The 126,095-nt window shown below is 37.2% G+C and overlaps 3 protein-coding genes across 4 annotated transcripts; 1 reads left to right on the top strand and 2 right to left on the bottom strand.

Moving 5' to 3' along the window:
- The first annotated feature begins 15,004 nt into the window (after positions 1-15,004).
- On the top strand, positions 15,005-18,065 carry LOC131434411 (6-phosphogluconolactonase). The gene is made up of 3 exons (XM_058601088.1): positions 15,005-15,316; positions 15,414-15,910; positions 17,819-18,065. The coding sequence occupies exons 1-3, from the start codon at positions 15,193-15,195 to the stop codon at positions 17,951-17,953; spliced, it is 756 nt and encodes a 251-aa protein (XP_058457071.1). The 5' UTR covers positions 15,005-15,192; the 3' UTR covers positions 17,954-18,065.
- A 50-nt stretch (positions 18,066-18,115) lies between these two features.
- LOC131434410 (sodium-dependent nutrient amino acid transporter 1-like) lies at positions 18,116-82,307 on the bottom strand. 2 transcript variants are annotated; one of them, XM_058601086.1, is made up of 9 exons: positions 81,972-82,307; positions 42,319-42,497; positions 41,958-42,255; positions 41,607-41,859; positions 19,768-19,883; positions 19,060-19,685; positions 18,715-18,991; positions 18,453-18,547; positions 18,116-18,396 (listed from the first exon to the last, which is right to left on the bottom strand). In XM_058601086.1, exons 2-9 carry the CDS (start codon positions 42,451-42,453, stop codon positions 18,304-18,306), a joined length of 1,893 nt encoding a protein of 630 aa, XP_058457069.1. In that variant the 5' UTR covers positions 42,454-42,497; positions 81,972-82,307; the 3' UTR covers positions 18,116-18,303. The 2 variants fall into 2 exon arrangements, with proteins under 2 accessions (XP_058457069.1, XP_058457070.1); XM_058601087.1 differs by lacking the exon at positions 41,607-41,859 and adding an exon at positions 41,203-41,437.
- A 14,520-nt stretch (positions 82,308-96,827) lies between these two features.
- On the bottom strand, positions 96,828-110,415 carry LOC131437048 (sodium-dependent nutrient amino acid transporter 1-like). The gene is made up of 4 exons (XM_058606094.1): positions 109,556-110,415; positions 98,058-99,031; positions 97,724-97,988; positions 96,828-97,666 (listed from the first exon to the last, which is right to left on the bottom strand). The coding sequence occupies exons 1-4, from the start codon at positions 109,935-109,937 to the stop codon at positions 97,407-97,409; spliced, it is 1,881 nt and encodes a 626-aa protein (XP_058462077.1). The 5' UTR covers positions 109,938-110,415; the 3' UTR covers positions 96,828-97,406.
- Positions 110,416-126,095: the final 15,680 nt, after the last annotated feature.

The following is a 126,095-nucleotide window of genomic DNA, read 5'->3' as shown; positions in this document are numbered from 1 at the left end:
TTTTTTATTCAATAATATAATATAATATTAAGGCACACTGCTTAAGCTCTAAGATGCCAAGGGTATTTACTAATCTTAATTATCGTCTAACTTAAAACTAGAATAGTATCATTATGTAATGTAGTATCGGGGTCGCGAATTCTCGATAATCCAACTTTCAGCTGGCGATCGGTAGTGGCCGGTGAATTAAATTTAGGATGAGATGATTCCAGATGGCGATGGTAATTTTCTATGTTGGCCGCATTCTTCGGTCCGTGAGGGTCCGCGGGAAACACCCCCAGGCTACGAAGGCCCGGCGGGTGGTCCGCATGCTGGTCATCGACTGGAGCTGTCTTCCGGTGATGGTGATGTTACGGAAGAGAATGAAAAAAAAAGTAAATATTGTGGGTAACTGGTAAAAAGGGGGTGTGGGAACAAAATATTTGAAAATGACAGAGATCTAATTAGTTGCCACCGAGATGGTGAACAGACAGGGAAAGGGGAACGGAAAGTTAGTGACAAAAAAAGATCTTGTTATTTCCAATGAAGATGTTGGACAGGGACGGGGATCGAGAGAATCGGGCGGATGTTAGTGTCGAACCTGTAGGTGGAGATTATATTTTCTGAGCGAGGAATAACACATTACACTTGTATATCAATGTGTTTAAGGTACTGGTATATGAGAAGCATATCTGAACTATCCCGACTCGCCAACACATCTCGAACCGGAACCTCAGGCGGTCTACATCGGGCCCTGAGGGATTCCAGTAGCTTCGATCTGGCGTCGCGATACACTACGCACTACCACACGACATGCTCGATGTCCTGATAACCGTCGTCACAGGTGCAGAGCCCGTTCTCCACGATCCTGATACGCCGGAGATGTGCGTTGAATGTATAGTAATTTGACATGAGCCGTGACATAACGCGAATGAAATCACGACTCACGTTCATCCCCTTGAACCATGGTTTCGTCGATACCTTAGGAATAATGGAGTGTAGCCATCGTCCCAGTGCGTCATTCGTCCATGAAGTTTGCCAACTTTCGAGAGTTTTCTGACGAGAAGTACTGAAAAATTCATTGAAGCAGATTGGTATTTCATAAATATCACCTTCTAATGCGCCCACTTTAGCCAGTGAGTCAACCTTTTCATTTCCCGGAATGGAACAATGCGAAGGGACCCAAACTAACGATATTGAATAAGACCGTTCAGATAAAGTTCGCAAGTGTTCCCGTATTTTCCCCAGGAAATATGGGGGATACTTTCCTGGCTTCATTGCCCGGAGAGCTTCTATTGAGCTTAGAATGTCCGTGACAATGAAGTAATGGTCTTTGGGCAAGGTTTCAATGATCTCGAGGGTGTACTGATTAGCAGCTAATTCTGCGACGTAAACTGAAGCCGGATCACTGAGTTTGTACGAAGCGGTGATGTTCTGATTGAAGATGCCGAGGCCTGTGGACTTGTTGATATTTGATCCGTCAGTATAAAACATATTTTCACAGTTGACTGTTCTAAATTTGTTAGTAAAGAAATTAGCGGCCACTCGAGGGCGTACTTGGTCCAGAATTCCACAAATCTCTTCCTTCATGGATGTGTCGAAAAACACAGCAGAATCAAAAGTATCCATGAAATGAGCACGGTTGGAAACAAACGAAGAAGGATTAATATTCTGAGCCATGTAATCGAAATACAAGGACATAAAACGGGTTTGAGAGTTAAGCTCAACTAACCTTTTTTGTTTCAGATACCTAATGTGACATCCCCAGGTGCCTTTGGAGTCGAACCAGACCCCGAGATATTTGAATGTGAAGACCTGAGCTATGGTTTCACCCCTTAGTTGAAGCTGTAATTGTGCTGGTTCTCGCTTCCTCGAAAATACAACCAACTCAGTTTTCTCCGTAGAGAACTCGTAGGATATTAATAGAAACTGAGTCAAAAGCCCCCTTAATGTCTAGGAAAACTGACGCCATTTTTTCTTTACGAGCAAATGCCATTTGAATTTCTGTTGAGAGCAACGCAAGACAATCGTTCGTTCCTTTGCCCCTGTGGAAACCAAATTGTGTAAGCCTGAAAGTAAGCCATTAGTTTCGACCCAATTGTCTAGACGGAAAAGAATAATTTTTTCGAACAATTTCCGGATACAGGAAAGCATAGCAATCGGCCGATACGAATTGTGATCGGAGGCTGGTTTCCCTGGCGATAACTCTTACTTGTCTCCAGTCGTGTGGGACAATATTACCCATGAGGAACTTGTTGAATAAATTCAGCAAGCGCCTTTTGGCGGGGTCAGGCAGATTTTTCAACAAGTTGAATTTTATTCTGTCTAATCCCGGGGCTTTATTGTTACATGACAAAAGTGCAAGTGAGAGCTCTACCATCGAAAACGGTGTTTCGTTTGTATTTGGTGTGCATACTTTTTTAGCGAAATCGAATATCCAGCGGTTGGAATATTGCTCGCTTTCATTCGTGGTGTTATGATTGCGCATTCGTCGCGCTGTGTTCCAAAGAATGTTCATAGATGTTTCTTTCGTTAAGCCGTCTATAAACCGACGCCAGTAACCGCGTTTCTTGGCTCTAATCAAGTTCTCAGTTTTAACGTCTAACGCCGCGTAATTCCGGTAATTATCAGGTGTTCCATTTTTTCTGAATATTTTATACGCGGAGGCTCTTTCCGCGCTTAAATTTGTGCACTCTTTGTCCCACCACGGGTTGGGAGGACGGATGTTAGTTTTTGCACCGGGTACACGTTTCGTCTGAGCTTGAATCGCGGAGTCGAGAATCAAGCCAGCCAAAATCGTGTACTCTTCCTCCGGAGGAAGTTGTTGAGTTCTTTCAAGTTCCTCAGATATCGAGGTCGCATAGCTATTCCAATCAATATTTCTTGTGAGGTTATACGAAACATTGATTGTCTTTGATGGTTTTGAGCCGCTGGTGATTGATATTACGATCGGTAAATGATCACTACCGTGGGGATCAGGAATTACCTCCCACGTGCAATCCAACCGGAGCGATGTCGAGCAAAGGGATAAATCCAGCGCACTTGGTCTTGCTGGTGGTGCAGGAATTCGTGTCATTTCTCCCGTATTCAAGATTGTCATATTGAAGTTGTCGCAAATATCATGGATCATAGCTGATCTGTTATCGTCGTGAAGACAGCCCCATCCCGTACCGTGTGAGTTAAAGTCTCCTAAAATCAACGTCGGTGCGGGAAGGAGCTCTATGATATCACTGAGCCGCCGATGCCCAACCAAGTCTCTAGGAGGAATGTAGATGGAAGCAATACAAAGGTCCTTACCTTTGATTGTAACATGACATGCGACAGCTTTAATACCTGGTATCGAGGGGAGGTTAATTCGATAAAAAGAATAGCACTTTTGTCGTGAATACGACTTACTTTACTATGGGGCGCCTTTTCAAAATTAGCCATATGGAAGAATGGGCAGAACTTAATCGCGAATATCTCGAGTTGTATTAATGGTAGCAACATAATTCTTTCACCATTTCATCAAAAATATGATCAGGAATTCAGGATAATATTTTGAACAGTGTGCGATAACCACAAACAACTCAAAAATTAAGTTTTCTTAAAATTTGAAAACAACGCGGAAAACTTTTTACTTTCGCTTGGGTTTTTCGCGCAAGGACGACGATTTTGAGATAGTCAGGCACATATCTTCAACTGAATGCGTATAAAAGGGGAACCGTGGTCGAAAATCGATCATTTCTTCTTGTGCGTTCGATGGAAGCAGACGTCGTGGGAGTGGAATCATCAACCAGCAGCGAGAGAGAATGCACCTTCTGCGTGGTTAATAAAAACCTCAAACGCTCAGGTCGCATCTCTCATTTGCTTGCTGGCCATCGAGGCGCGAGGACCAGCCAGCAGCAGCAGCGGGAGTTAAACTTTCCACCAGCAGCGAGAGAGAATGCACCTTCTGCGTGGTTAATAAAAACCTCAAACGCTCAGGTCGCATCTCTCATTCGCTTGCTGGCCATCGAGGCGCGAGGACCAGCCAGCAGCAGCAGCGGGAGTTAAACTTTCCACCAGCAGCGAGAGAGAATGCACCTTCTGCGTGGTTAATAAAAACCTCAAACGCTCAGGTCGCATCTCTCATTCGCTTGCTGGCCATCGAGGCGCGAGGACCAGCCAGCAGCAGCAGCGGGAGTTAAACTTTCCACCAGCAGCGAGAGAATATGCACCTTCTGCGTGGTTACAACCTCAAACGCTCAGGTCGCATCTCTCATTCCTTTGCTGGCCACCAAGGCGAGAACCAGCAGCGACTGAAACTGGATTCTGAGTGTTATTGGATCTAAATTTAGGTCTTGAACTCAGGGTCCAGTTCTCTATTCCAGACTTCTATTCGGTTGTTCTTAAAACCATAATAATACTCCTAAAGAATTATGCGGAATTTACTTTACTGTACCTCTATACAACCCATTTTTTGTCGTGAATACGACTTACTTTACTATGGGGTGCCTTTTCAAAATTTACCCTCTGAGAGAGTGATAAGAATCAGAACGCGTTCTAAGGAAGAGAACAAAATATCTGCTGCTGTACAACAAATCGTCCGGGAAAAATGTTCCGAAAAGTGATGAATATCGCAGTGAGTTCCTCAATTTGGTCCTTGTGAATGCTAGAAACGAGTCCCTTCAGCATATTGATAGTTTCTTTCAATAAAATATGCAAATCCGAAATGAAATAATCGACATTAAAATTCTGTATGCGGCTATTTTTATAGCCGTTAGGACCGCCCATTAGTGAAAAAGCTACAAACGAAATCAGGTAGAAACAAGCCTCTCAACAAAACTTGAATCAGTTTGGATTGTATCGCCACTGCGAGCAGATGTGTTTTGTGTCGTCTGCACGCTTTCGACAAGAGCGATTACGTCACAGCTGCCAGTCATTAGCATTGGGAAAAAAACAACGATGGAGAGCATTGCACAATATCAGCCGTTCTAATGGCTCTAAAAGTTTTCTAAAGAACTATTAGGATTTGTTGTTCGCAAATCGTAGGGAAATATCCTCAGTTTACGGCAAATCAAGAACAGTTTGCTTAGATTTGTGCACTTTACGCTGTGTGAAACTCACAGTAATCGAGATCAAGTGAAGCTTTCTTTGTTTTTGCGAAAAATGTTCCAGAGTTTAATGTCGTAGAGAATTACGCAATTTGACTTTTCTGAATGCTAGAAACGAGTCCCTTCAGCATATTGATAGTTTCTGTCAATAAATTATGCAAATCCGAAATGAAATAATCAACATTAAAATTCTGAATGCGGCTATTTTTATAGCCGTTAGGACCGCCCATTAGTGAAAAAGCTACAAACGAAATCACATAAAAGGAAATCTCTTAACAAAAATTGAATCAGTTTGGATTCTATCGCCCCTATGAGCAGATGTGTTTTGTGTCGTCTGCACAGCTAGTTTCGCTTTCGACAAGAGCGAATTCGTCACAGCTGCCAGTCATTAGCATTGGGAAAAAACAACGGTGGAGAGCATTGCACAATATCAGCCGTTCTAATGGCTCTAAAAGTTTTCTAAAGAACTATTAGGATTTGTTGTTTGCAAATCGTAGGGAAATATCCTCAGTTTACTACAAATCAAGAACAGTTTGCTTAGATTTGTGCACTTTTCGCTGTGTGAAATTCACAGTAATCGAGATCAAGTGGTGCTTTCTTTGTTTTTGCGAAAAATGTGAAAAAGGGGAATGCGTGCATAATTCATACAATTGATATTCGGAAGTGTTAAGGAACATGTCAGTTGTTTTCGTATTCACGACATCCAGTTATGTCTCTGACATTACCCACCCGCCTTTTTGATCCCCAAAAGTACTCCTCCGTAGGGATCATCTCGATCCAGACGAATAATGTTAAAATCGTGGAAGTTTAAGGGTATTTCAGAAGTTAGCCAAGTTTCGCACAATGCAAATGCGTCACATTTCAGATTATTTACTAGAAATTTAAATGAATCTATTTTTGGGATGATACTTCTGCAATTCCACTGTAAAACAGTGATTAGATCCGTGACCTCGGTGGATGATTTAGCCATCGAAGGATACAATCGCTGAGAGAAGGGGCCAATTTGCAGTCAACTGCTTCAAATATGTTTTTACTGTTGGCATGAAAGCAATTAAAATGCTTCTAAGAGGGTCTGAAATATTGAAAGTTGTAAAAATCCAGTCCACAACATCAGAGAACTTGATAAGTCCAGCACCTAGTTGGTTCTCTGGTAGATTTTCTGTGACGCTTGTGGATTTTGTAATCCCGGGAAGTCGTGGGAATTCCATCTCGGAATTGAGTTTTCCGAGACCAGGAGCTTTTTGCTTCGGTGTTGTGTCCCGATTCCCGTTAGCTGTAACTTTTCGAAGCCCTTCAGAAGACACCTTCGAACCCTTACTAGGTAGCTTATGAGAGGATTTATTGATTCTTTTCCTACAGCTATGAGGGACCGCCGAAGATGGCCCTTCCAAAGGGTCGTCAGAATCGCTCTCGTCAGTTGACAAGCAGGCACGCTTCATTCGATCACCTCGCAGTTTGTAAGCGGGACAATCAGAGAGGTCATGCGGAACCCTCTTTACAGTAGAGACATTTTTCAGCATCCTTACCGCAAGAGCCGTCCGCATGAGCTTCCCCACAGTTAGCACAACGTGGCTTATTGCTGCAATGGGTAGCTGTATGCCCCAGTTGTTTGCAATTAGTACAATTCATTACTCGGGGTACGAATAGGCGAACAGGCAAACGAACCCGGTCCAAGAGGATGTAGTTGGGCAAAGCAGAGCCGGCGAAGGTCACACGATAAGAGTCTGATTGGGGATAGGACTTTGTTCCATCCCCGGCGATCGATACTGAATGCAATCGCTTGCAATCCAGTATCTTGACATTCTTAAGTGAGGGATCCTTAAAACAGCCCACCCAGTACTTAAGAACGTCCTCGCAAGTCAAACTTGAATCGGTGACCACACCGTCGATTTCTACTTCGCGAGCGGGCACGTAGACGCGGTTCTCCTGCGTAAAAGGATTCTTTTGAACAAGCTCTTTAGCCTGTTTTGAGCTGGTGAACAGGACCCTGAGCTTGTCTGGACGTATTCTATCAATACTTTTGATGGTATTATATCGCGATGTCAGGTCCCGCGATATTTTTAAAATATTTAATTTTTTTTTTCTTTCGGTTTGGTCCGGAAATAGACCGCATAAGGCCCGGCCGGTAGTGCGAGCCCATCCGGATAGCTCTTTATGCGAGACTTTTTACAGTCAAGGGAAGTCTCCATTTGATCATCGGGAAGAGGGGGGTCAGGATTTAAATTAGACATAGCGGAACTACTTCCCCGCAGAAATAAATGAATCGGAGAGAAATAGAACGGTCGAATGCAGGAAGAAAAAAAAACTAAATAATAATACTTAACTTAAATCAAAGACATCATATTAACAAGATATCCAGCTCTCACATTTCCCGAACAAATCATTGGCAACATCCTTTTTTGCGAGCATGTCGCCCCCAGACGAGCCCACATCGAATCTTATACATAGAAGTAGTGGAGAAAAATGTCAAATTCGTGCGCGCTAAAATAGCAGGGTTGCGCACCCATACAATTGACATGATATGTTGAATGTGATGCCGTGCGATGGCGTTGCTGAACTGAAGATTGACTTCGCTCCAAGCTGACAGGGTCTGCTTAAATCCAACGGGGGCCACCAAGGCCCAGCCCTCGTCGATCGGCGTATCGCCGCTGCGATGGTGTGCAAAAAACCTCCGAGAGGAAAAAACACACTCTTTTGTAATCCGCACAGTGATATCACATACACCGCTGGACCTGTTTTGATCGATCAAACAATCACCGGCTAACGGTACTGTTTCGATGGTCCGCTCACAACAATGCACTGCTTCAGTATATAATGTGCATAAAACCTCTCACAGGAAAAAGCACTATTGTCTATTACACAATAGCGATCTAGTTTTGATCGTCCGGTCACTTTATCACACACGGCACTGGTTTTCAACGCTTTCGCAGTACACACAAAGCACGTCCGTTCGCTCGGAAGGTTGAAACGGCAATGTTATTCGATTCTGCATTTTTCAGAAGAAAAATCTGTACATCTGTATCAGGAGATCAAAAACCTGTATTGAAAATCTGTATGTGGATATGTATAAGAAATCGAAACAGAACGGAATGAAAAAGTCTATCTTAGTTTGAAAATTTTATGATGTTGTAGTTGGAAAATGGCTGGAAGTTATTTTTGAGTTTGAGCCTTTCGAAATGATGAAGTGAGCACAGAAAAATCCTTATTAGCAGATAGGACATCTGTGTTACTGTTCTTGGTGTTCGTATTTATGTAAGTGTTACCCTCTTTTAAGAATTAACACAAAATAAGGATAATGGTTTTACTTCGAGAAACAACAGTACCATGATTCAGTATGTATTAACTCGATCATTATTCAATTTTCTATCCACACTCTTGAAAATCTGTAGAAATCTGTATTTCTTGCCAAAAATCTGTAATCTGTATATACAGAATCTTGGTCACAAATTTATCTGAAAAATCTGTAAAATACAGATTAATCTGTATATGTGGTAACCCTGCAGCCCGCTTAGAATTGTAAAGCTTAATGAAATTCAAAGTGTGATGAATATCAAACCTTCGAATATGCTGCACCAGTGTATTACTCGTTGGCTAGCTCTGGAGCAAGTCGTCAAGCGTGCGTTGGATAATCTAATCTATCCAACGCACGCTTGACGCTCTAAGGGTTTACTTTAGCTTTGGAGATTTTGGTTTAGATGCGCAACAATCTTAGAAAATTAATCAGATTTATATGATTTTGGCGAGTCCATCAACACATATCTACTTGGAATTTATGGCATTCATTTTGCGGAAAATCAATAATTTGAACAAATTGTTCCAATCGGAAACTCCTCAAATCTACAAACTGCATGAAGAATCAAACCTGATTTTATTGATATACAAATAAATATACAAGTATATACAAATCGATTCACACACTTGTGTCGCTTTGGACGAAATTTATTTGGGAACGAAAGTTCAATTACTGATTGATGAATACTCATATATATATATATATATATATATATATATATATATATATATATATATATATATATATATATATATATATATATATATATATATATATATATATATATATATATATATATATATATATATATATATATATATATATATATATATATATGAAGGGATTCCAAAAAAATGTTTTTTTTATATATTCATAAATTAAAAAAACCTAGATTCCCCAGTGTAATAATAATGTTGTTGAGCAACCCGTGACACCAAAAGCGCCGTCTGGTGTAAAATGGGTGTGTAAATGCTCCTAAAATGCATGTACAAATTTGCCTGCGCATTTATGGTTATAACAGACATGTGATATCGGTATCACTGTACACCATGAAATAACATGTCATTCATCGTTGTACTGCGCAAAATCACATCACTGTTTACTGCTACCAGCGCCATTGGCGAGCGATGGTGAACTCATGAAACAATATTTCCTTCTTCTGAGCATTAAATAATAAACAACCATCGTCATATTTTGAAAAAAAAAATCTCGGTGAAATGCTAACAAGCAGCATAAAATTTATATACTTTGTAGCATATTTTCAAAAAGCAGTCAAACCAAGAAATATTCATTAATTTGGTGAAGTTTTGAAATAAAAATAAGGAAAACAATTCATTCATATTTGTACAAAAAATTAGCACTATTGAGTAATTATTTTCTATTCAATAACAAGTAAGATTATTGTTGGAATGGATTTAAAAACATAATGATTCATGTGGTAATAATAAACGATAAATATCCAATACATGAATAAACCAATTGTGTAATCATCCTGTTTATTGATGACCTATCGAAATTCCATTTATAACATTGGTCCCCTATATTCACTGCTGGAAACTCTAAATCTTCTTATTACTTCGTCTGGTGTCATCGGGTTGAATGCCGTTCGATGGAAAGAAAACTTGTTTTTAAATTGTTTAGAGAGAGTCTTATTTTGGGTATGAATAGAGAGAACAGCGAATCATGTCTTTCAGTGTGAGTAAATTGAAGCAGAACACGTACCAAGTTACATATTCAATTTTAGAAATACTTGTAATAGTTTTCAGTGTTACTTCATGAATATAGCATAACAACTTTAAACTTCTCAAAATCCTTATAAAACCATTATCAGATTATATTCCAGTGTAGTAGACCGTTTTTCATAAGATTTCTGAAGCACTTTGCTATTATATAATAGCATCAAACCTATGTCAAATCTACTTCGGAATGATTTAATATTCAAGAAGGCTTTAAATTCAGTTTTATGATGAACATAATCCTTTTTATGAAAATTTCGTAATGAATAAACTGTTACGTTGACAGAATTTTTCTGAAATATGTGTGTGCCATGCAGTTTCTGATGGTTACATACTAATAATATCTTAGATTTATTTACTATTTTGAGACTCAATCTTAATAGTTTATGCGCTCCTATTTTTATCGTGAATATGCGGGTGAAAAAGGAATTATGACTGAACACCTTCAAATTTATGAGGATTTGGCAAAAGTCGGTAAGATTTACAAACAAAATTTAGTGATTCATCACCATTTTGGTAGAAATCAGCGTCGTTGCAAAAATAGTCCGAAAATTAGTTCTAAAAGCCTTTCATATTTCCTCCATTCTATATTTATATTTGCTTTTATTTTTATCAGTGAATGTTACGGTAGAACATCAAAATTATGAACATCTAATTTTCACTAATGCTAATTACATTTAAACAATGATATGAGTGATACTGTCATCCAATGAACACTCACACACAAATAGTTTAATAGCTAAGACAGAGAGACAAGATTATATCTGTCATAAATTAGTTGCAAGTAATAATCTTCAAACCACAAAAATTTTTGGTTTCTATATAATCGATCATCGGAGCTGGGAAATTAAGCTAAATTTTGAGTTTTTTCGTTTCACAGTACATTCGTTCTGTGCGCTAAACATGCCCACATTATCATATCCGAATGGATTCCGAATCAATTCCGAATCGGCGAGAAATTTTCATTCGGAATTTCATGTGGAAATCATAATGGATTCCGAATCAATTCCAACTCCAGTGCAACAACCGATTCCGAATGAACCGGTTCGCCTACAACCCACATTATCATATCCGAATGGATTCCGAATCAATTCCGAATCGGCGAGAAATTTTCATTCGGAATTTCATGTGGAAATCATAATGGATTCCGAATCAATTCCAACTCCAGTGCAACAACCGATTCCGAATGAACCGGTTCGCCTACAACCGGTTGATTCGGAAATCATTCGGAATTGAGTGAGAAGATGCGGACTGAATTGTCAATTCGTCTTCTTCTTCTTCTTTCCTGATTTTGCATGTTTTCGTGCTGATTTTCAGTTTATTTTTAAACGAAAACATTATATAACTGAATATACAAATTTAAATCTTCATGTTTTTCGGATATACAGAACTAGTAAATAACCAGTTCTTCTTAGAATCCCAACATAAACTATTGAAATTCGCTGGAAATTAACAAAACGGCCTACCTTAGTCAGCATCATCCATTCCTCTAGCTGGAGTGTAGTGAAATGGCTTAAGTCGCTTAAATTTCACATTAACACATTCATATAATGAGCGAATATTCAATGACATTCATAATGTCACTGTCAATCAGGTTGATCGAGCAGCCAACTCAGGCAAAAATTCTAGCACTGAACCGATCGAGCACTAAAAAATCATGCAGTCGAGTAAGAATTCATTGCTCATTCCGTCATTTCGATAATGTGGGAACCGGTTGATTCGGAAATCATTCGGAATTGAGTGAGAAGATGCGGACTGAATTGTCAATTCGTCTTCTTCTTCTTCTTTCCTGATTTTGCATGTTTTCGTGCTGATTTTCAGTTTATTTTTAAACGAAAACATTATATAACTGAATATACAAATTTAAATCTTCATGTTTTTCGGATATACAGAACTAGTAAATAACCAGTTCTTCTTAGAATCCCAACATAAACTATTGAAATTCGCTGGAAATTAACAAAACGGCCTACCTTAGTCAGCATCATCCATTCCTCTAGCTGGAGTGTAGTGAAATGGCTTAAGTCGCTTAAATTTCACATTAACACATTCATATAATGAGCGAATATTCAATGACATTCATAATGTCACTGTCAATCAGGTTGATCGAGCAGCCAACTCAGGCAAAAATTCTAGCACTGAACCGATCGAGCACTAAAAAATCATGCAGTCGAGTAAGAATTCATTGCTCATTCCGTCATTTCGATAATGTGGGTGTCTGTCACCTCATCGTTGTACGCGTACAACGTTGTACAGAAATCATTGTACGGAAATCACATGTCTGTCAGTGGTATTAACACAACCACAGTAGCTAATGGAAAAAAGTACAAGTTTCTCACTAGAAGCGCTGTTAGTGTCTCCGTACAATGGGAAATCTTTGTTTATTTTATTTTTGATATATTCCCGAACTTCCGTGATTATCTATCTATGTTTAACAAACTGTCAAGCAAAGTGATTTTTTTTATTATTGTATTCTTTTTCGAAGGTTGTTTAAAAGCAGTTATTATCTACCTCTACACACTACTCCTTGGATGGGTTTTTTGTTTAATCTTACACAGTTTTGTGTTTATAGTGGTTTTCAGCTTGACATAGAATGCGACGGAATCGTCGCAGGATTGCGAAATAATGAGCGTCAGAACCACTGATGCCAGGTTTGCGGATTGATATGTAAATTTGAAATTTCGTTTGTTAGCAGACTTTGCAATTAAGCCGACTTTTTCGCAGATTTTCGAAATTTTTATAAACAATCATCCATTTTAATGACTTTTGCTATTACTGTAGGGTTTTCGTTTGGTTTTTTCGTCATACTTCTAAACATTGAGGTCGCATAGGACCATTTCTAATACGCAAACGCCTAAAATTTCACCTGGCATCGCTGCCAGAAAATTGGACAGTTTTTTCGACGACACGACCAGGCACTCAGAAGAAAAATCAGCATTAAAACTGTTCGCTAACGATTCACCGCCAGTTATGCCCCGTTTACACTTCTGCTGGCTGCCAGCATGCTGGTGTCAGTGTACTGCCCTCTTAGGAAAAAACGTTCAACTGTGGTCCAATGATCCAAAGTATTAGACCAACGAAGGACCACCGTTGAACGTTTTTTTCCTCAGAGGGCAGTACACTGACACCAGCATGCTGGCAGTCAGCAGAAGTGTAAACGGGGCATTACCACAAATCTAGCGACCCCTTGTAAATGATAAAAATAATCTTCTCGAGCAACACTGTTTAAGTTGCTATGTACTGGTTACCAAGGAACCCCAAAACAAATAAACATGTTTTGAAAGCGGTGGAATATTAGTGTTAAACGTTGTCCAAATTTAGCAGAAATGCATTTTTTGAATTTAATCGAAACTATGGATAAAACCAACGAACGAGGACAATGATCTACTTCCAGCGATTCATCCGTACACTTCCACTGCTAGCTTTTCTGGACAGTAGGATTCGGTGTAATATGCCGGTGTCAAAATTGTTTTGTGTCGGTTGATTGCGCAGCAGTGGAAACAGTATTTTTCCTTGTTGGCCACTATTCGAGGATTACTAGTGGAATTCCACAAAGAAATCATTTTACCGTACGTTATGCAGGTACCGCAGAGCACAAGCCTCGCTCAGCTCGTTGTCGGTCATTTCCATGTCTTCTTTCTCACACAACGGTTTCAAGTCAAGACCTGAATTTTGAACTTGGCTTTATAAAAGACATAACTCATACTCCTAAATTTTTACATTCCGCTCGAGTCAGGTAAATCCATTAAAATGTTCCGTAATATAATAACCGATCTGAAATTTATTTTGTTTACATTCATCTTGCCTTCGATATGCAGTAACCAAGGTTATGGTGACTGTTATTCAAAATCAATAAATAAATCAACTTGTGCTGCCAGTTTAAAAAAATTCACTAACGTTTCCGATTTGACATTTCCAGTTACTGAGGGGTGGTTAAATTTACGATACAGTTTTGATAGACGAGTGGCAGGTCGTGTCGTCGGTTTTTTTAACCCCTTCGCTGTCTGTTGTATTGAAATTAACTAGCATTAGAGCCAAAAGAAAAATTAATCGGCTGTTGGATTGAGGCCAATTGCATTTTCAACTGGTAAAATTCCTTAGCGACAATTGTTATTTCATCGAAAGCATCAACAAATGTATATCTGTCAAAGACGACCAACCTTTTAGAGTAGACAAATAGCACAATCGATTAAAGCACGAGGTTTTGAAAACCAAGGCGTCGATTAATACAAAATATAAATAAAAAGGGTACATACTAAGCACAAAATAATAATTACGTACGATTCAGACGATCCGTCTTCTTTTGTCACAGTCAATCTCCGTCACTGGCACCGTCAACATTAATTACATGCATTCTTATGGAGCCATTCACACGTAACGTCACCGTCACGGAACGTCTTGACGGACGGAGCGTGTGAACGTTCCGTTAAAGAAAGTATTAAACTAATTTTGACGGAAGCTGACGTTTCGGTGACGGTGACGGAAGGAGGCGGATCGTCTGAATCGTACATTATGTCAAATAAATAGCACACGCTTAAAAAATCCGTGCAAGTTAAAGCCATAATCATACGCATTATCAATATGAATTAATTATGACTGCAGTTTTCTTAATAATTAGTTGTTGTAACGGTCAATTTAAAAAATATTTTTTTCTGGCTTGTGGTCTCGAAGGGGTTGAATCGATGCGAATGACAGTTTCGCTATCTTTGCGGCATTTTGTCGCTATCTTATCGCATCGCAATCTTTTCTAGCCGACAGTGAAAATCACTATATTTGAATACAGATAAATACTGATTTTATTAGTGGAACGATACAGATTTTTAAAAAAATTATTTGGCATCTCTGCTGGTATTTCTGAATTTTACCACCTTCACTTCTACAGCTGCTGTGCCCAGCTTGACAGTTCGTTTTATTATGAAAACAAATTTATCTTAACGCAACGCATCATTGCCACTGACACCACTCTATCAAAACTCTATCTTCACTGTATGTTGTGAACATTCCGGTTTGTTCGTAATTTGCGTCATTTGTGCCATAACGATAGCTGCTGGATTTATAAGGTTGAGTTTTGTGCTAACATCTTGCAGCAAAAATTCATTCGGTGATTACAAGCATGACATCCACTTTGAACTTCTACGTGGTTGGAGAGGTCATCTGCGATGAAATCTTGGGACTATTAGAAAAATACGCCAACGAATCATTAGCAAAGCAAAACGTCTTTCGAGTTGGTGTTTCAGGTGAGATCTCATTATGCGATCGCGAAGTATGACGTATTAAATCAATGACATACTGATAGTCCGCTTGCCCTTGAATTGCAATTTGCTCTGTTTTCAGGCGGTTCGCTTGCTGATGTTTTAACGGAAGGCATGTACGATCTTAGAACCGATTTCACAAAATGGCAAATATTTTTCTGCGATGAGCGTATCGTACCATATGATAGTAACGATTCGACCTACGGGGTTTTTAAGCGGGATCTGCTAGACCGGAGAGCTCAGGTTCCGAAGACAGCCTTTTTTCCGGTCAACACAACGCTCAGTCCATCAGAAGCGGCAGCCGATTATGAGAAAACGATACGGAAAGCGTTTAAAATGGAAAACAGCAGCGAAGTACCATCATTTGATCTACTGATTCTTGGTATCGGTCCCGACGGACATACGGCTTCATTGTTCCCGGAACACCCGGTACTAGAAGAAAAGATGAAATTGATTGCTCCGATTGAAAATTCACCGAAGCCTCCGCCGAACCGAATCACAATGACCTATCCGTTGATCAATAGTGCAAAAGTGTGTATGTTCGGCGCACAGGGTAAATCAAAAGCGGAGATTTTAAGGGTAAGAATTAATTGTTTTGTTTGCTTGAATCTAGCACAAATTTATGTTCATTAAAAAAAAAATAATGCTACACAACTTGAATGCATATGCGTCTGACGACAATGAAGCGGCGGCCCTCGCACTTAAACCTGTAATCCATTCGTTTGCCAGGTCTACCCAAAGGTAGGGGCTATTCCTTGGTCCCGCATAAGAAGGCTGCAAGGCGGCGGAACCGCATTTCTTATTTATTTCCTACTTTTTCTATCACGCGAGGAAAACGATGTCCACTAGCAGAAAAACCTGTAATCCACGTGTTTGCCTTCTCTTTTTAAAATGAAAGCTCTTGTAGCTTTCGGCCTTTTGTGCTTTGGCTTCTTGTGGTATTATTATAATTTCTGGGAGTTTGATCTTTGTGTCAACGTACCTTTGTTCAAATGACTATGTTTTCATCAGAAACTTAAAACTAGAATTCCTGCAACATCTTCAATTTTCAATTGACACTAGTCAAATTAAAATGAAATGTGGATTTAAATTTAATTTGTTTTTTGGCACATTTTTCAATTCTTGAAAACGCATTCGAATTTTTTTAGAGTGCTAAAAAAATCATTCACCCGTTTTCAAAAGCTAGTCTTGAGTCGGATTGGTCTCCCCATTCGTGAAAAATAAATAGCTGAGCATATTGAAGACATGTACACTGTGTCGTTTGAATCGGAGTATGGGAAGCAGTGCGGTAAAATTTCATTTTCAATCGAATAATATAAGATGAAAATGAAATTTATGGCCGCTGACCGTCAGCATATCCCTACTAATTCATTTGACTTTTGCTGCCATTTTCAAGTGAAGCTCCCGGAATTCATCGTCAGTTGAATAATCGTTGATAGTCATTTGAAGTTTTGCTTGCTCAGTTTCAAGTGCCAAGTAGTGTAGCTCCTTCATTGCCTTCGCTCTTGGTAGTAAGCAAATTCGAACGAATAGAATTATAAATGGAAACTGAAGGAGGAAACAATTAATTTATGTGTATTCTGTGATTGATATTCCAGCTATCTGGTTTGTCTTTCATCTATTATCTTGAACCAATTCGAATGTTTACATGAACCTCATTTGAAGGCCGCTCTCACACTATTGAAAGAGATATTTTGTTACTTCAAGAGATCAAGTGACGGTGGTTAAACTGAGCCTCGATTGAAGAGAAACTATTGATTACTGAATGCTGCCCGTTCGGGCCGTCAGCAAACATTGTGTGTGTCAGAGAGTGAAGTTTACTGCATTAGAGAGATCGTCAATGTGTTCCACATTCAGTTTCAATTGAATTGAATGAAGTTTTACAGCACTGATGGGAAGTCTAATGACCTACTACACATGGCTGGAACTACTCTGTAGTAAGCATTGACTTAATGCTTTTTTCGAAGTTCTTCAGGTGGACTAGTTTTCATCTTGTTGCACACCAAATAAGTCTTACCAGGCTCGTTCAAGGGGGAGGGGGTGGGTGTTCAAGAGAGGGTTCAATGGATGGTTCAAAATGTGGGAGGGGGGTTCAATGGGGGGCGGGTTCAAGGGAAGAAGGATGGGGATTCAAGGGAGGGAGAGGGTTTCAAACGGAGGGGAAGGCGCAAAAATTTGAAAGAAATGTCAAGTTTTTGCACTTTTATTTAATAAGTAATCTATTGTTCATGGAACATAATATTGAAAAATCTTCCATGGGGGGTAAAAAATCCCTGAACCACCCCTCCCCCCACCTGAGCACGGACCTGAGTCTAACATAACTACAAGACTGTATGATTCGAGTAGAAGTAGTTTACAGAGACGAGATATTCGTTCACAACCCCAATAAGTTGAAATCTGAAATTTGGGAACATGTGTTTTACCTCCAGTAATATAGCTAAAAGCAGTCCAAAAAATTGATAATTGTATAATGCTTCTAATTCGCAGAAAATCTTAGTGGATAAGGAACAAAATCTTCCGGCGACTCGTGTAGATCCTGCAAATGGTCACCTAATCTTCGTTGCCTGCGATGAAGCTGCTGCACTCGTCGACATTAATCCAAACCGCGAGAAGGATGACTAAAAGATGGTGCGTGTCTGACAATCTCTGTTCCGTAAAACAAAATCACCAAGTGCATTTTACTTGATCCATTAACGGTACCTAAGCGAAGTAAAAAGTTGAATTCGCGCAAACACCTATTGCTGTGAAGGGAGTTTCTTTTTAATTATTGAATGTAAATTTGAATAAATGTAACTGTTTTCGATTGTTCTATCACTAAATGGTAATAAGTTAAAACTGGTTCGTTAAATAGTAATCACATCATCACTGAACATAATACTTCTAGCACATTGGGCATAAATTGTAGCATCGTTGAGGACTTATTTGTAGCAAACGCTTATTATTCCTTGTACTTTGCGATTATGAAAAAAAACTCAGTCTTCGTTGACGAATTTTTTGTATTCTTGGTTCAGCTGTGGTTCCATTGGTCCCCATTTTGGTAGTGGTCGGAATGCGTTTGATATTTTCTGAAAGAAACTCAAATTTGTTTCATTCGAGTCTTGTTACCAACCCATGGACTTACCTCAGATAACGTTTTTCCTTCCTGTTTGAAGATTGCATAGCATCCCCAAATTGGTAACTGTAAGAGTCCAAATGCCGTTATGCACCAGCCTAACGCTATAATTGGAAAATATAATAAAGTTTGGTGTTAGTTTTATAGTTCTGAAGTAATTTAAGAAACTGTACTCGCATGAGATTTAGTTTCAATGGAATTCGATAAAAAGGTATTATAATTATGTTTGTCAAAAGAATGCCGAATTATATTTTGTGAGTAATGAACGTACCGTAAACGGCCGACGGATAAATGTAGCCCTGATAAGTTAGTGGTTCCAAAGTCACTAGATTGTAGACCAGGATGGCAAACATCAGTATTGGAGTGATCCATCGCCAGCAAAGCCGCCAATATAAACTTGGCCGTCTACCTAGCATAAACTCTACATCCTTGCAGAAACGCTCAGTACCGTAGATCCAACCGATTGCAATCAATTCGGCAATAGCTAGTACCAATGCGATGAAAGAAGCCCCAAAATGGTCCACCAAAGTAAGAATATATTGGCCTCCCTGAAGAAAAAATGTTAATCCAACAGTCAGAATTTCATCAAGAATCATTCATGTTTCTAGTCACTTACCGGTGTCACATAGACACTTCCCAGTCCTACGCCACAAACTGCAATCGTACCAGCTGCTTGCCAATTCTTTACCTTCGGAAACTGATCCCGAATGACGGTCATCACACAGGAAGTCATGGCCACATTACTGCCGATTCCGAGCACGAACAGCATCAGAAAGAACATGACCGAGAAAACTTGCGGCACTACCTCGAACTTGGCAATCGCCTCCGGATAGGAAATGAAAGCTAGTCCGGCCCCTGGCTTAACAACGTTGCCGACATCATCGCTACCGACTACGTGTGCCAGGTGACCGAGAATGCCGAAGATTGTACAACCTGCCAGCAGAGAAGTGAAAGTGTCGATCGTAGTCACGATCGTCGCATCGCGATGAACATTGTGACGGAATTTGTTGTACGACGAATACATAATAATATTGCCAAAACAAATTGAAAGTGAGAAGAAACACTGGGTCACGGCAGCGTACCATACTTTCGGATCCAGGATCTTGTCCCACTGAGGCTTAAGGAAGTAGATAATTCCATTCACGGAACCAGGAAGGGTGCAGGCTCGCACCAAGAGAATGATCATTACCAAGTAAGGAAAGAGTGCTAAGAAGTACGATGCTTTCCCCGCACTTTTTACGCCTGTTGGATTTAAGATAATACTTATTATTTGCTGAAACTGTCATATAGATATTGAATAGCTACGAATAGATAAGACAGGTACCTTTGATAAGAGTGAGTAAAACGACCGACCAGGATAAACACAGAAACAAGGTGAGCTGCCAGTCTGGTAGACCAATTCCGTCGTCAATGCTGCTGATTTCTTTGAGAACCACACGTCTGTTGATGTTCAAGATTATTAGTGGTTATGAGAGTACTTCTGACAAATCTAACGACACAACTGATAATTGATGATGATGCCATTGATAGAAAGAAGAAGCGTCGTAAGAAGCGTAACGATAAAAAAATCTGAAAACGAAATGCTACTCGCTGTGACCTACTTACGGTTAATTTAAAAGTAAAATGTTAATAATTAAACCCCTTTAGTGTATTCACTATATATAGTATATAAAGAGTAATATTTTGTTGAAGATGATAATAGTCTTGCGAGAAGATGAAATCCTTCATGGTTTGAATTCTTAACGTCTTTCCACATTATTAAAAACATTAAGAATATGCAAAAAACGTTTTCCAAATTTATAAATTTCGGCGCCCATTCGATCTTGGCGTCCTACGCGACCGCCTACTTTGCCTATGCCTTCATCCGGATCTGTAATTCAATATAGTTCCCATTTAGGTTGATAACTTGTTCCAGTGATTTTCAACATTTTCATCCTGTAAAAAAAATCCAGAAGAATTTTTAAATTCTCCGCGGCGTCGATGACCCAAATAATTAAAAGATCTACAGTGTTTGAACAAATCCACTTTCTTGCTGCCTAAAAGTACACGTGGAACTTTTGACAACATTACGTTCCTAGAACAAGTTCCTAATGTACTTTCACGCTTGAACGATGAATAGTGTATTCCAGACGTTACTTAGAAGTTAGTTCAATTGCATCATGTGAACCTTCAAGCACAGAAAATAGATATCAGGAATCAGAACACTTTGGCTCGAATGGCACGTTCCGGCGTGTGGCACGTAATGGCATAAAATTTTGAATAAGAACATGGCAAATATTTGCAGATGTCCGGAGCCGGTTAAACATGTTAAGTCCAGATGGGTGTGTGTGTGTGTGTATGTGTTTTCACAAACTTAGATTCAAATTAAAGATCTTGTGCAAAATTCCTGCATATTATTTGCAACAGATTTCTTGTTCCGGAATTATGGGGTAAAATGTGAAAAAAAATTTCACAAACTTAGATTCAAATGAAAGCTCTTTAGGGAACCCTTACCCTGTTTTGGGTTTATTTCGATTGAATTCAAATTGATTGAATTCAATTCATTGAATTCTCAATGTGTGTGATTCAAACGACATAGAAATAAATGAAACAACCAGAAACCGGTGCATCCAAAACAATGGAAATAAAGTATAGTTCCAGAATACTCTAACGGTTTTTTCGGTTCCGATTTTTTATTCAACCATTAAAGAATAGCCCGAGATAATAAAATCGGACAAATGAGGAGTATAAGAAAAATTAACGTTAAGATAAAAATTTGTCATTTGGTGTGAACGAGCTGTAATTTTGTAAAATTTCACCAATATCAAGGGGAACGTGCCATTTGAACCAATTTGTTCTGATTCCTGATCTGAAACATAATAGTGACAGACAGGTACCAGTACTATAGTTTTTATTTTAAGGGACTTTAATTTGTTTTTTAAACGGTATAATTTCTGACCATTAAAAAGCTATGAGAAATGTCCAAAAGTGTGGGAAAGGGGTGCCACAAGAATAGAATGAAAGCAAAATTGTAAACCGGAAAAATCTTTTGTTTCAAAAACACGAAAAAAAATCAGCTTTGCATCGAATTGTAACTGGCGAAGAAAAATGGATTTGTTTTGAGAATCCTAAACGGAAAAAATCATGGGTTAATCCGAGACAATCATAACTATCGATTTGGCAAGAATACTGTGCTTGTCCCGGGTTAGCGGTTCAATGCATAGGACGCTGGTCTTACAAACCAGTTGTCGTATGACCGAGCCCCGACCTGGAAGGATTCTTAGTGTCAGTAGGATTTATAGTACTAGCCATGCAATGATTCTGTACACTAAGAATCGGCTGCGAAGTCTGTTGAAACAGAAAGGCCAAATTCCACAAAAGGAATGTAATGCCCACACGCAGAAAAATTTATTTTAAATTTTATTATATTAAACTTTGAATTCAAAGGTATTTTATTCTGAATCAGCGCTTATTTTCATTTTGCTTTGATTCAAATACATTTGATATTTACATCAAAGCAAATTATTATTAGAAATAAATAAAATAAACATTAAATTCAAATATATTGTTCTTTGAATTCAAATATATTTCATTTCCACCTGAATTTCATTTCACTTAGATTCAAATACAATTCTTATTTGATTCAAAGCAAATTAGTTTTGTTTCTAAAATCAGGCTTTCATGCAACTGTGTGTAGATTCAATGATGGATTTTTTTTAAATTCAATAAATTGTTATTTAAAAAAAATTTTAGCTAATTATTGTAAATAAAATTTTTATTTATTATTGAATGAATTTTGTGTGCTCAGCTAAGTACGGTTGTGGTATTGACTCCTCTACTTCCTTTCTTTCAAAATTTTCCAACAGCTCCACTGTGAAACCGTTCTCTGGAATGAATACAAATGTAAGTTCCATGTACATAAATAATTCATAACCTACCTATCTTATGAAAGCATATGGTATCGCACAATTATAACGATTTCAATAGTGCAGATAGTTTCAATTCGTCAACTGCATCGAAAATTATTACTTTCACGAACGAGGTTTTCCGTTTGAGTGATGTAACAAAATGAAATCTTAGAAAAAAATGTGTTAAATATCACAAAATCAACTAGTCCCAATGTTTGATTCAATGAAAATGATTTAGAATCAATAATCACTGGCATTTGATTCAAGGACAAAAATTTTTAATCGACTCCCATGAATTTAAAGCTAAGACTCTGTATATTTGATTCAGTTCAATTCCAAAGTCAACAATTTTTTTTTATCTATCCAACAACATATTTGATTCAAATACATTTAATGTACTGTAACAAGCATTTGAATCAAACAAATTTTTGATCTGTTTCAATAAATTTTTGAAATTTGAACCCATATCTCAATATATTTGAATCTAATATCCATTACCACACAAAATTTGATTCAAAAAGAGTTTTATTTGATTCAAATTTTAATTCAAACATAATTCTATTTGATTCAAACAATTGTTTGAAGTTGATTTAAAGACTTAATATTTTAGAATCTAATGTGTTCTATTTCTCTGCGTGCAGGACTTTGCTTTGCTTCACTGTGCTTGGTCAGATCAGAAAGATGTGGTGTAAAGGTTCTAAACCCTGGTGAGACTGTTAACACTTATCACACACTACAGATAACAAATGATTAAATTGAACCATTAATTGATCGAATAACGACCAGAATGGACCAACCGAAAATTGGGTGTCTGATTAATTGCTTCAAAAGACGAAATTATTTCTTCAACCTAAAAAGTTACACTTTTTTGTGTCTTTACAGTAAGTTTTGGAACATCAGGAATCAGAACAAATTGGCTCAAATGGCACGTTCCCCTTGATATTTGGAGATTTGTGCCTTGCCATCAATTTGTTTTTAGCATCATTTTCCCGATATATAAGAGGGAAGTATTGAAAGGAAATGGTAAGGGTTGGACTAGGAGGATGGGAAAAATTGACGACACAAAAACACACAAAAGCAGTAGTAAATTCTGCACCCCTAAGGGATGCCGAACAATCTGCTGAGGATCACATTTAGTGGAAGCAGAAGTAAATTCTGAACCTCTACGAGGTCCCGAACAGTCCGCTGTTAATAAAACCTCCAACCCCCGAGAGGATTTGAAGATCTTACAAAAACGACACCATTCTGCACTCCCGGAAGAATGCAGAACGATTCGCAGTATGTACGAGCAGAAGTAAATTCGGCACCCCCTAAAAGATGCCAAACAATCTGCTAAACCCTATTTAAGGTAAATACAGAAGGGATTCATTCACTCCAGGAAGAACGATGAACCCTTCTGACTATAGCTCCTTACCACATTGGATAAGAAACGAGAGAATATCCTTCAATTTTAGCTCCGCATACACAGACTCAACCATGTATGGAGAACCAAAAACCCGGATAGGTAGCTACGTCAATGCGGGACAGTTACATATCAGATGATATGAAGTACCATAATCGCATTCACACAAATCACACGAATAATACTCAGCACGTTGAATAGTAGCCATGTGATAATTGAGTTTGCAATGTCCAGTCAGAGCTCTGACCAGAATACTGCAATGATGCTTGGAGAAATGCAGTAGACACTTTGACATTTTCAGATTTAAATCTGGTAGAAATGCTTTTGTCTGAGCGCAAGTTTGCAAGCTGCGCCAGTAGCTGGCATGTTTGGATACAGCCCAAGAACGAATCTTGTGCTTTATCCAACTAGTTGAAAGCGGTAAAGCTGGTTCAGGACCAACGAAATCATTCGTTGCACCAGCTCTAGCCAACTCATCAGCCCATTCATTTCCAGTAATACCAGAATGGCCGGGTACCCATAAGAAGTAAACAGCATTTGAAATGCTGAGGTCTTCAATTTGAGTTCGACATGCGATCACTAGATTCGACCGTGAGTCATTCGAACTGAGTGCTTTTAAGGCTGCCTGACTGTCGGAACAAAAATAAATTCGCTTACCACAGATCCTCTGCTGAAGTGCCGATTGTACTCCACACAGAATCGCGTAGATTTCTGCTTGAAACACAGTACAGTATCTACCAAGTGAATGAGACTGCTCCAGCCTCATTTCACGACAGTAGACACCAGCACCAGCACGACCATTCAACAGAGAACCGTCCGTATAACAAACTATGTGTTCATCAAGTTGTCGTTCCAGACAACCAGACAACCATTCCTCACGAAAAGGATAGCTCACATTGAATGTTTTGAAAGGAAAACTGCATGTGAGAGTTAGGTCACTAGGAGCGAGTAAATACTCATCCCACGTAACCATTTGAGACCACAAGCGAGTGTGGCTGGTAGCATAATCTAATGGGTTACTGTTCCAAAGCCCTGTAACCTTAAGACGATATGCACAAGATAATGCTTCTTGTTTTAGGAACACATGTAGTGGTTTAATGCACAGTAGCGCCTCTAGAGCAGCAGTAGGAGTTGTCGTGAATGCTCCTGTCATCGCCATTAGGACCATCCTTTGGATATGATTTAGCTTTGACTGAACTGTCGCGACTTCTCCTTTCTGCCACCATACAAGACATCCATATGCTAAAATTGGTCTAACAATAGTTGTGTAGATCCAATGAATATATCTGGGTTTGAGTCCCCATGATTTTCCAAAAGCTCGTCTACATTGGCCGAAAGCCATGCAAGCTCTTTTAATTCTGAAATCAATGTGAGCAGACCAATTCAGTTTTGAGTCAAGAATAACCCCGACGTATTTAACTTGTTCGACCACAGTGACATCTGAACCAAAGAACTGCAACGGACGAGCTCCTGTGATTATCCTACGATGAGTGAAAAGCACCATTGATGTTTTGCCCGGATTTACAGATAATCCAACCTGACAACACCATTGTTCAACAGATCGCAGGGCTTGCTGCATTAAATCAAAGAGAGTGTTAATGCTTATACCGGTCATCAATATATGATAATCGTCGGCAAAACCATAAGTCGGAAATCCAAGGTTATTAAGTTTCCTTAACAAACCATCAGCGACAAGGTTCCATAAAAGTGGGGATAGTACACCACCTTGAGGACACCCACAGACACTTAGCTTTCTAATCTCTGCTTGCCGAAGCGATGAACAAAGAAGTCGATTGCTAAGCATTGCGTGTATCCAATTTGTGATACTTGAAGGTATGCCATGACCACGGGCTGCTTCCAGAATTGAATTGAAAGACACGTTATCAAAGGCACCTTCAATATCTAGGAAAACTCCCAAGCAAGATTGCTTTTGTGAGAAAGCTTTTTCAATGTTGTACACAACATCATGTAACAGGGTTGTAGTGGACTTTCCACGCTGGTAAGCATGTTGCATTCCATGTAGCGGATGCAGGCCCAAACTAACATTTCTGATATAGTGATCGACTATGCGTTCCACTGTTTTAAGAAGAAATGAGCTTAGACTGATAGGCCTGAAACTCTTCGCTTCCTCATAAGTGTCGCGACCGCCTTTGGGAATAAATTTGACAATTATTTCCTGCCAGGCTCTTGGAATATATCCTGTCGCAAGACTAAAAGTAAGTATTTTCTTCAAAACATGTTTGAAATGTTCATACCCTTTCTGCAGTAACACTGGGAAAACTCCATCCTTTCCAGGAGACTTGTACGGAGCAAAACTCTCAACTGCCCATTTGACCGATTCAATCGTCACAACGCTTCGAGCAAGGGCCCAAGAATCGTAACTACCTGAAAAAGTCTCGGGAAGAGCTGTCGGTGATGGATCTATACATCCTGGAAAGTGAGTGTTAAAAAGATAGTGAAGTACATCACCTTCATCAGACAAGTGTTCACCATCTGAAGTTCTTAAGAAACTGACATTAAAGTCCTTAGACTTCGAAAGTAACTTATTTAATCTGCTAGCCTCGTTGAGACTAGAGACATTTGTGCAGAGGCTTTTCCAACCACTTCGCTCAGACGATCGAAGAGCATTTTTGTAAGCCCTTCGAGCCAACACGAATACCTCCGACCCATTTCTGCGACGGTGGTTCCAAGCTCTTCTGCATAGTTTCCTTAGTCTAGCAAGTTCAGCATTCCACCAAGGAGTTCCTCTAGTAGCTCGCACAATCCGAAGTGGACAAGCCTCTTCATATGCTGCAACTATGAGTGAGTTTGTCTCGTCGACAACATTTTCCAAATCAATTGGGGTTTCAATTGTTGGTTGGTACCCGTAAAATCTAGTCGCCAAGCCCTCTTCATAGAGGTCCCAGTTTGTAGATTTGGGATTACGATATGTGATAATATCAAATTTAACGTTTGAATGATCAAAGAATATGTACTTATGATCAGACAACGAAGGTTCGAGCTCATCGGAGACGAGCCAATTCACCAACTCATGCGCAATTCTATCAGAGCAGAGAGTTACGTCCAAAACCTCCTCTCTGCCAGATCTCGCAAAAGTTGGACGGTTTCCTGCATTGACTATGTGCAGGTTTGTACTGCTCACAAATTCCATCATATCAGAGCCTCTCGAATTTATATCTGTGCTGCCCCAAATGATATGGTGAGCATTTATGTCACTGCCGATTACAAGCGGTAAATCACTTTTGCAGCAGTATGATACAACCTTTTTGAAGTCATCGCTTGGCGAAGGTTGGTTATGCGGCAAATATGCCGAACAATAGACATATTTCCTGTCTATGCCATCAGTAGTCATACCAACTGTGACAGCACAAATATCCCGAGTTGTGAGCTCCGATATGAGAGAGACATCGAGAGCACTATTTGCAAGTATGCATTATTATGTATGCATTCATTAACTAACAATGTATCTTTTTCTTTGAGTGTATGTTAAGCTGTCAGTTTTTAAGATAATCGGATTAAAGAGAACACGCGTTGCGTTTCATTGTAGAACTAAACTTATTAGTATTTTGTCTCAAACTTTTGTCGTCGATAAGACGTGTTATCTCCGAAATGTTGACACTACCGTAAAGCCACACGGGAACAGAATAGTGGTGTCAGAAGTGGGATTGTTAAGAAATCTCTTACGGTGTGAAATTGAGGTTAGAATCGTTAAACACGCATTTTCCATAAATTGAAAATGGCTCAAGTTACTCCAGAACTCATGGAGGCATTATCCGGAATGATCGCTCAGGCTCTGAAAGCATCAATTGGAAATGTCGTCCAACAAGCATCCGTTTCAAATCCGCTAGGAGACACCGCAGCTCCTTCGCCGAAAGTAGCACCTTTTTCCATATCAGAATATCGATCTACGGAAGAATCATCTGTGTCTGACTATTTTAATCGATTTGAATGGGCTTTAGAGCTAAGTCGCATTCCAGAAAACCAATACGCTAATTATGCAAGAGTGCATATGGGGCCCGAACTAAATAATGCATTGAAGTTTTTAAGTAGCCCAAACGATCCTGCAGAAATTAACTACGAAGAATTACGTGCCGTATTAACAGACTATTTCGATCGCACCAAAAACAAGTTTGTCGAGAGTATTAAGTTTCGAAACATAGTACAACAAAAGGATGAATCTATTGCTCAGTTCGCTCTACGATTGAAACAGGGGGCCGCACATTGCGAATACGAAGGTTTCCTAGACAGGATGCTCATCGAACAGTTCCTTCACGGACTTGAAGTACGAGATATATGTGACGAGATCATCGCAAAAAACCCACCGACGTTTAAAGTTGCATTCGACATTGCTCGTACTTTGGAAGCAACCCGGAACACGGCACGGGAAGTCAATGCAGGAACACCGATGAATCTTGAAGGCACTAACAAACTCGGATACGAAACTCTTAAAACAAAGCATTCTACACGACGTGTTTTACCACACCAGAAATCACATTTCCACCAGCAGGAATCATTGGATGATACTCATCGAACCGATAACTACCGCGACAGAGCATCAAACTCATGCAACGGCTGCGGTGGTCAACATATGCGAAGCCAATGCCGCTTCCGCGATTCCAGATGTAACAATTGCAACAAAAAGGGTCATATAGCGAGGGTCTGCCGATCGTCGAAAACAGTACCTCAAAATTACTCCACGGATCAAATTCAGTCACCAGAAATTCCACGAGCAGAAATCGACGTGGTACAAACCTTGGGCCAGATATGCGACGTTACAGCTACCGAAAAGAAAATGATCAACGTGATACTCGACGGCCAACACCTGCAAATGGAACTTGACACTGGAGCACCATGTGGAATAATTTCTGAATCGAAGTTAAAGAGTATGAAGTCAAAATTTTCTTTATTACCATCCGATAGACAATTTTCGAGCTATTCTGGGCATCGCATCACCTGCCTGGGTCGAATTCCGGTAAACGTATCGATCGGATCAACTACGCGCAGGCTAAACATATACGTCGTGTCAGGAGAATCGGATGCGCTCTTCGGGCGTGAATGGATCGCTCAGTTTGCTGACCAGATTGATATGAACAAAATGTTTGCTACACACACAAATGTCAACACACTTTCATCCTCCGACCTCTCTGTTAACCAAGAAGCGGAACTGTCAGAACTACTGGACAAATACAATGAAATCTTCAGTGACGTTCCTGGTAAACTTGTTGGACCACCAGCAAAAGTACACTTGAAACCCGGTGCAACTCCTATTTTTGCCAAGGCGCGGGATGTTCCATTTGCTCTACGTGCTCGCTATGCGGCTGAAATTGAAAAGAAACTTACAGCGGGATTCTACGAAAAAGTGGAATATTCAGAATGGGCATCACCGACCCATATCGTAGTGAAGAATAACGGAAGCATTCGCATTACTGGCAATTATAAACCTACCGTCAATCCGAGAATGATAATCGACGAGCATCCGATACCGAAAGTCGAAGCAGTATTCAACAAATTGAAGGGATCCTCCTTGTTTTGCCACCTAGATGTTACGGACGCCTACACACATCTTCCTATCGATAGCGAATTTAGTCATGTGCTCACAATCAACACCACGACACATGGACTCATACGACCTACGAGAGCCGTATACGGCGCAGCAAATATTCCTGCCATTTGGCAACGCCGAATGGAAGCTCTACTCCAAGGACTGAATAACGTTGTCAGCTTTTACGACGATATCATTATTGCCGCAGATAATTTCGATGATCTTCTATTAAACCTCACCGCAACCTTAGACAAGATCAAACAAAATGGATTACGGCTGAATCGATCAAAGTGTATTTTCGCAGTTTCATCCTTAGAGTGTTTGGGTCATAAAATCGACCGACATGGCCTTCACAAATCCGACAAGCACATCGAAGCTATCCGTGATGCATCTCAACCAAATACGCCTGAGGAATTACAGCTTTTTTTAGGTAAGGCAACCTACTACAGTGCATTCATTCCGAATCTGTCATCTAGAGCACAACTCTTGCGTGGTATGTTAACCACCGATAAATTCGAATGGACGCCTGAGGCACGCAAGGCGTACGAAGATCTGAAGCAAGCACTAATTTCACCGCAAGTCTTGATGCAGTATGATCCAACATTGCCCCTGATTTTGGCAACAGATGCGAGTAAGACAGGACTCGGAGCCGTACTTTCGCATCGACTGAATAATGCAACTGAACGACCAATAGCGTACGCCAGCTGTACGATGTCTAAAACAGAGCAGAAGTACCCACAAATTGATAAAGAAGCTCTTGCAATTGTGTGGGCAGTAAAAAAGTTTTTCCACTACTTATATGCCCGTAGTTTTACGTTGATAACGGACCACAAACCTCTTACCCAGATACTACACCCTGAAAAATCTCTCCCGACGCTCTGCATTAGTCGAATGGCAAACTACGCTGACTACCTGGCTCATTTTAATTTCAACGTCATTTACAAGCCTACTAAGTTAAACACCAACGCCGATTATTGCTCCCGAGTTCCTGCCAAGACAGTGGAATCGCTAGGTAGTTTGACCAGCAAACGAGAATACGTAGATGATTTCGAACAATTCGCTCTCTCACATATACAACAACTTCCAGTCCGAGCTGATCTAATAGCACGTGAAACAAGCTCTTTTAATTCTGAAATCAATGTGAGCAGACCAATTCAGTTTTGAGTCAAGAATAACCCCGACGTATTTAACTTGTTCGACCACAGTGACATCTGAACCAAAGAACTGCAACGGACGAGCTCCTGTGATTATCCTACGATGAGTGAAAAGCACCATTGATGTTTTGCCCGGATTTACAGATAATCCAACCTGACAACACCATTGTTCAACAGATCGCAGGGCTTGCTGCATTAAATCAAAGAGAGTGTTAATGCTTATACCGGTCATCAATATATGATAATCGTCGGCAAAACCATAAGTCGGAAATCCAAGGTTATTAAGTTTCCTTAACAAACCATCAGCGACAAGGTTCCATAAAAGTGGGGATAGTACACCACCTTGAGGACACCCACAGACACTTAGCTTTCTAATCTCTGCTTGCCGAAGCGATGAACAAAGAAGTCGATTGCTAAGCATTGCGTGTATCCAATTTGTGATACTTGAAGGTATGCCATGACCACGGGCTGCTTCCAGAATTGAATTGAAAGACACGTTATCAAAGGCACCTTCAATATCTAGGAAAACTCCCAAGCAAGATTGCTTTTGTGAGAAAGCTTTTTCAATGTTGTACACAACATCATGTAACAGGGTTGTAGTGGACTTTCCACGCTGGTAAGCATGTTGCATTCCATGTAGCGGATGCAGGCCCAAACTAACATTTCTGATATAGTGATCGACTATGCGTTCCACTGTTTTAAGAAGAAATGAGCTTAGACTGATAGGCCTGAAACTCTTCGCTTCCTCATAAGTGTCGCGACCGCCTTTGGGAATAAATTTGACAATTATTTCCTGCCAGGCTCTTGGAATATATCCTGTCGCAAGACTAAAAGTAAGTATTTTCTTCAAAACATGTTTGAAATGTTCATACCCTTTCTGCAGTAACACTGGGAAAACTCCATCCTTTCCAGGAGACTTGTACGGAGCAAAACTCTCAACTGCCCATTTGACCGATTCAATCGTCACAACGCTTCGAGCAAGGGCCCAAGAATCGTAACTACCTGAAAAAGTCTCGGGAAGAGCTGTCGGTGATGGATCTATACATCCTGGAAAGTGAGTGTTAAAAAGATAGTGAAGTACATCACCTTCATCAGACAAGTGTTCACCATCTGAAGTTCTTAAGAAACTGACATTAAAGTCCTTAGACTTCGAAAGTAACTTATTTAATCTGCTAGCCTCGTTGAGACTAGAGACATTTGTGCAGAGGCTTTTCCAACCACTTCGCTCAGACGATCGAAGAGCATTTTTGTAAGCCCTTCGAGCCAACACGAATACCTCCGACCCATTTCTGCGACGGTGGTTCCAAGCTCTTCTGCATAGTTTCCTTAGTCTAGCAAGTTCAGCATTCCACCAAGGAGTTCCTCTAGTAGCTCGCACAATCCGAAGTGGACAAGCCTCTTCATATGCTGCAACTATGAGTGAGTTTGTCTCGTCGACAACATTTTCCAAATCAATTGGGGTTTCAATTGTTGGTTGGTACCCGTAAAATCTAGTCGCCAAGCCCTCTTCATAGAGGTCCCAGTTTGTAGATTTGGGATTACGATATGTGATAATATCAAATTTAACGTTTGAATGATCAAAGAATATGTACTTATGATCAGACAACGAAGGTTCGAGCTCATCGGAGACGAGCCAATTCACCAACTCATGCGCAATTCTATCAGAGCAGAGAGTTACGTCCAAAACCTCCTCTCTGCCAGATCTCGCAAAAGTTGGACGGTTTCCTGCATTGACTATGTGCAGGTTTGTACTGCTCACAAATTCCATCATATCAGAGCCTCTCGAATTTATATCTGTGCTGCCCCAAATGATATGGTGAGCATTTATGTCACTGCCGATTACAAGCGGTAAATCACTTTTGCAGCAGTATGATACAACCTTTTTGAAGTCATCGCTTGGCGAAGGTTGGTTATGCGGCAAATATGCCGAACAATAGACATATTTCCTGTCTATGCCATCAGTAGTCATACCAACTGTGACAGCACAAATATCCCGAGTTGTGAGCTCCGATATGAGAGAGACATCGAGAGCACTATTTGCAAGTATGCATTATTATGTATGCATTCATTAACTAACAATGTATCTTTTTCTTTGAGTGTATGTTAAGCTGTCAGTTTTTAAGATAATCGGATTAAAGAGAACACGCGTTGCGTTTCATTGTAGAACTAAACTTATTAGTATTTTGTCTCAAACTTTTGTCGTCGATAAGACGTGTTATCTCCGAAATGTTGACACTACCGTAAAGCCACACGGGAACAGAATAGTGGTGTCAGAAGTGGGATTGTTAAGAAATCTCTTACGGTGTGAAATTGAGGTTAGAATCGTTAAACACGCATTTTCCATAAATTGAAAATGGCTCAAGTTACTCCAGAACTCATGGAGGCATTATCCGGAATGATCGCTCAGGCTCTGAAAGCATCAATTGGAAATGTCGTCCAACAAGCATCCGTTTCAAATCCGCTAGGAGACACCGCAGCTCCTTCGCCGAAAGTAGCACCTTTTTCCATATCAGAATATCGATCTACGGAAGAATCATCTGTGTCTGACTATTTTAATCGATTTGAATGGGCTTTAGAGCTAAGTCGCATTCCAGAAAACCAATACGCTAATTATGCAAGAGTGCATATGGGGCCCGAACTAAATAATGCATTGAAGTTTTTAAGTAGCCCAAACGATCCTGCAGAAATTAACTACGAAGAATTACGTGCCGTATTAACAGACTATTTCGATCGCACCAAAAACAAGTTTGTCGAGAGTATTAAGTTTCGAAACATAGTACAACAAAAGGATGAATCTATTGCTCAGTTCGCTCTACGATTGAAACAGGGGGCCGCACATTGCGAATACGAAGGTTTCCTAGACAGGATGCTCATCGAACAGTTCCTTCACGGACTTGAAGTACGAGATATATGTGACGAGATCATCGCAAAAAACCCACCGACGTTTAAAGTTGCATTCGACATTGCTCGTACTTTGGAAGCAACCCGGAACACGGCACGGGAAGTCAATGCAGGAACACCGATGAATCTTGAAGGCACTAACAAACTCGGATACGAAACTCTTAAAACAAAGCATTCTACACGACGTGTTTTACCACACCAGAAATCACATTTCCACCAGCAGGAATCATTGGATGATACTCATCGAACCGATAACTACCGCGACAGAGCATCAAACTCATGCAACGGCTGCGGTGGTCAACATATGCGAAGCCAATGCCGCTTCCGCGATTCCAGATGTAACAATTGCAACAAAAAGGGTCATATAGCGAGGGTCTGCCGATCGTCGAAAACAGTACCTCAAAATTACTCCACGGATCAAATTCAGTCACCAGAAATTCCACGAGCAGAAATCGACGTGGTACAAACCTTGGGCCAGATATGCGACGTTACAGCTACCGAAAAGAAAATGATCAACGTGATACTCGACGGCCAACACCTGCAAATGGAACTTGACACTGGAGCACCATGTGGAATAATTTCTGAATCGAAGTTAAAGAGTATGAAGTCAAAATTTTCTTTATTACCATCCGATAGACAATTTTCGAGCTATTCTGGGCATCGCATCACCTGCCTGGGTCGAATTCCGGTAAACGTATCGATCGGATCAACTACGCGCAGGCTAAACATATACGTCGTGTCAGGAGAATCGGATGCGCTCTTCGGGCGTGAATGGATCGCTCAGTTTGCTGACCAGATTGATATGAACAAAATGTTTGCTACACACACAAATGTCAACACACTTTCATCCTCCGACCTCTCTGTTAACCAAGAAGCGGAACTGTCAGAACTACTGGACAAATACAATGAAATCTTCAGTGACGTTCCTGGTAAACTTGTTGGACCACCAGCAAAAGTACACTTGAAACCCGGTGCAACTCCTATTTTTGCCAAGGCGCGGGATGTTCCATTTGCTCTACGTGCTCGCTATGCGGCTGAAATTGAAAAGAAACTTACAGCGGGATTCTACGAAAAAGTGGAATATTCAGAATGGGCATCACCGACCCATATCGTAGTGAAGAATAACGGAAGCATTCGCATTACTGGCAATTATAAACCTACCGTCAATCCGAGAATGATAATCGACGAGCATCCGATACCGAAAGTCGAAGCAGTATTCAACAAATTGAAGGGATCCTCCTTGTTTTGCCACCTAGATGTTACGGACGCCTACACACATCTTCCTATCGATAGCGAATTTAGTCATGTGCTCACAATCAACACCACGACACATGGACTCATACGACCTACGAGAGCCGTATACGGCGCAGCAAATATTCCTGCCATTTGGCAACGCCGAATGGAAGCTCTACTCCAAGGACTGAATAACGTTGTCAGCTTTTACGACGATATCATTATTGCCGCAGATAATTTCGATGATCTTCTATTAAACCTCACCGCAACCTTAGACAAGATCAAACAAAATGGATTACGGCTGAATCGATCAAAGTGTATTTTCGCAGTTTCATCCTTAGAGTGTTTGGGTCATAAAATCGACCGACATGGCCTTCACAAATCCGACAAGCACATCGAAGCTATCCGTGATGCATCTCAACCAAATACGCCTGAGGAATTACAGCTTTTTTTAGGTAAGGCAACCTACTACAGTGCATTCATTCCGAATCTGTCATCTAGAGCACAACTCTTGCGTGGTATGTTAACCACCGATAAATTCGAATGGACGCCTGAGGCACGCAAGGCGTACGAAGATCTGAAGCAAGCACTAATTTCACCGCAAGTCTTGATGCAGTATGATCCAACATTGCCCCTGATTTTGGCAACAGATGCGAGTAAGACAGGACTCGGAGCCGTACTTTCGCATCGACTGAATAATGCAACTGAACGACCAATAGCGTACGCCAGCTGTACGATGTCTAAAACAGAGCAGAAGTACCCACAAATTGATAAAGAAGCTCTTGCAATTGTGTGGGCAGTAAAAAAGTTTTTCCACTACTTATATGCCCGTAGTTTTACGTTGATAACGGACCACAAACCTCTTACCCAGATACTACACCCTGAAAAATCTCTCCCGACGCTCTGCATTAGTCGAATGGCAAACTACGCTGACTACCTGGCTCATTTTAATTTCAACGTCATTTACAAGCCTACTAAGTTAAACACCAACGCCGATTATTGCTCCCGAGTTCCTGCCAAGACAGTGGAATCGCTAGGTAGTTTGACCAGCAAACGAGAATACGTAGATGATTTCGAACAATTCGCTCTCTCACATATACAACAACTTCCAGTCCGAGCTGATCTAATAGCACGTGAAACAAGAAGAGATACGCAGCTTGGCAAAATTGTTCGAGAATTGGAGCTAGGTCATAATCTTGCTCAATCAGGATACAAGTCACCGGAATCCAAGTATACAATAGCAGCCAATTGTTTGCTATTCGAACATCGAGTGGTAATACCAGATATCCTTCGACAACCTATTCTAAAAGATTTACACTCAGCTCACTTTGGTGTAGTTAAAATGAAAGGACTTGCACGGTCCTATGTTTATTGGCCCGGAATTGACTCGGACATAGAACGAATGGCAAAATCATGTGCAGAGTGTGCTCGTTTTTCACCGGCACCACCAAAGTTTAACACTCATCATTGGGAATACCCAAATGGGCCTTGGGAACGCATCCACATAGATTATGCGGGCCCAGTGGCCGGTGTAATGCTGTTAATAATAGTCGATGCATTCAGTAAGTGGTTCGAAGTTAAAATCACTACATCTACAACAACAGCTGCAACTATCAAGATCCTCGATGGGCTATTCTCTGCATATGGTGCACCCATAACACTTGTGTCGGATAACGGTCCTCAGTTCACGGCCGCGGAATTCAGAACTTTTTTACAGATGAGCGGGGTGAAGTATCACAAACTCTCAGCACCATATCATCCGGCAACGAACGGCCAGGCCGAGCGCTATGTACAAACAATTAAAAACGCCTTAAAGGCAATGGGAACGACGTCTGAAAGTTTGCAATCTAATCTAAATGTGTTTCTGCAGCAGTATCGGAAGGCGCCTCACACTGAAACCGGAGAATCACCTGCCAAATTATTCCTTGGTCGAAACATCCGAACTCGATTGGATCTTGTGCGTCCCAAGAATGTCAACACAGATATCACTGAAAAACAACAAGCAAAATTCGATCCGTCATTCCGTACATTCGTTCCTGGACAGCAAGTTTATTTCATTTCGGGAAATTCACGGATGGACAAATGGATTCCTGGAGTTATCATTTCACGTTTGGGAGATTTGCACTACGAAATTTCTTACAAAGAAAAACGTCTGAAACGTCACGTCGATCAAATCAAATGCTACGAAGGCGACGAGTTGACGCACACATCAAACGGAACAGAGTTTTCCACTTTAGCATCAGGTGAGGATACCCGGCGCGTTCGTTATTACGGCAGCAGTATGACGTCACAAGAGCAGACAGCCGGTAATAGATCCAGTCTTTCGGATCCAGATAATTCGCCTGAGGAACAATTCGTGACACCAAGTAACAGTCCGAATCGGTCCAATGAAACTCATCTCCCCGCGTTGCGTCGTACAGGAAGACTGCGCCGTGCCCCTCTTCGGTATTCTCCGTAATATAAAATTGTTTTCTTAGAGGAGGGAGGAAATATTATGTATGCATTCATTAACTAACAATGTATCTTTTTCTTTGAGTGTATGTTAAGCTGTCAGTTTTTAAGATAATCGGATTAAAGAGAACACGCGTTGCGTTTCATTGTAGAACTAAACTTATTAGTATTTTGTCTCAAACTTTTGTCGTCGATAAGACGTGTTATCTCCGAAATGTTGACACTACCGTAAAGCCACACGGGAACAGAATATGCATACTCGAGGCATTTCACGTGGATTAGTCATTTCGGTCTTGTTAAAGGCAACAAAGACTGGGTTTAACAATTTTCCAACGTAGAAGTTTCCCTTTTGGAAATATGGTTCTTGAACCAAAGCTAAAGAAGCTTTACCTTCTTGCAGAAGTCTGGATAGATTCATAGTTGCTGTACGTTTATGCTGGAGATTGATTTGTGCTACTCTAACCATTATCAATTAAAGTAACGAACACTCCACCTCCAGCACTTACCGTACAACAACTACAAGAAACCAAATATATTGGCTTATAATCGCCTATAGCGAACCATGTAAGGATTTTTTTAAATGTTTTAATCATTTAAATCCCACGAGTTGCGAAGAAAGAAGTCGTCCACTGTGCCAGAGCTTCGCTTAACACAGTAAGGGAAAATCCCAAGATATTCCGTTCACGACTGCATTGTTTAACCTCCTGCAGCCATTCAGCCATCGGCACGGAAATACACCTTGACTTAGGAGTTCCTATTTTTGTGGCCTTTTACGACATGGAACAGGAAACCAGTGGATCAATTCTTGGTAAAAAATAATTCCGCCGGATGCCACACGGCTTACCTGTTTGGTGGACTTATACCACCGGTACAGGTGGACCGTAGCGTTATTCTTAGCCAGTTGGGAAACCGCTACCGACACTACACGGCTATCTAGGCTGCTCAGAGAGGGAAATTGACATTGATGGTCAACTTCCATGGATGGCCGAGCAGCCGACCAAGTTACAGTTACAGTAAGTTTTGGAACATGGTTTGTAAATTAAAATGAATCTTCATACTATGGTGAGTAACTATCGTGAAGACATCAAACAACTCAGATAAACCATTATAGCATAATAAAAGAAAGTCAAGTCATATTACGACCTCTAGCAGTAGTGGTTCTAGATAAATTAAGGAATGGGTCTTTGTTCGGACCTTGTCTTCGCTTTCCTTTATTTTTCTACAAATGTCAGATTGTTTTACAGTCTTCGGAGGGTCTCTTCTTCGTTAAATATCCTTCGGTACTACTTACTGATTTTTAGAGCATTTAGGTTGATCTTCACACGGAACCACCCGCGATCCCATTTCAACCAGAATATTAGTTGATTTTATGAATTCGATTGGTTAAAATTTGGTACAACTAATCGATTGTTGTTTCAACTAAACTGTCATTTTTGTTTTTCGATTAGCAGAAACGATGGTTGAAACAACTAATTTAACTGTTTAAAAAAAAATGCTGTCAATTAGTGAGGACACATACCTTTCAATTTCAACAAATATTTTAGTTGAAATAACTGGTGAAACAAAATTCTGATAGTTGAAAAATAAATCGGTTTTATTTGTTTTAGACATTGCAAATTGTTGAATCAACTAAAACAATGTTATTGATTTGTGAAAATAATCAAAATATACTTACTGATATACGTCATGATCTATTTGAAATAAGTTCGGTATGTTGAGATTCATGAAATAGATATCGTTGTTAAAATATAAACAGTATTTTATATTGACATGTAATATCATTAGGGCTGGGAAAACCACCGATCACTGCTGATTTCAAGTGATCTTAACCAAGGAATAAATTATCATTACGAAATCAGAACTGATCTGATCCCTAAGTGATTTTGATTTTTGTATGATCATGGTCATGTCAAGTCGAGATCAGTAAAGATCTAAATTCTAAAAAAAATACTTCTGATTCGATCGGAAATGATTGATGTAGAAAAACATTTTTAATCAGCAAAAGTGCCCGGAGGGGCGAGTGAATTAACGAAATTATTAAATTTATCTAAAATGAGTATTGAAAGATGATGCCTTCAAACGGTTGAACCAAAGTTATGCACTGATAATTTTAGTCAATTTATATGAGCTTGTGTGTATCAACCGCTGGGAATTGAAAATTTGCGACGGCAATTCAAACGCGCCATTCAATCGCAGTGCGTTCTGTGTGTTTGAAACCCTTCGCTCCTGTTACTTTTATAAATTAAATTCATGTCAAAAAGCGTTTTATTGCTAATGCATGAACATCATCATCGGTATCAAACAGTTGGAAGTAAAACAGTCTGCTGGAAGTAAATCAATGATCGAATTTTTGCGCATACCTGAAAGATTACGAGATGATCATTCATTAACATTTTCTAATTTATCACCAAATCTTTTTCATCTTAAACAAGGTTAACTTTATCACAACACCGCTGTTACATAAACACTTGTTATCATAAATTTCTCAAATCGAATGAACACAATTTCACCAAACGCTTTAACCATCGATGTTGTTTTCATTGACATTTTGAAGCGACGCAAACAGATTTCTACTAAAAAAGTTTTTGATTTTGCATTGCTTTCAACTGTCTCCGGCATTTGACAGCATTCAAAACAACATATTTTTCAACTACTTGAATATATGCAAATCAAAACCCCTATTGTTTGAATGAAAAAGAAATTAGTTAAATCAACTATCGCAAAAATAAAAAACTGCGATATCGCAATTTTATGATCGAAGGGTTCTCCGTGAAACCCTTTTTTTTTTTTGTAAAACGTCAATTTCTCCATACTAAGTCCCATAAAAACTTTAAATCTCGGGCGCGAAAATTTATTTTCACCAATCGAGCTAAAATTTTGCAAAAGGTACTGTCCTTATCTCTCAAGTGGCGTATTAGCCACGTACAATGAGGATGGTGCTATTCTACTTTATTACAGCCATATGCGAGTTTTCTTCTATTGGTATCGGTAAGAATCTGCTAACTGTTAGTTGTGTAATCTCAATTACATCTCAAGATGCATTCATGTTGTACATATTTTGAATATTTGAAAATAAATCAAATTCTGATTCAGTTACTAAAGATACCTATAGGTAGTTGAGGAAATACGTATCCATTCGGAATACAAAGGAAACCTAGCCTAGTATTAAAATAAAAGATTTTTCGGACATTTACTTAACGCACTCTACTAAAAACTACAAGGATCAGTCCAATGGGGTTGTTCGAGCCATTGATGTGGAGCAAGGCAACCAAAATTTCTAATGATCGACATTTTCAATTAATCGTCACACTTTTGAATCCGCAAATGCACGAGAGTCTGCTTAGATTGATCTTTATTAGGAACCAACACGGAACTCGCGAACCCAGAATATAGACTCTATTTGTCGTAATTTGTATTGTCGCTGCAGTTGAGGTCTGGAAAACGCAACCAGCGATAATCGTATTTATCACGTTTATTGCCCAATCCATAACGTCGCTACTAGTGCGCATACTAGTGCATCACTGCACGAATAAAGCGCGGTACCTGCGACATCCTATACGAGAATATTTGTTTTGTAGCCGACGAAATTACATCAGTTGCCTAAATGTATTCAATTTTTTTGCATCTATTTATAGATTCGCGTGCTTCCAACAGTTTCGCTTTTGCATCGATTGACCAATCAGAACGATACTTTCCCTATGATATATCGCTTACTTCTTAAAAACCGTCGACTATGGCAGAGGAATACAGTATGCCGGAGATTGTCTGCAGACAAAATATGACACTGCTAGCTATTAATCAAAATTTCAGTCATTTATAATTGAAAATACGTGGCTTGATACATTCAAATTGAATCTTAGAAATATTTCCAATCAAATAATGAAATAATATTAATAATTGATACAAAATTGACGGAGCTGTTATTGTTTAAAAACTGATCACATTTCTACGTGTATTTTTCCTTGAGTTTCTAATTTGCACCCCTATATAGAAAATAAAGATGTGTTCCACATTAAAACCGCTCAACCAAAGAAGCTTGACATGATAAGGTTAAAGTAAAAAAAAGTATGATCAAAACTAGTTATAAGTATGATTGCACATTGACGCAGTTCATTTTTCAATGTCTGTTGGTTTTTATGAGATGAAATCACCAATGATTCGAAATTACCAGAACCGTGCAGTTACTTACTTAAAGTAAAACTCCGAACTACTAGCTCTTATACTTATATTAGTCATGGTCCCGTTGGCATCGGTCGTTGTACTGCCGGTAGCATCTATGCAGCTGGGACCCCACTCCGGTCGACAATTAGCCCACGGGAGTGGATTTCTGAACGAATCGAACATGTAGCTCAGAATTAGTGACATCAATGAGGAATAGTAGGTGATTAGTGCAATCACCGAGAAGAGCTGCCCGTAACCGACACCTGCATCAAGGAGTAATATTACTACCAACTACAGAAGTGTTATAACTACAGGTGAGTAGATGCTAGTAATCTAAGCTGTAAAATCATTAGAACATGTCGTCATTCAAAATATCGAATCAATGATTATGATCAAACAAATCAGAACCAAAATTTCTACTACTGAACTTACTTATAGTACAATTCTGCTGAAGAGCTTATCGGAACTACACTGGAGTTCGAAGCGATCATCAACGTGACGTTGCCGTGGTTTCGGCCTGTCACATCTCCCGAGGAGATACAGAAACCGGACCAGCTTTCATCACAAACGGACCACGGAAGAATGCTTTGAAAGGATTCGAAAAGATACTTCAACGTGGTAGCCATCAGAGATGCATAGTACGTGGCAACGATCGCTATCGAGATGATCTGTCCATAGCCGATGCCTTGGATTCAATAAGAGGGCATAATTTGGAAGGAGTATGTGGGAAATTTACAATATTTACACGGTCGTGTATTAGGAACCTGGGAAAATGAAAGTTACCTCTCATAATTGGTGCACAATCATAGATTTTGACACTCCCTCGACTGGAAAACTGACCAATGATCATCTCCATGTAATAGACTGGCCTGCCGACTAACAGAAGCACTATAATGTATGGTATTACAAAGGCACCGCCTCCATTTTCCAAAGCGATAAACGGGAAACGCCAAACGTTACCCAACCCGACCGACATGGCTATGCAGGACATTAGAAATTCAATTCCTTTACCCCACTGGTCTCTTCCGGGAGTATTCTCTAGTGAAGAAGTAGAACTATTGGTGATCGTTTGGGTAACTACCTGTAAAGTCATTTCACGGAAATAAAATTTGACTTCGGATTACAAATCAATGATTTTACGTACCGAATCTCCACTCTTCGATTTCCGTCTATGTTTTGTGTCCTCTATTCCTTCGCTTCCGATCACAGTACTCCACCGGAACTGACCCGGTATTGAGGGGCTGTCATTTTCAAAACCGTTATTCTCGTGTCCTTGCATTCTGCCCTATACCAGAACCGATCGTTGGTTGTTTTATCCTAGATCTGTAAAGAAAATGAAGTTCTTACTGCAATGGTAGAGCGTACCTACAGATAGTTCTCATGGTCTTAAACCGGTCTCCTACAAATATGGCATGCCGGTACTTATCATAATCCGTTCGGCACCTACTACACAAAAGTCAGTGCCCAGATATGTGTGTTAGTGTATTGGTGCGCCACTCGCAAAAGCTACCGCATTCATTACAACTTCCAGTTTTAGATGCATTTATTTAGATTTATACGCTCACTAGGCAGTCTGATCGATTCGGTATCGATAAATGACGTAGTCAGTGTCAAGTTTCTCGGTTACGATGACGTCGTTGTCACAACGGCACAAAAAACTGCAAATACAACTTTTGGCCAGTGAAGCTACCGATAGGTAACCGGAACGCGTGGAGGCACAAACAACCTGCCGGCTTAAGTAAGTCTCGTTTTCAAAATGTATTTGCCCTGGATCTACGTCGTGGTTGAACGAGTCATAGCATTTCTGCTTTGCAGCGAACTGTTTTCAATGTCAATGATGATCAATGATCTGCTATGCGGCTGTGGGTATTTAGGGTAGCGAAGAAAAAAATTGAATAAATCACGATTATTTTTTTCAAATAGAAGCGGAATGCAGTTGTTTAATAAGATAATGTAATTCATAGAAAATATTCATTGTCCCGATATGCATACAAATGTTAATTTGCCAGAATATGGGAAAACTGTTCGAAACATCTGCTTTGAACTCAATAAGCAGTTTAAGTGTTAATCTCTATTAAAACGATTTTGTGACAAAATTTTGTTTCTAGTTTGAGGTTTTTCTAAAATATCTGACAGTACTGGCATGGTAGAACTTATTTCTCTGATCATAGAGAACGAACCGGGAAAATATGCAATCACGGACAGTTTGATAATGTTTATTTTGAAGTAATAAAAAATGCATATCAGCTTCTCGATTGACATGTTTTGCATTAGGTATCAATGATACAAAAACAAGCCAATCGAAAATCTGGTATGCAATTTTTTGTTTAACTCCATCCTTAACAGAGTCTGAACACCACTACGAAACGTTTGATTGTTCATGGGTGATGAAAAAAAAGGAAAGGGGAATTTATTATCCTGAGATGAACGATAAAAAAATGATCGGATAGAATTCGTCAGCATTGAATTCGTGAATCAACGACGCATGTTCTAATGTCACGTCCGTCGTGTTGAGTGTTTTCGAAATGGGATTTTTCTGCATGAGCCCATCCCATGGAGACACATTTTATTCCGGTTACTTTTGCATAACCATTATGCTTGATTTGACATATGCAATTTTTTTAATTCGATTATGTAAATAGTTGGAAAACCAAAATTAGCTGCGCGTTAAATTTAACACTTTAATCGAAATTACTGATTTATCCGCTATGCTTGCATAAATTGACGTATTCCGTTTAGCTTTTTACTGAAATTTGGCTGTCTAAAATACGTATACCGAAAACTTGGTAATTTTGTACTGAATAGTTTTCACTTTGAATTAATTCGGTAGATTCGAAAGAAATAGTGCTGAACGATCAGTATCACACTAAAAAAAATTGAATTTTACAGGTGACTTAATCCCTCATACGATGTAATTCATAAAGACCTAATTTTTCAAATGACAGAAAATCTCATTTGTAATGATTTGATGTTAAATGAGCTTGAATTTTACTGGTTTCGACTGTAACTTGCGTTCTGCTAGCAGGTGCGACTGTATGAATATAAATGCACCTTTTACCAGCCAAGCAGATGGATGCTTCTGGGGCTCGTTCGATTAACAGACGTACTTGCGATACAATGATTCTCGGTTCAAGTCGCGACGGTTGCTCTCAGTATTCCTTTTTTTTTATTTCAATGAATTTCATGTATGGAGTTTTAGACACAATATTAAATGTTCTTCGACGTAAATTTGCGTGAGCAGCGACGCTCCATTTATGTGCATCTAATAAGATGTAAAATCACAGGATTTTTTAAGTGTGTAGTTTATCAGTTCTTAACGGATCGTTCGGTATATATTAACGAATCCAATTGTCAACACGCCATATTGATTTTTAGTTGAATTTGATTAAATTGAGTAAAAGAGAATCAATTTTAAATAAAACTCAGGTCGTCAAATGGTGAGATAACTAAGTCCTCACAAGTCCCTATCTCATGCCTCCCCGAGCGTCTATGATGACATTTGGTCAATAGAACGGCGTCGACTGGGTGCTATCGCCTTCTGCGTTAGTAGCAGAATGAGAGGGTGCGAAATGGCTTGTAGGTTGAAGCCCATCCTAAAGTGCAATGTTTATCATAGTACATTGCAACATATAATTCTGTTGTTTATTACATCATGTATTATTATTATTATTATTATTATTATTATCATTGTTATTATTATTATTATTATTTTTATTAGAAGAGCGTAACTTACACTGCGACATTAACTGTTATATTATATCAAATTATATTATATTGTATTGTATTCTATTATGTTATATTATATTATATTATATTATATTATATTATATTATATTATATTATATTATATTATATTATATTATATTATATTATATTATATTATAGGGTTTATTATGAGTAGTACTACGTACCTCTGCGCAAAATATAAATTTGTTTTCCTTATAAGTTATCATGTTTAAAGTAATCTTTTAACTAACTATCAAGGTCGTCACAAGGAGGTCACTGGTTCCTGTTTCATGCCTACACGTGTGTCTGTGGTGACAGTTGGTCGAGGAAATGCGTTGATGGCAGAATGAGAGGATGAGAAATGACATATAAATTCAAGTAATATAATATCATAGCATATCGCAACATATCATTTTATTCATTATATTATTTATTATATATTTCATTGTACTATATTAGATTTGTTTATTATAACATATATTATTTTCATAGATGTGGATATTATTATTGATATTAGAAGAGAAATATTCTACTTCCTGCAGTATTGCGAAGATAGAAGAGCATAACTGACACTCTACATTAACTGTTATTTTATATATTGTTTTATAACATGTTATATTATATTGTATGACATTGTATTATATTATATTAAATTAAATTTTATTATATTATATTATGTTATGTTATATTATTTTGTAATCTATTATATCATTTTATGTTATATTAATTTCATTACACTATGTTTCATTGTATTTATCAATATAAAACATTTTGCACGGGGTCGTAAAGGGTAGGGAGCATCAGGGCATTGGACGGATTGATGACTAGACGAGGGATTGTGGATAGCCAGCCCAAGTCACTTGAAGGAAACTTGTTTCCTTCTGAAGGTTTGAAATGAGTCTGACGCGCCCTTCTCAAACAAACCATCAGGCGGGTTCAATCATGTATAGCGATATGCTTCATCCATGCACTGGATATTATGGATGGAAGAGCATCTTTTATTCCCGCCGAATACGAGTAAGTGACTCTACTTACATATCCGCCCAACCCTTTTTGTTCGCTTTTCGGTAACAGCTATAGTAAGAAGGTGAATGGATGAGTCATATCGGGGCTACTGTAAGTCTACCCGCATCCACTGGCAAGTCCTTGAACTGATGGTGGCTTCACTTCACATCACATCACATCACATCACATCAATTTTAAATAAAATTCAATATCTAGATGCTTCGTTATTTGTGTTATGCGATTATCTCCGAGTTAATTAAAGATGTAAGTATAAGTATAAGCACAATGACGATTAAAGTGATTATAATTATGGCGCTTTTCCGCTGGAGCCCTTCTTCGTTCTATAAAAATATGGTAACTCAGGCTCCAGTTTCTAAATATCCGGCTCTTGCTTCAGCGACAGGCGGTGCTCCTGAAGCACTTTGGTTCCATGCAAATGCAAGAAGAATCTACGCGGCTACACTCAAATAAAAATTAACGTTCGATTCATTTGAAAAATCACGTAAAATTGTTTCAAATGTCAAATTGAATATTTTACGTGACGAAAATAATTGTTATACGAACATCCCCTAAAATGATTAGAGTTATCACATAAGGTTTACGTGAATCGACCAAACGTCAAACAATCTACGTGAACTTCCACTCGATTTTGAAAATGACGAACCGTTGCCCCTCAAAGTGTAAGAAGTGTAAATATTTGCGAGAAATGTTATTTAATTAGAATTTTTCACTACATCGTCCGGACTATTCCAGTATTAAAGGTTTCCATGTATTCAACTGGACCGAGTGCCTGCGTAAGTCCGAAAGTTTGCCCGCTTCTGCCGAATGCTTCAAATGCCGTTGGTCCACGGAAAACGAGTTCAAAATCGGCATGAAGATAGAGACACTGGAACCATGTAATGCGACATCAAACTGCATCGGTAGTGTTGGGGGAGTTCTCGGATCTCAACTTCGGCTTCGGTTGGATGGCAGTGACAACAAAAGCGATTTCTGGAGGCTTGTCGATTTGAGATACCACGAAGTTATTAGTTGCTTTTTAAGCTATTGAAATTATATGCTAATTTTCTGAAATAAATGTTTTATTTTTCATGGTTTTTTTCATTTCATAGATTTATATAAAAATCTGAAATCTCCCTTTTGACTTCTTATGGTTCATACGCCGTCTCTACGTTCCGTCTTCCAGCTAAACTCCGCCACCTTTCTTTCGAAAATACTAATGGCGCGTTGCTTCTCTGCCAACATAGTCCAGGTCTTGTAGCCAAAGAAAACAACCGGTCTAATGAGTATTTATGTTTTTATTTCAATATGGTACGTGGAATTTTCGGGATATAATTTTTTGAAATTTCGCGTTTACGAAAAAAAAACCTTTTTTCAACAGCCTATACTGTAAAATCTAATAAAGATACAAAATGTGCGTCTTTTCCTTAGCTTTCAAATAAGTGTTTCCATAAAACAACCTTTAAAGTGAATTTAATGGAAAAAGTTAAAAATTAATAAACAAATAAAAAAACAAAATTTGGTCCTAATTTTTCTCTTTTTTTAGTTGAAAAAAGAAGCCTAAGTGGCTTAACTCAATCTTGGCAAAGTTTCAGAGTGGAAAGATCAATACCTTCAGAGCAGTGTATTTTTCAATCACGATGCCGCAGCGCAACTCGCTCGGATACGGGCTTAACTTGTCGACACATGTCGTGCCGCAGATCGAATCCTAATTTTTTCATATTCTTGTTAGCAACGGCGTAAAAATGAATTAAAAATTCAAAGATCGTTGCAGCAATCCATTTAACTTTGAGACTCATGTTAGTAAACATCAAAAACCTTCGTTGCGTCGGCTTTCTTCTTCCCTTCTTGAAAAATTTGATTTTTGCAAGCAAATTATGTTTTGTGTGCACCGTGTAGGCAGCAAGCGAGTAAAATTGGGGCAAAGAATTTTCGAGAGTATTAAAATAGTGATACAGTTTTGAAAAAGTTGCGAGAAGATGCAATTTTCACTATTTAGCTGTGAGGGAAAATTTTGCTGATGCAATAATGATCACAGATTCTGAATTCTCTAAGATTGATGACAATGATGACAATGTGTCTATATTCAGCGACTATACAGAAGTAGTTCTTACGTTTATTTACATTGTAACATTGCATTTCTCAATTTTAAAATATCGATTGCCATTTTAGAATGAACCATATTTGCCTTCCGGTTATCTTGCCGAATTGAAACAAAAACATGAGACTGATGATTTTAGGTAATAAACGGAAAACATATCAGTTTGTTTCCTGTAACGTTACTTTTCCCGTTGTTTTCAGGCAGTCAACTGGTTAAATTATGATTAGTAACGAGTATAGTATTTGCCATTACGAAGATATTTTGCTACATTTTTTATGTGAAAACCCTAGTGAAAAATGCTTTTTTGGGTAATGTAAAAACTGTCCAACTAATGATCAGATGTCAGAAAAAATTTAGGCAGTTTTCAAAAAGAATGAAGTACAATAGCATCTTCTCTACCTAATATTTCAATCATATACAAATGGAAAATTATGTAAAAGCAGAGAAATTTCTTAAAAATCGTTTCAACACGACAAGTTAAGCCCGCATCCGAGCGAGTTGCGCTGCGGTACGCTCCGTGCGTGCGGGTCGTGATTGAAAAATTCACTGCTTCTAAAGTATTGATCTTTCCATTCTGAAACTTTGCCAAGATTAAGTTAAGCCCCTAAGCCTTTAAGACTTCAACTAAAAAACCTATTTTAATCCACCTAGTGGTGTAATGATGCCTTTCTCATATTACTCATTACATCATAAATATAATCGTGAAATTCGCAAAAACAATTGTTTATTGAATAGAAATAGGATAAATTAAGGAATTCCGTATTAAATTGTAAGACCTTTCTTTTGAACCTATAAGTTTGTGAAAATCGATTTGGCCATCTCCAAGAAAAGTGAGTGAGATCCTTGTTTTTGCAGTTTTTAATCACCAATTCTTCCGAAACCGGATTCAGATAAACGGAATAGCCGAAGTTGGTTCGTTTACTACCAACAAATATGACCTGCAAATTGGAACAGTTTTGAACGTAGTTAAACTCATACTTACTATCTCATGCTCTATTTCTATTAAACCAATTAAACGAAATCTATCAAACGAAATGAACCTGCGTTCCTGTTACTTCTGCATATGTAAGTCAAGCTAAACAGCATCAATCAGCAGCATAAAACATGAAGTAGGATTATTATTATTATTATTATAATTATAATTATTATTATTATTATTATTATTATTATTATTATTATTATTATTATTATTATTATTATTATTATTATTATTATTATTATTATTATTATTATTATTATTATTATTATTATTATTATTATTATTATTATTATTATTATTATTATTATTATTATTATTATTATTATTATTATTATTATTATTATTGACATCACTATACAACGTGTACGAAATAGAACAAAGCACGCCTTGTTCGTTTTGTGTTTTCTTCTTCTTTCGGTGTTGTACATATTGTCACTCTATATGGCGATTTGAAAACTTTGACACTCATCGCCCTGTAACTACGGAACCGGAAGTCGGATCCGGATGAAATTTCACAGTAGCTTTAAAGACAGTATGAACTTTAATTCAAATCAAGATTTATGAAAATCGGTTAAAGCATCGCAGAGAAATCGAAGTGAATTTAGTTTTAGGAGTTTTTCTTTTCCACTTTCGGTGCTCTCGGAACAGGAAAAGAGGGGAACAGTAGTGCCGAATTAAGTTTTCATGCCCACAAACTAACAAGCTCTGCAAACTAGAAGAATTTATCAGACAGTTTTAGAGGATTTGTACCTGTTTTGAACCATCGTTCGTGGAAAAATACTAATAAAATTGGTAATTTTCCACTTAACACGCTATAGTTCCGGAACCGGAAGTCGGATCCAGATAAAAAGTTCCACGAATTTTTAGGATATTATGAGACCTTTCATTTGAATCTTAGTTTGAGAAAATCGGTTTAGCTGTTCCAGAGATAATTGAGTGTAAACTTTTTCTCAAATTTTCGCATATTACCATATAACTCCGGAACCGGAAGTCACATTAAAATGAAATTGAATTGCAAGCTATGGGACCATAATACCTTTCATTTGAAATTTAGCTTGTGAAAATCGTTTCAGCCATCTCTGAAAAAAGTGAGTGCATATTTTTTTCACTTTTTTGGTACATATCATCCTATATCTCCAGAACCGGAAGTCGGATCGGAATGAAATTTAATAGCAGGCTATGGGACTGTAAGACCTTTCATTTGAATCTTTGTTTGTTAAAATCGGTTTAGCCATCTCTGAGAAAAATGAGTGCATATTTTTGATACATACACACATACGCACACACACACAAACACACACACACACACACAGACATTTGCTCAGTTCGTCGAGCTGAGTCGAATGGTATATGACATTCGGCCCTCCGGGCCTCGGTTGAAAAGTCGATTTTCACAGTGATTGCATAGCCTTTCTATATGAGAAAGGCAAAAAGAGAAAAAATTAGGCCCAAGTTTGTTTTTTTTATTTGTTAATTAATTTTTACCTTTTTTCATGAAATTAACTTTAAAGGTTGTTTTATGGAATCACTTATTTGAAAACTAAGGAAAAGACGCACATTTCATGTCTTGAACGAATTTTTGTATCTTTATTAGATTTTACAGTATAGGCTGTTGGAAAAAGTTCTTTTTTGAAAACGCGAAATTTCAAAAAATTGTATCTCGAAAATTCCAGGTACCATATTGAAATAAAAACCTGTTTTAATGCACCTAATGGTATAATTATGCCTTTCTCATATCAATCATAATATCATATAAAATACTGTGGTATTCTTCAGAATAATTTTCTTCGATTCTTAATAGAACAACTGAAATCGGTTTGTTTGACCGTCTACTGATGAAAACTATCAATTGGAGAAGATTTGAGGTCGATTTAGAAAACTTTTTACGGGTTTTCGCCCTTTTTAGCGACATTATAAAATTTTTAACCTACTTTACCCTATATTTCCGGATCCGGAAATAGGATCCGGATGAAATTCAGGAACTACGTATGGGACCACAGGACCTTTCATTTGAACCTAAGTTTGTGAAATTCAGTCGCGCCACCTATTAGAAAAGTTAGAACACATATTTTAATTTTTTGCACATTTTACCCCCTAACTCCAGAACCGGAAGTTAGATCTAAATAAAATTAAGAAATTTTGTATGGGACCACAAGACCTTTCATTTGAATCTAAGTTTGTGAAAATCGGTTCTGCCATTTCCGAGGAAAGTTAGTGCAAAAAAAAAACGTTATACACACACACACACACACACACAGACATTTTGCGTACTCGACGAACTGAGTCGAATGGTATATGACACTCGGCCCTCCGGGCCTCGGTTCAAAAGTCGGTTTTCACAGTGATTACATAACCTTTGTCTATGAGAAAGGTAAAAAATACGTGTCGACAATTTTCGAGTTCTTTACCGAAAAAAATAGTTGGATGAAAAAAAAATTGGGTGGCTGATTTTGGGTGGAATGCCCCATATGGTCAATTTCATGCAGTGGCGTACATTACTCGATCGAAGGGTTTTCTGATTCAAAGGACGCACGATTTTTAGCCAAAATACACCAAATCTGAATTTCGACTATACTATTCTACAAAGTGAATAAAACCTGCGCCGATGGCATGATACAGGCTAAATTCTCAATGTGACTTACATTTAGGTAAATTTTCCTGTTGCACAAAGTTTAATCTATCGAATTTCATGGAAACTCCTCAAACGTACAATAGGGGCACTGGAATTCATCGGTTCTGTACGTGGAATCGTACAATTTAAACACTAAGCGATCGCGTGTTAGCTATTTTTACAAATACTTTATTTGACAATAACGTGACATTGGCGTCATTTGACATATGGCAGTCGACCTTTACGAAAAATTACACGTGTCACGTTCATTCAAACCTCTCACACTCAGGGAAGCATATATTACAGTCTCGCGTAGCGGTTGCATGTAACATTTTAACTTAAATAGTCACTAGAAAATGCATAAACCGAAGCTAAATCATTTGCTGTTCAACCTCAACCTATTCTCGTTCGTTCAGTAACACAATCAGCTTAACTTATTATGAACAAACATGAAAGAAGTGGCTGGTTGTCGGCACTTCTTTGTTTATTGTAATTGTGACAACCAATGGGGCGACGGAAGATTCGCCGCTAATTGCAGAACGCGTTTTCTGTTTGCGGATTTCGTCAAGTTTTGATTGATAAAGGTTGATAATTGCTCTGGTTGTAATTGCAATAGGTATAAGTGACAATCTTGTTGAAGGTTTGTTTATCGGGCTGCATTTGCACGGAGCTGTATAATTACAACAATAGACCGGCACGTGTAGGACAGAATAATCCAAGAGTTAGTATGAAGGCGGCTTCAGATTCAAAGGAAATCGATGCACGTAACCATGAACTAGACTAGGATAAACAGTTCGATGTGGCCAAGCTCTATTTGAGATCATTAGCAAAACTGCAATGCGTCTCTAGGCACTTCTATTCACATAAGAAGTCTGCCTGAAGGGAGTGCTGATAGCAGTTTTACAACTTATTCCAGTGAAGTGTCTCATATAAACATTTTATTACGCTTTGCTGGCGGTATTTTGTTGGTCTAATTTATCTGCTTCAGTCACGCTTTGGCTGGTCTAGACCGTCCCGTCGCAGAGTATCTGTTGGTAACCGATGTGGCTTTTCGACTGCATACAAAGCAACAAGGGCTCAGTCACTTGGTCTTGGCATTGGATTATTGAAAATCAAGGTTGAGCGGTTGCGCTTGGCGTATCAGATTTTTGTGTGAGAATAATCATTGATTAATGCGATTTAATTTATGTTCTACTACCGAGTAAACTGAATGGTCTATTGTTGGTATCGATAAGACACAGAAAAAGTTCGAGTGATCAGTAAAATAGTCTACATCCAGAATCTTGTTAGTATTGAATATTTCCTCTAAATAGAAAAATAAAAAGAAAGTAAATGTAAATATTCTTAACGTGGACCTCAGTACCATTCCCAAAGTAAAAATTACACAAAAAATACGATTTTGAAATGTTAAGTTTACCAAATTATATACACGCAGAGAAATGGAGCATGTTTAAAATAACAAAACTGTTAGTAGTTTTTTAAAATAATTGATAATGGTTTCTAGCTACAATATGATTGTTTTGAACTAATTTTTGCTTAAACATCAAAAATTTTCTCTGTTAGATTTGAACCAAAGTTCTGGTCTAGTCAAATGAACAAATGATTTGTTCCGGCTGATTTTATTGATGAAATGAACTAACTATTTATTACATTTCAACCAAAGTTGAGTTGATGTTATCGGCAATGTCTATGTTGATTAAATCCTACTATACCTTTATATCAAGAAATATCAATTTATCTATGACCTGCTTCCCTTTCTAAGCAGCCTGGATAGTGTCGGTAGCGGTCGGTAACACTACGGTCCACCTGTCCGGGTGGTATAAGGCTACCAAACAGATAAGCAGTGTGGTATCCGGCGGAATTATTTCAACCAAGAAGTGATCCACTGGTTTCTCGTTCTATGTCGTAAACGGCAACTAAAACAAGCGCTCGCAAGTCAAGGTGTATTTTTGTGCCGATGACAGGAGCCTTAAAATGTAGTCGTAAACGGAACATTTGTGAATTTTTCCCTTGCGGAGCCCAAAACTCCGTGTCACAGTTAGACTTATTGGAGGCATAGACCGAAAGTAGGTCTATTTTTCGGAATATTTGCCATATAACCGGTCTTCGCCGAGTGATAACTTCATATTCATATTCTTCGTATTATATGAGTTTCAGTGTAGCTAAAGCCATTAATTGTAAGTTCAGTTCTATTTATTTGCTCTCATATAATATAATCCTGATATCGCATTTTTCAAAGCAACATTCCAGTATTCTGGTCAGAGCTCTGACTGGAAATTGCAAACTCAACTATCACATGGCTACTATTCAGCGTCCTGAGTATTATTTGTGTGATTTGTGTGAATGCGATTACGATACTTCATATCATCTGATATGTAACTGTCCCGCATTACCGCAACTACGTATCCGGGTATTTGGTTCTCCCTACATGGCTAAATATGTGCATCGGAAGCTAAAATTGAAGGATATTGTATCGTTTCTCACCCAAAGTTGGCAAGGAGCTATAGTTAGAGGGGTTCAATCATTCCTCCTGGAGTGAATGAATCTTTTCTGTTTCTACCTTGAAAGGTTTTAGCAGATTGTTTGGCATCCCTTATGAGGTGCCAAATTCACTTCTGCTCATACATATTGCGAATCGTTGTGCATTCTTCCGCGAGTGCAGAATGGTGTCGCTTTTGTAAAATCTCTAAATCCTGCATTATTAAATTCGGTATCCTTCCGGGGATGCAGAACGATTTGTACAAATCTCCAAATAACTAGGCAGCTTATTGTACACACGTTTAGCAATTAAAACTTGTTAAAATTTGCATGTTTCAGAATTGCTACAGAACAGTTATTCATGTCGGATATGTTTGACAAATGATTTTACATGTTTTTGTAACAAATATGAAAATTATTCATATAACTACTTGTCAAACCAAATCAAAAATCTAAAAGGATTAAATTCCACATCGGTTTATATAACTGATTCTACAATAAGTTCATTTGAGCAGTTTCATTTTCGGTTTCTACTTAACAAATATTACTGCTATGAAATATATCAAACAAGAAACTTGTTGCACATCATACAAGCAAACTGCGCTTTTTCAACCACACAATCGTTGCGAGAAGAGTGAAGAAATACAATGCTAGAGGCATGTTTGCTACTTGGGAATACACTTTTGGACCCACCAGATGCACAACATGACCTTCGAACCAGCCTTTGGTGTTGATGCTGAGGTTGATGGCATTAATTGATCGGAAAAAGTGAAGTATTTTTTTTTGAGGTTATCACAGAAAATTTATTTTTCATCCCCGGTAACAATTAGATGTAAAAAACCGTTGTTTTGTTGCCTTTGAATCAGCTGCTCGCATGTGAAAAATCGCCTTTCAATGTCTCTCGGTTTCAGTTCATAAGGCATCCAACGGCCCTGGATCATTCCCATGGATTTTAATCGTACAGAAACTGCTTATTGAGTCACTTACATAGATTTTGCAAGCTCTGTTTTGGATCTGTCTTCAACGTTGAAGATCTGTCTTCATCGTTTAAATCATCATTCTTCAAACGACGAAACCGTTCTCTACAAGAATTATCAATTGAAGCTTTATCATTATAAACATCCACAAATATTTGATGCGCTTTTCATCTAATTGAAACAGAAAAATAAAACTTCTAGCAAATGTTGCTTAGTTAACACAAAATTGCTCATAATTAACACAGTGAAAAAGAAGGTTTTTTTTAAACTACTCGATTCATAATGAATTGAATATTAATGACAGATGTCTAACCACTTGAAACTATCAACATCAGCTCAGTTCAATATTCATAATAGCCAGAGCCATCTTTTGAAAACGGACAGAACTAATTTGTACTCCCAATATTGTAAAAATAATAAATATTCATTTTGCTTGTATTGTTTCAAAAATAGTTTGTGTTTAGTATAAACTGAAGCATTTATATGAAGATTAGTGAACATTGTACGTAGTATTGTCAATGGGGTGCGTTTGATTTGTATCACGCGGCCAATAAGCCATCCAACAACATTCATTTTGAAGAGTAATTTCGAATGACTCGACACACGCTGAGAGTAAGTCATAATAGTAAACGGCAGAGAAAAGTTTTCTCTTTCGTCTGGTGTTAAATTTAATACTCTATGTTCCATAGCTCGCTTGCAATTTCTTTCGAAAGTGGAAGTTGACAGGTGGCTTATTGTCCGTTCTAAAAAATAAACGCACGATATATCTATCAGCATTTGAGTCGTCATAACACTTGTCATTGTTCGACGATTTGGTACATTTTGGTTCTTGTTTTTGTGCAAAACAAAAACAGAACTCGATGATAACGTCAATAAAAAATAAAACTGTATCGCCAGCGATGAGTACTGGTTGAACCGCATTAGGCCGATCCAACCGATCCGATAATGGCTGTTTTTCAGCTTCGGCGATTGCTGATCTGCTTATACAGTTGTGTTCATAGGCTGTTCAGCCCTGGCCGAAGCAGAAAAAAGTTGCGTCCGGATCGACCTGATGTGGGTCAACCTTAATTCGTTGTGCAAACGAACGGTTCATTAAAGATGTGTCAATATAAATAAAGGCGCTCTTGAAAAATGATTAAAATACTCACACCACGCGATACATATTTCTCTACACTTCTGTCTGTTTTTTTTTGGGACGGGGTATGGACTATGTTTGTTCTGTTGTACCCGAAATATTCACTATATTCAAATTAAAATACGGCGGGCAAAACAATGCTTACTTTTAAAGTTGTGCTGGTGTCGTGTTATTATCGCATAGTTTCAGGTTTTATTTTTCTAGAGCGCCAATATCGTAGTAAGAGTTAAATTGTACCAGATGATCAATTTGAGCCAACGAGCATTGAAAAAGTTATATCAAATAGACAACGTATGGTAAGAAAAGCAATTATTTCTTCAGCTTCCGCTTCTCACGCTGTTGGTAGTAGCATACTTCGAAATTTGCAAAAGCCGATGGTACCTCTCAACAGCATGATTGTAATTACAAAACATAAACTGGCAGCATTCGAGATTTTTTTTGCCGTACCACGTACATGATTCGTCCCACGATCGTCGAATAATTGTCCTAGATCGAGATGCTGATGCTTTTTCTTATGCTAAAACCCGTACAGCACCACACCAAGATGATAAATCAATGCAATGCAATGGGGTCTTTCAGAGCGTCCGCATGCAAACGACGTGAGTCGAATTGATCACGATTTTTCATTAGCACTTACATGAATATTTGTAAACGTTTGCTTCAACAAATGTGCTTCGTTTTATCGTGGTTGGTTGCGATTGCCAAAGGGTCGCCACTGGATTATTTTCAAATGAACATCGGGCTAACTATTTGTGATTAGTTTTTCATCCTAAAAGAACTTTACTGGGTTACCCAATTTAATGAAGCTTAGATTTAGCTCTATTAATAGGGTGATCGAGTCCAAGTTCATCTTAGTACCTGAACTTTGTTCGTAGGCCACAGTCAGATTGCCTCTCGGATAGATGGGTTGACTAGGATAGTATGATGGAACCTTGCGCGGGATTTGATTTTGTAATCCATCTGGGATGAGTATTGCACCAACTTCAGTACGAGTTTGAAGTATATTCTTACATTTAGTAGTTGGTTTACTTGTTCAAGAAGAAAGGCTTTAGTTATGTAAATTAGAAGTAGAAACCAGTTTTAATCCACCTAGTGGTGTAATGGTGCCTTTTTTCAATCACTCATGTTCTGATATACTGTGGTACTCATTAGAATACTTCCCTTTGACTTTTGAAAAAAAATTTACTAGTCGGTTTTCCCAAGTGAACCGTAACCTACAAATTGAAACAGTTCTCAGATCGAACCGGGATTCGGGAACCGGTGTAGTCAAATTCGGTTCGTATGTCCATCAACTAACATGACCTACTAATTGATTTTTTGTTATTTAAAGAAAATTTTTATCCCGGCTCATTTGCGTGAGCTTTCGTGGTCGATTGCTTTTTTTAATGTATCTCGTTACTACTCTTTCACTTAGGGAATTGTCACTCTTGTTACTAATCAACGAATCAAAGGGCGGTAATGGTCCACTATTCACATCCTCATCCATTATTTCGGTGTCACTGTTGTTGGTGGAATCAGCGTTTTCTGTCTTATTGCTGTTAATTTTTCAGATATTGGGTTTGGTTATAGCGGAAGCGGACGTAAAGCTTGTTGTGGGTTGGTTGAAGATGGATGATGTTTTCGTTGATGATAGTGTTTATTATTGTTGTACATAACGTTTTTCGCAGTTTTTCGTAAGGCTAAGACTGTCCCAGAAAGTATGGACGCACTTTGATTTCGCTGTAAATAATTCACAAGTGTTAGATATTCAAATTTTATTCGATATACTGATAACATTAGACAACAACAACAGAATATTATTCTCAACATTTGCTACTTAGCCATTGTAGACTAACTGACGCACCTTCCTGCGAACGTTCCTCATTAAATTCCGTACAGACTTCTTGGCGACAAGTTTTGACACTTTTTTCCAATTTTTTTCGAACTGTTGGCTGCCGAGACATGTTTTTTAAGATGTGCCTTCGTTAATACCCAAAATTCCTCAATTGGTCGAAGTTGTGGGCAATTTGGTGGATTCATGTCTTTTGGGACGAAAGTGACATTTTTGATAGTATACCATTCTACCGTTGATTTCGAGTAGTGGCAAGAAGCAAGATCTGGCCAGAAGACAACAGGATCCTTGTGGCTTCGAATCATGGGTAGAAGTCGTTTTTGTAAACATTCCTTAATGTATATTTCGCTGTTCATTGATGCAGTGGTGATGAAGGGTTTAGAAATCTTACCGCAGCTACAAATTGCTTGCCAGACCATAGCTTGCTTACCAAATTTTTCGACTTCAATCGATGTCTCGGACGGGTTTAACACTTGCCCTTCTCGCACCGTATAATATCGGGCAAGGATTTGTAATCGAGTTTCACGTAGGTTTCGTCGTCCATGATTATGCAGCTCAAGTTTTCAGCATGAATCGTATTGTACAGCTTTCGAACCCTCGGCCTGATCGATGCTTCTTGTTTCGGACTACGTTTTGGTTGTTTCTGCTTTTTATAGGTTTGTAGATTCAAACGTTTTTAGCCCGAAGAACATTTGACTTTGAAGTGCCCAATTGTTTGGCCACATCCCGAACTGAAACCTCCTTCTTTTGTTCGAACGCCTTCAGTATACGTTTATCCAACTGAGGGTTAGCAGGACCTTTTTTTCGACCCGTTTTTTTGTGCACCATTTGTACACAATTTTTCGAAGTTGTTCTGCTGAAGATCCTCGCATTTCGAAATAAACTAATGAAAACGAATAAACAACTGCACAAGTGGTTAGAGAAGAGTGTAAACAACAGGACGCAACCATAAAAATTGACAGATTCTGAATCATTGCGAAATGGCAGCGGTTTTTGGTTGCGTCCATACTTTCTGGGACAGTCTTTATCTTAGTGAGCCGCTTTCTGATAATATTGACATATAGCCAGTTGATGATTATATGTTACAAATTATTTACATGGAATTCTTTTATCCTCACCGAAATGATATTAAATTAGTTTTGATTCGAATTTACAAGATTTTTAATTAATTTATATCGTCGCTCCACGACCGTTTATAATTTAAACACTCATCATTGCGTAATTCCGGAAACGGAAGTCGGATCCGAACAATGATCAGCTCCAAGATATAAAAATGAGTTCCATATTGGTGACTTTAACCGCACAATTTTCGGTACTTCTGAAGCCGGAATCCGGGGACTGTGTTATTTCATCCAGATCCGACTTCCGGTTTCGGAATTGTAGTGTGTGTTGAAAAATTTGTACCGTCACTAAAGGGGGAGGTAGGGTCCAAACGATGAAAAAAAATCATCATTTTTTCGATTTTTTCCAGAATTATCGTTCAACAAAATAAATTTCAATGTTTTGCATGATAAAAAGCATCATTCGAACAACATTTTGAGAAATAAGTCGGTGAAGAGGTAGTTTTGAGGACGAATCATAAAAATCATGATTTGCGGTGTTGACTATAACTCAGCGCAGACTAATCAGAAGTGAACAAATGAACGCAGCATAGTTGGAATAAAATGTTTTCTAGACCCCAAAGTTCCTGTTTGATTTTTGTTTTAATATTTTTAATTTTTGGTGGTCGTTCAACGTGCAAACTACGATTTTTCAACGAAAATTTTCGCAATTTTGTAGCTGTAAAACCTCTCCAAAGCAACAAACAAGGAAAAGGAAAACGTTGGGGTCTGGTTTTTTATATGTAGAAAGAGTGTGCAAAATTTGAAACAAATTGGGTCAGTAGTTTTTGAATGACGATGAACACGGACTTTCAAAACCTGCTTTAGAGAAAAACGCGTTCAAAGTTTTTTGTCTATAAAATCAATGGAAACAATTTATTATTCTAGGCAGCCCTTAGGGTCTAATATTCTCAATAGATCATATTTTTTCTTTTATAATCTGTTTCAGTGAAACATTTCAAGAATGTTTTTTCAAGTTTTTAATTCAAATCTCGGGCCTGTGTGCCGAGCTCTTACTTCTTCGCAGTATGAAATAAGCAGAGATAAAGGTTAATAACTTGCTGAGTTTCGTTCCGATGGGCTTGAAATTTTCACAGAATATTCTTGAAATGTGTTACTATAAGAAAATACAAATAAAATAATAAATGATTTTTCAAATGTGTTAAACCCTACCCGCCCCTTAAAGCGGCGAAACAATATACGTAAAAATTTTCTAAGTTGGCCTCAAACCTACTCCAATCGGTAGCCATTAGTAGGCAGCCAATCGAACCGATTTCGGCTATCCTGGTTACCGGTTTCCGATTCCGGAACTACCGGAAATAGTGGTCATATATTCCAAAAAGAATTTCATTCACTTTTCTTAGCGATGGTTTGACCGATTTGACAAACTAAGATTCAAATCAAAGGTCTCGTGGAATTCCTGAATTTTATGCGGACTCGACTTCTGGTTACGGTCCTACCAAAAATACTGCACATTTTCTGATTCATCAAAAATTTATACTGTAGTTTAGAGTACGATGGAAAAACCGTATATAATTGGTTGAGTTTGAATAAAAACTTGTAAAGTTCGTACGTCATTTAGTAGATGGGCATACGAACCGACTTCGAGTATACCGGTTCTCAGGTCCCGGAAGTACCTGCAATAGTGGAACTCACTTCGATTTTTTATGGATGGCCTAACCGATCAGAGAACTGCTACTGTATGTTATTAGCTAAGGCACAAACAATCTCTGGTTTCTTTCAAGAATCGAAGAAAAATATTTTGAATTATATTATATATTAGAATATGATTGATATGCGAATGGCATCATTAAACCACTAGGTAGATTAAAACAGGATTTTGTGTGGCCGCTGTTAGCATCGGTTTCGAAGGTCGGATTGAGATAACATAGAGCAATTTTATATGACGCCATTAGAACCTCCTATTGGAACCTAAGTTTGGGGAAATTGGTTTAACCATTCGAGGAAGAGAGGTTGAATTCCATTTTGGAACATGTGACCACTATTTCCGTTACCTCCGGAACAGGAATTAGAAGATCGGTACAACCGGAGTCAGTTCTAATGACCCGCAACTAACCTGAGTCGTGAATTGGCCCGAAATTTAAATTGTTGATCGTTTTTTGCATTGTTGTTTGATAATATTTTTTGCAAGAAAGTTAAAAGTTTTAATTTTTCGTGTAAGGTTTTTGAAATCAGTTCAATTTAATTTTAATTTTAAATTTATAAAATTTTTCACACTTCCTTTCGTAAGAAAAAGGGTTTGTTTGAAACCGTTTCAATTATCAGAATTATGAAAAAAAGTTGAATATTCCGCATACAACTTCCTAAATCTAGATCCGATATCATGTTTCAGGTGCGACTTATAAGTGTCCGGTTCTCTGTACTGAGGCCTATGTGTGCTGTAAGTATTTTTCTCAAACAACTATTTTAATGACTGGTTGCACATATAAATAATTCCACTTGCCTCCTCAATTACTTTGCGAACGGCATACCTAATTACACTAGAACAATACAGGACAAAATCCGAGTCGCTCAAGGAAAACTAGTGCACAAACAGAGCCGAGTAGAAAGAATTCATACGAGAGCTTCTTAGGTAGAGTTCTAAGCGGAATATAACTAGCGATCTTGCCGTATCTGGAGCGGTATAAAAGACTACTTATTCTGAAGCTAAATATATTGACTCTCTTTGTTGCTCCTGATAGAAGTTGAGAGCACATCGGTTGCTCCGATGCTTCCTAGTAAGCGTTTGTTTTTGCTGATGGAGACTTGATCAACGGGTTGTTGGGTGTTCTGCTTCTATAAACGAGAAGCGAAAGGCGAGTGATCATCGATTGAGACCGTGAAATGAGCTCTGGTCCTGTTTATCGTTAAGCATTCTTGTCCGCAGCTTTTTTTTCTATTACCGGTATTCAATCCAGGACACGTTTTTCGCCCGTAACTTGCTGCACTTTACCCTGCCTCACTAGAACGGGTCAGATAAATCCAAAAAATATTGGTAATATCCAAGCACCTAACAAGAGCGCAACTAAAAGTTTATCCATCAAATCGTCGATACTGATCTGGTTTGTTCATGGTAGTTTTTTTTTGTCTTTTTGGAGCTTAAATGGAAATGTCCACACGTCAAAGTACAAGCAGTTTCAAGTGTCCATATCTATAAGCCATTCAAAAGGCAAGTGTTCATCCACTTGAATGTTTTAAGCCACGCGTCTTCCTCTAACCACATCCATAGTATATTTTGTTTTGTTTATGCAACACACGATCGCATTGCTAATCAACATTAACCGCTAGAAATGCATTGCGCATATGAAAATTTACCTAACAGTAACTTTTTGCTGAATCATCGAGCATTCACTTGCGAAAAAAGTAATGTTTTGAACAGGGAAAAAGTGCAACTAAAATTAAACAAATATATTACTTGAATTCGATTAATTTCTAGAAGTATCTCACATGCTTGTTTGTGCTAAACTTGATACGCCCCAAGTGGTGAGCTTAGGTATCGAGATACTATTGTCAGCCTACATTCATTGAAGTGTGCTTGAAAGTGGGGTTTATTTATCGCCGAGATATCGATTTAATGATTCTGATTGTTTTTACAACAGAATTTATACTTGTCAATGCTTAATAACAGTGAAGAGGTTTCCATAATCAAAGAGGACTAGTAAGAAAGTCCCGACAAAGCGATTGATCTTTCGGATCATTTTGTATCTGCTTCATCAATGCATAGGTGGAAGAGCTAGCCGTTCCTGCGTAATCCAACCGTTTGCCTGATATGAAAGAAACGTCCAGCGGTAGTCAATCAATACGTTGGACTATTGGTACAATATACCGTTCAACAAGAGCTCAATTTGATTTGCTGGGACGTCGACGAAATCTGTACTGAGTATCACGTCTCCACGTCACGCATCCAATCCTATTTGTTAGTATACTAGATACAGCTTTTGATTCTCTTTGACTTACTTATTACCGTTCCCCATTCGCTTTTTAACGACCGAGTATTGAGCGTAGGATTTCTTCCTCATATACACTGAGTACTCAAATATCTGCTTCTTTCAACGACCATGGCCAAAATATTGGGGGGCATGGCCCTCCCAATAAATCTTTTGGGGGGGCAAAAGGTGCTTTGCCCCCCCCCCCCCCCCCCATAGTTGCCGCGCCTGTAAGCACTTTCGTTTACCGTCACGCACTGGGGTCGATATCCTTTGAAGTATGACTGATCTTACAGATATAGTCCTGGGATATCCTTTGCTGTATCAAGCATACGTCATCATTTTGAATGTCCCATGCTTCCAGTTCAGATATTGTTGGGACGTTGTATCAGAAAATCAATGAATTTTACAGAGGGTGGTTACCCAAAAACAGGAGCATACTACGTCCTTGAAAAAGTTTCGTCTGTCCACACGTTTCAATGCATGTATTCACACTTATCCGACTCAGTACCGACACAAAACAATACACAATAGTGGTATAAATCTACGGAATCATATTGAAGGGCTCCATAATTGACTAGAGAGTCCTAAATAAATGAGTAAGATAAGTATTTGAATGAATAATCCAATCATTCTACCTTACAATCTATAAAGAAAATTATCATCCGGACATACTACTAGGTGTGTGGTCCTCGTGAATTTCAAAGACACACACATTTCAATTCACAATTCATCTCGGGTTAGAAAGTGATATCTATGTTTGTATTAGATAAGAATTATGATTCATTGGATTCCTGATAATTATGAAAATTCTTTTTTCTACCAAAATTGATTAGTTCATGACGAATGTGAAAGCTTGAGATTCGTATCAAACAAATCCAAATGATACGAATTGATAACTAATTTCTCGCAAATGGCTACTGGATTGCAATCAGCTAAAGTGTATAATCTGATTCAAGCTTTTTCAGTCAAATCCAATTCAATAACAGTTCGGAATCACGACTTCCGTCTAAACAACGCGTCAAAGGCAGTCCTATTCGGTAGCTGTATCCTAGTCGAACTTCAATCTGGAACCATAAAAACCACAAACAATCGATCTAATGGTAGTCTGATTGGATTCAAATTAAGCATATGGTCAATTGACTCTCTCCTTCTCCGGAAACTTTGGCGTACGAAGCCTTTAACCAAATATATTATATATCAATATGGATCACTTTAACGAATCCAATACAAATCGAAAAAGACATCACAGTAACACCATCTCGTGACGAAAAAGGCTATTAGTTTAGTCATGTTTAGCAGTTTGCGTTTAGCGTGCATCCAGAAATGAAATGTTCAAAATAATTGTGCATGATACCCACATAGAGGTGTGAACTTTTTTATATTTAAGTGTGTTTTTTCTGACGAAAGTAAATATTGCCTATAAATAATGTACAATTACGCTTTTTTAGACTTATCGTCTTCACTTTCAAGAGTTATGAGTAGTATTTAACTTTGCTCATGAATGTTATGCATAGTGCTGAAAAGACGAAACCTATAGACTGTGAGGGCGATCTTTGGGATCACTTCTGATATATAGAATATATCCACAAAATTAAAATGAAATTAACGGTGTATTACAAGTTACTTTGATTGCGATATTTTTTTCATTGCGTTCATGACATTGAATTTAAATTAACTGCACATTATCTGTTCTCTCAGGGAAAGTTAGAATGTAAAAGAAAATTGTAATTTTTATAAATTGTCTCTAAATTAAAGTGCATATACTAAGCGATCTGCCCCTTGCTGTGAGTTGTTTTGCGAATAGTTTGAACTTTTAGCCAAAATTTTAAATCTCCATATTTTCTTTCTAAAACGTAGTTTAATTTCACTAAACAGACGAACTAGTCCAAAATTCGAAAAATAGAAAGTTTGTTTAGCACTGAAAAAATATTAATAAATAGTATGATATATGCAATACTTTTACTTCAATTCATAGCTCTCGTTGAGGCGAATTACAAGTTAAGTTTTTATTATACTAAATTATTATGTTTTGAAGCATTTATTTATTTATTAAGCAACCTGGTATTGTGTATTGCTATCATTGGAACCGTAATCATTATCACAGTAAACATGAATACAAATGGAATAATTTTTCAAATCAAGTAATTGTAATACTTAATTCGGAAATGTTGATAAAATTCTAATATAAGAATTAAGATTAGTTTGTTTGGTTCTAGTTAGTATCATATTGCAATTCTAAACCGTATTTGCAGCTTATTTTTTCGTGCAGTGTATGTCGAGAAATATTCCATATGTTTGGAGTTGTTTGGTTCAGTGTACTGATTAAGAAAGCTGTCATATGTGCATTAAAAAACTTGTATTATATAAGTAACCGTTTTTTGCCAACTCACTTTACAATGATGTCCCTCGTGAATCGCAAGAGTGATCCATATTGATATATAGTATATTTGCTTTTACAGTAGTTCAAATAATAAAAATGTAGTTAACATTTATACCAACCCATGTAGCAATCCGCAACTAGTTCTGATACAACTGTAACTATTCTGATACAACTGTAACAAGAACACGAACATGTTTTTTTTTTCATATTATACTGTTTAAACCAAATTGACATCAATATTTCTTCATAAAATCAACATTGAACTAATTATTATTTGCAAGTTATCGTTACGCAGTTCAAACCAGGGTTGGAAATAAGCAAATTTTTTGATTCACAGTAAATAGAAAAAAGTCAGCAGTATCTTTTCATATCACATATTTACTGTAGATATTATAATGAATTTTGAAACGAATGATTTTTGATAAGATAAATTTTGGTTTTATTTAGAATTGTAAAGGTCTTCAATTCCATTTCCTACAATTTAAAACATAATCGTAATTTTAGTTTTGTTACCCAATTTTTTAATTCACGGTGTTCGGTTTTTTGATTCACAATCGGAAATCTTGATTCACATTTTCATGCGCAAAATGGGCTTATTTCCACCTCTGGTTCAAACATATCTTTAATCGCAGCTATGCTTCTAGCTACTAGTTGAAAACAAGTTTATTTGCTGTTGCGAAACCATTATATTCAGCTATCTAGATACCATTTGGTAGAAAAAGAAAATGAAAATTATAGAATGGTAATATTCAAGGGAGAGCAAGGATGTAAAGATATAGAACGGAAAGGTGAGACGTGACAGAGGGTCATTTTAACCAAGCAGAAATCATTTAGTAACTTAACTTTTACCTTTTACCAGAGGAGTCGGGTTTAAGCATCTGATCAATGCGGATAGTCTGTTCACCAGGGCTTGTATTGTGAATCCTCAAACGAACGAAGCAACATAAAACATCTGCTGTGAACACTTTGCTTGACATAGCTGAATGAGAGACCTATAGTAGAGAGAAACTGGATGCGTGAGAGTATATGCTACTGAGCAGACCAATTCCCCTTGCCAAGTAAATTGTTTGTGCTCTCAGTCTCAGTTAGCACATGAACTAAGCAATCCATGACAATGTAATGAAATGAAGGGTTCGCTCTCGTTAGTATTGTACGAGAAAGAAGACTTTGCTTCACGGCGTGCTACAAGACGCGAAGCAAAGTCATATAGGCAATGATAAAGGTTTATTTTTAAAGTGTAGGTTTACAGAAATCATTTTTAACATAGTGTTCGCATTCCAAGACCAAATTTGATCGCATTTCAAACATACTTTAAACATTTTATAGCGGAAATTTTGCATTTGAGCCCATTTTCAAAACGAATTTTTTCTTGGCAGTTTACACTGTGTATATATCCTAGAAACACTCAAAGCAATGTTCTTTAAATTAATATTCATCGGAACTAAAAGTTATGAATCTAGTTTCCTCATAGGCATCTACAATATGAGAATCCTTCCTTCAATGCTAACCTAATGAAGCATAGGTCTCAGCAAGCGGGCATATTCATGAACTAATGAACGAACGAAGCAGCTCTCCTTGCTTGGGTTGCGCTGTGAATTCTACCTGAAATACGAATGTGTGTGAATAGCACAGATGGTGAAACCCTTTTGTTCATATTCGTTGCTTCAATTTGCAAGCCCTGCTGTTCACTATCCGAACCATCAAAAAGCAAAGTTACCAGAAGTTGTCACTTTCTACTTGCGACGGCATTCTCGAACACAATGAGTTCCGTCGCAAGTAGAAAGTGACAACTTCTGGTAACTTTTCATTGTACATAGATAACATGTTGTAACTAAGTCATTATTTCTTGGTGTCAGGTCCAGTTATGTCAACCAGTAAGACTGTTTGAAAAAAAAAACTGGTGGCTGGGTCATGTTAGAGTCATAACTGGATAACGTGAATGCGAATCAAACAGATACGCTTCTTTCACGTTTTCGGTGGAGCTAACTAGAGCAAAATAACAATCTTTTTTGTATCGTTGATTTTACTCCGTTTTTAACTTTTCTTTTCATTCACCGGGAATATTACAATCAAACAGTATTTTTCCATGGATTATTTTGTTTTAGATTCGTTTATTGCAGTAAGAGAATTTTGTTGTTGCTGCGAATCAATTAGCTGGTCCTTAAAAAGAAACGAATTGATGAATTTCTTTCATGTTTAAAAAATGCATTTTCCTTGAAAGTTGGGCTTCTGAATATTGATGTAAATAATTGCTTCTTTTTCGGCGTGAACAGCGCACAACGACAATTGATCAATTTGTCACATTCTGCGTTGACTAGATTCGAGTGCGCTTTTCTGTGATTACCGACGTGGATAACAATGTTTGGTTGTGCTATGATTACAGATTCAATTTTTAATGTATCCCTTTTCATTTTTCTTTCTAATTACAAAAGTTCATCGTGGATTACGATGAAGCTGCTCCGGTTACGATTTTGCACGCATAAATTACCATTGTATAAAAGCTCGAGCGCAAGAGCTCATAAGCGATTGCTGGGCTGCTCGAAGCGCCTCTTGAGGGGCTATCCATAAAAGACGTCACGCCGCAAGGGGGAGGGGGGTGTTTCACAAAACGTTACCTTTTATGACAGGGGGAAGAGGGGAGGGTTGTTGGAATGTGACGTCCAATATTTTCAATTAACACATTTTTGAAATACCTAATTATATTACTGCTTTGCCCTATTTCCTAAAAAAAATCTCCACAATAAACGTTTACATTCTATAGGAAAACGTGTATTTGTTGATGTAAAAGCATCTTCTTGTAAATTCAGAAATGAATGATGCAGGAAATCATTTCTGTTGTGATCAGCAAAAGTGCACGGAGGGGTGAGTAAATTAGCGAAATTTATAAATATGAGTAAAAAAATCAGTAACATCAATAAAATAAAGCAAATAACATTAACAACTAATTAGATCTTTTCGCTGACCTAAGTAATATTTCGCTTTCTAACCCCTTTTTTCAACAACATTTATTTCTCTCTGTTTCACTCCTTCTTTTCCATAACATTCACCACCCCGGAGGGCCGCCCCAGTCGACGATCAACATGCGGGCCACCCGCCGGGTTCTCGTTGCCCGGGGGTGTTTCCCGCGGACCCACAAGAAGAATGTAACCACCATCGATTCATACCAACGTCACCAGGCACCCACGTTACCAACCGACCAGCCTCTACCGATGACTAGCTGGATCATGAAAGTGAAGATACTAATTTACTCTAATTTTAAGTAGTATAAAAATGCCCTCGGCATCTTATAGCTTAACGCAGTGTGCCTTAATATATGTTATTAAATAAAAAAAATAACATTAACATATATGTTGTGATTATCAATAATTTTAATGATAAGAAAAACATGTACAATCATAAAGCATGTCATGCAGCTGATTAATTTATCCTGTTTAGCTTGAATATCATACACAGAAGTAACAGCCCGGGTAGAAGTGATTTGCAAACCAATTATTAAAACCAAACATCTCAATGGTAGAAAATAACATTATTTAGTTTGAAATTAGAGTTAAAATATCAAAAATCATTGCAAAGTCTGCATGAGAAAATAACAACAAAATATAAGTGCAAAACATTTATAGAAGACGGATTTGTCTAATCTATCAAGAAGATTCCTTTGATTAAATATCAAGAAAATTTTGCTAGGGCAATTCAAACGCGCCTTACAAACCCAGCGCCTGCTGTGTGCTCAAACCCTGTGCTCCTGTTACTTCCATAAGTTAAATTCATGACAAAAAGCTTTTTATTGAGTTTAATCAAAATAGTGAATCATCATAAACATCATCATCAGCCTCAACCAGCTGGAAGTAAAACAAAGTCTTTAGTCGCTCAAATCACTATGTGGTGTGAAATATTTTTCTAAACTAATTGGAGCATTGGTATTGCGTAGAGAATGCTGTCAAATAAACAATATCAATGTTATAACGATCCAAACTTATTATTTTCGTGAATTTTTCATCTAGCATTTATTTCTCTTAATCTAGTATTCATTTTATTGCAAATGAAACAACGGTTGTGAAATCGAACACAAGCGATCTTCTTCGGCAGTGATCTCGATTTGATGAGGTTTTGAACTATTTCCTATTCTCAGCCCTGTATGCTACACTAAGGAAATATTATTTCTTAGCTAAGGAAATAATATCTGTGTACCCCTAGGAGAATTAAAACAGATGATTTAAATGTTTCATCAATTCCAAGCAAATACTTTTGTTAAATTATATAATTAATATTAATAAAATAATTTCGATGGTTTTGTAGTTTTAGAGACATTTTTAATCTAATGACAGCATGCAATAAATCGATTTTTCCCTCATATTTGTATGGTTTGTCATACATATTGAGTATGAATTGAGATGAATTTTATTTATTTTGAATTCGTGACATGTGACATAGGGAGGGTGGGGGGTCTTTGCTGCTGTGACAATTTGTGACAAAGGGGGGGTGGGGAGTCGAAAATTGCCAAAAAAAAGCGTGACGTCTTTTATAGACAGCCCCAAACACACACTTTCACAAACAACCGTTCAATTTTTTCCACACATTGAAAACGCTACTTGGATGTCTGTTCTCCATGCTATGACCAAGCTTTTATACTTGTCAAGTTGGACAGTGCGATTGATTTGTATCTCACAACATAAAATTCGTCGTCCGTTTATGAGAAATGTCATGAGTTGTTCATTTTAATGTTCACCGATATTTAAAATTTTATAAATCTTAACAGGTCGGATGAAAAGTTCGTATCGTTTCTATGAGAGGGCGTCACTAGAATTAAATCCATACCATTTTCAGTTAGTACCAACCTTCAAAAGATACGTGTATAAATTTCATAGCTGTCTGATTATTAGTTTGTGAGATATTGCATTTTGAGTGTAGCTACTTTTGTTATTGTGAAAAAAATGGAAGAAAAGGAATTTCGTGTGTTGATGAAACACTACTTTTTGATGAAAAAAAGTGCCGCCGATACCAAAAAATGGCTTGATGAGTGTTATCCAGACTCTGCACCGGGCGAAGCAACAATTCGTAAGTGGTTTGCAAAATTTCGTACTGGTCATATGAGCACCGAAGACGATGAACGCAGTGGACGTCCAAAAGAGACTGTTACCGATGAAAACGTGAAAAAAATCCACAAAATGATTTTCAATGACCGTAAAGTGAAGTCGATCGAGATAGCTCACACCCTAAAGATATCAAAGGAACGTATTGGACATATTATTCACGAATATTTGGATGTGAGAAAGCTTTGTGCAAAATGGGTGCCGCGTGAGCTCACAATCGATCAAAAACAACAACGAATTGATGATTCTGAGCAGTGTTTGGAGCTGTTATATCGAAATAAAACCGATTTTTTCGTCGATATATAACAATGAACGAAACATGGCTCCATCACTTCACTCCGAAATTCCCACTTCACACACGAAATTCCTTTTTTTCCATTTTTTTCACAATAACAAAAGTAGCTTCACTCAAAATGCAATATCTCACAAACTAATAATCAGACAGCTGTCAAATTTATACACGTATCTTTTGAAGGTTGGTACTAGCTGAAAATGGTATGGATTTAATTCTAGTGGCGCCCTCTCATAGAAACGATACGAACTTTTCAGCCGAACTGTTATATATTCAATTTAGCTGTGATTATTTTATACTACACCAAATTCAATTCCAATTTGTACAGCTTTTTTCCGATGGCATATAGTAAATATTATGTTGTTACTTTCAGTACCAGTAGGAGATATTCACGATTATGCTCCGCTAATTCTTACACAGAGCGCAATTTGAAAAGACATGCCATTATAAAGTAAGACGTATTCACGTCAAAAACTAAACATACTATTACCAGTTGCAGTTTTAATTTCGATCTTATGCCTGGAATCTGTCGTTGTTTGTTTAATCTATAAATAAACTCCAAATCAGCTCACAGCTCACCCTTTCAGTTTATTTCAATATTTGCTTAGACGTCGTCAATTCAAGGAAGCCAAATAACTAGTTCGGAATATCGAATAGAAGCCCATCGAAGGCACTTCTTGGAATTTGTTTGCTTCCCGGTGGACCGGTATTTTGGGGAGACCCATTGAGTTTTGCATCCTCTTGGGAAACGTGTTTTTTTATTATTATTATTTTATGTACAGTGCGCGTGTCCTGTTTATCTTAAATAATAATCCGTCGTCTCTTTGTTTTTCAGATGATCGGTTTGTTCTCGTCAGTCTTCTAGTGTAAATAAACAGGATTGAACTGGATTATTTTGGTTTTATATTTCAACAATCCAAATACAAACCAAGACATAAGTCTTCTGAATTTGAAAAATACTATCCGGTTTCCATTACATCATACAGGTTGGCAGCAGATATTTATATTTTTTCTGCTGCTGCAACGATATGGAACATATAAAAGTTTGATTCACTGCAGTTTGATGGTTATCGAAAGAATTTCATAATTATTGAATTAATTAACGAATTCCAAAGAATATTTTCAGAGTGAATATGTTTCAAGAGTACAAAAAGTTACCGAAAGTGTTAATGTCAAAAATTTTATAACGAACTACAATATTTCGTTACAGTACGTATTAGTTTTACTAAATTTTATTAAGTGGATTGCTTCAGTCGTGGTAGAACTTAACATGAATTCATCGCAAGAATTGAATAATCCTATCCGTGATAAGAAGCCATTTGAAAAGTATCACACCCAAGTAGCAAATGTAACTTATCGAAATTTCAAGATGTTCTGCAATTGTTTTAGAATTATTATTTATGTTATCAATGTTCAGAAAGATTTTTAAACATATTAAAATTGATTGTGCAATTTATCCTTGTGAAGTTTCACAATACTACCGAAAAAATCACTGTAGAACTACTTCCAGTACGTCTAAATCAACTATGTAGCAGATCACCAACTTGTCCATATTGCATTAACAGTTCTAGAAGTTCTGTAAAACATTTCACATCGTCATGTAAAATGGAAGTAACTACACCAATTGTGCAACTTATAAAGAAATTTCCAAATTGTATTGGAGACAAAATATGTCGAAATGATTATTAATCTCTTGTGGAAGAAAAATTAACAAAATGATGCTCTCCTTAAGATAAAAATTGATACGCCGAATTAAAACATTACTGTGAAAAAAAAGTTTCTGTTAAGTCTGCATAGTTTTGGCTGCCTCATAAAATTGTAGGTCGGTGTGAGTAGTTTTCTTCATTTTTAGAAAAACAATGATATGAAATCCAAAACTTACAAAATCGTTATGCAAGATTTATCTATTTGAAATAAAAACAAAACTTACAAAGATGAGAATATTATTATAAATGTTGCGGAAATACAACATAACATACGCAATTAAAACAAAACTCAATCAGAACAATTCTGTTTGGTTTTCATCTTGCTGAAATAATTAGCAGATCTGACATCACTGTTTAACGAAAAGTTAAGTTCATTAAAGTTACTCTCATGATACTGTTTGTGCAACTTGTTTGTGCAACTCCAACACATGGGCTTGCCTAAATAATACCTACAGTGCGTATCACAAATGTCGGGCCCGTTAAGAATCTTTATACTGTATTGTTACTTAATTCAACTAGTTTGCTTAAAATAAAAACAAAACGTATAATATTTCCCTCTGAAATATTCACATGGTAATGTATACCGTTATTTAGATGATATAAATCATTACGTTGCGTGAACCATTTTCTATTCAACTCACTGTTACCATCGACGCCATATTAGAAAAAATTGAAGAAAAATTCATTTCGAGATTTTTCAGGTACAATAAAACATTAGTTTGATCAAAACCGTCTGGAAATTTTAAGTATGCTTGAAAATACGTATTTTAAACACCATCCCGATGATTCTCTTTAAAAATAATAGACTGTTATTTTCACAGAAATTAATTTAGAATCATCAAAACACGTTAATTCAAAGGCGCTTGAAAAATTTAGGCGTACGAAAACATGTTTCACCATAAAAATGCAGATCGTTGTCGATTTTTCATTTACAAAAACACAAAAGATCAATTTTACAATATTTTACATTACAGATTATTTAACAAGATCCATGTTTGCGTTAAGAGCAGATGTATTGAAAATCAAATGTGAAACTTATTCATTAGAAATTAAGTTTGCATGTTTTTGTAAACGTCTTTCCATTTCTTGTTTTCATTACGTAGTAGTTCTCACGAGTTTCACAATCGTTTTTCGTTGATTTTATTACTGCCTTTTTGATGGGATCGACGCATGAGTTTTTGTATCAGTTGCACAATCGTTGTGAATAAATGTTCGTAATAACGGATGAACTTGAAAATATGTTGCACAGCACAGAAAATTGCGCTTTTTCCATAACATAGCAGTTACAAGAATAGTAATATAAACTTACTTGATAAATTGCACAATCAGTAGAAAAATACAGGACAGCTACTTAACATGCTACTTGGGCAGCTTGAGTCATTTAATATTTGAACTCAGAAAAAAACTGATTCTTCTCGGGACCATGTAAATGAAATAGCAATGTTGAGTATTGAAAATTAAAGTCATTTACTTTGAGAGAACAAGAGCTAAACAAAAATTTCGATTTCGTTTTCATGATGGTTCGAACTTTTCTTCGAATTGCAATCATTGGTATGGTTTTTTTATTCATCGATATATTTAATAAGGTACACTGCCTCAGCTTTTAGATATCGAGGGCATTGCTTAACAGTACATAAGACTAGGATAATTTCTTGAATTATAACATTGTTGTATTTGGTTCACATTGTCGTATGCTGATCACCGTTACTCTTAGGGATCCAGTCTCCAGTTGGTGGTCGGCAGTGGTTGGTGGATTGGATCGTACATGTGGGGTCGTCCAAGTGACGTGGGTAATACCCCCAGACTACGGAGACCCGACGGGTGGCCCTCATTGGTATAGTTGAAAGTGACCATTTTGTTCAACCATCTCTTCTTCAACTTCTGTCAGACAATTGCTCAATATATTCTTATTGGGTGGAATTAAAGTGACAGTTGGGTGGATTGATGTCCTCTTCGAAGAAATCCACCACGTTGTCTCGATACTACTGTAGAACTTCTCCGCTGTAGTGATAGCATATCAAAACAGGCCGAAACATTCCATTGGAAGCTTCATTGTACCGAAGCATAAAAATTTTTACTCCTGCTTGTAAATTTGGAAAACCGGAAATCAAGATTTGTTGTCTACAGCTGCAAATATTTGGCCAGATCATATACTTTTTTGCGAAACCAACCAATAAACCTTACAATGTAGGTAGAACAGATTTTCCACTCTACTGCCTTCGTCCTGATACAGGAAAACCTTGTATAATTTCTTTCATTATTATTCATTGACCATTTAAATAAAACATGTTTTTTCCCAAATCCCAGATCGAATCCGCTTGGAATGAACAATCGGCATTCTCATTCGGTGTGTCCGGTTTTGGTTTAGCTTCTGATTTGCGGTCCACTGTCATCTGTTCCTGGAAGCTTTTGAGGATTCTGTGGGATGGTCGTCAGTTCAAAAATGTCATAGCTTTTATATTGACTCATGTCATAGCTTTTATATTGACTAAAAAAAAAATGTCATAGCTTTTATATTGACTCATATTAGTTAATTTAAACTTGCTGTACTGTTATACTTACGAAGGATTTGTTGCCAGAGTTTGCTTGCTTGTTCGGATTTCCGAGAAATAAATCTACCGCGAAGACACAATTTACAACTTCTTGTAATAGAAATGGTACCAAACAAAATTTGATACAGGGTCAATGATCTCCGACTACATGCGAAGATTTGAACTATCTTCAGTGTAATCTGATAGGGACTGATCTTATTTGCTACTCGTGCTCTACGTTCTTGATAGACAAATGATCACGGTGATAAATTTATCTTTCTTTATTTATCTTTTCATTATGGTTGATGTAATGACTTAATCCTCCTTACACCAGTGTGGTACTAATACGAAATAATAGTATAGTTTATCGGTAACGTCACGTATTATATGTCAAGAAATGGAAACAATTTGGATAATATTTTTGAACGTGAACTGTGGCCAGACTATAGTTATAAAACGTTATAAACATCTCTGAGAAAACTTTGCGGACAGTAAAAAGTTCGGTTTGTCGATCACCTCATTTGTACTATGATATCTCCGAAACAGGAAGAGTCTCCAAACGAACCAGTTGATTGTTGGAACCAGCTCAGCTATCTACGAGAAAATGAGGTGGACAGCAAGAGCGAAGAAACGCGCCCACACACAAATGCATACATACAGACATTCTTTGAGCTGAGTCAATCATGTATAATACTAAGAGTTTCCTGCGACATTCTGGAAAATTATGCAATCATTATGAATATTGACTTTTAAATCGAAGCCTGAAAAGCTGAGTTTTATATATCACTCAACTCAGTTCGCCGAGATAGCAAAGTTTATGTATTTGCGTGTATGCATGTTGGTATGTGTATATCAAATTTTCACAAATTGAAAGATCTCACGCTCAAAAAAAATTGATTTTTATCCAGATCCATCTTCCGGTTCCGGCATTACAACGTGATATGCAAACAAATGAAAAAATATACTGCACATTCTCGAAGATAGCTACACCGATTTTCACGATCCTGAATTCAAACGAAATTGCTTAACATCCCATATAAAATGTCTGAGTTTAAGTTACAGGGTAATTAGTGCAAACATGTAAATTTCAAGGTAGTGTCGTCATAGGTGACTATATAAAGATAAGCGAATTCCCTAAAATTGACCTATAAATTTCTCTAGCTTGTAGACCTCGTGAGTTGACGACCAAAGTAGCTCACTGCAATTATACCGGTTACCGGTTTCCGGTTAAGGCAGTACCGGAAACAGTGATTGGTGATTATCAAAATTTTTTCCGATTTCCGTTTCCGATAATGTAGGACGATAATCATCAAAAATTTCAGAACGTGCTAATGTCAATTCACATTTGAAAATCAGTTTTCAGTTTCTGGCTCGAGAAATTTTCGAAACAGTGGTCAACAACTTCAAAACGAAACTCATTTTGATTTCTCAGAGATAGGTCATTTTTTTAGTGATGGAAGATCTTTTCACAAACAAATCGTCGTTTGAACGACGATTCAAAGAACATAAAAACTTCCAGTAACTTCAAAATAGACTGTTCATTTGAAGATCATAATAGTTGGTGGTCAGTTCGCTTTCACATCTCGTCCAAGTCAGTCGATATAACAAAACCGCTTACGTTCGGGACGGAAGAAACCAAGTACAGTATTGTGTAGTGAACAATAGAACGACCTCGAAATGAGTGAACCAAACGAACATAAGCTACCGCCGACACGAAAGAGTACAATTGTTGTTGACTTCAAAGCAAAGTCTTGACCTTACATTCCTTTTGTGGAATTTGGCCTTTCTATTTCAACAGACTTCGCAGCCGATTCTTAGTGTACAGAATCATTGCATGGCTAGTACTATGGATCCTACTGACACTAAGAATCCTTCCAGGTCGGGGCTCGAACATACGACAACTGGCTTGTAAGACCAGTGTCCTATGCATTGAACCGCCAACCCGGGACGGGTTGTTGACTTCAGGCAGTGCAAAATTTGATTATAAATTATTTTATTATAAAAAAAATAATAGTTTGTAATCAAACAAATCGACTTTGGCTATGCCAGTTTGCAGTTTCCGATTCCGTAAATACCGGAAACAGTGACCAAAAACACCAAACCTGAACTCACCGCGATTTCTCGAAGATGGCTCAACCAATTTTCATAAACTTAGATTCAAATTTCTTTAAATTCCCTGGGTGGCTGGCTGTTAAATTGTATTCGGATTCGACCTCGGGTTCTGGGATTGATCCCGGGATCCAGCTCTGGAAGAAACCGGAATACTATGTTATTCATACTATTTATATTATTTATACTATTTATACTATTTATACTATTTATACTATTTATACTATTTATACTATTTATGCTAATTATACTATTTATACTATTTATACTATTTATACTATTTATACTATTTATATTATTTATACTATTTATACTATTTATACTATTTATACTATTTATACTATTTATACTATTTATACTATTTATACTATTTATACTATTTATACTATTTATACTATTTATACTATTTATACTATTTATACTATTTATACTATTTATACTATTTATACTATTTATACTATTTAAACTATTTAAACAATGTATACTATTTATACTATTTATACTATTTATACTATTTATACTATTTATACTATTTATACTATTTATACTATTTATACTATTTATACTATTTATACTATTTATACTATTTATACTATTTATACTATTTATACTATTTATACTATTTATACTATTTATACTATTTATACTATTTATACTATTTATACTATTTATACTATTTATACTATTTATACTATTTATACTATTTATACTATTTATACTATTTATACTATTTATACTATTTAAACTATTTAAACAATTTAAACAATTTATACTATTTATACTATTTATACTATTTATACTATTTATACTATTTATACTATTTATACTATTTATACTATTTATACTATTTATACTATTTATACTATTTATACTATTTATACCATTTATACTATTTATTCTATTTATACTATTTATACTATTCATACTATTTATACTATTTATACTATTTATACTATTTATACTATTTATAACATTTATACTATTTATACTATTTATACTATTTATACTATTTATACTATTTATACTATTTATACTATTTATACTATTTATACTATTTATACTATTTATACTATTTATACTATTTATACTATTTATACTATTTATACTATTTATACTATTTATACTATTTATACTATTTATACTATTTATACTATTTATACTATTTATACTATTCATACTATTTATACTATTTATACTATTTATACTATTTATACTATTTATACTATTTCTACTATTTATACTATTTCTACTATTTATACTATTTATACTATTTATACTATTTATACTATTTATACTATTTATACTATTTATACTATTTATACTATTTATACTATTTATACTATTTATACTATTTATACTATTTATACTATTTATACTATTTATACTATTTATACTATTTATACTATTTATACTATTTATACTATTTATACTATTTATACTATTTATACTATTTATACTATTTATACTATTTATACTATTTATACTATTTATACTATTTATACTATTTATACTATTTGTACTATTAATTCTATTTTTTCTTTTTTCATCGCGTTTATTTAAACCCGGTTTTAACCATGCAAGGTCGTTCGCCGGGTCTATTTGTTCTATTTATTCTTTTTATTCTATTAATTTAATTTATTCCATTTATTCTGTTTATTCTATTTATTCTGTTTATTCTATTTGTTTTATTAATTCTATTTATTCTATTTATTCTATTTATTCTATTTATTCTATTTATTCTATTTATTCTATTTATTCTATTTATTCTATTTATTCTATTTATTTTATTTATTCTATTTATTCTATTTATTCTGTTTATTCTTTTTGTTCTATTAATTCTATTTATTCTATTTATTCTATTTATTCTATTTATTCTATTTATTCTATTTATTCTATTTATTCTATTTATTCTATTTATTCTATTTATTCTATTTATTCTATTTATTCTATTTATTCCATTTATTCTATTTATTCTATTTATTCTATTTATTCTATTTATTCTATTTATTCTGTTTATACTATTTATACTAGATACACAGAGATGTATTTAATACAGATCCGCTACTCAACTTTAGAACTCAGGCCGGATTATTACCTAATCGCTGGTGGAGATACGTTGATGGTATATTTTGCATAATCAAACGCAACGATTTATCAAACTTCATAGAAGTAATTAATGATTTGTATAAAAATCCTATGAGGAAGAGAAAGACAACAGTTTAACCATTTTAGATATTCTCATTGTCAGGGAGGCAAATCCTTAACTTTCGAAAATGGAAAGTTCAATGGATATATAGGACATACAATTCAATCCATCTTCGATAAAAAATTAAGACTGTTGAAAAATAATCAATTACAACTTTGACCCCCCGTTCCGAAAATTTTAAAAGAATATCGGTGGATTTCAATCGGAATATTTCACACCCATTTAAATCAAAACTAAAAAAATATAGTTTAGATTTAGTATTCAGCAGTATGAACTACGAATTGAAAACTTTTCTTGGTTCTACAAAAGATCCTACAGAAAAATGAAAGAAGTCTGGGATACACAAAATCTCGTTTTATCTTTGCGATAAAATATTTAAAAACAACTCACCGGATTCTACCTAATTCCGTTTCATATAAAAGGAACAACATTGCAGCAATAACATAAATCTTAAAAACCTGATACATTGATGAAGAATATAAATAATATTCCAAATACGTATCTGTATTATAACATTTGATACACTTTTGTGAAAATACTGACTGTGAAAATAGTGACTTTGTGAGAGTGTAATGACATGACATGGTAGAATTAAACGGTACAACAACAGTACTATTAGTGAGTCGTTAATAGCTGATTGAAAATTATCATAAGGATAAAATTGCTGCATTGTTTACCGTACTCTTGCCGAAATATTTGTAGAATGCTGGCTAATCATCAGCCAACAGGGCGAGAAATACACAGAAAAAAATGATGGAAATTACATGATATGGATATGGTATCCATAATATTGTCAAATAGATATCAGTAGAATCAAAATTTTAATTGGAAAGCAACATCGATGTAGAGCTTAGTTAAAATGCATTGAAGTTTTAATGAATATTACTGTATGTTGAAATTGACGCTTAGTTTTATCTTTTAACTATTTTGAAAAATATAGACCTGTGAAGTACCTTTACAGTAAACTTCCTGTTCCAAATAGATAACACATGGATCAATAAGTCCCGAGACTAACAATGGAAACAACATTCTTTTTGCAAAAATTTTTTTTTCATCAATATAATCACCTTTTAGGGTGATACAATGGTTCCAACGTTTTTCCAATTGTTCAATACCATGTTTATAAAAAAATTTATCTTTCGCTTCAAAATAAGCTTCAGTTTCAGCGATGACCTCCTCATTTGAGCCAAATCTTTTTCCCTGGAGCATTTTTTTAAGATCAGCAAAGAGCCAGTAGTCACTGGGGGCTAAATCTGGCGAGTATGGGGGGTGGGGAAGCAGATCAAAGCCCAATTCGTTCAATTTCGCCATTGTTTTCATCGACTTGTGGCAGGGTGACTCGTTGCTGTTTTTGTTCCATCGAAAGCAATCGCGGCACCCACTTGGAAAAAAACCTTTTTCATGCTCAATTTTTCTTGAAGGATAGTAAATACACTTCCATATGATATCTGTGTCATCTCAGCAATCTCACGGAGCTTCACTTACCGATCTTTCATTATAATTTTTGTCACTTCACTCACATTTTCCGGTGTAACGGCTTCCACAGGTCTACCCGAGCGTTCCGCGTCATTTGTGTCGGTACGACCACGTTTAAACTCGGCGAACCACCGACAAATCGTTGCTTTTGATGGACAAGAGTCCAGATAACATTTTTCAATCCATTGTTTCGCTTGCACGGTGTTTTTACTCATTAAAAACAATGTTTTATCAAAACGCGAAACTCGGTGTTTTCATTTTTTAAACAAACTACAAAACGACTTTACTCCAACCTCGAAAACTCAGCTGTTTCTGGTCGGATCGACTTAAAATTTTGACCCGTTTCAAGCAAGGTTAGTACCCTAGAAAGACGTGGTTACTGGTTTACTACGAGCGCCATCTCTGCTTTAGTCTCGGGACTTATTGATCCATGTGTTATAAACTTACAAAATTATCTGAGTTAGTCCACCACGTTCAAGTTTCATAACCTGGTTCACGTTCGGGCTTGACCTGCGCTAAAACTTATTAATGAATTCTGGGTGGGGACGGGTATGGCGTGGTAGGTAAGTCGATACCTTCCACGCCGCCCACCATGGTTCGGTCCCCAACCCCACACATAGGACCCAAAAGATTTTCTGGCCCGAAGAGGTGAATGACCTTAAGGTTAAAACCTCTATAAGTATACCAGAAGTAGTACTTTAATTGATGATTTGCCAATCACATGTCTGATCATATAGGCATTCTTTGTACAATTCAGAAGATTTTCATCTTAATTAAATTTCATCTTTAAGCCATCTGAATAATACTACTATACTACAGAAAGTGTTTCTCCTTCAATTATAGTATGTCAATTTGAAACAAATCTGTAAAGTAAATGAATTACATTATCAACAACTTCAACAAAATATCACTATATAATATTTAAGTTCATTAAATCGATTATTTAAATAATTACTAACTTATGTTCTATCCACTAAGCCGAATATTTCAAATGCTTGATCGGTTGTACCGCAAGATCAATTCTTGTTTACCGTTGTGCTAAATCTTTAGCGGTTTCTTTTGCCATTCTTAAGAATCACACAGCAATCACGTAACAAGCAGATACAACGTTGTAGAAAGAATTGTTGTTTATACTAACCGCAAATCACCTTTCTTATCAACTGTAGTCGGTTTTATACACTAGCTTCAAATTATAGCTGCAAACACATGTCCTCAAATCATCACGTTGATCACAATGTAATCACCGCACTCAACTTCCGCTGATGAAAAAACTGTTCAGTCTTATGATAGCTGATATTGAAAAACAAAAAAAGAAAACCAAAACAACATTCAACACGTGTGCACCACTTTCAATTGAAACCCGATTCAACGCAATGTTTATTAACAATTTATGTTTCAACGGCCGCTGCAGGCTTAGAATCAGATGCAAATCATTTAAGTACCACTGTTTCTATGGAACCGCGCGCATTCACGTTCACCGCTAGACTGAGAAAAACATCGCACCTGGGCGCTGCTTTATCCATCACACAGTAGAATGAGTGGTGTAGACGAGAACTCGGAAGACACCTGCATTCCGTTGGTGTGTATAAAGTATGCAATTGACTTGCGAAGACATCGCAGTTGTTCGGTAACAAATTACAAAGGGTTTCGATTGGTAAGTGTAACGTAGTGTAACGGACTGATCAGCGATCAACAGCCTGACGAGCATCGGATCACAGAATGCGATGATTTTTTTCTGATATACTGATATTCATTTTCATATCATGAATCTTATTAGAAGAAGGGTTCGTCGTTTGTAATCCTTTTCACTGTAGTCACCAGTTGTTTTATTCACCTCAAATAAATCTATTTGGCAGTCAAAAATACATGTCAATATCGGTCGGTAGCGAATTGGGTGATATCGGCAAAAATATGGCCGCACTCAAGGGGAGGACGCTTAGAACAATGTGCCAATCACACATTAACACAATGCGTTGGTGCATTTATCAATATTGGCACTTTTGTTTTCAAACAGTTGGACAGTTGCGGCACACAATGGGCTCAGTTTTGACAAGTAGCTGTTTCATGTGGCACAGAGTGGCACACTTATGTCGTTTTCGCTTGATGCCAAACCTAACCCAGTTTCCACCCTAACTGCTGTCAAACCGTTTATTTGAAGCTAGTTTCGAACCTAATTTTAACGTTGTTGAACTGAAAATCGAGTCAGTTTCGAACCTGGTTGTTATATCAGGTTTGCTCAAACCCCCGTTGCTAAGTGCGAAGTCAACACAGTTTCGTGAAAAGTGTTTGTTTGATGAAACTACCCTGGGTCAGTTTCAGTATTCTCAAGCGAAAACGACATTAGACTCACAGTATATCACTTGTTTTTTCAGAGGCACAATATAGTTTGTATTAAGCGACTCTCCCCTTGGCCGCACTATTCTTTGTAGGTAGCTATTGAGGCGTGAATTATGAACCCTACATTCACCACGGAACCTTGAATAATTGTTTAAAATTATGATTAAAAAAAAATAGAAGAAAATAAACATGAAACTAAAACCAGAACAAAACTGTAACCGGCGCGTTTGTTTCTATTTCCTGTTAACGGTATCGTAGTGAAACTGTCCCTGTCAACAATGGCAGTGCACACTTTTAACTATTGACTTTAAAAAAGCTATTTATATTTTAGTTTATTTTTATACATTGTGAATTTTGACAAAATTACTAATTTTAAAATTTCACTTCAAAACATTTATTAAATAAATCCTATGGTCACGAGTAATGTTCAACGAAAGAAAAAAAATCGTTTTAATCTCCAACGAAAGACACACCGTCTGACTATATCAGCTGTTTCACGTCCAACCGCAAAAAGCTACCTCGAAAGCTCACTGCGGTTTCTTCATTATCCAGTTCATCGCTGGACTACACCAAGCGAAGCAAACCGAAAGCGGCAAGTTATTTTCTCACGCTTCTATGGAGAGACGGGCTGGCGCTGGTTGGACAGAGCACGCGCTTTAGTGTTTTTAAATACTTTTCAACACTTTGCACAAAGCGGATTGAGTTCGGGCACCATCATCAAGGTAAGTAAAGCGTTTGGTTCGATTGTGTGTACTATTTTCATGACGTTCGTTGTCTCTTTTCCAAAATCAGAGTCAATTGTCTCTTGTTGTGAATCAGATTAATGGTACTGGAAGAAATGTTTTCGTCGGCTCTCTGTTTCAGCAATAAATACCTTTAAAATCTATCATCTTGAAAGGTGTTACAGTATTATTGAGGTAGGCCGACTCGCACCGTTTCGAATGCTAATTAATTTATCAATGATGGTTTTGAGTCACACATTAGAGATGAAGGATGGTTTTTGAGCAAACTTGAAGTTACTGTAACATGATTGTGATTTCATTGAATCTTGTTACTATTTCGATTGGAATGTTGGTTTGTTCATTATATATAAAGGTAGTGAATTAATTGAAAGGTGTACTATTTCCGGAACCCCACACAAACGCTATACAATCGAACTTCGGCTATATAGGCCCTGGAAATACCGGAAGTAGTAGTCAATAATTTCTGAATGGAACTTGCATCGATTTTTCATAAATTTGCCATCATTACAGCACTAGTGATTGTTGAGTGCTTTCGATTACGTAGAAAATATAATCATTACTGCATCTTTAAAATAAATTGTCTGTGCGGGGAAAACAGGACAAAAAAATTGGGGCTCCATCGGACACATAATTTACGCCTTGAAATTGTTAACGGATTTTTGAAACATACCAATATATTGATGTTTATGTTTCAATTCTATTTTTTTCATTTATTTAAACTAGATTTATTACAAATTTAATCAAATCGTTTAGCGCACCTTCTCTTCGCGGTCGTCCAGTACAATTTTACATATTTTTTATATTATTGTCGTTTTATTTACCCCGATTTTAATCTCCATTTTATGTAGTTTTGACACTGTCAGTGGTAGTGGAGTTTCGACTATCACGAAACTCTGAAAACCACTATCCACACTTTTTTATTATTTCTGTTTCTGATTTCGGGAGGGGCCAGAACCCCCCGGGCCCCCCCTCTGGGTATGTGCCTGCCTCTATCCCTAGCAAGTAGGATTATGTCTCGCGCAAGATTGAAACCAACCGACAATTCATTCGAACAAGATTTTATTTCTTTTGCGCGCATTAAGTTATCTTATGATTTGGCGCCCTTCTGTCTTCGTTTTTCAATTTTGTGTGAAACTTTATAGTCCGGTACAGCCCCGCGGTTCCTAAACACTGGATTTTAGGTTGGTTACTTCATGGTGACTTGGTACAAAAACTAATTAATTTTTTTCCAAGTTACAAATATGAAATTGTAGCTGAAAGTTGAATCTAAAACATAGTTGTAATGGGTGTTTTTTTTTAATTTTCAGAAAAGTGTCCGGCTTGGACCCGGTCTCCTCTATTGTTTCTTAGCGCCGAAGTTGTTGTATTCGATTTTATCACAATTCATTGATTGAACGTTGAGTCGGCAGAATAATTTGATGGCTCAACTAATGAGATGACTATTGATACAAAAGCCCTAGATTAATGTCGTATTCATCAAAGCACTTTTTCTTTGTCCTCAAAAATAACTATGATCTTTCAATTGAATTTAAGCTTGTGAAAATTGTTCAATTCTGGAGATTTTGACCTCTTCTACCGACAATTCCGGAACAGCGAATTTTCTATTTTTATGCACTTAGTTCCGGAACCGAACGTTGGATTCGTATGAAAATGAAATATTTTAGTATATTTTCAAACGACGTTTGTTAAAATCTGTCCAACCATCTCGAAGAGAATTGAGGGCACAGTTTTGTTACACACATATGCATAGTCATTTTGCGATATCGATTAACTGACTCGAATGTTATATGACACTTGGCTCTAGTGGACTCGGTCCAATAGTCGGGTTTCTCAGATTGCATAGCCTTTTCTTATGATAAACGCATAATAAAAGGAAAATGTACACCAAATTTCCTACTAAATTTTAAGTCAAATGCAATGTCGATGATCTATTATGTAAAAAATTTGATCCGTCATGTAAAGTATGACTCAGAGAACGGAGGAAATCTTAAAACTATTTATTATGTTATTTGAGTTGAATATCAAATTAACCTTCTGGTTTTCATTCAAGAGTAAAGAAGGAAGTTTTACAAGAATCCCACCGTAATACTTATGAGAGAGGTATTATTACACTACTAGTTGGAACAAATAAATTTGTTGACTATGAATCATTAGAGCTATGTATCGATTTGCATTTTCAGTATTGTTATGGAAGAATATAAAAGTCAAACAAAAATCAGAGAAAGAAAACAGAAGACAGAAGACAGAAGACAGAAGACAGAAGACAGAAGACAGAAGACAGAAGACAGAAGACAGAAGACAGAAGACAGAAGACAGAAGACAGAAGACAGAAGACAGAAGACAGAAGACAGAAGACAGAAGACAGAAGACAGAAGACAGAAGACAGAAGACAGAAGACAGAAGACAGAAGACAGAAGACAGAAGACAGAAGACAGAAGACAGAAGACAGAAGACAGAAGACAGAAGACAGAAGACAGAAGACAGAAGACAGAAGACAGAAGACAGAAGACAGAAGACAGAAGACAGAAGACAGAAGACAGAAGACAGAAGACAGAAGACAGAAGACAGAAGACAGAAGACAGAAGACAGAAGACAGAAGACAGAAGACAGAAGACAGAAGACAGAAGACAGAAGACAGAAGACAGAAGACAGAAGACAGAAGACAGAAGACAGAAGACAGAAGACAGAAGACAGAAGACAGAAGACAGAAGACAGAAGACAGAAGACAGAAGACAGAAGACAGAAGACAGAAGACCAAAATTATCCACCAAATCGTTTTTGAAAATCGTTAAAAAGATTATGTGAGATAGCTGACATCTTAAAAACATCATGCCGCAGTCTGGAATCTATTTTGCTTGAACTTTGTTCTTTATTTTTCAAAACATGTTTACTGTGGAACTGCGATACCCAACAACTTCACGGTAAAAAAAAACTACACTACGCAATTTCTTTGTGTGTTAAAACTGCTGTTTGTTTGTCATATTTTATTGTATTGATGATCCATTACCTTTGATCTACTAACTACTAAAAATGGTAATGCAAATGTAAGTCAGATATTGATTTATATTTTTTGGTCGAATTATGTGTTAAAACTTATATTTTGTGACAAAACATCGACAAAGACTTTAAGAACGATATATCTATAAGAAATCCGAAATAATGTGTAAAACAATGTAAAATTTGATACTAACATTTGTGAGTATGATATATCATACGGTGGAATAATTTCATTTAAAAAAGATGGTTTTAGATTTCCCATAATCTTTACACATAATATGATGGAACTAATGATATCAGATCATTTGATTCAAATTTTAAAACCCTCGGGTTATAATGGGTTAAAAAACGGCAACAAAATCAATTTTTCCTATTTTGTTTGCAATGTATTTCAATGAATTTATATTTTCATTGTCATTTTTACCTGAAGAAATTCTGTCATATTGAAAAACGAAAATGATTTGCAGTGTCTCTTGATTTCTCTTCAGGTCTCCAGATCAAAGATTCAATTTGCGAAAAATCAGATTGAATTACTTTCGTTCTTCATCTTTGAAAACTTTTTTAAAAGTGATTCAAAACTTTGTTTTAAAACGACAATAACTCCCATTTAATTTAACTGAACACAATTGAATAAACATGCAACTGATCACTAACTGAACAGCTGATATGAGTGTGTTCACATGCAATACATCGCACTGCATACAGCGTGTCCATGGTGAAAAACAGCTGTATCACGTTTATTAATCTAAAAAAATAGTTCCACATTTCCAACATCAAGTTCAATGTCGTGTACGCTGTGAGCTGCCGGCATTAACTGGCATTGTGTAGGTTTCATCCCCCGAAGCTCGCAGACGTGGCACAACTGAGTTCCCCAGTTTACTAGATGGAATAATTTCATTCGAATTAGTTTGCAAAGGTAACGAAGCAGGAAAACTAGTAGCATTTCATTTTCTTCGATGTAATTGCACAATTTATTGCGATTTTCCCACGGCATAGAATCTCTCTGGGATGAAATGGAATGATGGGTTTTCGGGGTGTTACACTGAAATGGGTTTATTTGTTATTTTGCGTGGTTGGACGCAGAAAATTTATCGTGTTTATCTTCATTTATAGGGGCGAGTATACCTGTGTTCTGTAATGTTGCTAACATTAAACTTTCAAAGTTATAATTCTATCAGTGGCGCGATATGTGTCGACGAGTTAAGTCCGTATTTTAGTGAATTGCGCTGCGGTACACTTCACGGCTCCGAAAGTATTAATATTTCCACTCTGAAACGTTTGCAAGATTGAGTTAAACCCCTAAGGCTTCCTTTTTCAACTAAAAAAAGAATAAAAATTAGGCCCAAGTTTGAATTTTTTTTATTTGATTAATAGTTTTTGACTTTTTCCATTAAACTAACTTTAAAGGTTGTTTTATGGAATCGCTCATTTGAAAGCTAAGGAAAAGATGCACATTTCATGTCTTGAACGAATTTTTGTATCTTTATTAGATTTTACAGTATAGGCTGTTGCAAAAAAGGCTCTTTTTTGAGAACGCGAAACTTCAAAAAATCATGTCTCGAAAATTCCATATACCATATTGAAATATAAAAATACGTGTCGAATATTTTCGAGTTCTTTACCGAAAAAAATAGTTAGATGAAAAAAAATTTTGGGTGGCTGATTTTGCGTGGAATGCCCCATATATTTTTACACATCATTCGATTGCCAGTGATATCAGCTACAATTTGCAATCTTTTTGCACTATCAAATCATAGCAAGTTGTTTAGTATACAAATAATTTAACTTTTTCAAATTTTGTTTCATTTTGGATGTGGAACACATCTTTGTTTTTTATACAGGGGTGCAACATAGAAATACGCATGGAAATGTGGTAAGGTTTTTAAAACGAGCAGCTTAGTCAATTTTGTTTTAATTATCAAGGGCCGGGTAGGGTCTAACACTTTTGAAAAATCTTTTATTATTTTCTTTATATTTTCTTATAGTAAAACATTTCTAGAATTTTCTGTGAAATTTTCAAGCCTATTGGAACGAAACTCTGGACGTTATGAACTTTTATCTATGGCTATCTCATTCTCTGAAGAAGGCGCACAGGCCCAAGATTTCTACTTCGATTGACTTCAAAACTTGACAAAACATTCTTGAAATGTTTCATTATAAGAAATTATGAAATAAAAAATATGATTTTTTAAAAATGTTAAACCCTACGGGCTCCCTGGAGTAATAAATTGTTTCTATTGATTTTATAGACAAAAACTTTAAACACGTTTTATTTCGAAACCAGGTTTTGAAAGTCCGTGTCCATCTTCATTCAAAAACTACTGCACCAATTGTTTTCAAATTTTGCATACACTTTCTACATATAAAAACCAGACCCCAACGTTTTCCTTCTCGTTGTTTGTTACTTCGGGGAGGTTTAACAGCTATAAAATGTCGGATTTTTTCGTGAGTAAAATTAAAAAAATTAAAAAAATTCAAACAGAAACGTTCGGGTCTAGAAAAACTTCTTCTCTAAATATGCACCGCAAATCATAAGAAGCGTCCTCATATTTCTCCGCCGACTTATTTCTCAATATTTTTCCATGAAAATGTTGTTCGATTGATGCTTTTTATCATGCAAAACATTTGACTTAATTTTGTTGAATGATAATTCTGGAAAAAAATCGCAAAAATGATGAGACACAAAAAAGTCATGTAAATTATGTTTCTGTTTGCAAAAAATAGTATCGTCTATATCTTCTAAACGATAAGAGATAGAGTGTTTATATCTTCGGCAAAGTTATTGGATTTTTTGGATTGAAGTTTTTCTAAAATATTGTAGAAGATTACAAAAACCTATTTCTTCAAATTAAAAAGTTAGAGTTTTTTGTGTCTTTACAGTGAGATTTGGAACATGGCTTGTCACTTAATCTCCATACTGGACGGAGTAACTTTTGTGAAAACATCAAACAACTTAGATCAACCATTCTAGCATAATAAAAGAAAACAAAATCATATTACCGCCATTAGCAGCAGTGGTGCTAGATGTATTAAAGTATGAGCCATTATTTGAACCTTGTGTCGGGTTTCCTTTAATAACTTTTTCTACAAATGCCGGATTGTTTTACGCTCTTCGAAGGTTTTTCTTCTCGATGAATTTCCTACCAAACATGCACTGATTTTTAGAGTTTATAGGTTGATCTCCAGCCATTTTTTTTTGTAAAAAATGAATTACTCCATACTAAATTCCATACAAACTTTAAACCTCTGGCGCGAAAATATAGTTTCTCCGACCGAGCCAAAACTTTGCATGGTAGTTTAATGTAAGTGTAGGATGCGGTTCATTTGCTTCAATTCCGTAAATTTTTATGTCAATTGCATAATGGCTTAGTTTCAGTGCAACGGTGAGTTAACCTTCTAGTGCAATGCGTGGATCCCTTGTTGTTTCGATTCCCGATAAATCTGAATCAGGATAAAGGTAGTTAAACTGCTGAAGCTAATCGCAAAGGCAATATTCGGGGCGTTTTCCGACTGGAAAGCTAGCAACGAAGGCCATCCCGTTCATACGCACAGAGGTGTGAACGCATAGAAGTGTCGAGTCACAGAGGTGCTATTGCATAAAGGTGCGAAGACGAAGTGGTGCAAAGACACAGAGGTGCTAAGGCAACCCAGTGCTGATCTAACAGTTACCAGAATTTGTACGCTGCGTAGGATCGAAAAAGACGATACATATCGCGTGGTGCTACACTGCAAGCATCACATTTGATCGCCACCAAGACCAATAGTACTGTACCTGGGGTCAGGTACAGGCAGTACACCAAGTTCAGTGGTGACCACAACGACGGCAGAGCAACGGAGATAGCAGAAAACGATACCAAAAGGCTGCCAATTGGAAATCGTTTGATGGACTTCACGTCGTTCTTTATGATAGAGGAACAGAGACAACAGCAACAAGGTAGATTTAATTTAATTTAATTTTTTTTATTTCTCTTATAATTGAAATTTTACTATGCATAAGTTTTCATTTTGATATTATTAGTTTACAATAAACAGCTAATGAAATAGATGATCTCATGGAAGATCATCCGAATCCGATTCCGGATACTAGTAGGATCTCAAATACTCCAAGGGCTAAACATTATCCAGAGGGTACCACTTTTCGAGACAAAGAAAAGACATTAAATTTGATGCAAATTACAAAGAATTTGACATCACATTTCTCTGGTATTGCAGTTATCTCTAAAGTTAATAGAGATAAAATTCGAGCTATAGTTAATGATTTGAAACAGACTATCGAAATAGTAGCCTGTAAATTATTCGTTATTGAATATCGAGTTTACATTCCATCGAAGGTGGTGGAAATTGACGGTGTTGTCACTGAAGCAAGTCTGACAGCCGATGATTTACTTGAAAATGGAGTTGGTCGTTTCAAAAACTCCATGCTTGAGGGAGTTAAGATACTCAGCATCTATTGTTGGTGAAAATAAGTCTTATCGTCCCTCAGATTCGTTTCGAGTAACATTTGCCGGATCTGCGTTGCCTAACCATGTCTATATCGATAAAATTCGTCTTCTCCTCCAAAGTACAAAAAAAACACATAAAATTACACCTTCGAAAAAGTATCCCCGTGTTAAATCTAAAAAGCCAAAATTAAAACAAAAAACTGTGCTTCCTGGTTTGTAAAGTTTACAAACCAATCCAGGAACTAACACAAGAAAAGGTAATAATCCAGTGGGCTCCGTTTCACATTCACCAACAGGATTACTGAAGTTTTCAGAAATTGTAGAATGGATTTTCAATATTTTTGAACTTCTAAAGATCATCATAACGGCATTCCTCTCAATAGCTAGAACTTTTTTGAAACAGTTATCAACTCAATGGTCAATTCTCTCAGGTTTTGTATCATTTGATGAATAATTTATCATCCGCCGCAAATGACTCAATCACTTTCCTGCAGTGGAATTGTCGAAGCATTATTCCAAAACTTGGTTCATTTAAAGTTTTATTGCATAGTCAAAAATTTGATGTATTTGCTTTGTGCGAAACATGGCTTACATCAAACATAGTTTTAAATTTTAACGACTTTAAGAAATTAAGAAATGGTATTCCTTTTATAGATTAAACATTACTTCAATTTCTAGTATAGAAGTGGTTGCTTGTCAAATAAACATTAAAGGAAAGGACATTTGCATTGGTATATATTCCTTCAAGAGCTCAAGTTGGGCAACGACAGCTTAATGAAATGGTCGAAGCTCTTCCTGCTCCAAGATTGATTTTGGAAGATTTCAATTCGCACAGAATTATGTGGGGTTCCGTTTACAATGATAACAGATCATCCTTAATATATAATATTTGCGACAATTTCATCATAACAATATTGAATATGGATTCCAAGACCTCCTGCACGTCCAAGTGCACTAGAATTATTTCTTTACTCGACATCAATTCGACTAGATTGCACCTGGAAAGTATTTCCTAATTTACACGGTAGCGATCATTTACCCATCTCAATTAGCAGTAATAAATGCGTTGATAATTCAGCTAATATTCTATATGATTTGACAAAAAAAGTTGACTGGATCAAATACCAAAGTAGTATCTCTAGTATTTCAAATTTTCCCCCACTTGAAGTATATGACTTCATCGCTTGTTCGATTCTGAAGGCCGCAGAACAAGCCCAAACCAAACGATTTCTTGGTCCATCGACCAACAGAAGGCCTCCAAACCCTTGGTGGGACAAAGAGTGCTCAGATGCTAAAGACGCAAAACAAAATGCTTGCAAGATGTTTTTAAAACGAGGGAGAGGAACTCGCCATTGTTTTGAAAATTTCTTGGTTTTAGAAACCATGTACAAGAACATACTTCGAGCCAAGAAATGTAGCTATTGGAGACATTTTGTCGAAAGTTTGTCAAGAGAAACCTCAATGAGCACTCTTTGGAACACGGCCAAACGAATAAGGAATCATAACGTAGGAAATGAGAGTGAGGAATACTCGAACCGATGGATATTTGAATTGCTAGTAAAGTTTGTCCAGATTCTGTTCCTACGCAGAGCATTATTCGGGAGTCTATCCCAAAAAATGGTTCCTTTTCAATGATGAAATTTTCTTTTGCACTCTTGTCATGTAACAATAACGCTCCTGGTTTTTTATTTATGTGTCCTGTGCACCGACAGTGGTGCTAAGGGCCAACGAGAAAGATTTTCATCTTGGGCGATTGTTTGCCTTCGCCTTGACCTGGGCCCAGGTCAAATTCTGATCGACTCGCTTAAATTCCTTTTTCAGGCTCCGCCGCTATGAGCCCCTAGGTATATCTCTGCTGCGATGTCCGGCTAGATTCCAGTCCAGCGCTTGCTTGCAGATTTCGTTTCCGCTCTTTCGAAGTGAGTCTCCGACCCACCCCCACTTACGTTCCCAAGTTTTAGCCAATATCGGCTTATGATGACAACGACGATGGAGCTCGGCATTCGAAATCCAATTGTCAGGCCATCATGCACGAATTATATACCGCAGACATCGGTTGATAAACACCTGCAGATTTTGCGTGCTTTCAGTTGGTATACCCAAGGTTTCGCTGGCGTACAGATTTCACGTGTGTGTTGAAAATTCGGATCTTAGTGCGTAGACGAATCTGATTTGATCTCCAAATATTTCGTAGGCTCGCAAAGGCAGATGCCTTCTTAATCCGCGCGCCTATGTCACTCTTGGTCCCACTGTCTGGCGCTATCTGGCTGCCAAGATATTGAAAGCTTTCAACTTTATCCACTGCCTGACCAGCTACCGTAAAGTTGGATGGATTGGCCACGTTGACGATTTAGTCTTGCTGATGTTGATGTTGAAACCCACCGCTGAGGAGCGTTCGTCGTGATCATTGAGCTTACTCTGCATGTCAGAGCGCCGTTGGACAGAATTAAATTGAACCAGGGTTCGACAGAATTAAATTCAACTTGGTGAAGAATCTGCCTGATCTCGCAAAAAGACGTTTGTTGGAATTGTTCAACAAGTTTCTTGAGTAAAATATTGTCCCACCTGACTAGAGACGTGAAAGTTATCGCCATTCAAAAGCCGGGGAAACCAGCTTCCAATCACAACTCATATAGAACCATTGCGATGTTGTCCTGCAACAGAAAATTGTTCTAACAAAATATTCTTCAATGTCTCGACACTTTGGTCGAGACGAATGGTTTGTTGTCAGATACTTAGTTTGGCTTCCGAAGAAATAAAAGGACGAATGGTTGCCTTGCATCACTTTCGTTTGACATCCAAATTGCCTTCGCTCAAAAACAATAAATGGCATCTGTAATTTTAGACCTTCAATGAGCATTTGATTCAGTTTCCATTGATGTTCTTTCAGACAAGCTCCATCAACATGGACTTCCAGCGATTATAAATAATTAGTTGCACAGCCTCTTGTCAGAGAAATGCATTATGGCGATTTGGCAACAATCAGAATTAGCTAAATGGGTTTCCCGCAAGGGTAGCGCCTCAGTCCGCCCCTCTATAATTTTTACCTGAATGACATTGACATCTGTCTAGTAACCCCATGCACACGTTGGTGGGGTGCTCATCCGAAAGATCTAATAAAATACTTTCAGTGATGGAATATGGAAGCGTTTGTTTTCGTTCTGCTGCAAATTCTCATATTATCAAACTGGAGCGAATTCAGTATCGTTGTTTGCGAATTGTCTTAGACTGTATGCATTCGACACATACAATGAGTCTTGAAGTTCATCACTACTGCTAATAAGTTGTGAAGTACCGAGTCCCCTGGTTATTATTAACTTCGAAAGGCTAGTTGAGCTTCAATCTCAAACAAGATTCATGGTGATTTCCGAGAATAATCATTGTGCTTGTGGCGAAGGTTATCGCGATATTGATCATGTCGTTTGGACATGCGTGGAGTATCGTGATGTCAGATCTCAACTAATATATTTCTTGCGTACTAGGTAGACTATCCAATGTCCCAGTTCGCGACATTCTTGATTGTCGTGACCTTCCTTACATGATCCTTCTATATCATTTCATTAAGTTCATTGGAGTTCCAATTTAAATTTTATTTTATGTTAAACTCCTTTCTCTTCCATGAATTCAACCAAAAGCCAGCTATATTATATTGAATAAAAGTGATGAACTGATACAAACAAACCAGAAATAGTTCAGTTTTTGCAATGACTGAGCGGAAATACATATTGGAGAAGCCAAGTGAAAGAAAAACTAACGGAAAAGATGAATTTTTGAAAAAAGATACGCTCAGAGACAGGACTCGAACCTGCGTTCTTATGCATTCCGTGCATACGCGCTACCATTTCGCCACTCTGATCTTGTTTTAGCCACTCTAAAACTCGAAACAGACATAGTAGCAACGTACATCGAACATGGTCTACATCCTGGCCGTCACCCGAACGATACCTTACATCCAAACATCTTCTCTGTCCATCAAACACTAGTCCTCTCGCTTTATACCTATTTCTCCGATCAAGCATTGAGTAAGAGAGTGTATTTATAATCGCTTGTCACCTTCTTAATGGTGCCAGTCGCTGGCTGGACATCGAGCAAACCGCTTGATAAAAAACAGTGTTTAGATTAACTAATGAATACCAACATACTAATATGATATTTGAAATGTATTAGGTTTAAAGTACTATGTATTGTGGATGCCACAGCGAAGAAAAACTTATGTATATTTTTTTTTTTTTTTTAAATTTTTTATTCAGGCCAATTTGCGTACAAGCTTTACGTGGCCGAATGAGCCATGTTTTTATTAGATAAAATAATTTTTTTACCGTTGGATCTCGTTGTCACCCTTTTTCTAGGGGGAGAGGAGCTTCCATTTTTATCTTGCGATGAGTGAGGGGCACTTTGTTCGTGGCTCGTCTCGTCCTCCATTGCCGCATCGGTGGTATCGTTGTTGGTTTCCGTTTTTTCTTCGTTTTCCTTGTAAGTCGCATTCTTGGGTTGGTTGTTAGTTGCTGTAGACGCGCCTTGTTTTTGCATTAATTGCAGTTGTTGGTGGGTTTGATGGTACAACAGGAGTACTGCGCTCACTAGTTTCCGTTGTTGGGCGGTTGTCCTTTTTTTTGTTTAAAGATGTCCTTTTTGCAGTTTCAGTGCAAGGTTTACCGTAGTGTGCAGGTTGTTCACAAAACTGACATGTAACCAGTTGATTTTCATACGTAATCAGCGTTTTACACGGATGTATCCCGTCTTGATCACAAATGATGTAAGATGGAATTGCTTTACGTAGTTGCATACGTACTACTCGCACGCCATTCCGGATACCCGGAAAAAAATTCCGCCATACTTCCCTTTCGATGGAAAGAACTTCACCGTACTGCGACATACATTCCCGAACATACCCCTCGCTGGTCTGCGGGGGAAGGTCATGCACGCGTACTTCTATGGCATTATCCACCATGTACACAGGGATTTTATATTTAACATTGTCATGATCAATACTGTGCACCCCGTTATTAACCGAAGCAAATGCAATTGCATCTTTTTCACGATTGAACATAATGTACACACAGTTAGACGCCTTGTTGAATTGAATCTCACTTACATCAGTAACGTTTAGATGCATTCGTTCCTTAAGCAAGATTTCAATTTCGGTTGCTGCTGGTCTAACTTTGCAGCGCTTGAAATCAATACAAATTGAATTTGGCCTTGTAGGCCAAGTTTCAGGCTTTGTTAAATCGTATTTGCCCATTTTGTAAACTCTATTGTTCACTACACTGTATTGTCTTTGTTTTTTATCGTCTCGACCGTAAGCAATTGTCGACTGTGTCTGATGAGATGCCAGCACGAACTCAACTTATGTATATTGCCGATGAAATAAACATATTTATGAAAAAAGGCATATTAAAACGGAAATTTTGCCACCAAAAATTGTTCAGACTCTAAGAATCAGTAATTCGTGGACAATGAAAATAAATAAACTCATTTCTAGTTTGTGTCACATTTATTTAAAAAAATCAATCCAGATTCTTGGCAATAATTTAACATATCTACATAAATCTACAATCAATGGAAGAATTTTAAAATAAAACTTGCTTGGCTACTACCTAGTTTAATTTTTTCGCAGACAGGCCTCGGTTACGATCGCTTGCGAAGCTGCCATCCGCAGGCGCAAGCTTGTATGATAATAACTTTGATGATCATGACTCTGATATTGCTAATTGTACTGCTGACGCATTGATTTAACCCGCTAATCTTCTACAGTAGTGGGTGAGAACGATTCCGGTTACGGCTGGGGTAATGGGCTCAGAGGTCTGCCCGGATTAGACATGTTCTTCCCACAGCCTAGAACGCGAGATCAAAATGCACTGCTAGTGATGAACCGGTCGGAACTTATATTTAGCGCAATTGTAATACTAATACTGACTGCCTCGCGACAGTAGCGTCTATTAGTTGGTAAAGCATTACAGGAAGTTAAAGATAAAATCACAATATGAATGAAATCGTCACAATTAAGCAATTGGAATTTGTCCTAATTCGACAGCCTAGTGGGTAGTACTTATACTAAATATTAACTGAATAGACCTTTTCTCGTCTGAATAGGACCCGTTGCAGTATATTGCGAGAACCAGTTCGCTGATAGTGTTCAGTAAAATCGTCATATTTCTTCTTCAGCGAAATGTTTTCCGGACCCCAGTCGGCTAATGGTCGGCTGGCTGCCACTATTTTTTGCATAATACTGCCTTTTGGTTGAGATGCCACTGCTGAAATGGCTACAATTGGTAGCGGAACGATGGCCATGGCGTAGATCAGCCAGCCTAAAACTGATAAAGAGAACGTTAGTCTGCGTAACAACGAACCTACCGACATGCTTAGCTTACTATGATATCCTACGGGGAAACCTTGCGGTTCTTCACCGGTTATGAAAGTAATTACTAATATAACCGCAATCACAGTTGGAGTAACGTACTTCCAACACACTCGCCATAAGATGCTGGTTTTAACTCCGAGCATAAACTCGATGTCACGAGAAATACGTTGTACACCATAGATCCAGCAAAAACAGGCCAGTTCGGCTACTGCCAGTGTTAGCGTTACGAAAGTCACACCGTAGAAGTCAACGTAATCGATGAGCCGTGAAGCTGCCTATAACAAATGAAAAATACCTTGTTGTTAGCCATTGAAAGTCTAATTCTGATTCTCAAGGTCCCTCACCGGAGTGATAAATAGTAATCCTGACGAAAATCCTAGCACGCTAATCACCAAAACAATTTTCCAACTTTTCATGTCCGGAAACTCATCCCGAATTGCTGTAATAACGCTGGTGATGATTCCGGTATTGCTTCCGATTCCCAGCACAAACAGCATGAAGAAGAACAACAACGAAAATAAATTTGGCACGTGTTGGAATTTGGCTAACGCATCCGGATAGGTGATGAACGTGAGTCCACTTCCTGGGTAGACCACCTTGGTGTAATCCGTCTCGTTGGTAATCACCCCTAGATGGCCGATGATCGAAAACACAATCGCTCCGGAAAGCAAAGAAGTAAATGTATCCAGCCAGGAGATGATCATCGCATCCCGGTAGATGTTGTTGGAGAAATTGTTGAACGAAGAATATGCGATCACACCTCCGAAGCAGATGGACAGAGAGAAGAAACACTGGGAGACTGCCTCTTTCCACACCGTAGGATTCAACAGCTGTTGCCAGTCCGGTTTGATGAAATACAGCAGACCATCCATGGCTCCCTCCAGCGAGAAGCAATACACGGCAAAGAACACCATGACTACGTACGGAAACAGCGCCAAGAAGTAGGATATCTTCCCAGAGCCTCGAATTCCTTTGATCAGCATAAAGGTCATACAAACCCAAATGAACAGCAAGCATAGACCGAGGCGCCAATCGGGAAGACCTATCTCACTTCCCACCAGAAACGCTTCGCCCGTTACCGAGCGAGTGTAGTACAGTTCGGCCGACGTTTCGACGGGAAGTGTCGAGTTGATGAAGCCTGATTTGCCGGTGAGACTGGTAGAGTCGACACAGTTTACGTCGGTCCACGAGGGATCACACTTAGCCCACGGTAGTTCACTGGCGAACGATGCGAAAAAATATCGAATTGCTACCGCAATTGTGGCCGCGTAGTACGAGATTACGATGGACATGGCAATCATCTGACCGACACCAATTCCTGCGGAATAGAGAAAAAAAATCTATGAAATATAAAAAAAAAATCTGATCAAGTTATTGGATTTTATATAGATGTTGTGAAGTGTAATATATTAACAAAAAACCTTCCCGAATAATAAGAGTAATATATGTGATTTGCATTTAATTTTTTTTTGTTTCTGGTAGATCTTTTAGACCCACGGGAACCTTACGAATTTCTTATTTCGGATCTTATTACCTATTTCGGAATAACAGGTTTGTGTTCATTGAATATTTCGACATAAAATATATATTCAACAAGTGAACATTAGATTTCAAAATCGTTAAATAGAGTTCTGGCTGACGAGAAGGCCTCCCAAGTAACAATTCGAGTGTCCTTAGATATTAGTTATAATTTATGAGTTTTGTAATTGATTCAGCAATGACTAGGGTAATGACTCCGTTCCAGTAGTCATCTGATATACGTAAACCTTAAGGATGAACATATGGCACATGACACAATAGCCATATTTGTTTTATGACAGCTATAACCGGACCAGCGTCACTTCGCCGAAAGCCATTTCGCCGAAAGGGTTATTTCACCGAATCCTGAAATCGTCCTAAAATCGTAATTAGAATTGATTTAAATTAAAGACAAACGAAAGATGATAGCGTTAATGCCCGTTTTGTTGACCTACCATTGTACTTCTTGAATAATGATTGATTGTTGTACTCTTGAATAAAGATTGATTCATGAACCTCAGAAAGTAATTCCCAAGAAAACTTGTTGACTATTAGCTACTAAGCATCAAAGCAATTGCATAGGTGTATCTACCAGGCAAATGTATGTGGTATTTTCCGTTTATTAAGTGAAAATGAAAAAATATCCAATGCGGCTACGCCACATCGTTTTTGTTCATTTGCTGTCCGACCTCGCTGCCGCTCGTTCGGACCTAACTAAAGGTTATAAATTCAATTCTTTCACAACACCTTGAGCATTTAACAGCTCAACTCATATAAATTTTATGACACAATTGTTGTGGGCTTTAGGATTTATTACTTATTAGGTTGAGTGTAATTTTCTTTGGGAAACATTTTCTGGCCGCTATTTTGATGATATACCGTAGAATGTTTATAGGAAATCTTCGTTTGGCTTTTTCTATAGAAAGGTAATAGAATTGCTGGTAAAACTGACTTTCGAACGAAGCCATTCGACTCGAGATCGGAAATGTCTGTGTGTAGGTATGTGTGTGCATTCGTGGAAAGAATTCTTTTCGCACTCAGTTTTTTCAAAGATGACTGAACAGATGTTAACAAACTTAGGCTCGTTTGAACGCTACTATCGAGCCATTAATGAAATTCGAGAATCAAATGGCTACGACTTATGATTCCGGAGATATGATGGTATAAGTGACGCAACCGATAAAACTCACTATATTCTTCGCCCTCAATTTAATCTAAGATGATCTGTGACATCTGGTTCTAGAGATATAATAGTATAAGTGGCGTAATCGACAAGACGCGTTGTATTTTTACTGCTCAATTTTCTCAGAGACGGCTACTACTATTAAGCCATTGAGCTATTGATCAGAAAATCAAGTGGCTGTCACTAACTATTCCGGTGATATAATGGTATAAGTGACACAAATGTCAATACTCATTATCGCCCAATTTCCCTCAAACCGATTTTAATTAACTTAGTCTAAAAGAATACCGTGGGGTAATTGATCAAGTTCGAAAATCAAATGGCTGTGATTTCAAGAGATATAATGGTATAAGTGACGTAACCAACTAAATGCGATCTTTTGTCTCCGCTCAATTTTCTCGTGATGGCTGAACCGGTTTCTACAAAGCTAATAACTAGTTTGGAAACTACTATTGGTTCATCAAATAGCTTTGAAGTTCACATGGCTGTCACTTACGATTCCGGAGATATAATGGCATAAGTGACCTAAACGTCAATACTCATTACCGCTCGTTTTTATTGTATATGGATTAACTGATATTAATAATTTTAGGCTCGTTCCAGACTGGAATTGGGCTGTGGGTCGACTTCGAAGATCATATGGCTGACATTTCAAGTTTTATAGATATAATCGTACAAGTGATGTAATCGACGAAACAATTTTTTCTCAGTATAATTATTCCAGATGATGGTCTACGATCACGTTCAAATGTACTATTACTAATTCTGTATTCTGAATACATTGGTATAAAAAATACGTGTAAATGAGTATCAGAAATTATTTCAATAAAAGGCTAAAAATATTTGTACCCGTTTCTAATGTATCAATTTGATACATGCCATCAGAACAACAGGATAACTTTTTTTCTAAACTGTAACATTTATTTTTCTTTTCTACTTATGTAGAATTAGATACAGATGGATAAATTCTATTAGTTTTTATAATAGACTGTAAATTTGCCAAATGCGCTTAACACAGAAACGTGTAACATAATTTCGAATATACCAACTGGTCACTTTGCGAGAACACCGAGAATTGCACACTCGCACGTTCAAAATCTTGACAACTATTTTTTATTATGGCAATGGATTTTGTCAGTATCAAGAACAAATTTTCTTATGTGTAATGGAGGAGAGAAGGAGTTACAAATTGGTCATTACAGAAATAAACTTCATCTTCTACCTAGAGTTCTACATCCATTTCTGAGAAAAGAGAAGTATCTGTGATTTTCAAGAAGTATTGTTTCACGCCTAATTCGATAATTTTCATCTTAGACAACTAAGCCACATTCCACATTCCACTTCTTCCCTCCCGTCCTCTCCTGTAACGAGAACATCCAACACCCTGATTTGCCACCCCCTTGTAAGGTACACTTGCCCTGGAAATACTCCTTGAACCTTGAAGTTTGGTTGAATTCTGTTGGTTTAATCCGGAGTTATGCTGCGTCATATGATCGTTTATTCTTGTTGACTCAGAGACGCAAAACACACTAATTTATCATATTACCAATATACATGCGTGTGTATTTTCGTTTGTTTTGTGAAAAAAGAAACTAACCGCTCTAGAAAAGTGGTTTTTGATTCGATATTGATTTTCAAGAATTCTTATCATAAAATTCACAGAATGTGAGTTTTTTCTTCCGTTTTACAGGGAATCATGAACAACCCATGGGGTTGTTCGAGCCATTGATTCCACGGCAACCTTGTTCCACGGCAACATTTAGCATTTCTAATGATCTACAATCGAGAAGTTCTATCAATCGTCACACTTTTGAATCCGCAATTGCACGAGAGTCAGCCTAGATTGATCTTGATTAGGAACCAACACCGAACATTCGTTTGTCTTGATTTGTATTTATTTTATAGCCGACGAAATTACACCAATATCCCAAATGTATGCATTTATATATTTATATATACTTGCGATTACGATATTTAAGCTTCTTTCCGCCAAGCTTGTGTTCAAATTTTGTATGCAAGCAGTTATTTTTATAGCGTTACGTTTCTCTACGATTCTGCAATTTCGGTTGAAGCCAAAAAAAATTTCTCATTATCAATCGAGTTCATCTTATATAAATTAGAAATTAATATTAGCACTCAAAATTTATACTTAGTTGTAGTTGTAGTTGTCAATTTCTCAGGCGAAACGACATAACATGAAATTTCATCCGAGCTTGCATGACACAAGATCAGAGCATACTAATTAAAGCTTTGATTCGTTTTATGGCATTTTTTGTCTTGATGTCTAGCAACAACCTACCTCTAGCATGCTACGCGTAGGACTGAAACGTTAGCTATAATTTCGCTTATATTTATAGATTCGCGTGCTTCCAACAGCTTCGCTTTTGCATCGATGGACCAATCAGAGCGATGCTTTCCCTTTGATATATCGCTTACTCCTTCAAAACCGTCGACTATGGCAGGGAAATCCGGTATGCCGGAGATTTTTGGCAGACAAAATAGGACACTGCTCGCATCTAATCAAAATTTCAATCATATATAATAGAAAATACGTGGCTTGATACATTAAAATCGAAACTTAGAAATATGTCCAATCAAATGATGAAATAATATTAATAATTGATACAAAATAGACTGAGCTGTACGTGTTTACAACCTGACCACATTTCTACGTGTAGTTTTCCTTGATTTTCTAATTTGCACCCCTATATAGAAAATAAAGATGTGCCCCACATAAAAAACGCGGACAAAACACGCAAGAAGTCCCTAACACCTACGTCAAGTGTAGGAACCAATTTCACTTCTTGTAAATATTTTAGCGTTTCTCATATAGGCTATACAGTCACTGTGAAAATCGCGGATAACAAAAATTTTAGATATCTTACGATAAGTGTGATCGAAAGAATAAAATAATCGTAATTATTTATCTTGTTTGTTTGTTAAGTACGCAAAATGTCTGTGAGTTTGTGTGTATGTAACATTTTTGTGCTCTCATTTTTCTTGGAAATGGCTTCACCGATTTTTTCAAATATAAGATCTTAAGATATCATAGAAAATTTCAGAATTTTATATTCATCCGACTTCTGGTTCCAGGAATTACAGAAGGAAATTGAAGAGTGTTAAAAATTGTATATCGTCATATAAAGCGGCGAAGCAAGAAACGTGAAACATGGTCTAAACTGGGCTCGATATTATTCCAATCGCTAGTCATTGTTAGTTAGCCAATCAAATTAACTCCGACTATCCTGGTTCCCGATTTCCGATTCCGGAAGCACCGAAAATAGTGTTCAAATTCGTCAAAATTGAACTCAGTCTATTTTCTCGGAGATGGTTTAACCGATTATTGAATAGAAGGTCCCAACTAAGCTCTTAAAATTCATCCGAAACTACTGGGTTAGGCATCAAAAAATTTTTACCGCCACCTAAAGTGTCGATACAAAAGAGGAAATAATTCTTTTTATTTAGATTAAAAACTATTCCAATTTGTTGCTTGCCATACGAACACAAAATCGGCTATTTCGGTCCTCGAAATCCGATTTCGGAAGTATTGGTCAAAACTGCAAAAAAAGGATCTCTCTCATTTTTCTTAAAGATGAGCAAATCTATTTTTACAAACGTATAGATTCAAAGGAAAAGTCTTACGGTTTCGTACGAAATTCCTGAATTAGTTGCAGATACTATTTTCGGTTTCGGAACTACAGGTTAAACAGAATTTGAAGATTTTGCTAGATAAAGTCCGAACAAACTTTCCAGTTTCTATTTTTTTAGAATTCCACAGTAATATTTATGATGGTATGAGTAATATGAGGAATGCAGCATTACACCACTAGGTGGATTGAAAAAGGTTTTTCCTTCATTTCTACTTGCATGATATTATAATTTACGATACTACTTCTAGTAAAAAATATGAGCAAATACCACCTCAATCATTTTCTTTTCTTCATAAAGAACAGTATAATTAAAAATTCATATACATAGCAGCTGAAACAATTATGAATTCAGTTGTGATAGTTGATGATAGTCAGGAATGTCAGGAACCCTATATTTTTATTACCACCTCTAATAAATAACATTGCTTGAGTAGATTCAACTAATATCTAAAACAACTAGAATCTATTTTTCGGCTAACAGTAAGTTATTTTAAGAACAGGTTATTTCATCTCAAATATTCGTTCAAATTAAAAGGCATGCGTCCTAACTGACTGTTTTTTTTTTAAACTAAATATTTATTTGTTTCAACCATCGTTTCTGCTAAATGAAAAATAAAAATGGCAGTTTAAAAAAAACAACAATCGATTTGTTGTACCCAATCGAATTCACAATATAAATAATAATCTGGTTGAATTGTGAGGTTCCGAAGGTCGACCTGGTTTTCTCTACTAAAATAGACCAGACTGTCTTCGCAAAGCAAAGTCTTGGCATTACATTCCTTTTGTGAAATTTGGACTTTCTGTTTCAACAGACTTCGCAGCCGTACAGAATCACTTCATATAGCGTACAGAATCATTGTATGGCTAGTACTATGGATCCTACTGACACTAAGAATCCTTCCAGGTCGGGGCTCGAACATACGACAACTGGCTTGTAAGACCAGCGTCCTATGCATTGAACTACCAACCCGGGACTGTCTTCGACGCATACAATTAAAATTGTTGTACTTCCGGAATCAGATGTCAGACTTGGGTTAGTCTTCAATCTCTGAAACCAAGAAATATCGAAGCAATTTGTTGTATACTAGGTGGGATTGTTCTCCTTTTGTGTTGAAAACTGAATGGGAATTTTATAACCAATACTCAAATATTTAGAATTCCGGTTTCGGAGTTCTTAATAGCAGTAATAGTTGTCGGTTGCCAAAGTCATTGAGTTTGCATATGTTCCATTACAAACTCTGTACATAGGGCTCGGAGTTTTTTTTACCCGTGAGGTGTAACAATGTATTTAAGGGGCGGGTAGGGTCTAACACTTTTGAAAAATCATTTATTATTTTCTTTATATTTTCTCATAGTTAAACATTTCAAGAATATTCTGTGAAATTTTCAAGCCTATCGGAACAAAACTCAGCAAGTTATGGGCCTTTATCTTTGCTTATCTCATACTGCGAAGAGGTAAGAGCATGGCACACAAGCCCAAGATTTCTTCTTCGATCGACTTAAAAACTTGACAAAACATTCTTGAAATGTTTCATTATAACAAATTATAGAAGAAAAAAATATGATTTTTTGAAAATGTTAGACTCTACGGGCTCCCTTGAGCAGAGATGTCCATCTCCTCTGTGTGACGACGAGCAAGTATAATTTCTCCGCTCGCACTGACAACATCAACGAGAGCTCTTCTCTTTCACACATTTACACCACTGTTATATAAAGTGTGCACGCATCATGAGAGCGAGTGTTTATTCTCTTTAAACTCTACCACTGGATCACACAAAATGGCTAGAGAAGAACTCTGAAATTCTCTGGGGTGGATGAAGATATTTTCTCCGAAGTGTGCACGCCAGTGAGGACTCTGGTGTACAGTTCGCATAAGAGAAGCTTGGGGCACGCATAGCTTCAAAAGCGCAATTTATCGTTAAAATTTAGTTTTTCCTTGCTGCGAAAAAGATTGTCATAGTAAGGCCATCGTTACCTTCTATAAATTAAAAACTTAAACCACAGAAGTGTTCGCTCACTAGCACGTAACACATGGATCAATAAGTCCCGAGACTAAATCAGAGATGGCGCTCGTAGTAAACCAGTAACCAGTACGTCTTTCTAGAGTACTAACCTTTGCTTGAAACGGGTCAAAGTTTTAAGTTGTTCCGACCAGAAACAGCTGAGTTATCGAGGTTGGAGTAAAATCGTTTTGTAGTTTGTTTAAAAAATGGAAAAAACCGAGCTCCGTGTTTTGATAAAACTTTGTTTTTTAATGGGTAAAAACACCATGCAAGCGAAACAATGGATTGAAAAATGTTATCCGGACTCTTGTCCATCAATAGCAACGATTTGTCGGTGGTTCGCCGAGTTTAAACGTGGTCGTACCGACAAAAATGACGCGGAACGCTCGGGTAGACCTGTGGAAGCCGTTACACCGGAAAATGTGAGTGAAGTGACAAAAATTATAATGAAAGATCGTAAAGTGAAGCTCCGTGAGATTGCTGAGATGACACAGATATCATATGGAAGTGTATTTAATATCCTTCATGAAAAATTGAGCATGAAAAAGGTTTTTTCCAAGTGGGTGCCGCGATTGCTTTCGATGGAACAAAAACAGCAACGAGTCGATGATTCAGAAAGCAGTTTATCGTTATTTACTCGCGACAAAAAAGATTTCTTGCGTCGTTACGTGACCATGGACGAAACATGGATACATCACTACACTCCAGAGTCGAAGCGGCAGTCATCTGAGTGGCGCACAGCTGGCGAAAGCCGTCCGAAAACGGAGCAGTCAGCTGGCAAAGTCATGGCGTCAGTTTTTTGGTATACGCATGGCGTGATTTTCATTGACTACCTCGAAAAAGGTAAATCGATCAACAATGAATATTATATTGACTTACTGGTGCGTTTGAAGGAGGAAATCGCAAAAAAACGACCACACATGCAGAGAAAAATAAATCCTTTTTCATCAAGACAATGCACCCTGCCACAAGTCGATGAAAACAATGGCGAAATTGAACGAATTGGGCTTTGATCTGCTTCCCCACACCCCATACTCGCCAGATTTAGCCCCCAGTGACTACTGGTTCTTTGTTGATCTTAAAAAAATACTCCAGGGAAAAAGATTTGGCTCAAATGAGTAGGTCATCGCTGAAACTGAAGCTTATTTTGAAGCGAAAGATAAATCTATTTATAAACATGGTATTGAAAAATTGGAAAAACGTTGAAACCATTGTATCACCTGAAAAGGTGATTATGTTGATGAATAAAAAAAATTGCAAAAAAATGTTGTTTCCATTGTTAGTCTCGGGACTTATTGATCCATGTGTTACCAGCAGAGATGGCATTTCACCAGAGTGATACACGCTGGAGTCATATTTTTGTCCACACCGAGGATGCAAAACACGAAGCATCGCACAAAGAGGAAAGCGCACTTCTTCTCAGTGTCGAATAGACAGCATTTGAGTGTGTGCTTGTGGTTAAAGCAGCTGGCGCGAGTGAAACACATTCTCTTCGCATGAATCGCTTACACGCGCTCTCGTCTAAATACACCCAAGTGACCACTGGCGCGTGATGGTGAGCGAACACTTCTGTGAACTTCAATTAATAGAGAGTAGATATGGCCTTGCTATGAAAAATTTGCAAGGAAAACCGAAAATTTTACGATAAATTGTTTTATTTTGCTGATTTTGCTTGTCCACGCTTCTTCTACGCAAACCATACAGCAGAGTGCTCACCGGCGTGTACACCTCTGTGAAAGTATCTGCATTCACCTCAGAGAATTTATTAGCTAATGCTCTAGCACTTTGGTGCGATTCAGTGGAAGAGGTAAAAGAAAATAAACAAACGCACTCATGATGCGTGCACACTTTATGCAACAGTGGTGTATAAATGTGAAAGAGAAGAGCTCTCGTTGAAGTTGTCAGTGCGAGGGGAGAAATTTTTCTTGCTCTTCGTCACACAGAGGAGATAGACATCTCTGGTTACCAGTGGTCACTTGGGAGTATTTAGGCGAGAGCGCGTGAGAGCGTTTCATGCGAAGAGAATGTGTTTCACTCGCGCCATCTGCTTTAACCACAAGTACACACTCGAATTCTTTACATTCGACACTGAGAAGAAGTGCGATTTCCTCTTTGTGCGATGTTTCGCTTTTTGCATCCCCTATACAGGGGACAAGAATCTGACACCAGCGTGTATCACTCTGGTGAAATGCCATCACTGCCCTTGAGTAATAAATTGTTTCCATTAATTTCATAGACAAAAAACTTTAAACGCGTTTTTCTCGAAAGCATGTTTTGAAAGTCCGTGTCCATCGTCATTCAAAAACTACTGAACAAATTTTTTTCAAATTTTACACACACTTTCTACATATAAAAAACCAGACCCCAACGTTTTTTTTCGTTGTTTGTTACTTTGGGTTGGTTTTACTACTACAAAATGGTGGATTTTTTCGTGAAAAATCGTAGTTTTCACTTTGAACAACCACCAAAAATTTAAAAAATCAAACTGAAACGTTGGGGCCTAGAAAAACTTTTACTCTATCTATACTGCTTTGATTTATTAACTTCTGATTCGTCTGCGCTGAGATACAGTGGACACCGCAAATCATGATTTTGAAGAAGCGTTCTCAAAAATTTCTCTTCGCTGACTTATTTCTCAATATTTTTCCACGAAAAAATTACAAAATGTTGTTCGAATGATGCTGTTTATCATGCAAAACATTTGAATTTATTTTGTTGCACGATAATTCTGAAAAAAATTCTCAAAAATGATGATTTTTCACTATTTAGATCCTACAACCTCTCCCTCCCCCCTAAATAAGGCATACTGCTTTAGCTCTACGATGCCAAGAGCAAACTAAAAATTTTTTTATTGTAATGAAAATAAACCCCATTACTAAGTATTTTAAGTTTTAAAAAAAGGTTTCAGAGAGCAATTTTTGAACATTCTATTCATACAGATCGTCAATAAGAAATCGCTAGAATAAAATTGGACGACGATAAGGATAAGGTCACTTAGTAACTAAAAGCTATGACCATGAATCGAAGTTGATAAATTATTCTAGTTAATAAAAACTTGTTAATTTCGTGACGTTAAACTTTTTGACATAACGTTATGTCAACACTCCAGCTTCCATTGTTACAATTTGTCACAATATTTAAATTCCCTGTCTACTTCCTGAAACGTGACAGAGCGCTCAAATATCAGAAACAAAAATTCAAGTATTCCAAGTTGAGTAAAATCTGATTTTCTTCACCGTTTTCTCTACGGTCTTTGTAGTTGATTTGAATTTATTGGTGTAAGTAGAATTTACAGTACAGCCACCGAACTCCAATCCCAATGTGTTTGACGAATTAAATGGCATAGCCGACAACAGCCGGTTCTGTGAACGGTAACGCTCACTTGTGCTCTAATTACTGTAATGTTTTTTTTTTCCAATGGCCTAATCCAACACATGCCCCGTTTTTAATAATCGACCGACGGATTTAATTTCAAAAGGTTTACCTACCTCTCATAATTGGTGAGACGTCGTACACTTTAACACTGCCCCGGCTGGAGAATTGGCCCATTACCATTTCCAGGTAGTATACCGGCCTTCCCACGAAAAGCAGTACAATCAGATAGGGAATCACGAAAGCCCCGCCACCGTTTTTGAAGGCAGTCGAAGGAAATTTCCACACATTGCCTAGTCCCACCGACATGGCAATGCAGGACAACAGAAACTCTACTCCTTTGTCCCATTTTTCTCTCTCTCCTGAACCGGACTCGTTGGAACCAGTTTCGATTGACACTGGGTGCTTATCACCGTTCACCACCAATGGCGAGGGGTTTTCAACGCAGGACCCGTCGGCAACGTCGCCGACGAATGATCGATTCACAACACCTGCCATTACGGACCACCGATGCCGCAAGGTTTGTTCTGATGAGGAATCTAATCGACGAGGTGACTAAATTACGGTTTCACTAATTCACTGGCACAACTTAGTAGCGGCTAATTTGTTTTCACATTGGCAATCAATTTTCACCAGTTGTGGTTTATAAGCACATCAATTCTGACACGTCCGGTACATTTCCCTTGGATCTCACCAGGACTTAGCACGTATGCAAAATTAACAAAAATCACATAAACCTTCCACTAACGTAGTAAAAATGCACTAAAACACAAGTGGAATCTCAGAGATTATACCCCGACGATCATGATCGGGATTACTGGGATAAACCGCACCACATCAATTGAATTGTTAATTTCCTGACTAAAAGTCCCCGCCAATCTATTACAGACTCGTACGTTCGTGTTTCATTTGCACTATTACAGAAGTTCAATTTGCGTTTGCGGTTTCACTGTTTGCAAACGACCGACCGATCGGAGTAAACTCAGGGGAAATAATAAGATCGTTAGCTGAAATGTACCAAGGGTTTATATGGTCTGCCGCGTGCAAACGTATTAGTGATGGGTACTGACCACGGACGGCTACCTGTTTCACAGCTCGGGTGGGTTTTGTCTAGATGAATTGTCCAGTAGATCGCCTATTGCCCATCTATTGGACTATGCGGGAGGCAACCAGAGTATAATGAGTTCTGTTACTGCTAGTTTAGGCGAATTTACTTTGATCGGGCTAATTTGGCGCCCCTGATTTAAACGGTTGCACAGTGGGAAAAAATCTATGAAAATCCGCAAAGAATTCTGTAACTCATGAACTAATTAGGATAGGTCAACAAACTAAAGCGTTTCTCATGTAAAAATGTCCAAGGAATTCAATGGAATGGTTTACAATGGCCGCGCGAATCGCAATCCTGCTCGTTTTACCCCAAATGTACAGCAGTTTTGGGGTTTCCTATAACATTCACTCTGTAACTTGAAAAGAAGTCGAGTGCGGTATTCTGGAATAGCCTACATTCATGTAAAAAAGTCTGAAGAATCGATTAGAAGAACCCACAGTGGCCGCACGAAACGTTTTGGTGGCTATTTTACCCCAATTCCTCCATTTCATGAGATGCTTACTGTAAATCGTCCTTAAATCTTGGTAAAACTTCTTGCAAGTTTGCTAAATCTAGCTTATCTTATGTAAAAAAATCTGGAAAATCGAATGAAAGAATCTACACTGGCCGCACGAAACGTTTTGATGACTATTTTACCCAATTTCTTCCATTTTATGGTATTTTATTGTAAGTCGGTCTTAAACCATGGTAAAACTTATTGGAATTTTACTAAATCTAGCTTATTTAGTGTAAAAAAGTCTGTAGAATCGAATGCCAGAACTTATATTGGCCGCACGAAACGTTTTGGTAGCTATTTTACTCCAATTCCTCCAGTATGTGAAATTTTCATCTAAATCACCCTTAAGTTTTAGGCGAACCACGTTGAAAGCATACGAAAACTATCTTATATTATGTAAAAAATCTGGAGAATTGAATAAAAAAACCTACACTGGCCGCACGAAAAGTTCTGCACGGAGAACCCGCAGATCACAAAATTACAATATTGCAATTGTTGTTTCACGCCCTGATTGTTTCAACTAAAATGTTGTTGATTTAACTAACATATCTGTTGATTTTGACATAACCATTCAGGTAACCGAAATTGTTGTATTCAAATGCTGTCACTTGACGGAGAACGAAGACAGCAAAACGCAGAACAAAAAACCTCTTCATTTCACCAGAAGCGTTTCATATTGAAAATTTTCAATGGTAAATGAACGCCATTTATGTTAGTTACGTAGTGGTCGTTTTATGTAAGTGAAAGTATGCAGAAGAATATAACAGTCAATTGTAAAACAAGTTTTCCATGTGCTGAATAGATATTCCTACAGTATAAATGATTTAATTTCATCTGACAGTTATGTATTCTAGGAGAGTTCATGTCAATGTTATTAACACCGCTTAACGCTTAAAAATTTGCTGCTAAAGCGAAGTGGTACTATTTGTATTTTCTTGAAAGTGTATCTGTAGCATTGAGTTTACCAGCGAGCCATTCTGCAAGTGAAGGAAAAATTTCCAAATTCCCTGTGACCATTTTTCTGGTTAGTTCCCTTTTGAGAATTGTAATCTTTTGGTGCATTTCTATATCCTTTGTGAGTTTAGTGATAAAGATATAAGCAGTTAATTAGGTAGAATTTCGTTGTTCAAGCAGTGAACGATTAGTTGCCCCCAGAAGAGGCTAACAGTAAAAAATATTTATTGCAATTGGCGTCTTAAGTTCAAATAACTGAATAATTGGTTGAAAAAACTGAGACATTTATTTGCTTTCATGCATACAAGTAACTTTGCTGGGATATTTCTTTGCTCAATTGCACGAGTGACACCTCATTGAAACGTTTCATTGTTCGCTCAGGATGTTTGGCATTGCTCAACTGAAACGTTTCATTACTTGTTTGTGGTGCGATTCTTTGTTGGGTGTCGTTGCTAAGCTGCCAGCACGATCAATCAAAAATGACAGATTAGTTAAAACAATAGTCGATTAGTTGTTACAAATTTTAACCAATCAAAATCAGAAAAACAACTAATATTTTAGTTGTTTTGCGATCGCTGGCTTTTCCGTGTGGTGACTATTTTACCCCATTTCTCCATTTCACGATATCTTATTGTAAATCGTCCTTAACAGTTCGGCTGAAAAGTTCGTATCGTTTAATAGAAACACACATTTTTTTGCCAAAATTCGTTTTTATTATTCAACATAATTGCCATTAGAGGCGATACAGCGATTATAGCGATCTTCCAACTTTTCGATACCATTTTTGTAGTACGATTTGTCCTTTGCCTCAAAATAGGCCTCAGTTTCAGCGATTACCTCTTCATTGCTTCTAAATTTTTTACCAGCGAGGATTCTCTTGAAGTCTGAGAACAGGAAAAAGTCACTGGGGGCCAAATCTGGAGAATACGGTGGATGACGGAGCGATTCGAAGCCCAATTCGTTCAATTTCAGCATGGTTTTTCGTTTTTGATCGATTGTGAGCTCACGCGGCACCCATTTTGCACAAAGCTTTCTCATATCCAAATATTCGAGAATAATATGTTCAACACGTTCCTTTGATATCTTTAGGGTGTCAGTTATCTCGATCAACTTCACTTTACGGTCGTTGAAAATCATTTTGTGGATTTTTTCACGTTTTCATCGGTAACAGCCTCTTTTGGACGTCCACTGTGTTCATCGTCTTCGGTGCTCATATGACCAGTACGAAATTTTGCAAACCACTTACGAATTGTTGCTTCGCCCGGTGCAGAGTCTGGATAACACTCTTCAAGCCATTTTTTGGTGTCGGCGGCACTTTTTTTCATCAAAAAGTAGTGTTTCATCAACACACGAAATTCCTTTTTTCCCATTTTTTTCACAATAACAAAAGTAGCTTCACTCAAAATGCAATATCTCACAAACTAATAATCAGACAGCTGTCAAATTTATACACGTATCTTTTGAAAATTGGTACTAACTGAAAATGGTATGGATTTAATTCTAGTGGCGCCCTCTCATAGAAACGATACGAACTTTTCAGCCGATCTGTTAAATCTCGGTAAAATTTATTGTTTAGTTTACTAAATCCAGCTTAACTTATGTAAAAAAGTCTGTAGAACCAAATGGAAGAACCTACACTGGTCGCACGAAACGTTTTGATGACTATTTTACCGAGATTTAAGGACGATTTACAATAAGATATCATGAAATAGAGAAATGGGGTAAAATAGTCACCAGAACGTTTCGTACGGCCAGTGTACACTCTTCCATTCGATTCTCCAGACATTTTTACATAAAATCAAGCTATTTCAGTAGACCGCATTCGATTTCTTTTCAAGTTACAGAACAAATACTACAGAAAACCCTGAAACTGCTAGGCATTTGGGGTAAAACGAGAATACATAAGAAACTCTTTTGTTTATTGCCTTTTTCCATGGCTCCCGATTTCTTTGTGGGTTTCCTGGCTTGTTTTTCCCCATTATGGGTTGTTTGGAATTTCAGAGATTTAAAAAAAAGAAAAAAAATTCAGGGTTGTGTACGAGATTCTAAAGCTATTTTTAGGAAGTTAGAATGTGCACGAGGAAACTAGTATATCATCGTCAAGTGCGTTCAAGAAGTATTTATAATTCATAACAAAGTATTATTTTTGTGAACTTCCGTTTTCGTTCGTCAATAAAGATTTCTGTTCACGACAAGCGCCACTGCGATGTTTGATGCATTTTATTAGGTAACTAAGAATAATGGTCGGACGTGAAATTCATAACAGATTGGTGTTTCCGACAAGCCTAAATGAAAATTTCCAACGCTGATGCATATCTACGGATCTACTTCTCAATACTTATGTATTTTGGTCATTGAAATTGTGAATTAATCAATTATAATCATATAATTTATATCATATAAATGTCAAATTAAAGAAAAATATTTCTCTCCGGTTTTCCTTATCATATATCTACAATCTAATTGACACCAATAACAACTTTTTGATAAACTTCATTTATCCCCTTTATTTATCCAAGAAGTAGTACATGGCGAACCATTTTCTTAAACTTTGAATTAGTTTTTTTATCGGGTATATTTCGATTCTATACAGATTGACATAAGGAAAAACTGGAATCACTGATGCTGTACGAATTTCGAAGTACAAAGCGATGTTTAAGCTACTCTGATTGGTTTAAACGAACGATATAACGAGTCGAATTCTTAGTTTTAATAGGAAAACTAATTCCTACTTTTAATAGAAAAACTAACGATGTGTAATGTCAGAAACAATAGCGCAGGGTCGAGGTGTATACACAATGGTTTGTATATAGTATTGCCTACTACCACATGCTAATGGAACCTGAAGAAGCAGATTATTTGCAGCCTTGTAGTTAAAAACTATAGAAAGGTATATAATGCACTACCAATATTGGGGCCAAACCTAATGTGAAATTTTTGAATATCGACAAACCGAAAATCGTCATCTTAATTTTGAATTTGATCTCATTTTGTCGAACCCATTCCATATGTAGAGATTTGAAACAGTATTAACATTAACAATCTTTGATTCTCTGACTCATCAAGCTGTTTGACGCGCTCTGATTAACACGTTCACAAAGCAGTTTTTTCAATCCAATTTATTATTAGTAGCAAATACTTTTGCTATGCTTGTTTGAGTTAAATGTTTACAAATCTATTGGTTGTTAAATCTCGATGATCAGCCTCAGAGTTACCGTAATTTTAAACGCTTCTAATGCTAAATCGAAAGAGAGAGAGTAAACAAAAAGAATCGTCATATGTACTCAGAACCTAATCTAACGTTCTAACATCTTCAAATACCCTAGTTACAAGCATTTAGAACTACGGTAATTTTGAGCCTACACTGCAGCGTTTTCTGCAACCCCATCGTTCACCGGTAAACCAAAATTAGTAGCGAATTGCAGTACAGTGAACACCCACATAAACGAACACTAATTTGGCATACCCGCATACAGCTCTGGCCTGCTCTGTTAGTTTCCGTAAAATCAACAGCTGATCGGTATTCAATATACTCAAGCGAACACGGTGTGCATCAGACTTCCTTCACCCACACAAAGCACAAAAGCGAGTATTCAGCGAGTGAATGGACGTAACTCAGTTTTGTCATCCACTCACTACACAAGCTATGTGTTTCCTTTACAGGTAACCAGCACAACTGAAGTAAACATGGTAAAACAGCATATATTTATATATTTATAGATTTCTCTTTGTGCCAAGCTTCATACTATCATAAATCAAATAATCATAGATTTCCCATTGTACGGAGACACTAACAGCGCTTCTAGTGAGAAACGGTTGTACTTTATTCCATTAGCTACTGTGGTTGTGTTAAATGCGCAGGCAACTTTGTACATGCATTTTAGGAGCATTTACGCACCCATTCTACACCAGACGGCGTTTTTGGTGTCACGGGCTGCTCAACTACAGTTCTTTTACAATGGGGAATCTAGATTTATTTATGATACTATGCAGAATGATGCGGTATCTTCTATGCATGACGCAAAGCCTTCCTATGCCGAATGCAGCTGGATTGCTACTAAATAAAATTCGAGGTGTAGACTAGAGATGATCGGGTATAGAAATTCTTATACCCGAACCCGACCCGTACCCGAGTGATCAGCAAAAAGATTTACCCGTACCCGACCCGTACCCGATCAAAAATTAAAAAAATTACCCGTACCCGACCCGTACCCGATTGAAAATAAAAATTTTTACCCGTACCCGACCAAAAACCCGTCGGGTACGGGTACGGGTCGGGTTTCGGGTAAAATACCCGATACCCGACCATCTCTAGTGTAGACCAACGATCGCAACCGTCGGCCGTGCACGAGGAATCAAGAGGATGACCTGTTTTGATTGGTACGTGAAAATATAGGTCGATTCTAACCAATGTTTCAATAGTATGCTATTAAAATACTGAAACGACGTTGCCATACATGTTTAAGTTAAATGTTTCCGATTCGATTGGTTGCTAAATTATATCAATCCATCAACAAATGACTGAGTTATTATCGTTAAAAATTATGACAGAAAAAGGTCGCATCTATTTTTGAAACTTTTAATTGACACCCACCCCGTATAGTGAAGAGTAAGGTTTTTTTTATAAACTTGCGTTAGAGCAATTCCATAAATGATTAGCAAGATCTCAGATTTCACATCCTCCGATTTGGATGAATCTTTGCACACGTTTTCAGTATGACAAAACATTTATTTTGCACGGATGCGGAGACCAATTCGACTCAAGACTAATCTTTAAAAAGAGCGCATATATTCTTGCATACACTTTCTTCAAATCGTGATAACTCGGAAATAGTAAATTGTACAAAAATGGTATCCAAGAAGAAGCTGTAGAAAATCAATTGAGCACTCTTAAAAAAATTTACTCTGTTAGCAAAGAGTTGCACACTTTTTCAAAAGTAAGATAACCAACCGAAAAATTAAAATTAAGAAATAAAAGTCTTTTTGATATTAAAAACGTGATTAATCCACCTAGCAGTGAGATGATACCTTTTTTTATCAATCCGCATGTGTTTTTTGCATAAATATTCTTCGGTGTTTAAGTTTTCATTACATTATTTTAATCACCTTCGTTTTAAGCGACAATTTGAGATTGTAATCACTCATTACTCTGTAATGTCGAAACTGCAAATACAATCGAATTTAAATCTAGAAGTGTGATAATCGATTAAACATGCCATGAAATGTAAGTTCCACTGGCCATATGACGAATAAATTACAGTTTTGAGTACAACTTTGAAGCTTAATTAGATTAAATTCATTAAGTTTTGTATGTATATATAAAACTAATTAATTTTGTATATAAGTTCAATTCAATTTGAATTTTTGTTTCTGAAATTTGATTAGGCTTTTTTGAGAAAACGATTGAGCTTTGAGAAACGATTTTATACTGGAACCGGAATTCTAAAATCGGTATGGCCGAAGTCAGATAAATTCACCTGAATAGCTGTATAGTTTACATTTGTTTTAAAATATTTGAAAATCAGTGAAGACATCTTTGAGACATCATAGCACGAATTAAACTTTTAGGTGCCTTCTGAATCGACAACTGAATACCACTAAAACTGAAAAAGTTAATTTTTTTATCGAGTATCCAAATCTGCTAACCAGATAAACCTGATTAATTTATGTGGAATAGACATTTTTATACTAATCATCCTGTATCTCCGAAACCGGAAGTTGGATCTGACTAAAGAGCAAGATATTTTATAGAATCTGGAAACTTTTCATTTGAATCTTAGATGATTCTTAGATTTCATTTGAATCTTAGATCGGTTCAGCCATCTACGAGAAGAATGAGTTACACAATTTTAATTTGGTTTCACATATCATCCTGTAGTTCCGGAACCAGAGGTCAGAACCAAACATAATTCAGGAGCTTTGTTTGGGAGCATACGACTTTTCGTATGAATCTTAATTTGTAGAAATAAAAATTTTCCGAGAAAACTGAGTGAAATTATTTGTCACACACGTATTTGCTGGTCTCGACGAACTGATTCGAATGGTATATGGATGTTATGTTCTTCCAGCATTTGTTGCTGTAAGTAGTTTAAAACAATATAATTAAAAAAAAATCTGCCATCATCTGGTTTATATATGTCATATTCGAACGATTATGTTGCCAAAAACGAGCCGTGCTAAAATCGGTCCGAGGCAAATTGTTCTGAAAAAGGATGCTGTACACAGTCTTTTTGGTACTTAGAAACAATTGTATGTAACAGAATAAAAAATCGTGTTTTCCGTTGCTCCCAAGCATTGCTTTGTCATACAGCGCTCAAAACTCCTACTGCCGGAATGGAGGGAAAAGTCGTTTACACAAAAATTTCAATATCTCCGTTAAAAATGGACGGATTTTAACAATCTATGGCTTGTTGAGTAGGTATTATCGTGCGGAATCTAAGTCTGAAAACATATTCTGTTTTCAAGGTCAATTGTGACAGATACTGCCAAAAAACTGAAAATTTTGACATAAAACTTCGAATAACTCAAAAAGTAAACATCCGATCTCAAAACCATTCAATAGCGTTTTGGGTGACGGGGAGACCTTTCATTTGCGACTAGTTTGATCAAAATCGGTCCAGCCATCTCTGAGATCTCGACCTCTTAGTTGACAACACACATACAGACACACACACATACACACACACACACACACAGACATTTGCTCAGTTCGTCGAGCTGAATCGATTGGTATATGTCATTCGGCCCTCCGGGCCTCGGAAAAATTTTCGAAAGTTTGAGCGAATTCTATACCTATTTTTTATATATATAAAAAAAGGTAAAAAAATTCAAACCTATGGCCCACATTGTGGTGCAAATTTGCAAAATTAAACCTTAAGCCCACATTGTGGTGCAAATTTGGTTAGTGCGAATTGAGAACTGACGAAGTCACAGTTGAAACAATCTACTAACCTTTGCAAAACTTCAAGTTTTTGCTTAAAAATAGTCGTTTAGAAACCAGAATATATTTTTACAGATTAATAGATTAAAACAGCTAAGTAGCCGCTCTCGAGATATTTATACATGAAAGTCCAAGAACTCGTTTTAACGCTGTTTAAACAAGTCAAACTTAATTCTAAACATAATAAAACAGTTGTTTTAAATGAAACATACAATTGTACCTGCCCTACTGTCAGTTATTAGAAATATTGGTATGTATTATTAGTGTAGAGTTAGTAGGATCGTAGCTCCAAGCTTTGCAATGGTCCTGTGCACTTAGAATCGTTTGCGGAATCTTTTGAAACAGAAAGTCATTTACTGCATCGGAATGTAATACTCTGACAATGCATTTTGTAGTTTTTGGTCTTTTACCTTTTTTTATATACACAAAAATAGGTATAAAATTCGTTCATTTTTCTCCGTAGTTGTTCACTTTTCGGTGTATTTTGCTCCAATGTAAACGACCAGCAGCTGAATGCTGATGCAATGGCTCGTATTTAAAGTGACACTCACATTGCGAATGGTGCACAAAATAAATTCTGCCGTAATTTTTGCCCACATCCTAGCAAGCACTGCGTGGATTGCGAACGATGTTCAAAATAATTTGCAAAAGACCGATTCTCTAATACTAAAGGGGGAAAATGTAGTAATTTGAAAAATGGTGGAGACTCTAAAAATAACCGATTAATTAAGTCACTTCAATACTCCACAATATTGATGTCATTTTCCCAACAAAATACTCTTTCTACATTTGAAACTGAAATCTTCAAAAGACTACTTGATTTTGGAACTCATTTCTGTACCTGAAACTATATTCAGGAACTGTCATACAACTAAATATTTCATCATAAATTGATGATCATATTCCTGATGGTATGTAGCAAAAATTTTGTTCATATGTTAGGTACAACAAGAAATATTCACGATCAAAATCTTATCACTTTCCCAAAGGGTAAATTTTGCCCCATAGTAAAGTAAGACGTATTAACGTCAAAATTACACTTACCGATCCTTTAGTGTTCACAGCGTTTTAGAACTGTTTGGTTATTTGTTAATGGATTTACTAAAAATCGAGCTTATTAACTATCGAACTGATTACCGAACAGTTAACTGTTAAACATTCTTAGAAAATTGAAATTTCTAAAGGAAATTTTTTACAATATTTTTCCGTTCTCTCTTTGAAGGAAGTTAATATATTTATTTGCACTTCATTGAGAAAAAAGATGTCGGAAAACGGAGTCTCCATTTAGTTCTAGATTTTAATGGTAGAGTTTTTTTCACAAGATGCTGTTAAATATTTGGACTGTTTCGATCGGAAATGACGACAGTGATGGCATGTTCGGTGAAAAGCGAGTACAAATGGCTGCGATTTAGATGTGATTATCAATATTCGTTAACCAATTTAGTGCGATTTTAAAATATATTTTTTAATGAAAATTAAACTAGCGTGCGTAGAACCGGATCTTTATAACCAAAGAGCCGCATTTCCTTTTGTATACATTTAACTCTGCGAGAATCAATGTGGTGACAATCAAAAGTCGTCACTCGTCAATGTTACTTATGTTGAATAAACAATGCGTCTGCTTCACGATTAAAGTAGTTGAACTGTTAAATAGCTTCAATTGTGTAACAAATAATAATGATGCTAACCAATTTGCTTTATGGTAGTTAAATACAGAACTGTTTGCGAAGAAAAATAGAATTAAAAATCAATCTTATGTTGTTCGTTGACTTTTAGCGAATAGTTTTCATAGAAGTTGAGAACAAAGTGCAAATGGAAGGAAAAACATAAGTAATAGTACACATACGTATATAATTCCGGAATCCATTTCATTTTATTTGTTTGTAGAACCTTAATGTAGAACTGTTAGACAGCAATTACAGTTCGATTTGAACTACTGATGCATTGATAAGTCGGAGACGAAACATTCGATAAATAATCTGAATCTAGTTTAAGATTTTAGAACTGATAAATTTCTAACTCTAATCACGTAATGATTTGATTGCTCTGTTTGTGTATTTTCATGATTCACATTATTTCCAGTGCGACATTTATATCTGTGATAGTTGAATATACTTATTGGAATAATTATTACTTCATTTGAACCTCTGAATGTTATTAGAAGATGTTCTGAGTAAAAGTCTGCTTGAGTAATCAGTCTACTACAAATGTAAATGTAACGGTTAGGACCAGATCATTTGCAGAAGGGTTTCTCACAGAAGCGTAACGAGTTGGGCTAATTTAACTGAATAGGAGCGTTGTTGTTCAGAGAATTAGTTTTTCTTAAAGGATATTGCGAAGAATTGTAATTATGATTTCCATCACAATAAGTGCATGAAAGTTTTTTAGTAGATTCATTCATTGAACAAATGTATTTTGAAAGCGAATTGCCAAATTTAAGCGACGGATGTCGACATCTTAGTTTTAATCATAACAACACCATTTTGAAGCGTTTCTAAACATACACCAAACAGAAATAAAGATATTTATTCCATTTTGTACTAAACCTTTCGTGTAATCAACGTCGGACTAACTCCAACTGAAATGATGCTGACGTCAACAGAAAATAACATGTTTTGTTATGCTTCCAACTACAATCACAAAATGTTCACACGAGCTGGACTGATTTTCCCATTAGAAGTATTTTTAGTTGCAGTTGAATCGTGTAGTATGTAATTTGTACGTCACTTTCATGTAGAAATCTAACAGCATATGACTGTTAGAAGAACAATTGATTCGACCGATTACATTCGTATTTATGTTTCCAGTCATGCTATAGTAGGTTATTTCATTCCATGTTCATAACATGGATTAATTATATTTTAAGCTGACATACACTGAAGTGTTTCTTTTCGCGTTTCTTTCGGTGATTTTTACGCGGATTTAAAAAGTTACGCGGTTTTTTCTAAAGCGAGTTTCTGTAGTTTCGCGATGGTTTTGAAGTAATTTTTCAAAATCATGCGGTTTTCGTGTTTTGTCTTAAAAATACACGAGGCGTCGAGATCTGGTGTTATCCCGAAATTTTTTTAAAGTAAACTCTCTGACATTTAGAAAAGATTTGATTTTTGTCAACAGAATTTGACTTCCCTTTACGTTTCGTCTCAGACTAGTTGAACTGCTTAGTGCAAACTTAAGCAGTTCAAATTGAACCGCTAAGCAGGGTGCTCTTGTCATTTGCATCTATCAAGATGGAAATCTACATGTCTTTTTGCCTTTCTCTATAGAAAGGTATTAGAATTAATGGAAAACCGACTTTAGAACGGAACCTCGGAGACCAATAGTGTTATATACCAATCGACTCAGCTTGACGAGATCGGAAAATGTCTGTGTGTATGTATATGTGTATGTGCGTGACGACTTTAACGAACTTTTCTGCCGCGCAATTTTCTCAGGGATGACTGAACCGATTTCGACAAGCTTAAGCTCGTTTGAAAGCTACTGTTTGGGACATTGATCAAGTTCAAAGATCAAATGACAATCATTTCTGGTTCCGGAGAAGAATTAGACTCGTTTGAAAGGTACTATAAGGTTAATTGATAAGATCACAATATTAATGGCCGAGGATAGGAACTTATAAATGTTTTTAATAAGTTTATTTGAACAGTAAAAGAAAGGCACTAACTCCTTCTCATTTCTCATATAGAAATGCAATCGCTGTGAAAACCGACTTTACAACCGAGGCTCGGAAGGCCGAGTGTCGTATTTCATTCTCAGTTCGTTGAGATCACAAAATGTTTATCTCTGTGTGTGCGTGTGTGTGTGTGTGTGTGTGTGATAAATAAAGTCACTCAATTTTCTCAGAGATGGCTGAACCGCTTTTTCACAAACTTAGATTCAAATGAAAGGTCCTAAGGTCCCATACAAAGATTCAGAGTTTCATTTTGATCCGACTTCTGGTTCCGGAATTACAGGGTGATATGCACAAAAAAAAGAAAAAAAATAGTCACACACGTTTCTCAGAGATGGTGGAACCGATTTTCACAAACTTAGATTCAAATGAAAGGTCTAATGGCCTCATACTATTTCCTTGAATTTCATTCGGATCGAACTTCCGGTTTAATTGAAAAATGTGCACTCTGTTTCTCGGAAATTTCTCAGCCGATTTCCACAAACTAAGAAGCAAATATAAGGTCTTAAAATTCTTTAAAAAAATCCCGAAAAGTTTATCCATATTCGATCTTCGATTCCGGTATTACAGTGCGATTAGTGAAAATTTTCAATATCATGAGTATTTGTTCAAAAGCGATGGCGAAATGAGGTGCACATTTTTTGTAAAACTTACTACTAAATTCATCAAATTGGCAGACCTTATTAGTTAGAGAATATATAAAACTACTTTGGGACTACTAGTCTCCGGTTTGCGCTACCGAAAGCACCGAAAATGGTGTTGAAAATCTACAGTTTTGGAGCTCACTTCGATTTCTCAAACCGATTCTTAAACCGATTTTCATGAATAATGATTAAAATTAAAGCTCTCATTGTCCTTAAATATACTGTGAAATTTCATCCTGATCAGACTTCCGGTTCCGAATTATATGCCGATGATTGTCAAAACATTCAAATCGTCATTCAAAATGAACTAGTATGCGACGATACGTGCGGCTTTGCTTCGTTCGCAGCGTGCTTTGTTCAATTTCGTATAGCGTGCATGGGTACCACATTTAAATTTACATATTTTGGTGAAAAGAATGTAATATTTTTTTTATTCAATTTGTACCTACTTGTTAGTGTTATTACAAGATCATGATAACGATACTTTTATATAAAAGTACACTTATTGCCTTTCTCATATAGAAAGTTTTTGCAATCATACAGGGTCCGGCACTCGAAGTGTAACCAACTTCAGACCGCTCGCGCAGCTGACGCACGGGCATCAGCTCTCTAGAAATTTGCTAAATGACAGTTCGGAGTTGTATTGTTTACAAGCGCAAGAAACACCTTAAAGTGAATAAAGTTTTTTGTTTATCGCACCATAACTCGTTACAATAATACTGGTAGCATCGCAAAACGTCATGGAGGTGGTCATCAAAAGACTGCAACGTCACGTGAGATGGTTCAAAAAGTGAAGAAGCGACTTGAACGAAATCCTCGACGAAGTGCCAATCAAATGGCAAAAGAACTGAAAATATCCGACAGTAGCATCCGCCGCATACTGAAAAATGATCTGAAGGTCAAGCCTTACAAGATCCAAAAGGCGCATGATCTCACACCGAAGCAGCAACAAGTTAAACTTGAGAGAGCGAAGTTGCTTCGTTTGGCCGAAAGCGGTCAATTTCCGAACATTGTATTTTCTGACGAGAAAATTTTTCCAATTGAGCAATTCGTAAACTCTCAAAACGATAGGGTTTACTTGACCGACCGTTCATACGAGAATTTGAGTCATCGATTGGCCACCAGGAGGCAGCACCCGCAACAGATAATGGTTTGGGCCGCTGTAACCGCAGATGGGCGCTCTCCAATCGTTTTCATCGAGCCTGGCGTCAAGGTAAATGCGACATATTATCGGGAAAGTATTCTGGAGGTTGCTTTGAAGCCGTGGGCAGACAAACATTTCGGTGGCAGACCGTGGACGTTTCAGCAGGACTCGGCACCGTCTCACAAAGCTCGAGTGAACCAAGAATGGCTGAAAAACAACGTTCCGAAATTCATTAAGTCCACACAATGGCTCTCGAATTCACCAGATGCGAATCAGATGGATTATTCTCTTTGGGCCATTTTGGAGAGCAAAGTCCGACCTAAAAGATACACCAGTCTCGAGGCGCTGAAAGAAGTTATTGTCCGCGAGTGGGCCAAAATACCTGCAAGTCACATTCGGGCAGCTTGCGATTCGTTTTTTGACCGTCTCAAGGCCATAGTCAAGGCAAAAGGTGGTCATATCGAGCAAAAGTGAATTGATTCTGAATTTTGTATTATTTTTACACATTTTGTACTTTGAATTAAGTGAAAGTAATTTTCCAAACTGAATTTATGGCCCTTTTAATTGGTTACACTTCGAGTGCCGGACCCTGTATGAAAAATTGACTAGTGGAAATTGCCCCAGAGGGGCCGAAAGAGCGTTTCCTAATAAATGAACACGATTCTGCCAAACCTTCTTAAACCGTAATATTCGTAAAAATTTTGGTGAACACTCGAGGAAGCAATTAAATCGCACTCCGTACAGATTCGAAGGGTTTCGTCGAACTTGCAATGTTTTAGTCCTTATCAACATCGCACGACTTTCATATCTCGGCAGCGGGAGCGACTTTTTGGGAAAAATGTTACTTTATTCTGGTTCGCCTTTCCAAAATGAACCAGAATTGCTGAACATAATCATTTTAACTCTTTACCACCGGAAATATCAGGTGTACAACTTTGCTTCCGCCTTTTTTTCCAAAATAAAAGCCTTATTGCGAAAAAGTGTTTACAGATGTATTATTCAAAGTATAGTGTTTACAGTGTATTATTCAAAGTATAGTTCTCCCATCTTTCCGGTAATTTTCGGATCCCGACTCGAAAAAAGGAGTCTTCTTTTGACGCTATCCATGAAGCAATCCATATTTCCAACTCTTCGGAGGATTGAAAATGTTGAACTGCCAGGCCGTGTGCCATCGAACGGAATAGGTGGAAGTCAGAAGGGGCGACATCTGGGAAATACGGCGGGTGGGGCAAGACTTCCCATTTCAGCGTTTCCAGGTACTTTTTGACCACTTTTGCGACGTGAGGCCGAGCATTGTCGTGTTGGAGGATGACTTTGTCATGTCGCTCTTGATATTGTGGCCGCTTTTCTTTTAGCGCGCGACTAAGATGCATCAGTTGCGTTCGGTAGCGATCTCCTGTGATGGGTTCTTGGGTTTGGCACGAATCTTCATCAAGCAATGCTTCTAGTTGTTCATCTTTGAAGGTTTTTTCTCTTCCACCACCATGTTTGTCTTCGACATCGAATCCAGGTTCTGAACCAAAGTTCAGTAGTCAAGTCCAGAACTCCGGATTCTAAAACCATAATCAAAGTTTAAAATCCAGTTCCTAATTCAGAATCCAGGTCCAATTTTTTTTACAAAATCCGATTCCAGAACAGATTTAGAATTCATGTCCAGAGTTCAGATACAGAATCCAGTTGTAGAATTCTGTTCTAGAATCCAG

This window comes from Malaya genurostris, chromosome 3, assembly GCF_030247185.1.
Source record: "Malaya genurostris strain Urasoe2022 chromosome 3, Malgen_1.1, whole genome shotgun sequence".
In the NCBI taxonomy this organism is placed as follows: domain Eukaryota; kingdom Metazoa; phylum Arthropoda; class Insecta; order Diptera; family Culicidae; genus Malaya; species Malaya genurostris.
This window is presented reverse-complemented; position numbering and strand designations above follow the sequence as displayed.

Coding starts and splice junctions, on each gene's coding strand:
- LOC131434411 (XM_058601088.1), top strand. CDS start 15,193: ATGACATCCACTTTGAACTTCTACGTGGTTGGAGAGGTCATCTGCGAT. Junction 15,317..15,413: donor CTTTCGAGTTGGTGTTTCAG/GTGAGATCTCAT, acceptor CTCTGTTTTCAG/GCGGTTCGCTTGCTGATGTT. Junction 15,911..17,818: donor CAAAAGCGGAGATTTTAAGG/GTAAGAATTAAT, acceptor TCTAATTCGCAG/AAAATCTTAGTGGATAAGGA.
- LOC131434410 (XM_058601086.1), bottom strand. CDS start 42,453: ATGCAAGGACACGAGAATAACGGTTTTGAAAATGACAGCCCCTCAATA. Junction 42,256..42,318: donor AATCGAAGAGTGGAGATTCG/GTACGTAAAATC, acceptor ATGACTTTACAG/GTAGTTACCCAAACGATCAC. Junction 18,548..18,714: donor TTATCCGTCGGCCGTTTACG/GTACGTTCATTA, acceptor TTCCAATTATAG/CGTTAGGCTGGTGCATAACG.
- LOC131437048 (XM_058606094.1), bottom strand. CDS start 109,937: ATGGCAGGTGTTGTGAATCGATCATTCGTCGGCGACGTTGCCGACGGG. Junction 99,032..109,555: donor CGTCTCACCAATTATGAGAG/GTAGGTAAACCT, acceptor TCTATTCCGCAG/GAATTGGTGTCGGTCAGATG. Junction 97,667..97,723: donor TTTCCCCGTAGGATATCATA/GTAAGCTAAGCA, acceptor TCTCTTTATCAG/TTTTAGGCTGGCTGATCTAC.